The 144179-nt window shown below is 37.8% G+C and overlaps 1 protein-coding gene across 1 annotated transcript; it reads right to left on the minus strand.

The window, feature by feature from the left end:
• Nucleotides 1-2984: 2984 nt before the first annotated feature.
• LOC150077491 (uncharacterized) lies at nt 2985-114371 on the minus strand. The gene is made up of 3 exons (XM_090386668.1): nt 114228-114371; nt 6728-7776; nt 2985-4815 (listed from the first exon to the last, which is right to left on the minus strand). The coding sequence occupies exons 1-3, from the start codon at nt 114280-114282 to the stop codon at nt 3472-3474; spliced, it is 2448 nt and encodes an 815-aa protein (XP_090242794.1). The 5' UTR covers nt 114283-114371; the 3' UTR covers nt 2985-3471.
• Nucleotides 114372-144179: the final 29808 nt, after the last annotated feature.

A 144179-nucleotide genomic window follows, 5' to 3' on the forward strand; every position in this document is an offset into this window, starting at 1 on the left:
TTTAATCATTTCTGATTTTGCAAAAATTTCTCATTTCCTTATATTATAAATGAATAGGCGCATTATAGCCATAGCAGCTTATGCGCCATGAAATTCCCAAAACAACAACAACAACAACACGTAGCATCTTTTCCGAAAGCAGTTTTAAAAATGTTGTACGCTTCCCTAATTTGAAACAAAATCAGGGAAATACGGTTCAAATATGAACAAAAAAATAAACAAATAAACCTTTCTTAACCGTATTCTTATCTCCTCGGATTTGTATATGTTGAAAACAAATATACAAATATTAACAAATATTAATAAATGTCATGGATAAATGCCATGGTCAATAGCCAACCCAGCGTTAAACGAATTAAATCCAATCTAACACTAAGAAATGGTCATGTTATTAATTGGTATATAAGGAATAATATGGTGTGAGATATTTGTAAAAAAAAAGAGTTAAGCGGCAAATGATCGATAATTAGGAATAATACAAATATTTATATAAAAATTAATAGACTCCTGTGCCTTTTAATCGTCATCAAACAAGTCCAAACGAAAGATTTTATCAAAAGGTAATCGAAAATAAATATTTTTATCAACATTTGTCATATTGCGCCTCAAGTGCGCCACCTGCTGGATTTGTTGAACACTAAATGAAATTGAGCTATTCTAAATAATTGAAAACACTGTTTTTTCTCTGCTTCTTTCAAAGTGTTTTAATTCTCATTTTTTTTTTTTTTTTTTTTTTTGTAATTTTGTAATAAAGTTAAAATTGTAATTTCAACCTGTTTAACAAGTCGCACAATGCAGTCCTTTATATTTATTTTGCTACAATTAAGAGAAAAATAAATTTACTTTAATAAAAAAAAATTAGAAAACAATAAATTCAGTTAATGAAAATAAATTTAATTTTAATATATTGAATATTTAATGCTGAATTCATTAAAGGTTTCGTTATTAATTAAAATAAAAATTAAAAATAAATTTAAATAAAAGTAAATAATAATAAAATAAAAATTAAAAATAAATTTAAATAAAAGTAAATAATAATAAAAAAATTAAATTATAATAGAATGAAAATAAAATTCATGGCCTGATATTAAATTTAATTCAACACGAATGAATTAAAAATATTTAAAATTTTAAATCGCAAATAATAAAACAAAAATAGCACAACCCACACGGCAAGCGCAGTGGATAAGAAATAAAAAAATTCTTATTAATTCATATTTCGAACTGTCGTACATCGGCAGAATAATGGCTAAAGTTGGAACTGTCAAGTAGAACAAATACGACGTTGTTGAGTTCATTCACCCTCACTTTTCTATTTATTTCAGGACTAGTTTTACCTACACGTTGTTTGTTTTGGAGCAAGTGATGTTTCACACCTTGCCTGAATTGCCATAGATCGTGTTTATATTGCAGACCTATCAATACGTTCTGTTGTAGTTGTTGCCCATCTTTTTTAAGTCATCAGCATTCATCGAGTGAGACCTGGTTTTTCAGACATTCTTGTTGCCAGCCATTCCTTTAATAAAATCCCTAATACCTAAATGGTGAAAAGCATTTAAATGATAACGTCCATCACAATGTGCAGTATTCATTCATAAATGCACAGAATACTTTGTTTTATGTCCAATTATTTTCATAATTATTCACGTTTCAATTCTTAAATCCGTTTGTAAATTATTATGTTAGTTACGCAGCCTCACAAAAGATGGCAGCACAAGTCAAACGTTTATAGTGCATTATTCTAACTTTTGTAGCGTAATTCGAGCCCTTTTTATAGCATATTAATTTAACCATTTTATAGTGTATTATTTTAACCATTTTATGTCAAATGCTACAATAATTATGGTGCCACGAACCTGAATAGACAATAACTGGTAAATAATTCGAGTATAAATGTACTGGTGTTAACCTGTCTTCGATAACTTTTTCGTAATTTTAGTATATTTTACATTTCATTAAAATTAAAACTATAATAAAAAATAAACATTAAAACGAAATTTAATTATATTTTTAATAAAATAAATTTTTCAATTTAAAATACTGAATATTAAAAGTAAAAGGAGAAGCTCAAAATTCTATTCTATCAATTTATTTACACCGGACATTTATATGTTCTAATATATGTGAAGACGTTTATTGAAAGAGAGAGCATTTGAACTTAACTGAAATTTAAAATTTAATTTAAATAATAAACTCAAAGAGTTCTTTAGGATCAGTTCTGCATATTCAAAAATAACTATGATTGCTTAATTAATAGAAAACAGTAGTTGGGACAGATATATTAAAATATTCAAATCGATATAGGACAAGATTATGGCATTCTTCACGTGCTAAACAGCTGTTCTTTAGCCTGATGTAGCCCTCTTGATTAATAATTTACGTATCCTAGAGACATGCCCTAGAAAAATACGAGTAATGAATACTTTGGCGTTAAACACAGACTACGTCTTACCACCACACTTATAACATCGTGGCTACTAACAAACGGGACACTAACTAACCTCCACATAACCATATGGCCCCGTTTTCGTAGCTAACCCCATGGGACAGTGCTCTTTGAAGTTCGTTGACCCAACGAAAGAAGTGTAATTAGTAATCTCATACTGCATTTACTCAGAATAACTGGATCATGCGAATAGGAATAATGGGAGAAAATGAGCATTATTTCACTTATTTTCCGTTTCCCTTGTTGAAGAAAATACCGAATGGCTGAGTTCCTTTTTTAAACACGCAGCAGTAATTTAGAGCATGCGCACTAACATATCAGAATATATTTGACAGTTATTTTTTATCTCATTATGAATGGCCAAAGTGATGAAAATTAATGAAAAAATAACAATATAATAAAAATGTAAATACCACATAATTAGTGTTAAAATGTCTTTTATTCGTCATAAATAAAAGATTGCATTTCCGAGGCTAAAGTTCACTGTCAATGGGAAAGTGCATCTTTTATTTACATTTTCAAGTTTATCTAAATCTATTTTATCCTACCCCTGGGGACAAAATAAATTAGATACATCTGGGGGAAACATTTTGATCCAGTAAGAAAATGTAGGGTATTTTCTCGAAGAAATAACGAAGTTAAATCAACATTCTCTGAGCACTGCAAATTAAACTTTAACCACAAAACTTAACAATTGAAATAAGATATCATTTGAGTCACACTTCGGTTCTTTAGTGAAGATTTGTATCAAAGAAAGCGTGAATTACAAACAATAAAGAAAAAAAATCTATCTTACAAACAACCACACTTCCTGAGTCATAAAATGGGAGTTCGTCTTTTTATAAACAGAAACCACCCAAGAGCTATGGTTGGAACGATTGCTGCTTGATCATGACTTTGGAGTTACGTACACAGAGTCAACGGTAGTCATGGTAACCAGGCATTGTCGAGAGCAAAAGGACCTTGCATTGAAAACAACGGGATGGATGCGATGTGCTGTTCAGAATGGCTGCCTTGTCGTGACCTCAAGCTGGATAGGGGAATGGATAAGGTCCGGGTGGTGCCGTAGGGGACAATGGTACTTCTTTCGTGCTGGTCACAGTGACGGTAGTCGGATAAAGGCTGGTACTGGTGACTGTGCGATACTTGGTACTGAAGGCGTTGTAGATGAGAGTGTAAATTCTCGTGCTGAGACTCGTTGCTGTGGTGACAGTGGTATAGACGGAGGTCAGCGTGCTGTACTGTGGGGGAGGCGCTAAAGGTCGAGGTAGCTGTGTAGCGATGAGCTGTTGCCACTGCTGCTGTTGTTGCAAGGCTTGTGTGTTGATGTAAGGCTCTATAGCAGTCGATGTTGTAGTCAACGTCTTCACTGTGGTGGATATGGGTTCTGACAGGGTGCGAAATCGGGTGGAGCGTCCGTCGTAGAAGCGTACCACTTTCGTATTGTACACAGTAGCCGTTGTGACGTATGATGACGTTTTGGTAATGGTGGAGTACAGCGTCACCTGGCGATTTAATTGCTGGAGACCCAAGTAAACCGCAGCCAGAGGGTTATTGGACAATGCTGCTCCTAAAGATAATAGAGGATTGGCTATTTCAGGAGGGATGGTTGCCGAGCTGGAAATAGACACATAAGGGGTGCTGTGAACAATCGGTTCTTGGGGAAGTGGTGTCTGGAGCAACTGCTGATGAGGAGACGGGGGCAAGGGAACTACTCCATGGAGAAGGGACGTCTGCAGATGAGTTCCGTGTTCAGGAGATGTGCCAATCTCCGATTCTAACTCAGAATCCAGCACTGTCAGGTCACCAGGAGGCATTGTCTTGTAGGCAGTGATTATTTTCCGAATTATGAAGCTTTCTGTCACCGTGTGCATCGAAGTTGACTGTCCGTCAAACACGGGCACTAGCGACGTACGCAGCGAACGTTCAGTTGTCGAGTATGTGCGAGAAATGACCAGCACGGGCGTTTCGTCTTCTCCTAAAATACTCTCTGTGAAAGGGTTGTTGACTGCAGCACTTTCTGTTGTGTCTAGGATACCGTTAGAAGCAACCTCCGAAGGTTCCAACGTTCTGGGGACAGTTGTCGTGATGGTAAGGGTTCGTACTGACTTCCGTCGTCCGACGTGCAATGTTACCTCGCTAGTAATAGTCGCCAGTTCGTACACGACGCGTGCAGGATCGACAGACATGAAAGGATTTTCTTCCTCGCTGGTTCCTTCCTCGTCTTTCGGCAGTTGGTGATGCTGATGGTGCGCTAAGTGTTCCTGTTCTTCTTCGAGCTCCTCCTCTTCTGTTGTAGGGGTGCTGTCTGTTGAATCGCTGGAATCTTGGCGAAGCGTTAGTTTCACTTTGAAGCGATTCAATCGGACCTGCAAATGAAGAATGAAAATTAGTAATATTGAACCGAAACGTAATATTCTTATTTATTATAAACACCATCCAAAAAATGCTTATATTTGTTTAGTAGAATACAATCGATCTCTAAGAATTACTTCATAGAACATTTTTCCTAACTTATCTGGTGGTCTTACTTTACGCCCCAGTGTGCATAGAGATCAGTAGCCCGTTGCCCAACTTTGAAATCAATGCGTCCTTCATTAGGGAGCTCGATCCATGCTCGTCTTATAAGATATAAGTCTGCAACCATTGTCAATCCATTACAGTAAGAAGGCTCCTCAACATTGCTTGTTGAGGGAATGGACCATATTCTACCACGCTGGTCCAGTGCAGGTTTGCAAATCGACCGTATTTAGCAGTAAGGGGCTTCAGCCCCGGTCTACTCAAAGAGTGTGTGCTATTGCACTGCCGCTCCTGACCACTTGGCTACATTAGAACAAATGAAACTAACGGACACGATAGGAGATAAATGAATTGTAAGAAAAGAGGACAGCAAACGTTTATTGCATTGAATGCACGGTAAGACAGCATAAGAACGTATGGTAGATGATGAAACATTACCGTAAAAATCGAAACAAAAGCACTTTGTATTAAGATAGTCACAGACAGAAGAAATGCAAACAGGTGCAAAGAAAACTGTGACATGAGGTGTTGTCTCTTTCAGTAAAAAGACTGCACTGGCTGTTTGACTGCAGTAATCTGAAGTCAGAATGGATAAACGCGTGATCTATCAGGGCTTATTGTGAAGTCACGTTTAGCAGGTGCTGTGATTCAAGAAACGAAAGACATAACTGGTTGCTCAAAAGGATCCATCTCAAAGGTTTTTATCGAGTGGAAAGCAAACGGTTCTTCTACATCTCAAAGGCATCAATGTGGCATAAAAACAGTACTTCAAGAGCGAAGCCGTTGTATTCAAAGGAGGACTGCACGGAAAAATTAGGGCATCACGTGTGCAGCAAATAACATCTGAATTCAACCAAGCACTAGAACTTCCCTATTTCAACACGTACTATGCGCAAAAAATTGAAGAAATTGGGTATTGGTGATCCCCTGCCTATTGGAAGTCACTTGTTTCAGAGAAAAACAGAAAAATCCACTCGCAGTGGTGCCGAGAACGTTGTGATTGGGCTGTGGAACAATGGAAGAAAGTTATTTGGTCAGACGAATTACAATGCACTGTGTTTTGCTCTGATGGTAGGCAGAGAGAGTGGCGATAACCTCACAAAATGATGGACCCTGCTTGCCCTGTTAAGACAACCCACATCTGGAGGTGGTATCATGGTAAGAGAGCTGTTTTGTTAGCACGGACTGGGTCCGTTGATACCGGTAGAGGATTGAAAGTTATCCAGGGAGTAACTGAATTTTGTGTCAGATCTACTGCACCCTGCATTGTTACACTTTTATCCCGAAGGAATGCATTTTTGCATTGTCATCCATAAAGGCCACTTTACGGATGACAATGCAAAAATGATTCGGAGAACATGACATTGATTTTTAACATCTTCCCTGGCCTCCACATTCACTGAGAATATGTGGGATATGCTGGAGAGAGCTGTTCGGTAATGAAGTCCTCTTCCTTCAATTTTGTTACAGCTGCGCTATATTTTGCTGGAAAAAGAGTTACAATAACACCAAAACGCATAATAAAACACCTTGTAGAATCCATCCATGCCGCGCCGCACACTTGCTGTTATTCGAAACAAGGGCGAACCGAATCGATACTGAATAAAGGTTCGTATCTTTTTTGGCCAGTGTGCGTATTTATTAAATGTTTCTGTTCTCCGATTACCAATTTATTTATTTCTGGGGCTAGATAATCAGAAGTTATCTTGCTACCATAATGTAACTATAAAACATAATTTCGAAAAGAATTTAAACCCTTACCGTCTGAGATGGCCGAGGAGGATGAACAAATCGAATTCGCGAAGATGGCCTTCGATTTCTTTGAGCAGACAGCACGGTATTATCTTCGTCTGATGGCCTCGTAATGGATGGCTCGATCTTGGCCATATTGGTACTGAAATCTGTGGTGGTCCGGACTCTGTCCAGAGATTGAGTCGGGTGGCTTGATCTTTCGAGGTATGACTCTGGAAGCCGAAAAGACGACTGAAGGACTGTGTTAGTGACAAGATTTTCGTCTTTCTTTCGTTCAGTAGGTCGCACCTCCTTAGTTGGCTCCGATGCTGGCGTCGAGGTTGAAGTGGTTTCCGGAATTTTGGTTGTTGTGGATTGCGGCGAACTCGTGTGCTGAGGTTTTGCAACAGTGGTTGACGGTTTTGCAACAGTGGTTGACGGTTGTACTTTGGTTGTCGAGGTACTTGGGTTAGTAGTAGCTTCGAAGAGGATTCGAGAAGTACTCTGAAGTATTTGAGCATACTTCCCATCGATATAAGTACCAATTACCTTTGTTTCGAAAACGGTGGTTCTTCCATCTGCCACCTGAGTACCGCCCAACACCGTGACCAGTCCAGTGGGATATTGAGCCGCTGTAGGGGTTACGTGATGTTCCGGCCTGGACCTGTCGGCATATACGTTGCCAGAAGATGGCAAAACTACATTATCCGATATGTGCCTGAAAGAATTTTTGGCTCTTTGGGCTTCGTGTTCAAGTTCTCCCCCAGTTTTCAATAGATTCACGTTGTCATGACTTGGCGATTGTGTATAGGCAAGATCCTGGATCTCTGATCCTTCACTGGAGTCAAGGGCATTACTGTGAAGGATCGACTTCGTGGACTGGGGCGGTTGGCTTGAGGGTTTTGTGACGGGATCCACCGCTTCCGATGCCGGAGTAAAAACAATCACGGTACCATCGACTGTAGTCCGAAAATTCAGGAAACCCCTCACAGTTACCGTGGGCAGGGTTGTTTGGGCCACGGCGATCTCCGCTCCTACTAAGTGTGCAGGGGTCCGTCCATCCTCGTGGAAAAAGAAATCTAAAATATAAAAAATGTCTATGAAAATTAAAAACTAAATAAAAGTAATAAAGTAATAAAATTAAGATTTATTTTTAATAATCAAATTTTATTTATTGTATATTAATTCAAAAGCAACTTTTAAATATTAATTATTAAATAAAAATGGGAAAATGCTGTTGTAGTAGGATTTTAGGAGCATCAGCAACCAACGCCATATTGCTCCGTGTATATTGTCAGTAAATTGCGTGTGTTCTGTGATCGATTTTCTGTTTTCTGGATGAAAAATCCGAGTTTCCTGGAGAAAAACCATACTACCTTCGCCTGAGAGTGACTAACTCAGCCACGTTGTGAAAAAGGTGATTCATAAAAATTCTTCCTTCACGTCATCGACGAGTCTCGAATTCAGGTCTTTTCCCACCTGGTGTGGGCAGGATGGCGATTCTACCAACTGTGTTACCCACGAGGGCAAAAAGAAAATAAAAAACGGAGTTAAAAATATATGCCTTGTACGAGCACGTCAGCATAATTCAACTTTAATCGTCCTCTTTCACGCTTTCGGAGACTGATCATAGCAAATTGCTTCTCAATATCTTTATGAGAGGTCACCTGAGCCGAAATTATCAGAACTGAGTACCCATGAACAAAGTTAACCTACTTGCATACTTATCCCTTACCTGTATGCCTTAATGACTGCGTGCTAGAATCGAAACGGTTATCATTAGAACTGTGACCCGTATACAACCACTTGCCGATCCATTAGACTTCATGTTTAATTCAGAGGCAGTTAATCAAATTGAAATGCGAATCAGAAAAGGGAAGAAAGAGAGTAAGATTTTATTTAGGAACTTTAAAATTATTTTAAAATTAGCCTTTTGTTCGTTTCTAAAAAAATATAAATAAAAAACAATGCACAAAGGAACGGTACTGCTTGCTGAAACTGATAGGATGGAAGTACAATGGTCCATTGTTAAGTTTGTAAAAAAAATTTACTCACCCAAATCAATTTGAATCTCACGATTCTGTGGCTTTAATTCTTTAAGCTGGACAGAGTTTGTTTTAGGTGTTTGAGGAATACGTGTAGTCTTACTGCTTTGATTTAAATATAATTCGTTACGTTTTACAGCAAACAAACATCTCTTCAGGCATGAATTTGCATGACCCATATCATTATGCTTTTTTGTTTACAGACTTTACAAAATAGTATGTAGCAAAAGTTGAGTCGTATTTCTCTGATCTGAATCTATTATCCATGTAGGTCGACGTGTCCAGCGTATAATTCGGATGGTACTTGATGGAATTGCTCAACGTATCCTCAGGCATCGCACGGAAATGAGTTCATCTGTAGTTTCTTCTCAGCTGCACCATGATTATACTTTAAAAGGTGAATCTAGTTTCACATCCCATTGCTAAACAACATAAAAGAACCAAACTGCTTCCCTCCCTTCCCCCATTTTACATGAGATACATTTAAAAACGTGACGAGTTCGCTAAAGAGTTATTTTCATTTTACTTCAGTTTAGACAAAGAGAGCAGAGAAATATGTACACCACAACAAACATTATTAAGAGCCAGAAGGCCTGTGGAATGCTATTAAAACGTTTGAGGTAGTAAAGATTACATTTCCGAGATTCAAGGTTTTTCATCCCGAAAAATAGGCAAACCGACCATAGAACACGAAATTTACAGACACGATACATCGATGCCTCGTGGATTTAGTTCCCTTGGCGCAAAGTCAGATGACAACAACAGCAAGTTCTGAATACTCCAACTTATTCATATACCGAGTGTGTTCTAAGGAGAGTATGTCTATTTCAGGAAGGAAGATTTCGAAGAAATCTTGTGCTGAGAATATTAGCCAAACGATGATTAAAATCTTAATGATTAAAGTTCTCTACCAGTTGAGCTGGGACTGCATTGGTGGGAAAATGGGGGGCAGTAATGGAAAACACCACTAGAAATTTGTTAGGCGTGTTTCTCCACGACTGGCTCCTTATTTATCATTATGGTAAGCAGGTATTAAACAACAACAAACCAAGTTCCGTTTCACAGCATGTGGCTTGCGCCAACAGGTGAATGACACCGCCTCTTGCTCTCGATATCGTGGTCAGTTCGAAAAGAGCATCATCTATCTTTTAAACAGAATGGGATTAATAAGGTGGGTTTTGATATGAGTGTACTGAAACCACTGAGAACTCATTTTGTGTTTTCTTTCGCAGGGAAATAGAACACCCTTGGTTTATTTGAACACTGCAATAGGGCACGTTTACTTATTTTATTCCTTTTCTCAAATGGAGAGTTCTTATTAAGACTGGTGATTTTTTATAGCTTGCGAGGACCATGCTTGGAAGTCCGTGTTGCTTTAAAGGATCACGTAAATCACTTGGCCTCTTTAGAAATTTCCTAATTCTCCTTGCAGGGACAAGATTACTGGGACCATTAAGATTCAAGGCGTTTTGCAGTACGAGTTCAGTTGGCTGAGAACGACTTGCATTTGTACTAAGGTCGTTTTTCGGTGATGAAAAAAATCTCACGATTGCAGCCTAACAGAAAAAGGTCCTATGGCGTGAGAAGAATTCTTGCTTATTACTTAGTGAGTAGAGCGTGGTACATTTTAAGAGAAGGGGGAGTTATTTTGTAACTTAGGGACAAAGTTTATTTGAATTCGACGCCTATCAGAGAAAGTCAGGATAAAAGATATAATTTCAACATTTAAGAAAGATGTAAACCTGTAATTTAAAAAAATGCGCAGCTTACAGATAATCTTTATTATGTATGCAAGGCGAAGTGAAATTGAGTTATTTAGAATTCGCTCCTAGTCAGTAAATTGTCTCTAAATTGTATGTCGTCTGGGATCACAGTTTTCTGTTTTGGGGAATGAAAAATCCAAGTTTTCCAGATGGGGACCATACATCAGGTATAAAACGGTACCTTGTATTTGGACAAGACAAGATTTAATTGACTTTAAACGTGGCATTGCAGTCATCAATAGACGCGCTGATATAAACATCTTGAAAAGTGCAACCCTGCTTGGGTTTTCACTTACGGTTGTGACTCTGGAGTATCGAGGTTGGTCTTATAACCAAATAGCATCCAGCTAACAGCGATACTATGACTTGTTAGAGCGAGAGACCAACAGAAGATGACAAGATTGTGCAGGCTAACAAAAAGGTTACAGTCACAACAACCCAGATAAACAGTAGTAACCAAAGAGGCATTTTAGAACGCATATCTCGTCGTATCTTTTCTAGGCCAGGTTATTGCAGCCGACGAACGAATCGGGATACATTCTTGAAAGCGAAAAACTAAAGGTACAGTTATAGTGGCGCCATCACTGATTAATGGAGGATTGAAAAAAAACTTTGTCTGGTGTGAATAATACTAGTATCGAGGAGTATCAGTATCCTGCTGATGGGAAGTATCAGTCCAAGGCTCCGTCATGTCAGGTGTCAATATTACAGACTGGTAGCGACAGTCTAATGATGTGAGGAATGTTTTTATGATTCACATTGGGCCCTTTGATACCAGTAGAACACATTTGAATGCCACATAGGCCATCTGTAAATTATTTCCCACCAGGCACATCTCTTCATGGCCGTGGTGTTGTAGTGTTGGAAGAACCCATCTGCGAATGGGTTCTTCCAACAAGATAATGCACCATGTCACCAGGAGGGAATTGATTTTAGTAACATGAGAATGATTTCAACCTACTGCGGTGGCCTCTCCAGTCAACAGACCCCAATCCAATTTATCGCCTGTTGGATGAAGTGGAATGAATCTCTACTCCGAGGTTTTTGGAGTAGAGATTCGCCATCATCCAATCTGCAACAGTTGTGGGAAGCAGATGAGTCAACATGGACAGCGTCCCTGTAGCACGCTTTCGACACCTCATTGAGTTAAAATGACGACGACTCCAAGCTATTCAGAGGAATAAAGGCGACTTGTTTGTTAAATAAAATAAATAAATAAAAAACCTAATAAAATAGTCAGTTAGTGTATGCAATAATTATGCAATTATGACTGTGAGACCTACAAACAGAAACTAAAGGAGGCAGTTAAGGAGAAAAGAAAGTTTGAGCTATAAATTAACCCCCTTTTTTCAAAAATATTTTCGGTATCAACCGTTTTTCTGTTGACTCTTGTTTACTTGTATCGATATCGCATTAGCTCATAAGGATTCCATCATCAGAGAAATCACGTATATAGGACAAGTCTGGGAAAATGCTTATAAATTGTAAGAGGTCATCAGATAACCAGGACAGCGAACAAAGTTTCACTCTCTTTCTATTTGTTGTCCTCTTAATTGAGTTTAGAGACTCCTCCCAAGTATCAAGAAAAGTCTGGAGCGTCTTAAAATTTAAACAAGTACGTCTATCACCACCCTAACCAGTCTGACTACACTGCTTTAATGTAATGCATGCGTACTAAGTGAAATTGCAGGTTAGGTGGATCGAGACAAGGTATTAAATAACACTTCCTACCTGAGGTAAGATGTCGTGGACGTGGTAATTGCAGACTGTGGGTAGAAAAGGGTTGACGATCATTGACTTTTTATTTCATGGAACTACGTAAGTCATTATTACAGTCTCATCCTGTACAATGGAAGCTACATAATTAGTCAGGTGCAGATCGAGAGGGTGAAATTAAACTTGCTGCTTCATCTACTACTCTGATTGCGTCATTAGGCAGAAGGTAGATGCGTATGATGCAATAACTTTCTGTACTTGGTTTACAGTACACAATGGGAAACAAATAGCGATCACAAAGTTATTCGTTATAAGGAAGAATCAAAGTTTTGGCTTGCAGCCAATTTCTTCTCCTGCAGTGAACTTGTTTTCTTATGGAGAAACAAGAAATACTGCGCTACATTACCTGATTTGCTTTGACCCATCTTTCCTCAAGGTCCGACTTTCTCTAGAAAAGAAATTGGATTCATTCTAACTCTTAAAATTGCTTGAATCAAAATAATCGTAATTTAAAAGTTATCAGGAGGTGACCACTGTTTCTCTTTCAATAAACGACGCAGGCTCTGTGTTTACATTTGAATCTCTGGCTGCCTACTAATCTAGGCAACCTTGGCTGAAATAAAAAGCAAAGCAAATTAAATATGTTCTTTCTTTCCTCAACCGGAGCAATTGGACTTGAAACTGATGTAATCTCGTTTCAGGTGAAGCCATGGCATTGTTTTCATTCTAATCACAAATCAGATACATATAATCTCGGTTATTGGCGGTTTTTGAATTGTGTTCTTTCGTAATTTGTGTCACAATTTTTATGGGTATCTGGAGAATAGTTCCAAGTAGGCCTAATCGCTTGTTTTGTGGCTAAAGGGGTTATGCACTATTTCGTATCATTATGTCTGTCCCCAGCCCCACACGCTGTGCGTATGGATATTTGATGTTTCTTCAGTTAGGAACCCTCGTTAAATACGCTTAATTCTGTCCTCAATGTTAGTATTATGACGTTCGAACCATTTTCGAATAATATTAACCCTGGTATGTAGCTAATTTCCTTTTGGTCATAGAGTAAGCGCCTTGTTCTCAAAACGGGATCTACCTCAAATTCCTTCACAGAATGAAAGGTCCTACATGACTCTTTACCAATCTTTGTTGTAACTCAATCACTGTACGAAACTTCTCTAGTAGATAGCAGAACTCATTAATATAATTATGAAATTGAAATCGCTGCACAACTTGTAACTTCCTTTCTGGTTAACCAAAAATAAATTGAATGGACAGGTTTCATAGACTTTAGTTCATTGTCAGCAGGCAAATAACCTTCCCTAGGAACTATCGATCATCATAGATACTTTCGCCAAGCTCTGTAAGATCATCATAATTTCAATTCATGGTTGTCACAACTTCAACGCACAAATGCAAGATGTCTTCTCTTGTTATGCTAACAACACATCACCACAGTTCGAAACCATTCACTGTCCTCTTCGCACCATTTCTGTACTTGCTTGCACGCTGTTATACATACGATTATGGGCGAGAGAGAGAACGTGCGTTCAATCATCCTTACCATTCAGATCAAAGATCACTACTCCGGAAAGTTAGGTGATTAAAATCGCCCCCAAGTTGACAAAAAGCTGAAAGACCGGAAAGCTGACCCATTTTCTGACAGAGAGGAGTGTATAATTATTGAACCAGGGATCAGAAGGTGACTCTTTACAAAGGCGTAAGAAGTCAATGCACAGCATTACTGACTGCATTCTTACTATCAATGACTTGCACGAAATCAAGCTTAATAAAGCTATCTGCAATACAGAAAATTTGCTTTTCGATTCAGATCTCGTTTTCTTGAAATCTTTGCACTTCAGAGGTCAATGAGGAAATGTCCCTCGATCAAGTAATAATGCCAAATCTGTTAGAAGGGAAGGGTTCTTCTAGAAGTAAATTATTTTGTTGAATAAATACGCTTAATAGAGACCAAATTTCGGTGTAAGTAATCATTTGTAAATGCGTATTTATAAATGAAAGTACAGATGCAATTTTAAAACATTAAGTTTTTGTTTATTGAAATTATGAAATAAACATTTTGGTGATGCTTAAAAAGGAATCAAGTTCATGTTATTAAGTGAAATTAAAATATTACATAGTGAGCTACATAATAATTTCACAGACAGGATCTTTATTTTCAGATCGTTTTAGTGAAATTGTTGTTGTGGGGATTAAATCCTTTATTCTACACTCCGCCTTAAAATCTCTTCCTTTATCTAAACTTCGGTTTTCTAATAAATGTACTAAAGCTGTTCAAGGCAAGAGTCTAACACACTGCAATTGGTTTCAATGCAAATCTCCAGCTTCATATTCTGCCTACTCTGAAGTTCACAACAATCGAGAAACAGCTGTTAATTAGTCCAAACCCGATTTTGAACAGGCTAAGAGCAAGAGATTTGCTTCTTTTCCAAATGGTAGTCGAGCATTCTAATCTCAGGCCCAATCTAATGGCCACAACCTTTGTCCATCTATACTCGCACATCTGTTATAACCTAATGGTTCTATTGCATCTTCAACTACATGGTTCTACTGCATCTTCAACTACATGGTTCTATTGCATCTTCAACTACAGATAAAGCCAAATTATTAGCATATTCCTTTTCTTCTAACTCTTATATTGACGATCTTTGTAAACTATCTTCCAGTATAGGATCCTGGAATGACTGATGAATGCCCGCTTTATATGGTATTTCGAAACAAAAACGGTTTCCTTTGCAGGACACAGTGTGATTTCCAGAGTAACCAGTCCATTTGGATTATTTAATTCAACTCAAAACGTACATTCGAGATGCTCATATAAAAGCAGAGCATCTAGTGTTGGTATTCTTTGATATCGAAAAAGCACGTGACACAGTCTTACGATCTGGCATATTGCAAGCCCTCTGTAACTTTTCTCTTAAGGGTAACCTTCCTGTTTTTATTAAGAACTTCTTGTGAAGTCTCATATTTCAAGTTCGTGTAGGATCTACACTCTCTGAAGTGTTTTACAAAGCGGAGGAAGCTCCACAAGGATCCGTTCTAAATGTCACGCTTTTTGTTATCAAGAGAAACTCTATCACACCAACTGTAAATAATGTCCTATGCTTTGATGATTTCATACAACAGGAAGGTCATTAAAAGACAACTGCAAAAAGCCGTTGTTTATTTTGCATTCGACATTGCTAATGGATTTAGAATTTCAACACAGAGGACCGTTTGTCTACCCTTCTGTCGCAAAAGTAATTTTCACCTTGACTTCAGACTTGGGTTGGGCAAAATCTCATCTCAGTGGTAGCAAAAAGTCAAATTCCTTGGAATTTTTCAATAAGAAGCATAGCAATCACATTTCTACAACATAACCTTCACTTGAGGAGAAGGGTTATAAAATAGTTTTGATTCTTCGCGTTATTTCCTTAACTTTGTGGTTGGGACAGGTGAAGGCACTCTACTCGTCTCTTTCGAGCTCTTATACGTTATAAACTTGATTATAGTTCTCAGATGAAGGCATCTGCTAGAGAGAGCGAGATTTTAAGATCTGATCTTTTCATCAGGCCATTCTCATTTCCACTGGATCATTTTGAACATCTCTTATCCAAGGTCATTACGGTGAAGCAAATGAGCCATGTCTGCCTCTTCGACGTAAGTAGTTGTCCTTGCAGTATGCTTTTAAATTGAAATCCTTACCCGACCACGACCATTCCATGTGGACATCCGTTTTTTAACCACGATGAGAAAATATCTATGACACCGTCAAGAGTGCCAACCGACCTGTTAAGTGAAGTAGACATGACAGTGAAAAATGCCTAATCACGTAGACAATTCTTTCCATACTGGAATGCCCCACCAATATCTTATAACTTCTCCCTCGAGATATTCGGGGAAGGCTACCGCAAGGCCGTTTGTCTTCCACCAATTCTTAGCAACACATCAAGCAAAATATTTTGACTTCCTGCCAGTTTATACAGATGGCTCGAAGTCAGATTCATGTATGGGATCAGCTACTAGTCTTCCACAGGAAATGGTATCCATCCAGATTTCACAAGAAGGCAGAATATACATAGCTGAGTTGCGTGCAACAGAATTTGCCTTTGGCCACCTCAAAAATAGCCACTACTCAAGGTATATGATATGTACTGATTCGTCAAGCGTGTTACAGGCTTCGCTAACGATGAAGTATAATCCTCACCCAATAATGTTCCGGATTCAGCAGTGCTACATTCACTTCGCGAATCCAAATCTGAAATTCGCTTCTGCTAGACTTAAAATCACATTAGGATCCGAAGAAATCAATTAGCTGATACCAAATCAGCAATCACCTTGAATAACTGTTGTGTGTCAGTCCCATGTACAGACTGCTGGTAAATAGTTCCTACTAAACTTTATTCCTAATGGTAGGATTCTTGGCATGGACAGGCCAAAACGAACTAAAGCAGATCAAGCGTGCAATCAAGAACTGACAGTGCGGTCTACGCAGATTCCAAAATTGTTTATGTTCAGCTGACACTCTTGCTTGGCAATCATCTGACACTTTTTTGCCGAGGGCGAATGATCCACATGTGTGTGAGAACTACGAAACTATTTTAACAGTCTTCCATACTTTTTATAGAATGTCCCGTTTTTATGAAATCACAGCAATTATGTTTGACAGCCTTTAATAATCTGGCTGAACCGTTGGCACTCAGACAGATTTTAGATGACAGAGAAAATAAGCGTTTTGGCGTTTTTAAATTTTTACAGTTTACTAATTTATATACACATGTTCGAATTATATTCTTTGATATTATACATTTATTCTTTTTGATATGGGAACCTTTTTATAAGTTACCAAACATATGTACTGATGTGTTTATTCTGACTTGGGCGCATTATGCCCTTAGCTCCCAATGCTCCATTAAAACCAAACCAACGGACCATCCCACCGATTTATGACCAATTACACAAAGGTATTGGGATGATATAACTCCCAAATAATTTTCGAGAAAGTAAATTTTAGCCAACAAGATTTGTGATGAACGCTTATGGAATCTGACAAGGTAGGAATGAGGAACAAAACTCATCGAAGCTGAATCGATGAACACTTACAGGAATGATAAACTTTAGAACGTTACGAACAATATTTTGGGACACGGTGCCATTAAATCGCAAACAGTGTCAGGCGTGAAGTCTTATGCGATGTCTTGTGGCTTAGAGTTCCAATATATTTTCCACATTTCAGCAATGTTTGTGTCCCAGTTTCGAAAACTACAGCCACATTATTGCCAACAAAAGAGAAATAATTCTTCAGAAGCGGGTCAACAAAGAGCGCTGACAAAATTTCGGACAGTCATTTATTATGTATACCATTCCAAGCTGCGAGAAACGCATGATGGAAAAATAATTAGTTACAAAATAAATCTTGAAAATACAGACCAAAATTAGCGCAAACGTGCGAGATGAATAGAAATCCAAACTATACTTGGGCCCACAAAAACATAAATTTGTAAGATTATGACAGAACCTTAGTGGTACATACGTCTTACTAAGGACAATACGTGTCTTATTATTGCACAAATATTACACAAATTTCGATCTGAAGAGAGCTTTGGAAATTAGTTGGTGAGCCAGTTTATGTGTTTTGGAACTTGATTTTTTTTTTTTTTTTTTTTGATTTGGTAGTTATTGGCGCATCGGCTTCTGTGGCCATATTGCACCTCCCAAGGTTTTTTTGCAGTACTTTGATCCAAGCCCGAGGCGGGAATCGAACCCGCGACCTGGGGGTTGCCGGCTAGGTACTTTACCCACTCGGCTAGCCCGGTCGGCGTTTTGGAACTGCGCGCGCGGTTTTCGTACAACGTATGTCACATTCACCCACCGGGCTACTTTACAGTTCTGTTCTTAACAGAAATGTGAAAGCAAAAACAAAAGTAGAATTTCCATCATTAACACTTCCTACATACTTTCAACTCTGACGTATATTTGGAATCACTGATGAGTTTCTGAAGAAACTTAAAATACCAAAAGAAAGACGGATTTCCTGTTTTTGTGTACTAACCTACATGAAAAAAAAAAAAGAAAGTAAAGTAGGTTTTGGAACAGCAGAACAATAGAGAAAGAGACAAGGAAGTAAGTTTTGGAAAATGGATTGATGGGAAAGCGATTATTGTGAAACACTTAATCTTCAGATAAGAATATTGAAGGGGAAAACTATACAGACACTTCAAATATTTCTTTTTATTTCTAATGAACTGCCTCTGATAGTTCCAGTGATTAGAATTTTTTTTTGTTGTTGTTTTTGTTTTATGGGCATGCCTTATGTCTAAACTACGTTTGCAAAGCAAAATTAAACTACCGACAGAAAATGCCACCAGAGAAAGGAGTCAAATGGATGTCCAATCTTTTCCACCAATGGAGTTCACGGGCTCAGAATACCATGACTCTGAAACCGAACATGACGCTTCAAATCCAAAAAAACTATAAAGAAGATCATACACCATTTCTCATAATTCATACCTTGACAAATCAACTTATGGATAGATAAACTTTCTCAATTTGTTATTCATAAATAAATTTATTCATTCACATCCTTTTATGAATCTTCACGAATCCTTAAAAAGTAATTTCTTCTGGGGGCCTCAACTTGGTCCCTATCTGCAAAGTTCAATGTTGACCTAGATAATGTTACTTCAGCAAAGAGACAAAGAACTGAAGAAATATCAGTTCCAACACCTCGATTCCTGATGATTCACTCCACAAGCGAGAATCCTTTAGGAAAAGTGTCGCCATATTTTTATCCCGAACGGTTTGGAAGGTTTGGCCGGCTCTCCTAAGTCTGTCAGCCAGCTTCGTTCAGGCGACATTCTTGTACAGACCAGAAGTGACAGTTTTTCCGAACCACATCTATCGGAGGAATGCCCATCACAGTTCCCCCCCCCCACCACTCACCCACAAGACACTTCGCTCATCTTGTGATGTCATCGCCGAATGAGATGTCATGGAACTGTCTGAAGAGGAAATCCGTTCTGAATTAAAACCCCAAGGCGTGACAACTGCGAAACGAATTTACATACGTAGGGATGGAACGCTTGTTCCCACTAGAAACATCATCTTAACGTCCTAGTGAAATCAAAGCTGCTATATCAATTGTCCGATGCGTCCATATGTCCCAAATCCTTTAAGGTGCTTTAAATGCCAGAAATATCGACACTCTCAATAGCCTGTTGTGGTGCCCTTGCATGCCCTCGAATGCTTCAAAGGACCACTAAACTACATCATGTTCAGCTACAAAACTCACCTGCATGCCAGAGGTGGAAAGAAGAGAAAGGAATCCAAAGACTTAGATGAACACATGATCTCGTTAACGCTACGGTTAAACCGGCCATGACCGGGGGCCTCACACGAAGAGGGGCCTCATTTTCAGTGTCAGTATTTTCTAAAGTAGTGATAAAAATGTCTAATAATAATAACCCAAGAGATATAATATAAAAGCATTCTTAAACTTAACTTGGTGAGTGTTTAAATTTTATTCTTATACCTTTTTATTGTACAATAAATAAGTTAAAAAGTTTCGATTAAAATTGTTTTTATGATTACTTGATTTTTCAAGTCAAAAAACATAAAACTTTTGTGACCTCTTAGTTTACATTTTTATAAAGGAATTATTATTCAAAATATAAATATAAAAACCATGTAGTATTTGTATTTATATGTATGTGTGTAATATATATACACACCGATGAGCCAAAATATTATGACCAGCTAGTCGTAATGCAAATCGGAACAACTGCAGGTGAACTACGGCGCGTGCACGGGTCGGGACATGGTATAAAACACACCTGGTACTGAGATCCATTAATCAGTGTTACTCTTGTTCTTCAGATGGGAAAGGCAGCGAGTTTGACAAAGGCCAAATTGTAATGGGCAGACGACTGGGTCAGACTTGCTCGTGTATACCGTCTGTTAATTTCTTGTGTTCTGAGGTCGATTTTCTGTTTGCTGAACAAAAAACCCGAGTTTCCGGTAAAAAAAAACAATGCTACCCTCGCCCTGAGACCGACTAACTCAGCAACTTTGTGCAAAAAGGCCCATAAAAGTTCTTCACTCCATCGAATGGATTCGAATTCGAGTCTTTTCTACCCGGTATAGGGAGGACGGTGATCCTACCAACTGTGCTACCCAGAGGGCATGCGTTGACTGACTGCAGGGCACGAATCCATAAGTGGTATGGATTTGTGCCTTGATCAAGATCAAGCGTGTTAGCTGCGTGCTAGAACAGTCTTGTATTATAGTATGCATATCAGACGCAACAGAGAAAGAGACAAATGTCTGATGATAGACAGCTAAGAGAACTCAAGCTGCGTTCTCGCCTTGATTCCCCCAAGTTGCTTTCACAACCTGATATCATCGTTAGTGTTTGCACAGTGTGAAGAAGTCAAGTGGTCCTTTGGGTTTGAAATTTTTTACGCTTGAAAAAAATGCAGTACTGAAACCTTTTTTTGGTCCAAATAATTTTCTGCTCCTTCCAAACCAAATGTATGGTAAAAAACTGATCTTTCAAGGAGAATATTCCTCCATTATAAGCCAAACAACTTTCAGAAATATTCGATGAGCCTTAGTTGCATATTAAACAGTGTAGGCGAACTTGTTTCAATCAGTAATCCTCAAATGAGCTTCAACCTTACCTTTTTCTACTGGCGAAGTTGTAGCTTAGTTATGACCCGAAGACCGTTTTTTGCTGGTAAGTGCTTTTTCCGAGCGCGCCGCTCACATTCAGAGATACAAACTAGTTGTACACGTTCGACTCCTGCCCCCTCCCCCACCCTCAGAATGAATATGTCTTTAGCGATCAATAGTGGGTAGTTAACTGACCAGGACAAACAAAATCTGGGTCAGTTATTGCTTATCACCGCAGAATGCCCTCCTTCTTTCCACTTCTAAACCGTGAGGTTATCTGGCGGCCAATCACTTTTGCCGGAAATATTCTCCGATGCCTTTAATGTCTTGCCACCTGGTTCTTTTCTACCAAAATCTCACATCAAAGGAAACTCGGATTCAAAATGAAAGTCACGGCAACTGTACGCACCACAGAGAGAAACCGGTCGGAACTGGCATGATGGTGACACACTCTCGTTAGCTGTAAATGGAAGCGAAAGGTCATCCATAACAAACATTGTAATATGACCTTCGACGTAATTGGACGTACACACAACATTAGAAATCATATCTAGTTTGTCTTTACCAATGTCAGGAAGTTATTGCATCCATAAAGAGTTTTCAGTTTTCTACTTTTTTGTGTTCTTTCTTTCTCTGCTGATTTTAAAACACATCAATTAGAATCAATGTATGGTTTCATATTACAATCTTTTACTTCACTAATGATGGAAGATAGAGTTCAAGATGCGACATACATTTTGATGGTTTGCCAATCCAAATTAGAATGAATCAAGGTTAAATGTTAACATTCCGGCTACATATATGGCAAACTCATCTTGATGCTGTACTCCGGATGTTCTGAATTCAATGAATGTCTTTTTGTGTGTGTCTTTTGCATATTTGATAGCAATGGAAACTCAAATAGAATGGTCACCATTTTTTCATTAAAAGAAATTAGTGCTCTTAATAGGCCGAACAGCGGAAAGCAGAAGAAATTGTTGATGTTGAACTTGGATTTTTGTAGATTCTAAATTTCAGGAGACTGTGAAGAAAACTCGATCGAAATAACAGAAGAAGAAGGGATAAATGAGGAAGAGGAAGCTTATTTCTGTGAAGTTGTAGTTGAATTAAATGTTTGGTAATATTTCAGGTGTGTGTTCGAACTGGTTTGGAAAGAGAGAGAGGTGGAATAACGATGCTAATCCAGAAGAATAGTGACAAAGGAGATATCATAGCATGCAGAATAATCTGGGCGTCGGATAAGAAAGAAATGAGCTTTTAAACCTAACACGATACCAGCATTCGAGTGCTATTCATACTGTGAAATGAATTCAGATTTACAGTATTAAAAACTTGTTTACAGCTTTTACAATTATTATTGTAGGCAGAAAATAAATCTATACATTTCGATAACAAGGTTGAAATGATGAAAAGCATCCTATTTTGCATTCCATTAATGCCAAACAGCATGAAGCTGAGAACAGCCATTGTAGGTACGTGTGGCACTCAGGAAGACATCCTCACCAAAGTCCGATCTGAAGTGAGGAAATAGCAATTTTTAAAACAGTTAATATGTCCTGTATATTTGGTATTTGGTATGTTGAGGGTCTAGCAGCTCCTGGGATTTCTCCCATCTCCGCGGTGTTCTCTGTATCGAGTGACAGTACCCTGTCAAGCCAGAGATTTAAAGTGTGTGGATCGTGTATAGTGTAGTCTGTTGTGCCCATTGTTCATCTGGCTTATTGGCCATCGGGCCCCAGGTGGGACCCGACGTTGCCCATACCGCGCCACGTGGAGGCTAGCCAGGTGTTACCAATAAGGAATCAGTACTCTGGCAGGTCCTGACACCTACTTTCCTCAGATTTCAATGGCTAGGACCTATATAAAAAGGCAATATGTCCTGTATAACTGGCAGGGTTGTTGGCGAAAAGGCCTAAGTTGCTGATGCTCCTAACACCCCTGCAAAAAAAAAAACAAAAGAAACAGGAGCCGCCACTCGAAAATTAGTGGTAATGGACATCGTTGAGATCGGAACTGAGACCACGTACATCTATGAAATGACTGAAGAAATTTTTGGTAGGGTTTAAATTTAAATAAATGAGTTAGATAAAACCAATGTTAGATTGTTGTTAGATAAAGTAATAGTTATAGGGCAGGGGTTGGAATGGAACATGTATGAGTTGATAAACGTTTTAGATAAGGCGTACGCACAGCATGATATACTCAGCTGCTTGACACATTGTGACATCGACAGTTCAATCCCCTTTTAGTAACAGCTGGCAGTGTAGAGGCAGCGAGATTATGCACCAGGTGTTGTGGTAGTTGTAAACTTTTAGGGACATCAGCGATTTAGACCATATTACGCCCTATACATAATATGCCTGTAAATTATGTGGGTTCTGTGGTCGATTTGCTTGTTTGCTGAACGAAAAACTTATGTTCTCACTTGGATGGTCGTCTCCGGTATACTAGGCGATTGTAGCGTTTAGAGACTGCTCTCATGGGAGTTACACCCAGAGTTAGTAGAAGTTCTACCAGGAAGGGAAAAACAAAGGATCTGGTATTCGCTGAACGACCATAGGCTTGATGAAACTCGATGCCCTTGGCTCACAGGTGGGAGGGACCTGAATATCGGCTTCATCTGCGTTTTAGATTCACCAGTGGATAAATGTCCAGGAGGTTTGTTTGGGGGTGGGGTGAATAGCAACTATAAAAAAGCGGGGAAAACTACTTTAAAATCGGATAAGATATTATAAATTTCAATACCCTATCAGATATTAAGTTAACTGACCTTCAACTTTGAAATTATTGCTGTTTTGTTTATTTTTCAAAATATTTTTTTAATAGATTTGTAATGTGTTCCCTTCATATTCCTTTTCAACTTTTTGCCCTCGTTGACTACTCCATTTCGCCATTAAAATCAATGAGGTACTATTAATAAATCCATAATAAAATTCTAACTATCTTGGCACGCTTCTGTTGGATGGAGTCAGAATTCACCGTTTCACCAGTCACTCATCATGATGAACTGTATGAATTACGAACTAAAACAAATGGTGTCATCTCACCACATATGTGGCCCGGTTTTTGACCCTAAAACGTAAAGACAGCAGGTGCTGAACTACGATGGATAATTTTTCCTTGTATTTGTTCGTATCTGTGGAACGATTGATTCTTTTGATATAACTTCAAAAATTATGAAATAAAGACGATTAATAGGTGTCCAGATAGAAGCATGAAATAACGGCTTCATGACTCCATGGAAAAACCACGTTCGGTCTGCACTATTTTAGCCCTCGTGATCAGCAAAGTTGGTATAATCATTGTACTCATCACCGGCTGGAAAAGACCTAAATTTGAATTCCGTCAACGAAGCCAGTAATTTTTAATGGCCTTTTTTCCCAACGTGGCTGAGTTAGTTTATGTCAGGCTAGGACAGCATGGTTTTTTTTCCCGGAAACTCGGGTTTTTCGTCCAGCAAATAGCAAATCGACTACAGAACACACTTAATTTACAGACATTATATAAGATGTAATATGCTCTAAGTTGCTGATGCGCCTAAAACCCTACAACAACAACAACTCCACTACTTTCAGGGTACAGCTTTAAAACTGCATTTGCAGACCAGTCTCTAGATAGTCCACCTTACGGAATCTTTTATTTTTACTTACTTTGAAAGGTATTTGCCGCATTTTAGTCTTTTCTATTTTTTTTCCCCTTCAAGAATTAATTGCTTGCAACTCAATCCCCTCGGCCGTACGTAGTGGTACAAACCTTAGTAGAGTTGTCTTGCTCTCATTGTCCATTGTGAAATGGCTCAACAACATATATATATATATATATATATATATATATATATTTTTAAGGTCCTAGCCACTGAAATCTCAGGAAATTAGGTGGCAGGACCTGCCAGAGTAAATCTTAGTCGACTGGTGTTTCCTGGTCTGCCTCCACGGGGCTAAAGTGGGGCAACGTTGGGCCTCAGTAGGGGTCCAGCGGCTAAATGACCAGATGAACAACGGTACACGACACTACACATGTACAATATCCATACACTTTTGAATCTCTGGCATTTCCAGTAAACTGGCACACCCATCACAATGCAAGCAATGCGGAGATGGGGGAAACCCCTGGTGCCGCTTGACACCAAACACACTTTACACATTCTCTTTAAGCTTTACAAGATTCGACTTCCAAACAGGATAGAAGTCAATATGTCAATAATGTAATGCTATAGTACTCGGAAGAAATCTTAATAGTCTGATCTTCTGTGACGTCGAACTCTCCTGGAGAGAGGAAATAACTACTGCTTATAAAAGTCCACTGGCCTACTGTTAGCGCTTCTTTTTCATACTTCATCTTCCTCCATACTCTAGCTTTCCTCCCCTGCTTTTCCACAGTTCAGCCTCTAAATAAATATGATCTTTATTGTAAGGTTCTTCTATTGTTTGTTTGTCGTAGGGTTTTAGATGCAATAGCAATTTAGGCCATATTGCGCAATATGCATTTTGTCTGTAAATTGCGTGTGTTCTGTGGTCGATTTCCTGTTTGCTGTTAGACACAACCCGAGATTCCGGAAGAGAAAAAAAAGCATGCTACCCTCTGATGAGCCCGACTAACCTAGACACGTTGTGAAAAAGGCCCATAAAAATTCCCCACCGTGCTACTAACGACAGCCCTATATCTTCTACGTCACCATCTTAGCTTTTACTTCCGAGGGTTGCCTTCATCTGCTCTCTGTTCCAACGCTTTTCATTCCCCTTATCTCAATACCATTTTCCAGTCCTTTCAACAGTATTTTCGAGGACTTTCCCAGTCAAGACAATGTCTGACAATGAACAGCGATATCAGAGAAGGCGGACCTGTCGGCGTGAATCCTGGTTGTTAATGATAGGAACGAGGATGCAGCCTTCCAAGGTATCGCTCTCGTACAAGACGGATTACACAAAGCACCTTATTGGACTCTGGTTAAATAGCTTCTCTCTTCAGCGACTCCAGGGCTGATGTGTTGGAAACGCCTAAGTAAATTTCTGCCTGCTAACTGTATAATGCATGGAACGAACATATGATAACGTGTTCCTATCATGCTGTATAATGGAGGAGCACTCCATTTCATGAAAAGATGTGGCGTACCTGATAAACCAATGTATATCAAACTGATGCATTCCAATATTGTGAACGCGCCCTGAAAATTTATAAATGCTACCTTGATCTATTTTCTTGATGACACTTGACTCCAGGTTGTGGAATAGAACACCTGGTAACTCCAAGAAGTTGAAAAATTCTGTTCAGTTGTTAAATAGCTTTGGTGTTCTTTGGTCCCTTATCAACAGACATGTAATTCTAAAGCCTAAGAAAAAAGCTTTTCATTTGTATCCTTAATTGCATTATGTTTGGTACCAGCATGGCTCTTTGGAAGGACTCAGCTTTCATGATTCTCTCGTGGCCAAGCGGTCATTGCGTGCGTACAGAACTTTATCTACCGCAACTCAATATGTGGAAAAGCCACGGTAATGTGTTTTTATCATATTAGGGTTACTCTACAGCAATCTCATCCTCCCATGTGTATTATGTCTATAAATTGGGGTGCTCTCTGATCGGTTTGCATGATTTTCTGAAGGAAAAACCAGAGTGTCTGAGAACAAAAATCTTGCTACCTACGCCTGAGATCGATTGACAACGCCACGGAATGAAAAAAGTTCATAAAAATCCCTCAATTCACTCAGGCGCGAGGAATTTACCTGGTGTGGGAGGACAGTAATGATATGCACTCCTTATCCGCGAGGACTTTGATGATGTATTGGAAAATAAAGATCAGAAAAAGGAAAGGATGCTTTCCTTTTTCTAATCTCCATCCTTCCTTTGGGTCCTAGAAACAAAGGGATTCAAGTAAACAATTGAAAAATATTCGCGATTAGGGCCTTCAAACTCTAGACCATAGACTGGTTTGAAATTATGTGTGAAATTACTGATTTCCAAGCACACGAAGAGACAACAGCCACTGACCCGAATACCCTACCTTCCTTCTTAATAATACATTCACTAACTGAGATAATTCTCTCCTTTTACGAGATAACTAGAAAATGATGGCAAATCACCTACAAGTATCAAAATATTACAGTCAGAGGATTTATTCTTCGATCCCAAGCGCTCAAATATTTAGAATTACTGCTGCAGCTTACAACACTTGGGAGAATCCGTTAAAATCCGTTTCCATACTACCTCAGTAATTCCAACAGTGTTATACCCGAGGAGTATGTGTGAATAAAACAGAAGATGAGCTTGTGACGAACCTGGTTGTAGATATTCCCAAAGAATGGTTCCAGTTGATTGCATTGCACTAACAATGAACTTCGGTGTTGGGAGTGTGATGGTATGGGTCTGTTTTATGTTTATGTGGGTGGACCTGTTCCACTAATTTTCATTTGATATGATAAAATAATACTCCGCATTTTTATCACATCAACGCTCCATGTCAAAAAGCACAGTCAGTTGTTGGGTTTTAGGAGCATTGGCAACTAAGGCCATGTTTTTCCATATATATTGTCTGTAAATTGCGTGGATCTAAGGTCATTTTCTGTTTGCTGGGCGAAAATCCCGAGTTTCCGGGAGAAAAACCATGCTACCCTTGCCTGAGACCCATTAAATCGGCCACGTTGTGAAAATGACCCATAAAATTTTCTCACGTCATCGACGTGATTCGAGTTCAAGTATTTTCCACCTGGTGTGGTAAGGACGGCGGTCCTACCAACTGTGCTACTCACGAAGGCGCACGGTCAGTTCAAGTTGTTTGAGGAGAATAATGTGGCAAAGTTGCCAGAATCAAAGCCGAGATCGTAATGTAGTTCACCAATTTGGGATGTTTTGGAACAACTGACATCAAGGACAAGACATCCACATTCACGCAGAGAACTAGCTGCTGCTTTATGAAAGGAATGAAGAAAGATTCCAGTTTACACTATCAAAAAATTTATAGAAATTGATTTCCATGGAGTTAGTGATATCATCAAGGCCCACAAGAGTCATACTCGATATTAAAATTTTCTAACAGCAAGTTTTATTTTTGTAGCTTCCCAACACGGGGGAAAATAATTTCATAAACATCAAATTTATATAATTCTGTGCACGTTTCTTTACTTACAAAATAAAAAAAATAAATAAAATCTGTAGAATTGGTAACAAAGGATAATCCTTTCTGATTAAATGGAATGATTTTGATTAAACACAACACATTCTGTCATTTCAGATGATATTATTTCAACAAGATTACTTTCGTATTCACCGTAACCTCGCTGTGGGGTGCTGAGAGACATGACATTACGACCCACCCACCAATTTCCTGCACGTGCGTTCTGTTTTAAAGCTGCACACATAAATTTTAGTTAGTGATACGCTAGAATCAAGAAAGGTAAGCTGTTGTGCCCAATGCTCTGTGTTCGCTTATATCTTTGCTTAAGATTGCAAAAGTCAAGTGATGGGTAAAACCTTTCAAGCTTTTTCAAGTAAGGCAAGTTAATAATCGTTTAACTAAGGCAAGTTAAATCAGAATTTGTATAAGTTCAGACTTTATATGATGTACATGCAGACGTGAAGTTAAAGAAACCATTGAATAATCCTTTACTGCCCAATCAGTAGGATAAACTACGTCACAGATTTGAGGTCTGTCATTTATCATTTTTCGAAAATTCATATTCTACGCATTGCTACAACTTTCATTTTAAAGTATTTGGAGATTTTTAGGGGTTCAAGAGAGGAGGCCTTCCAACCTCCCCTGGAGGTAGGAAGGCGTCCTCTCTGACCTTACATCCCCAGATTTGGATTTCTGCTTGACCTTGATTTGACTTTAATCTCAAGGCGCAGGGTGTACCTGCCAGATATAATCGCTAATTTGGTTCAATGCTTTATATTTTTTGACAGAAAAATACTATTTATTAGTTGTACTTGCTGATTTAACTTTCCTTACCATTTATTAGTTTTAACTTCGAATATCAATTCTAATAACAAGCACTTTCTGCTAACTTCCATTATGCGGTGATTTTTTACCAGTATAAGGGAAAATAAAAATTATTCTCCTACACTAAACGCAATTTTTAAATCTTATTTCATATAAAACAGTTTCCAGGAGTAATTTTTAGCAGAAGAGGGCCGCAATCGAACTATTTTTGAATGTCGGAATTTGGCTCCATCCATTGGAATAAATATGAATTAATTAAATCCTTGGACGGTGTACTCGTGTTTGAATTAATAGGCAAAACACATTCTCCAGTATCTTACAGCAAAATTTAACGCGGTGTTAACTCTGTGCACGTGAATCCGGTGAAGGCTGAGTACCACGTGTCCGTACCTTTTGCAAGGGGGGGAATTCCCCTTTCACAAACTGGAACATGATAGATTTGCTACAGGCAAAAATTCCTTTCGTGATCTATGACCATTAGCAATGGAAGCAGCTTTAGCACATTTAGATTCAGCGCAAAGTTAGCTCTTCGGCCTGTAGTTGTGGGATTTTCCAGTGTGTCAACTAACCCTCTGTAAAGTATACTAACTGAACATAATTTGCTCTTATAAACTCGTTTAACTTATCGAAGATTTTTGAATAATTCACTAATTTTTTTATATAATCAGCTTTGAATGAATACTGTAAAATCATTGTAAGTAACCTAATCCTGTTCGAAATTTTCATTCTAAGAAAGCTGACTGCTTTCTTCTTTTCGCTATAAAGAATCTTATAGCAACCGATGACACCACTAAGACTCCCGACAACTTTACTTCTTATTTGCGATCAGAATCTTCTCAGATTGTCTTCGTACTTCAAGAGTTCTCTTAAACTTTTGAGATTTAGGCTCTTTGATGTGATACTAAAGATTTCATTATCACTATCATTCCTTTCTTCGTTTGGAGTTTGTATCCTCATCCCAATCAAATCGTTGGTCCTGAGGCAAAATCCATGACACTGCAGCCTTCCGTATCTACTTCAAGATTAGGGTGTTTCGCCATGTCTAAAATTTTCGCTGTGAAATTCCCTTACGTTTCTTGTAAACTTTCGTAGATTGGGCAACTTGCAGTCCTTCATAGTGGATTTTTTGATATCGTTCCAGCTTGCAGATTGTTTCTCAGTTCTATAAGGATCCTATACCTATTGCACGACTTAAGGGGACCTGTTGCTTCCTTGCCGTCATTACAGCTTGAGCTATAATTCTTAAATAGTACCACTTGAAGGTTAAAATGGCCCCTTGATCGGCTGGAACAGGGAGTTGGTGTGTGTGGAAAGGAACGCTACTTTAATTTGACGGTGAGAGTCTGCAATACGAGTAGGATGACCAGGACCATTTTCGAGTATTAAGCCTTAAATTCCATGTGCTTTCCAACTAATATTTTACACTTCTGATATGAAACAGTGAAGAAACTAGTCCTGGAAATGAGTTGGTGACGCCTGCTTTCTTATTCGAGTTTCAGATCACTGGCATTGAAGACTTTGAAATACTCTTGACAGTCCATGGAATTCTCACTACGGTACATTAAAATTGGCTTCATTTTGAAGTCGCCAATTGAAAACGGAAGTTGGGGAAACATAAAACTTACATCTTAGTGTGCCAAATACGTTTAACTCTAAGTTACTGATCAGTGATGATATACTGTCATCGATGTCATTTTGGAGTGTACATATTTGTGGATGTTTAACGACCTTCGATTAGCGAACTCGAGTTTTAATCTCTCATAACCAGAATTTCTCACGCATCATTCACATTCCTATTATAGAAGTATAGTTTACATTTTATTTCTTTAAGAACGTCAAAGATTGGTTGGAAGCTCAACTTTTATAGGAAAATCTCCGTTTCCACCAAAAATACTAATCTCATTGCTCATCCTCTGAGCTGTATGATTATACTGCATAGACAAAGAAATTAGACTTCATGTATTTTAGCTGACTTCTGCCGTGGGTGAAATTTTTATTCCCAGTACTTTCTCTGTTTTCCAAATAGAACTAACTTTGATCCATCCACTGAAACAGAGTATACATGTAAACAGGCATGGCTAGAATTACAATGAGTCGCGTAGATAGATAAAATATATAAACCTTATCGCCTTTCACGAGATTTACACAATCGTGAAACTGGAGCAAGGTCACAATCGACATCTATGTATTCATTTCAATGCAACGAAAGCTGATTCTAGTCTTCATTTGTTCGTGTGTAGGTGGACATTAAATGACACCGAACTATTCTACCCATTTAGGTGTGGTAGAAAATGTTATTTCCATTAGGGGATATAATAATTAACCAAAAAGATATTATAATAGTTTTATTTCATCAGTTATTTATTCGAGAAACTTGATATTATGCTATTTTTGAACTAATTACTTCCTACCAGTACTATTTTTTTTTTGATTCCAAGATTTTTTATTCCACCAAAGAAGGAGTCTGTTCCATTCTCTTAATTATTCGAATAGAAGATCAGAATATTACAATTAAAAGTGGGATTACCGTATTTATATAGCTGTAGAATATTTGAATAAATTATTGAGGGTTTAAAACGGTAGCAGTGATTCAAATATAAACAGAGCGCTGCGTTTCGGAGAGACCAATAACGTGTGTGAAAATCTACTCTGGCATTGTCTGTGAAATTCATTAGATAAGTGTTTTCTTTTTTGGCCGTCCAGCCCTAACGCTGAGTGGCAGCGTGGATCATTTTCTCCATTATCATATTTCTTCCAATGAGGACAAGGCTATAAATGATGTTTACGTTGTTTTTATCAGGTATTCAAGAATAGTGGGACTGAAATGTGCAATTATGGGTTTACTAACTGTAAATTCCTACAAGATACGGCCCACACAACACCTTCACTTGATATCTAAACAAACATATATTGAATGTGGACGCCACTCATCTCTAAGATTATACTCTAAAACAAAAGGATAAAAGAAAGACGAAAATTTGAATGAAACAGTAGGTATTCCTATTTAGATTGAACTCATTGTCATAAAACGACTCACTTTCTTCCAACTCACGTATTAATGATCTTGATAAAACACTCCCACCAGTCCCAACACGCTCCATTCAATGCATCCTGTGGTCTTCCATAAAAAGGATGTCAGAAGGATTTGACGAATAGCGATGCTAAGAAAGCTCCAGGTCCTGATGGTATTTCTCCACTTGTTCTCAAAACCTGCGCTCCTGAATTTACTACCGTTCTTTGCCGCCTTTTTTCACTTTCTTGTTCCAAAGGTGTTTTTCCTTCTGCTTGGAAATTTGCTCATATCCAGCCAGTTCCTAAAAAGGATGACAAATCCCTCCCATCCAATTATCGTCCCATTGCAATTACTTCTACTCTTTCTGAAGTAATGGAGAAATCAATTAACCGCCAACTCCTAAACTATCTAGAAACCTTCTGTCTGATCAACGATCGCCAGTATGCATTCCGTCAGTGTCGATCCACTGGTGATATTCTGGCTCTGTTACCTATTTATAGACGAATTCAATGGAAAAATATGGTGAAACACAAGCATTTGTTCTTAACATCTCAAAGACTTTCAATCGTGTTTGGCATAAAGGTCTTCTAAACAAACTTCCATCTTATGCAAATTGTTTTTTGTAATTGGTTATCCAGTTTTCTCTCTGATCGCTCACTGAGGGTGATGGTAGATGACTCTCTGTTTTCTAACTTCTCCACTAATCCCGTGTCCCCCAAGGTTCAGTTCTTTCCCCCCACTCTTTTCCTCTTGTGTAATAATGACCTTCTTCCATTGATTAGAAATCCTATCCATAGTTTTGCCGATGACAGAACATTGCATCCTACTTTTCAGTTTAAGAAACCTCGCCCTGCTCAATCAGCTTCAACTTCTCGAATATCCGCTATCAATTCCTTAAATGCCGATCTCCAGGTAATTCTCCAGTAGAGCAAAGACAACTTAGTTGATTTCAATCCTTCTAAAACTCAGTCTTGTCTTATATCTCGCAAAAAGGATTCTTCCGCTCCTATGCTTATCTTTGGTGATACTCCAATTTCTAAGTAAGATGATTATCTCTTTTAGGGATTACCCTGACCTTGAATCTCTCTTGGCACAAACACACTACGAATATTGCTTCTTCTGCAGATAAAAAACTTGGTTTTCTCTTTCGCTCTCTGCGTTACTTTTCTTCCAAACAGCTGTTAACTCTGTACAAATTGCAAATCCGACCTGTCATGGAATATTGTTCCCACATCTGGGGTGGTGCCCCCAAAACCTATCTCAGGCTTCTTGATTCTGTTCAGAAGAGGGCAGTTAGGTTAATTAATGATTCATCTCTAACAGAGTCTCTCCACTCACTGTTTCATAGACGTACTGTTTCTGCTGCATGCCTCTTCTACAGATACTTCCATGGGCACTGTTCTTCTGAATTGGCTTCTATAATTCCCGCTCTCTCTTTCAAAACAGTCCGAACACGTGCCGCCACCAGCCAACATCCATTTACTGTCCAACTTCAAACCCACAGAACCAACTTTTCATCTTCCTCATTTATTCATTCAACTGCCATTTTCGGGAACAACCTTCCTTCATACGTATTTCCTGAAAATTACAGTCTACAGAAGTTCAAGTCTAATGTCAAGAAATATCTTTTCTACTTGGTGTATGGAGCCCAGTGATTTTATCCACCGTTCTACCCACGAGGGTCATTACAACGCATATTGTCAACCTTCCACAAAGTAGGCTGCAAGCAACCTTTATTTCTTGCTTTCAGAATATTCCTGACATTAACGCTCATAACAGTGAGTAATTTTAATAACGTGACATATGTATTGTGTGTTTAGAATGGGATGTCTCATTTATCTGGCCGTAATTTGTAGCTACATTGTGCCCAGTTCAGCTACCCGTTGGCAATATACAGGACCTTTTCATCCCAGTTATTTGTTTGAAATGAAGTGTTTCTCATTTCCGCATTGTCTGACATCATTCATTAACGACTTCCATTACGCATTTTCCCTGTGAGTTGGCTCTGGAAATTTACCTGCAGCACCTTAAGCTGCAAGAGAAATAAAATAACTAATGCGATTGTCTAGAATTAAAATCCCGACGTATCATTTCCACAAATTAAACCGAGGAAATTTAGGAAGACTGAGTGGCTAATCCAGTACTGTTCAAAATCGTTTTTCCTTCATATTTTTAAAATAGCTCACTCTAATTACAACTGTCCTAGTATATTTTTATTTTTTGTTGATGTACCGGGTGTTTCTAAATTACATAAAATTATAGGGGTAGTTTTACGTACCAAATAATTAAGAAAGTTCATTCACACGTGCTCGGAAATGCTTCCTTTCCGAGTTCTTAGAATCCGTAGGAACATATGGTTTCAGCATGATGGTACTCCAATCATCCATTTCAAGGAGTGATGCGTAACCATCTCACAGCGATGCACCAGGAAAAATAAACTAAGTATGGTAGCCCTGTGATACGGCTGCGCTATTCCCTGATTCGAATCCATTTGATTTCTTTTTATGGAGATATTTTAAGACTGGTGTACAAAAACCTGTAAGACAAGAGGAAGTCAGGACTCGCCTTGGATTTCTAAACATTTGCACCAGTCGATATCAGGTCGATACAGGTTCTGTCGACCTAACCTGACCAAGTTCGAATCGCCACTGCTTCGAACATTTTCTGTGATTATTGAATATGCTTTAAGAGCATTAAAGAGCTAATTATATTGGCTCTTCCTTGTACTAAAAAACACGCCGATTAAAAGAGTTTTCGTCCATCACTTTTAGAATATATAAAAAACGTTTGTAATTCGCAAAGAAACATATCAGGACAGATGTTTTTTACTTGTTTTGGTATGTAAAACCACCCCTGCAACTTTATCTAAGTAATTTATAAACTTTCTACAAATTACATTCTTTTACCTGTACATATTCGAAAAATTAGGTAATTTATTGTAGCATTAAAATGATATCTGTATAGTTATAAACGGGATGAAAAACCGCAGCTGTTTCCAGTTTTCTTATATCCTGAAATACAGTTATATTTCAGGATGCAAGAACAAAAAGTATAGCTAATAATAGTAATAATTCTATTCAACCAATATATGGCTGGCTGGAAATGGAGTAGTTTTCTTTGACTTTAGTATCAGCTTTTGCCAGATTCACCACTTATCCATTGTGACCTATTTCTTATCTCCAAATCCGAGAACTTCTTTTAGGATTATTTCTCCATCATCTCATCTTGTGGAATCTCAATGATCACCGAACCCCTCATGTACTCCACTAGACTGTTCAATTTCCTGCTGAATTTCAGCAATACGCTTCATTCGAATATGATATTTTTTCGTGCCTTGATCGACATTGTCGGTATCGAATGACAGTGTATGAATTTTTCATCTGTAAACTCTAGTTTTTCATCCCGAAAATCAAGAAAGATAGCGATAGAATATAAGCAATTGATAGACACAATATGCTAACTCTTCATGGCCTTAGTTACCCCGGTTCAGTTCTAAATAAATGAAGAATTGGGGAGCAGTCCACCTAATAGATTGTTTTTCCTTTCCCAGTTTGTCTGCATGTTAATCATTCATGCCTTGTTCCATTCTTGATACCATTCATATGAGTAACTCTGTGTACTTGCTATCTAACTGATCTTGAGTGTCTTGTGATTTGTTTGACTTCATCATTATCACATGACATATATCTGTCACTTCCTCTCCTCAAATAATTTCATTGCCTCAGTGACTTAAGTCTGACCAGGACGCAGAGTTGTAGCGGATGTTGATTTAACAAATTATGGGATATCAATTTATTTATTTAACATAAAGTTTTAGGATAAAAACAGATTTAAAAAAAGTTCCCATTTCAAACGTTAAATATATTGTAACATGTAGAAATGCTTTAAAAGTCGGTCCACCTCCTATTTAACAGTCCAATGTAAAAAGACACACCACTTAACTATATTCAAAACCAGTTTGTCCATTAAGAACCGGATATTCTGGGTGTAATGTATAAAAGGAGGTTGAGGTTATCGCAAATAAAAACAAAAAATAAATTTTCCATATCGTCACAGAGAAATAAATATATTTTAATACTAATTGGCATTTGCATTTACACCTGTTCGAATAGATAGTTTGAGAAATAACATATGGCAGGTGTGCTAATGGTTTCTGACACTTTAAATGGTCGAAAGCCAACCAAAACATGTCATAGGGGGGGTATAGACACGCTGTTTATCGATATACGTTTTTTAAAGTAGATAAGCATCATTTGGAACAGCAAGATGTCCACATATGGTTTTCAGATGACTTACAAAGGCAAAACGAAACTGATTGCATTTTTCTTTGGTGAAGGTTTCTTTGGTAGATATAACAAAATAAAGAACTGTAGTATCTTGTTATTTTCGACACCTTTCATATTCTCCAATGAAATATTCGAAAATAGGGGTGATCGCCTTACTGAATAGGCAGAGTGGCACTATGCCATTCTGCCTATTGCTAGATTCTGGGAACGAAAAACATTAAACTGTCGAAATTATTGGCAGAAATTCCTGTGAGATTGAACTACGCTTGCATTAACTTTTTACAAGAGCCATGATAAACCACAGATCCAAAAAAAAAAAAATAATAATAACGTTAAGAGTTTTTGTTTTTATTTAATCACAAAATGAGTCTGCCTATATGTGACATACGTTATACACTGGTGTGCAAAATTTAAGGACTAGTCAGATTTTCACCTGTAGCTTCTCATAGGAGTGGCCTAGATATGAAAAAAAACATACCAAAGGAACCTCGTGAGGTACAGAAATGATGAAGGAAACAGCACCGACACAACAACGGAAACAAAACGGTAGAGAGGCCATTTATTCAAAAATGGCAACATAGTACTGGCTGCCATGATACAGATGCATCACTGCCAAAGATGGAACAAAGGGAAGAGGTGGTCCTCAGTAGGAGACATGGCCACCCCTTATGTCGATGCAGGCTTTGCACCGCCTGTCCATACTTAGAACAATGTTGTTGATAAGTTCTTGGGGTAACATCGTCCATTCCTCAGTCAGCACCATCTTCAGCTGGTGTACATTTTCTGGTGGGCATCTCCCCAGAGCGTTCCATATGTGTTCGATGGAATTTAGATCGGGAGGAACGGGTAGGCCAATCCATACGAAAAATATCCTCACTTTCCAAAAGCATATCAACAGCTGCAGTGCGATGGGGTGTGGCGTTATCATCCATAAACACGAACTCTGGGCCAATGGTACCTCGGAACAGACGCACATGGGGAAGGATTACCTCGGTACAGTAGCGTGCACCGGTTCCAGTACCGCCTTCCAGTATCTGGAGTTGTGTACGTCCATCGAAGATAACGCCTCCCCAGAAGAGAACACCTCGACCGCCATATCGATCCCTTTCAGTGATGTTTGCGGGGTGATACCGTGTGCCAACCTCTCGCCAGATTAGCTGACGTCCAGAATCGCTGCTGAGACTGAATCTACTCTCATCTGTAAAGGTACCTTAAGTAAAGATTTTGTGGTTGTAATCTTTAGAAATAGTGTTGGTCCTTATGTTTTGCACACCAGTGCATGATATTAGCTTCTTATTGCCTGGATAGGTCATATGTCGCGGAGCTATTGTCTGTTTGAGGCCATCGGTAAAAAGATTTACCTAGTTAAGTATTCATTATTATAGTTTATTACAGATATTTCCCCTGATGATTAGTCTGATATTTTCTGTCTTCATTGTTATGGCAAATGGACTTCTCGGATATTTTGAAAAAGTTGACATCGTGAATCCTGTTTTTAAACTCAAGTTTCACACTTCCACATCCTGAGTAGATGTTTTTGTTATAACCACTATATTTCAAACAATTCTGGGAGAAATTAGCTTCTTTTTGATTTGGAAGAAACTTTGTATTGATATCAGCGTGGTTCCTTTAGAGTGATTATCTTATTTGCTTAGACAGACGATTGAAGTTCCAATGTTTGCATCAAAGTGGTCTGTTGTGAGCCTGATCAGAAATGAAAGGGTGAGGGACAATATACGTATGCTCACCTCACATAATAATACATGAATTCCTGTCTCAACCAATTCCATTATATTCGTCACATAATGAATGAACACGCTTTAATACTGGTAATTTTTCTATGACGTTTTAAAAGTATGGAGAATAAAGCCTATAATTATTTGTCTTCACAAAAGATGGGAGTGTGTTCTTAATTTAAAATCGCCGTCATCGTGTGTGTGACTTCATCTCTTATGAAAATATTACGGTTGTATTAGAGTATCTTTTATGATACTCTAAATGACATTTCAAATATCCTTCGTACATACACGGAGCGTTAACATAAAGTAAAGGAAAGAAAAATAAGAAAAAATACAATCTCAAAATATGTCCAGCTTGCCAATTTACATAAGCTACTACGACACTATCATATCACTTCTAGGACCCTTCCAAATTTCTACTCATGGCTTCTCTGGATCACGTGTATCCATTCAATTCCATATACGTATTTAATAATCTAACACACCAAATGACATATATCAAGGTGGCTTCTTGGTGAATAAGATTGGCACTCAAACCACATGATTTTATTTAGACAAAAACGAGTACTATGGACAGTGAATTTCCATGGTAAAGAATCTATTCATTTATCCCAGTACTTTTCATTTTGAACCGAGCAAAATCCTTTGACCCTTTTTTTTTTTATTGCAGATAATGTACCGGGTTAACTGTTTCTTTGTTAGTAATGGAAGCCAGATTTTAAATTACTACTAAACTTTGACCATAAATTACCTCTTCTCTGTTCCGCTTTGTTTTCCAATTCATATACGTAAGATTAAGCCTTAGACGTGTACCGTACAGTTAGAACGCCTTCGTACGTTTTCTAATATTCACAACCCACCTCTCCGACATCCACATTCACCACCCAAATAACTGAATGCCAAACTGGTGATTGTCATTCTGATGAAGGTGTCAGATGATTGCAGTATTTCATCCCCCATCTTCTACGAATATAAGTGGGGAATCACCTACTGTAGCGCATATGTACAGCCCTTCTAACTGATGCTAAGTGCGTTTTGGTATTTTTGCCTGACCTCATTCTTGGTATGGGCGTTTGAAAAAGAATCTTAAGAAGCAGCAAATATTTACGATGTTGCTTACTTGGGTATATGGCACGGCTTTACTCTAACGTGAGCGCGGAAATAATTGCTGGAAAAAGAATAAAGTCGGCCAAGGTTGAAGGCCATCGGTTGATCGTTACCTTCAGTTCTCTGGTGGTGGTGGTGGTGTTGTTGTTGATGATGGTGAAAGGGGCGGATTTGTTTTCTAGTCGATATTAATAATCTTCTAGTAAGGTTCGACATCCGAGACTATTGTGGTTATTCCTTGGAATCTCATGCGTTACCGTACTATGAAAAATATTAATCGAAATGTAAAACGAAACTGTTCATATCCCATGAAAAAGTTTCGTGAACTCAATAATTTTCATCCCACAAAACAGGCAAAACCAACCATGTAATATACGATACGCAATTTAACAAACACGACATATTGATTGACATTTCTTTTCTTTTACCACTTTATTGTGTCCTCCATGAGAGTACATGGAGAACCTTTTTTTTAAATTTTATTTCATATAATACTGTTAATACGCTTACAAATCCAACACTGTATTTCCTCTAAATCTTATTCGTAGTACTAAAATTTCACCAAGTCTTCAAGTTGTTAAAGACTTCGAAATCACAACTCTTAACCTGTCATACGAGAGACAGATAGAGGAAATGTTTTTTGCTTTTTAATTCTGTCCAGCTGGCAGCACTCAAGAGTAACTTTCGTTTATGTCCGATAAAGAACGATCTCATAATCAGAATTCATTAATCGAAGTTTGTAGCGTGCAGAAGGTTTCATTACCTGCCAGTTCACAGACAACTTTATTCTGCTTGCCTTCACCTGTCTTCCTTCTCGTCTATCTTCGCAATTAGGTTAATTATTCCTGTCACCCGCTGTGATCCATTTACGGAATTTGCGTTCACACCAAGAGAAATTACATTCGCAAGTTTGACTATAACCGTATCTTTGCTTTTTATTTTCAACATTTCAACCTAAAGTTACTTAATCTGGTAAGGTGGGGCTGGTAGATCTGCTGACTTGTACAATGCAGTTGCTTTTTATAGCTATTCCTGACATATAGATGGTGGGTAAGATTAATTTTTCCCAAGGGTGCTCTCATCGTTTTGGCAATAAAGTGTACATTACTAACTCCGTAATGAAAAAGGGATCCTAATGGTAATTTTAATTTCTAAATGAGTACATGTCATATGGATGAAACAATCTTCATCATTTTATCACTATTATAAATATCGCTTAGGACTAGAAATCGCTTTTCATAGACCTACAATTACACTTTGCAATTTACCATTCTACTTCCTTTCTACTCCCAGGTTATCGACCCAGACACTTAGCGTGTCGGGGTCGGTAACCTAGGAGTAGAAAGGTCCCCTTCCAGGGCTAAAAGGAGCAACGATGGATTTCGATACATATCCAACACTAAAGTCAACAGACTCTGAACATACTGAAATTCGCAAAATAGAACAGGACCTTTCTTTCCCCTTTTGAGAAGAAAGAGATAGAGAGGTCCTGTGAACATGGATTTGAACAGTCTTTCTGATAATGCATTCCTTGTCAATACAGCCTGTAAGCAAGCTTTCTCCTTTCGTCATCCAAAGATATCTCGAAAATGCGACAGGTTCATCACAAATGGAGCCCTTGTGGGTAGCACAGTTGGTAGAATCGCCGTCCTCCCCACAACGGGTGGGAAAGACTGAATTAGAATCCCGCCGATGACGGGAGGAATTTCTACAGGTATTTTTCACGTGCTGAGTTATTCAGGCGAGGGTAGCATGGTTTTTTTCTTCCAGAAACCTGGGCTTTTCGTCCAGCAAAACAGAAAATCGATCTCAGAACACACGCAGTTTACAGACGATATACACGGAGCAACATGGTCTTAGTCGCCTATGCTCCTGAAGTCCAACAACAACAACAACCACACATTGTAACACGACTCTAGTCAGAAGATTTGTTAATAGAAACAACGCAAGACATTCTGTGCTGTTATTGAAATTGTCCTCTATGAGCAGAATCTCAATTGAAGCCACACCACGCAACACACTGAACTTCTTACAGGGAGTGAGAAGGATTTATTGAACGTCATCGAAGGAGAAGCAGTCATGGAATTTTAGGAATAAAAAGTAATAGAACCAGGACTAATAATGATCCGGAAAGCAGGCTCTCTGCACTGCCGAGTCCGTGCATGCATTTCAAATCCCTTAAGGTGTTTCAAGTGTCAAAAATTAAGTGACCCTCAAACAGAATGCAGATGCAAAGCTACATGTCGTAATTGTTGGTCAAAAAAGTGTTCACAAACAGAATGTCCAAATTGCAAGAGGATCATCCAGCATATTGTAAATCATGTAACCTGTGGAAAATGAAAAAAAAAAAAAAAACGAAAGTATAAGATTGAAAATAAAGTCACATATCAAGAAACAAGAAAGCAAGTCAAGGTAACTATGTTAAAACACAACTGTGCTTCTGGCACCCAAAACTGCCAAGCTGTTGCGACTCAAACGGACGCATCAGTCTCGCCTAACACGTCCATTGCAGAATGGGCACATTCTGTGCTGTCAATAATACAACAACCTACTTTCAAACCTGGTTTCGCTGATGAAATAAATAATATCCCATTCGCATTCTGCCTAAAATTACAGCAAGTGATAAAATACCAAATAAATCGCAAAGACAGCATGCCACTGAATTGCAAGAATCAAATTCAACCAGCATGAATACTGAAGATATAACGCACAAGACGAAACAGTACTTGATTTTCAATCAGAAAATGATATGGAGACCGAATGTTCACCTTTTCGAACCATGATGTAGAAGAGAGTACTGAGTAGGACAGGCCTTTTTTTCCTAAAAAAAAAAAAAAAATATGATCGTAAAACGCAAACTACTCACAAGAAACAGACAGACTCACCTCACCTCTTGAAAATTGAATAATGCAACACATTGTACAATGGAATTGCAAAGGTTTACGCAGCAATACTGATGACATCTACGATTTAATCTCCCGATATAATCCTGTAGCCTTTTGCTTAAAAGGGACTAATCTACTCCACAAATAAGTTCATCAATTAAAAATTTTACATCTTACAGAAAAGGTAGAAATTCCTCAATTTCTGCACTTGGAGGCGCTGTGATTTTATTTAACTGTAAAATACCTTCTAGAAACATTTCGCTTCAAACCCACTTAGAAGCTGTTTCAGTACATGTAGCAGTGGGATAAATGCTTAGCTCTACTATCGTTGTACCTTCCGCCTAACCATGTCCACACGTTGAAAGAACTAGAGGATCTTATAAAGGGAACACCACCACCACCCTTTTGTCTCCTTGGTGACTTAATGAATATCATCCACAATGGGGATCTACCTACATGGACAACAAAAGACAATTGACAAAGAAGCTACTAGACCAGCTAAAACTAACATTACTAAACAATGGTCATGATATTGCTGAAACAGATCCACAGGATCTATGTCAGAAATTAATGTATATATCTGTGTCCCCCTCTATTGCCTCCCTGTATAGATTGGACAGTTTTAAAACGATCTGCACAATAGTGACCATTTTTCAATTATATGCAGAATTAAAACACTACAAACCCGTGCCCTCATCATCGGGTAAAATAGAAATTCTCCAAAGCAGATTAGGGAAAGTAGTCAGTCTATATTTCCTTTGATAGGCAATTTATAAGACTACAGCCCATTGATGACGTCAATGAGTACATTATCGAGCAAATACCAGCAGCAGTTTCTGAAGCAATACCACAGTCTTCTGCACTCAAACACAAAAATCTTAAACACTGCTGAAACGAAGCTTGTAACAAAGCCAAAAAGGTAAAAATAAAAACTTAGAACTTGTTCCGTAAGCTTCCAACCACCAACAACATAATTCTATATAAATGGTTTAAAGCGAAAACAGAAAAATTAGAAATAAAGCCAAAAAAGACTCATGGACAGAGTTCATCTTCACTCTCACAAAGGATACTAGCAATCAACTTATCTGGAAAACATTCTACAACTAAATGGTAAATATCTACCGATTTCTGCTATAAATCTTAACCAAGGATGGAGAGGAAATATTGTTAACTATTTCGTGAGTCACCTTAAAAAAATAACTAATGTCCTAATAGACCTTCTTTCAAAAAGCTGCAACTTCATCTTATGAGACTGCTTTTCTACAAATCAAAGCCTTGGCAGAAAGATAAACTTTCAAACTACGAATATATTTTTCCTACAATCAATCATTAAATCTATTTGAACCCCATACAGTATCAAATAGATCACCCAACAGCGCAGCTTTTCTTAAAAATACAGTGGATGGAATCTTTCATGTAAGGCTGAAACAGTTAAACGATACATCTTTGAATTTGCTTTTAACTTTCTATGACTGGATTTTTCTTGAAGGTAAATATCCCTTTTGGTACCACTCCGTTATTTTAGCCTTTCTCAAACCAGGCAAAGATCAATCTCTCCCACAAAATTCCCGACCATTCTCCTTCACCTGAGTAAAATTCTAGAAAGAATCACAATAACTAGATAAATTATCTTAATATTCACGTGGTATGAGTTATCATTACGAAAAGTATAATTCTCTGGGTTCTTAAAATTAAAACAATGGTGAACGACAATAAATTTGGTTTCTGACAAAACAACCGCTTTGGATCTCATGGTCAAAGCCGAGACTAACATCGATAATGCTTACTCAAAAATGAACATCTTTTAATGGTAAATCTCGATATGGAAAAGGTTTTGGACACTACCTGGAGGTATGGCATACTGCGAGAAATTTATTCACTGGGACTGCAAGGCAAAGATACTTAGAGGAATTCATTCAAATTTTTTGTCAACAGAGTGCCTTTGAAGTCCATTGGCTAACTGTACTTTCTCAGTTTTATATTCAGGAAGAAGGTGTACAGGGATCAATACTTGGTGCCAATCTTTTTTTTTTTTCACTTAGGCTAAACGCCATAACACAGAACATCCTCAATACTGTATAAGTAGATGTGTATGCCGATCATCTTTCTATATCTTGGCCATTCACAAAGTATTCATACCATTGAAAGACAGCAACAACTTTCCATCAATGAGTTAGAGACATGGACACTACAGAAGAATACCGTTTATCAAAATAAAAAAGACAGTTGCAATGCACTTCTGAAAAAACGCAAGCTGCATCCGAAACCGGAACTACGATTAAAGAACCAATTGATCCCTCTCACCAGTAACCTTCGTTTCATAGGTTTAATATTAGACACCAAATTCAACTTTGTTTCACATACAACATACTTCAAAACTGTCTATTTGAAGAAACTTAACATACTCAGATCCATTTCTGATGTACCATTTAACACAGTGCCCTTCGCACTGCTCTAGGGACATTTAGACCATCCCCCGTCCACAGTTGGCGCACAATAGCCTTAGATGCTGATGTGCCATAAAACTCCTAATAACTAACCAACCTGTCCACAGTCTCTATGTAGAGGAGTACATGAACCCCAACTTCACCTCAGAAGGAAAATGCTGCTCTCAATTATGCAACTAAAATTCAAAGCCTTCCAGCCCATCTTGTTGAACTGTTAGTTTTCAATCCTGAATCGGCAGTGTTCTATAACAGCAAACCGACTGAAAATAGACTCATGGGTATAAAACTAAAAGATGTATACCTGAAACCTTCATTTTGGCAATCTATTTCAAGAGACCAATACGCGAGTCACTCTGGTAAGTCTCCCTTTCTGTGATGCATATTTTCAGCAATGGAGAAAGAAATCCCTATCAGATGAAAGTATTAAACAAATGCATAAAGGCCATGTTCTCAACAGACTCTGCAGTTGGTGCCTCAGCTGTTTTTTTTTTCTTTTTTTATAAGCTCCTTATCACTACCAGTGGAATATACCAGTTATATGCAAAATTATACCCAATTAAATTACCCTTAGAGAATATTAACAGTTTCAACAACGCTAGCAGTATAATATACAGTACATCGATTTCATGAGTGCAGTGTCTGGATTGGACAATAAATTTTTAATCTCTCATACCATTATAAAATAATTCCCCTCCTGACTAAATCATCTACGGAATAATTATCATTCAATGAGGTTTTGTTGCATCCCAGGGCATTCTGGTAATGAAACAGCAGATCAAGTAGCCAAACAATCAAACAGTACCACACCAGCAAATTACCATGTGCCATATATGGGTTTTTTGAGGCATATAAAAAAAAAATCTGTACATTTCAGTGGTCAGAAATCTTGAAGTCACAAATGAACAACAAATTTCTCCAAATGAAACAGGAACCAGCATTATGGAATTCTAGCTTCAGACAAAAGAGACAGAGAAAAGTTCTACCAGCAAGATCACGCATAGGACATACAAACCCAACTCATATGTTTCTTCTCATGGGAGACAACCCACCTCTATGATTGCAAGGACCGTTGTCGCTTACCAACGTTACTGAAAATAGTGTAAATCTAGCACAAGCTGTCCTTGTGCCCTTGAGCATCCATACCACCATCACTACCAATACCTAATGCGTGTAAGACAATACTAACGCGTAACTTGTATTTTGAGTTTCCGAAATATGAGTTGACTCTCAACTTATATTGGTGTTTTCAAAACGGCAGCTGCCACTGCAGATTACATTTCACTTAAACAGCTGTCACTCGTTTCAAATTACCTTCTGAAAGAGCTGAACGAGCAAATTTACCATAGAATGCGTGTAGAATACTCGTGCCAACAATATCCTTGAAAATGTGTTGAAGTGGCGATAAGTACTCAGAAATGGTCACTTTTGGCAATTTATGAATGTAACGTGCTGGTGAATTTACTGAGAATGATCGTGTATCAATTTGAATGAAATCTGTGATGAATATTAGTGAGGCCAGCTGTATCTAAATGTTGTTAAAGCTTAGCATAAATATTCCAGACTTGGAGAGTAAGAGAGCTCACTTATTACAGCATAAAAACAACCAGACGAGCAACCTATCAGAACGAAGGTCACGCAAGTTGACATTTCTGGGACAGTTCTGATACGGGCAATGAATCGCAATACGAAAAAGGTTTATAGAAATCCACGCAAGGACTAAAATAGAAGAGAACGACTCCCAAAATACTTACAGCACAGATCTTGAAGCAAACATAAAACACCCACAGTAAAACCAGTTTCTATATCATCAGAGGGCGTGTTCCCTTGATATCTTGCTGGGAAATAGCTGAAAGAAAGATATCTGGAGGAGATTAATACTCGTTACAGCTCTTCAGAAACATGGGTAATGAGAAGAGCACTAGAACTCGCAGTCATTTTTTTTAATGATGTACCTCGCCCATAGGGACAAGTCTGTCAAGCACTCAATTAGTGAAGGCTACTATGACTTCCGTAAATCTTTCTTCGTTAATCAGTCCAGTAAAATGCGGTCGCGCACATCTCTTTTAAGATAACTTGGAAGCAGATTGCAAAAGAGGTCATCGCCTCCCTAAATAATCCTAGGACTCATACGAAGAGAAGCTTCTGCGAAACAAGTTATTGGAACACTAAGGCAACCATGTAACTAGAAGTAAGCCTGTTTCGCATGTCTTACTTTCAATTTACCAATAAGAGTGTTAATTATTTTGTGTACAAGCAGTGGACAGATTAATGGAAACATCTTATATGAAAATAGTTGTTTTTGTGATGAATGTATGAGGTTAAATTGTTGGTGCGCGTTTAGCAGGGCATCAGTGACTGAAACTGTTGATTTGTTTAATGTAAGGAAAGTGATGTCTGCATAGCCCGTATGGAAAAACAGAATCTCATAGGAATAACTATGGCAGAAGGTCGAAGCAGACCGAAAGAGACCACCAGACACTGAAATGTCCCGAAAACAGTACTGGGCTGGCTTCAAAATAACTGCAGAACTTAATGAGAGTCTCAGAAATCCAGTTTTTAGCAATATAGGTCGGTGAGAACTTCATAAAGCTGAAATTTATGGCAGAGCCGCTATAGCCAAACAACTAGTTACTGATGGTAATGCTAGCAATAGGATGCAATGATGATAGAGCGCAAGAACTTGACACTTGATGATTAGAAACATCATATTTTCCACCATTCACACTTTACGTTTGATGAATTCCAAAGGAAGCGCGTCCTCCAGACTGTCTTGTGCCAACTGTTAAACATGGAGGAGAATGAACAATGGTCGCCCTGAACGGATGAATTACTGCCAACAATTACCTGGATATTCTGAATGACCAGGTAGGTTCATCTCATAGTGCAAACATTGTTTCCCACAAACGATGCCATATTTCAAAATGATAATGCTCCAATACGCACAGCCAGATGTGTCCAATCTTGGTTTGAGCAGAATGAAACTGATGCTAAGCATCTCCTATGCCCTGCACAATCAGCAAAATTAAATATTATTGGGCAACTGTGGGCATATTCGGAGAAGACAGTGAGAAGCAGATTTCCTCCACTTTTATCACTGAAAGAGCTTGAAACGTTCTTCATGAAGAATGGCCCAATATTCCTCTTAAGACAGCTCAAGATTTGCATCTATTCCATGTAGAATGCAAGTTAAAATCAAAGGCTGCTCAACACCATATTAGTGAATACCTGAAACCCTTATCACTGGTGTTTCCATTAGTTTGTCCACCCCTGTATGTGTGTATGGAGTGTAATGAAATATCCGACCAAAACTAATTACGATGGAAGCATAGAAGAGTTGGGCTATTTTGCATAGCGGCATGAAAGGTGGACTTCAAGTCGTTGTGCAATATCAGAAGTTCGCTCTTGTTTATAAACTTCATTTAAAAACTTCTCCTGATTATGAACTTTTGTTCTCTTATATGCCGAACAGCAGCGTTCTCTTTTTGCTTTTTGGCTCAATAATAGAGTCCGGTTTTCGATGACCTTGTCCTTCTTTTTTCAATTCGTCTTTGTAATTCTTCCCCTTGTTCAACCATCAATCATTCAAGCTTCATTTTTAACAAACCCAAAAATCAGAGTGGATTACATTTATCATGTTTACAATTTCGAACTTCACCTACAGCATTGCAGCTCACTAATAAAAAATTTAATTACAACATTTTATTGAAGTATTGTTAATAGAGACTGTCTTCAATCGGATGAAGGTGTAATCCTAACAAAAGTTGTTATAGAAGTGCCTGATAAATAAATGGCAGATCATTTTTGGCGACGCCATTTTTTTAGAAATAGTACAATGCCGAGGCAACTTGTAACAAAATCAAAGTTGTTTCTGCACGTGGAAGCCCAATATGGACCAAAGTGGAATCTGAGAACTGAATTTTATCAAACCTTCAGTACCAAATGTAATCGAGAAAATATGTCACATGTATCTGTGTGAGCCGATTTTTCAACTTAGTCTCCATCTGGAAGTCGTTATTTCTAACAGGAAGTAATTATCACATGTGGCTCTGCACCTTCCAAATGTGCCTTTGTAATGGAGTGTGGTGGCATCTGTGAATGATCCTGTACTTACTGCAGGCCCGAGGTTATCTGGTCACACGAGAAAACCGGTAACAGGAAAGTTTCAAGGTATTATAACGGTGGACTTGCCATTAGAGCAGCCGCTGGCATGTGACCTTCAACAGGTGTTCTTTCTCTCTATTTGCGTTGCCTTTTCTCTATCACCATCCATCCATCCATTAAGTGAATCGCATACCAACAAACCCCAGAGGCTGAAAAAAAAATGGAAGAAAACATCCAACACTTTTCGAATATTAAATCTCCTGAACTTAATTACAAGCTTGACAAATTAATCCACTTCCGCTATCCTGAAATCATTAATTAGCTTAGATTCAGTTCACCAAATTAACTGACTGGAATACTTTCAGAATTTATATGAAGCATCCAGATTTCCTTTCAAATACAACACCACTTGCGCCCACCTTAAATCCAGTTAATGAATATGTGAAAAAAAACATGTTGGTTCATGTATCAATGCAATATAATTAAGAAGCTTTTTAAGTTGTCTGTTCTGAAGCCCTGCGGTCACGTAGAAGGACGTGCATGATCGTCGAAGGGCTTTTAACAACCTTGACATATAAAATCTTGTTTTATTTTAAGCTTTAAGCTTCGAGCAATGTTCTGATTGCTAATAAGTTCTAGGATTATTAATTAAATGGACAAAAGGAAAAAACACTAACTGAAAAAAAAATATTCTCTAATAAAAAAGCTAGAACCAAATCATAACATTAGAACTCTATTCAAGACTAACCTTCTCATATTAAAGGGTTCATTTATTAATTGGGTTCTGAAATACTGACCAAAACCCGTGGGATAAAAATCAGAGATGGAAGATAAGATCGCATTCATATTTACGTTTTATTTTAATCCCACGTGGTTGGATAAATATTATTGAATTTAGTAACACTGAATTCCTCTGTTGCTTCAAATATGACCTCAAGGATCTAACCTAAAATACCAGATTTTGTCTTGATCTCACTACATGGTTTGTCTCTTACTGCCCACCTGTGTTTGGTCCATACGAATTTGTAAAATAAAAAATAAAAAGTCTGTTTTCTTAAATTTTTAGGTTATTTCTTTCATTTGAATAGTTGCTAAATGTACATTTTTATATACCTTTCTTTCAAACTGGTGTTTACCATCTTGTTATTAGCATTTAATGTGATCAATGATAATTGTAGTTTTATCAACTGGGAAGATTTAATTTCAGAGAAAGGTCGATCCACCGTTTGCATGCAAATTTTAAGAAATGAGTAGAGTGGTATGTCAAATATTTATCCATGAATCAATCAAAAATGGGGAGTGGATGCACGAAGGTATGAATGAAATCTAGAGGCATTTTTATGTATATGACAAACAGACGCTTATACAGTATACCATTGCGTTAATTCACACTAGGGTGTTACACTATGCACTTAAACAGTAGCTTCCCGTTTCGCCAACTCCTGATTTACCAACTTTCAAATCCCTTTTCGTTTCAGTGCCAATTAGCCAACGAGAAATAGCCTCCAGAGAAATATCCTCCAGTCCCTCTTTGCCTTCCCATTCTTTGTATATTCTGAGGCAGTTTGTCGACTTATAAAAGAGGCAGTCCTGTACGGTTCTCAGGACAGTGCAATACCATCCGGAGACCCAAGTGTATAGTTGGTTTTAGGACCCCTTTCTTTTGTTATATCATTTAAGAAACGCTTTTGGTCGTCCCTCCCCTGTCGGGGACTGGGTGCGTCTCATCTGCAACTCTAATTCACTCAGCGATCGCTGAATTATGACTTCCTCATCCGTAAGGGACTTTGCCGCTTAGCATAGCTCGCAGTATAAAAAGCCGAATAGCTTCATATGCTACAGCAGTGGTAATTTGCCTCTGGTGGCGCAAGAAAAAGTGATAAAATAGTAGTTATGGGACATAGTAACGGTAACACAGAGTTTCAAAGGGTGCTTCTATATCGGAAAGGGCACATCTTTCCGGTTGCTCATGGTCCACTGTGTTTAAGGTGTACAAAGAATGGTGTTGAACTGGTCAAACAACCTCCCGCGGACAGAACTGTAAAGGATTATGCAAGGTGAATGTTCGTGGTAAGCAGAGGGTGCAACGCGTTGTACGGGCTCAACGGCAGGTTACTGTGCGTCGTTTGACATCGCAATGCAATATCCGAAACGATGATGCGCCTCACACTCAGATGTATGGAGTTACCCAGCAGACAACCCAAGAGACATCCTCTCCTCACCGCTGATCATCATCCGCAGCAAATACTGTAGTGTCAAAAACATGCTGTTTGGACACTGGAGGACTGGAAAGTAGTGTACTTGTCGGATGAGTCTAAATATCTGGTACAACACGCCGATGGACGCCATCGTGTGTGACGTAAAAAACACGAGTCCGTGGACCCATCATGCAAAGTGGATGTTTTTCTGGTAAAAACTAGGACCCCTGGTGCGTATGGACCAACATTTTACCGGTGAAGTCTACCGGTAGGTCTTAGGAGACCATGTGCAACCTGCCATGTTGAATTTTTTCCCGAACAGAAATGGGAGATCTTCCAAGACGATAATACGCCATGCCATTGGACCCGCACTGTGCACGAGTGGTATGAGGAACGTTGTAAAAATACCACCCACCTTGATTGACCTCCAAATTCGCCTGACTCAGTCCAGTTGAACACCTGCTGGATGTTTTGGAACGGGAATTGAAGCGTATGGACATGCAACCATGATCTATTCAGACACCGTTGAAAGCCTTGCAGGCAACATAGACATCGCTACAGATGTCTTCAAACATCTGGTGGAGTCAATGTCTAGGCGAATAACGGCTGTTATCCGTGGGAGCGTTGGCCCACCACAGTATCAGGTAAGTGATCATAATTCAGTGATCACTCAGTGTACATTGAAATCACACATTGATTTCTGTGTAATTGGGAATGTACGTAAACTTCGCTGTTCACAAATGACTTCCTTTATCTTACTCAGTATCCAACCAATCTGACGAGCTCAGTTTTCGAAATAAAACCCACTCTAAATTAAAATTCACGACTACTTAAATCAAGTGTTTTGATAATCAAATGAATGAGGTATTCTTAATATCTTTAGAAATATGATTAATATTTAAAATAAATTTTAATAATTAATCAGATATTTGAACTAATATTAAAGTTACAAATAATATTAATTATTAATTGTGAAATTTAGGGAATCCAAGCTAAGGATTTTTATAGTTAAAATTACATAAAGATTATACAGAGTATAGATTAAGATAAATACATACCGAAGCATATACATAAAAAATTAAATCCTTACCTGCTGTCAGACTCCTGCTTGCCGATGCTACCAGACCTGTTGTGCATACTAGCAAGAGGGCTGCCAACAGTTATATTATACCATTAAATCTATTGACCAGTAGTAGGGTGCCAAGTTTTACTGTCCTGGATCCAGTGGTTCTTATTAGCGGTGAGCTACTTTCATGTTTGGATCATCATCCAGCTGGTACTAAGGGGTCTGGTGGGGATTGTGTGTGGAAATATTGAGGGTTGAATTCGATTCCTTGTTTCCTGTTAATTGATGAGGCTCCTGACATTTTTATGAAGAATGCTTCTTTAAATTTTCTTCTGTTGTACTGGTATTGTTGAAGTCCCATGCATCACCACATTGGATGCATGTAGGGCTGTGTTGGATTTTAGGATTCTTCCGTATTGCACATCTTTTACAACAACATAGAAGGGGTTCCATCTTTGAATTGAAATAAGGACGAAGGATTTTGTTTCCGGGCGATTTGGAAAATACAGAAACACAATTTTTTAATCAAAAGAAATATAAAATAATACAAAAAACAAACTCCTCCGGGTGTTGTGGGTCACATTTAGTTTATAATCATATTTGAATTTTATCTGAGGATCTGGTCGCGACAAAAATGTGGAGATACATGAATATAGACAGTCACTTCAGATATCTAAAAATAGAGACAGCTTAAAGGACACGCTTGCAACAACAACAACAAAAAAATGGTGTGTGTGTCAGCAACATGCGGAATGACATTTCCAAGGTGTTCATCTGCCAATGGGCGATGTCAGCAAGTATCGGTAAGGCACCGACGGGTTTTGCAAGAGGGTACCTTATATGTCACAGTTGTCAGTTGCACTTAGCGCGTGTCACTTGGCGAAACGTACCTCCTATGTACGTCACGCGATCTGATTATTGTCACCCTGCCAAGCATGTAGCCAACACAAAAATAAGAGTGACCTACTGTTAGGAATGTTTTCCAATAAAACAAATGAGACCTTCGCTCTACTTGTAAGATACGGTCCGAAATTTACAGCCCTCATGGGGTAGCACAGTTGGTAGAATCGCTGTCCTCCCCACACCCGGTGGAAAAGACCTAGGTTCCAGTCCTGTCAATGACGCGAGGAATTTTTATGGGCATTTTTCACCACGTGGCCGAGTTAGTCGGTCTTAAGCGAGAGTAGCATGGTTTTTCTCCCAGAAACTCGGATTTTTCATCCAGCTGATTTTTAAACTGTAGTGCAAACGAGTTGACAAATATTTATTTCTCGACTGACTTCATATTCTTTTTTTATATTTTTAAATAAAATTCGCAAAAACTGATATTAGATATTTAGCCGCGTTAGCATATAATGTAACTGGTCACTATGTCCGTCCGCGTGTGGTAACTCGACTCCTAGTGGATGGCTTTTTATAAACTTTTATATTTGGCTTTGTTAGTAAGTTTGTAGAAACTTAACACATTGCGTACATTGATTAACTTGTTTATTATTACAGAGTTATGGACTACTTATTATTTATTTTTCTAGAACCAACAGAAAACATAGAAGTGTTAAGAATTCTCTCGCGCAAGATCGCGTTACTTTATAAGTAGATGGCAGACTGATAAGAAGAGTTATTCTGTGTTAACTTCAGAATAATCGAAGTGAAACTTTACTTCTATTTTTGTAGAGGACGCCACAGTTCACGTTACAATTTGGAGCGTCATATTACGTCATCTGATATCCTTAACGAGGCAAAAAATATTATTTCTAGACACCGCCATTTTTCGGTAGTCGCTCTGCGTTGCAACAGTCTGTGAATCACCGTTAGGAGCAGAAGAGAAACTTTTATGAGCTTTACAATGTTCTCCCCACTTCCTTCCTGGGGGAACTCGGGTTTTTGCCCCAGCAAAACAGGAAACCCCACCAGAAATGCCCGCAATTTATAGACATAATACACACGGATAGATGAGGTAATTCTCGTATGACCCTAATATGACAGGTTTTTTTCTCTTCTTTTTTTAACAGAAGATACCAAACTTTCCAGTTGATAAACAGACGGATTTTGATATTTGTGATAGACTGACGTCCCTCTTGGCCTTACTTCATCCTCCCTTGATATTTGTGTCAAGGGAGGATGAAGTAAGGCTGTGAGGTGGAGATTTATCGTGTCTATAAATTTTATTTTGTGGTCGCTTTGTCATGTTTTATACTCTGAAAAAACAATTTTTAAAGTCAAAAATTGTACCAGCTTCTGTCGAGACTGCTTAACTAGGCCAAGTGTTTAAACACGCGACAAGTCCCCTCCCTTCGACGAAATTCAAAATCCATGAAGACTAGATGTGAAAAAGGCATAAAAATCAAACTCCATCTACAAATTATGAAGATCAGCTACCATGGAGAATTTTTTATCCACGATTATTATTAATTGTAGGAGTCCAGAGTATCGCTATAATATAATTAAGGGTAATATGTCTGCGACACATATGTTCGCAGACCGGTTTCCAAGTCTGCGGGATGAAAGAAGCCCAGAAGAGATCCTGGGAAAACCACCACCTCCAGAGACCTTATCGTAGCTCTAAGGGAAACGTGAGAAGGCCATCCATTAAAAGTTGTTGAGTGACGGGGTTTAAAAACCAGACCTTTCTAACCGAGTGATGAGTGGAGAACCTAATATACTGTCACGGAGATCGAATTCCATGCATTAAAAAGAAAATTAGAGGTGTTTCTCTCGTTAAACTTAATAAGGCGAGTTACAAAAACAAGTAATTAAGTTCGTTTCTTCCTTAGGTTTTTTCCTTAGAAAATACAAGCGCTGTTATTGATGTGACTACTCCCCAACATGCACTTGCGGAGAGATAGAAGACTGGAACCATCATATGTTTGACTGTGCCATCTACGAAGACCTAAGATGTATTCTGATTACAAAAGTGAGATATCTTCCAAGAGGACAAGAATTTCGCCTCTTTAAACGGAAGAATATTATAAACGAAAACTTGATGACAGACTGCAAGCGCAACCTCAACAACCTGAACTGCATGGACGGGGCTTGTCCCAGGAATGACCCACAACCCTAGAAGTTGACGTCTCTTTAGACGAACTAGAACTTAAATAGAAGACCTAGGACTTGACCTCATTGCAGCTCTGCTGCCAACGCCACAGGAGATCCTATACCTATGCTCTCTTGCACGGTACTTTCTTTCCACTTCCCCGGGGAGGAGAGGAGATGGTTTCACTGCCTCCTCGCCCTCCTTTTCCTCCTGGTGGGACATGGGCCTGCCCTACTGATCACAGGGTCACCTCCTCTATCGATCCCTTACTTCCTGTTTCCTTCCCCCAGCCTTCAGTCTCTCCCCTATTCTTTTCACTTTCACAGCATAACCCCACACAGTCTAAATTTAAAACGCTCAAATTCCATTGTACAAGTATTCCTCTCGGCCTCTAATCTTTTCAGATCTCAATCCTACCGCGTTTTGTTTTTTTGTTTTTTTTTAGGCCCTAGCCATTGAAATCTCAGGTGACAGAACCTGCCAGAGTACTTACTTAAAATACTGGTGTACGTGGTCTGCCTCCACGTGGGCAACGGTGGGCTCCAATAGGGGTACAACGGCTAAATGCCCAGATGAACAACGGTACACGACACTACACTTAACAATATCCATACACTTTTAAATCTCTGGCCTTTACAGTGTACTGTAACACACGAAATGTATACTACGTGGAGATGGGGGAAACCCCTGGTGCCGTCAGACCCTAAACACACTTTGTACTTCCCCAACATCGGCCTTTTGGCTAAGATCAAAGTATAATATATATCCCCAACATCGGAAAACTTTGTTTTTCTGCTATAATAGAAAGCCTGGAAAGCACGTTGGTATCCTGAGACAGGTCATTTTGGATGGAAAAGAAAATTTTCAAAAAGTTGGTACATCTCAGTTTAAAAGAGGAGTGTTCTTTATCTGAGATAAATGTCTTAAATGTGGGGAAAGTGTCATTCATAGCTGTTTGACGTCTATTGCTTTGGATTTAATTTTTAATGAAATTAAAATTTTCAGATTCAGTTCTGTTGGCAGTGGAGAATAACTGATTCCCTAACAAGATAAATTAATAATAATGTTATTCCCTACAAAACCATTTGGTCAAGTGCCCAAAACCCAACAGATTATACCATTATTGAGAAGGCACGTGGCCCTAAACCCAGCAGTTTAGTAGCGGCATATGATTTAAGAAAGAAAGCTTATACAGAATCAGACAAAAAAAAAAAAAAACACGCAACACTACTCGTTTTAGCTGATCCATTCGCTCCAATAGTTTCTTCCTTAAATTTGTTTAAGCTATCATTTTCCACAACAACAGAGGGAAGTTTGTTCCAGCAATCAAAGACCCGCGGGCTGAAGACAAACTTCAGCGCAGCTATACAGCAACTATCCTTCCTCAATTTGAATTTGTGCCCTCTCATGTGCACAGTCTGAGCAAAAGGAAGAATCCCATCAGCATTTAGCTTGCTCAATCCATTCACAGCCTTAAACACCTCAATCAAATCACCTCGCAGGTGCTTAGTCTCCATACGCTGCAATTTGCAGAACTGATTCCTTTCTTGGTAAGAGCACCCGTTTCGTCCCCTCAGCAATCTCGTTGCCCTTCTCTGTACTTGTTCCAGAAGCTCTACATTCTTCCTAAAATGAGGCCTCCAGACCGGTATTCAGTACTCAAGATGTGTCCTGACCATGCCTTCTACAATGGGATAATCACCTCGTTTTCCCTACTAGCAAAATTCCTGTCTATCATTGACAAAACCCAATGAGCAGCCTGTCTGCACTGCTCAGAAAACTTCATATCTGATTGAACAATTACCCTCGAGTCTTTCATTTTCTACCACCTTAAGTGTAGTTCCACACAGTTGGTAGGTTACTTTGGAGTTACTACGCATATGCAGTACTTTCTGTTTGTCAATGTTCAGTTGCCACTTCTCAAACCATTTGCCTAACTTTTCTAGATCCTGTTGCAGTAGCATACTGTCATTACTATCATTAACCACCCTTCCAACCTTTTGTATCATCTGCAAACTTCGACATTAAGCCTGATATACGTTCATCAATAGCATTCATAAATAAAAAAAACAGCAATGTTTACAACTGCGAACCCTGGGAACTCCACTAATAACATTAGTCCACGAAGAGCAGTGTGTCCACTGATCACCACTCTCTGTCTTCTCCTACTCAACCATCCCTTTATCCATAGCAGCAATTTACCCTTAATACCATACTGCTCCAATTTGTACAGTAGTGTTTTATGTGCAACAGTATTAAAAGATTTCCTAAAATCCAAGTACATGACATCAAAATTATTTTTTGCAACCAGTTCCTTTGTGACCACGTCGTAGCTGTTGTTGTTGTTATAGAGGTTTCATGACACGAGGGCAACTATGCCAAGATGTGTCTGTCAGAGTCGCTTTATTCATTTTACTGAATTATGGATATAATATCAAAGTGTGTGAATTATTCTAAGACGTTTAATTTACATAAAGAGTTCACTTTGGTCTTGTCACTTGTCACCAAGTATATGGATGAGAGTCAGAGAAGTTTGCTAATGATCGGAAGGAGATGGTACTGATGGCTGAATAGGTTGGGAAATCAATCAAATGCGCCTTACTGTGGGTTGTATGCGGCAGACAGAACCCACATCGTAGTATCCAATCAAATTAGTCAGACAAGACTTCCCCTTAACAAACACGTGCTGTGTCTGAACTATAACTGCAGTGTTTTCTAGATGATTCTGTAGTGCTTCTTTAACCAGCGACTTCGATTATTTTATCTGGAAGAAAAGTTAAGCTAATTGGTCTGTAATTATTCGTGTCACCCTTAGATCCCCCTTTATGAATTGGGGATACATTTGCACTTCTCCAGTCAGGGTGAATCCAAGGATCATCTCATAATTATGACTAAAGGTTTGTTTATAGAGAAGGCGTGTGATGTTGGATTACACATCAAATCCTAACTACACTCTAACAAATTCCAATATACTCGTACATTTTTAATTACATTTTTAGCGTACTAAAACACATCATATTAGAGAAAGAGAAAGAAAAGAAAAATAAGGCTGCTCTGGTTTAATGGTCTCATTACGGACGTATCTGACAATGATGTAGTTTTTTATTACATCAGAAAAATAGAACATTTTTATATAACCTGTTTTTTATTTCATTTTTTATTCTTTTCTTTATTATTCTTTCTGGACGTGCGCCTTTTTTTTGGAAAATTAGTATTTTCCTCTATTGGCGAATTATAACGGTAATATTTGTCCTCAAAGATTCAGTTCCAGTGTCCCTCATATCTTAATATGTTTCTGTTATTATAACGAGCTTAACTTGGCGTTAACTGTCCAAAGTGCAACGCAGAGGGTAGGGAGGTTAAAAAAACCGGAAATTTCACGCGCTCCAACCACACCCAGGTAATCACTAACCACCTCCCTTATGACCGCGTTAAAGGCATAACCTGGGTCATTCTACTCCTATTTTGCAAAATTTTTATTGTCAATGTTTACGATGTTTACATTTATATACGACATGATGTGTACGCGCAGTAAGAAAAGGAAAAGATAATTGTGTATTTCTGTGTCAACAAAAAACTTGAATGCTGTTGTTTTACATATCGATAAACGTTGAATAATCGTGCAATTCTTCCAGGTTCAATCGTCTTTAAATAGGTGGTCAGTCTCATTTTGGGGTACTGGACACAGTTCGATTCATTGAAGATTTTCGGACAAGTAGATCTGTTGTCGTTGGAAGTCACGAAATAAGCGTTTTCCTCCCAGAAAGTAACCCAACATGCAGTCGATTAAATAACTATAGTGATTATCGTAACGCAAATGCATATTCGGTTTCATTTTATGAGATTCCAGTGATTTGATTACAAATGTGTAATTCTACACCTTTAAGGCTACAAAATGGAGACAATGGAATGTGGTTGGGTTATTTATAGATCACCAGTTTGCGATATTATGGCATGATTCTACTTTATTGTTGTAACTTAATAATTCTAGCCAACTTAAAAGGGGCATTTAAACTGAATTAAAAGCTAGATAATTCGAAAAATATTTCTACTTAACCCAGCAGTTCAACGCTTGTAAACAGATAGAATGTGAATCAGAAAATTAAGATTTTGATTAAGGAACTAATTTTATGGAGATAAAACGTTGGATAGTTCATCAAATTGTTCTGTTGGAACATTTATTAAATATATCTTCCAGACCAGAAAACACATCAATGGTGAATGTATATCCAAATACAATTTGGTGACCTTCCAACATCTCAGAGGAAGGAAGTCAAGAAGTCCCCTAATGAATTTCTGTGTTATGAAGATTAATTCGCTATTACAAATTTCAGAAATAGGAATTCCTGAAGAATTACTAAGATGCTGTATGTTGAAATTTAGGCTCATTGAAGTTGGCATTTATTTCAGGGACTCATTACTCCCATTTGAACTTCATCTCCTTCTGAAAATCCCATACGAAATCCCATGCCAGTACCAAAGTACTTAAGGTGACAACTGAGTCCCTGTTATCAATGGCACCCCTCCATACGTTAAAGGCCGCAGCGAGTCATTGTCCTTGGGGTATCTGACTTCAACCCCCACTCATTGTGGTCCATTCTAGGTCGACGACCTTGTTAGGAAACTCTGTTCTTACCGGTTGCGAACATCGCTATCTTACACACGAATCGGCTTGTCCGATAAAATGTACTCTCTATCCTTGCTGCGAAAGTGGAACAAACATTTTGCCCGTTTCAAGGCTTGTTTGGGTTGTGACCCCATTCCCGATATAAACATTTTTCCCACGATTAAGTTTCACTAAGTGATTCCTACGTTGTGTACAAGCAGCAGAGATGATTTCATATTAACTCCTCGCCATTAGGTTAGAAAAACTAAACCAGTTTCTCTACACGGGGTGTCAAACACGGATCAGTCGGGGACCGCGTTCCATATTTAAAATTCCCTCGAGCCACTCGTAAATTTTCAGTGGCAGTTTGTTATTCGTTAAGTTTTCACCATTAAAACTCGATTATATTAATTCCATTCGCTATCTCAAACTGCTAATCCTGTAGCCAGGATTCTCAGCTTGGAGGAGCAAGTGGGAATGATGTATGGAAAATACGCACGCGAATTACGATTTCGCTCCTTTAAAAGCATTTTTAATCCTTGCCAAAATTCAAGGAAGCAAAATTCGAAATGGTCTGATTTTGGGTGCAATAATAAGGAGGAATCACCACTCTACTGGTGGTGATTACTCCAGTACGTTAGTTTCCAATTGCTCTTCCATTCATGGACATATAAAAAAGTTTTTATAAAGAAAATATTCAAGTGCCAAATCTTTGCACGTATAGTTTTATTTTATTCCGTATTAACTTACCTGGTGTTTAAAAATAACAAATATCGTACCAGCTTAGCTGGTAGTTGCAAGTTAGCGATTACATTTCCTCTTTAGGTCACAATGAGAGACTGCTTATACGCAATTGTCTGTTATATCTGTACGTGTGTGTCTGTAGGCCGATTTATATGTTTTGTAGGATGAAATATCCAAGGGACCTCACGAGGACAAGCCCTACAACTCTACCTGAGACTGATTGACTAATAGGCAGAACACAGACCTTCCTAAACGAGTGATAAGTGACGAAACCACTGTACCGTTATAGAGGACAATCCCCTACTGAGCATTCTGTCCGCTAGCACGATTTCACTTGTTGATATCCAGTGCTATCCGCTGAAGGAAGTTTACCTATTTTACAGTTGGCCTTCTACATCCAACACATAAGACGTGCGCGGCTAAGACTGTGTATATCGTAAGAATCAAATACAAAAAAAAATTTAAGAAACAACTTTTTTCATTTTACATTCAAACTCTCTCTCTCTCTGTCTCTCTCTCTCTCTCTCTCTCTCTCTCTCTCTCTCTCTCTCTGGCCATCTTTCCTTTTCCCCTCTCTATTTTGTGCATAAAAAAAAGGGAAAAGAACACATATACACACCGATCTCCTTTCGAAGTAGTCAAACCTGAATCCCTTCCTTGAAACCTTTGAAGGTCTACGGCTTTGCTTCACTTCTTATTCCAATCATTCTAAAAAAACCGAAATACCAAACACTGAGGGTTAAGAAAAAAATAAACACAGAAAAAACAGGACGCCTATAACAACGAACCAAAAAAAATAAAATAACAATAGAAATATGATGGAGTTGGTGCGTTTTTGAACGCTGATTTCTGTGTAGTCTGTTTCTTCTTAGCACCCTCACTTTGCAAGGTATTTCCTATTTATTGTTCATGTTTAGATTTTGGTCTATCCATTCATATTAGTGGAACTGATGATTGGAAAGTTCTGGAGATTAAAAAAAAAAAATTTTCGATAAAAAGACATCGTTCCAGTTCGTAAACTAGAAGAACGAAGGCTTTCTTTCCAAAACCTTCATTCATTTCAAGATCATACAAAATAAACATAAAGTATTACTGCTATTTGTTGTTGCCATGGTGTGTGGAGAACCAGCCAACCAATCATATCAACAACAGATATTTTTAAAGAAGGAAAAAAAATCGAGTATCCAAATGCCCCTTCAGCCATTAATAAAGACAAGTCACAATAACAAACAACCTGTTCCTACAAAAACGTCATCGTTATGAGAGAAAAATACTTATGGAAAGAGTCCACATGAACTGTGAATCTGATTAGAATGCCTAGACCCAACCAAGACTCATAACTCAAAGTAAATTAAGCGATCTTTCTTGTGCGTGATTTAAATCTATCAAAGGCATACGAAGAGCTTTTGGAATTCCGTCTAAAGGAATGGGATTTAGTAAAAAATGATACAATTATATCTGTATTTCGTAAACTACAAAAAATGATCTTTCTTCTATGTTTTGCTATATCCATCGCTTCATTAGAATATCTAATGATGTTGGGCTATTCCACAATAGAACATTCGGTCAATTTGTCCATATGACAGAATCCTATGAGAACACAGAACTTCTCTGTGTTCTCATAGGATTCAAAAAATAATTTGAATTTGATACAAGAAGGAAAATAAATATTAAGAAATACGGCCACCACAAATAATTCTGAAGTCTCGAAGTTGTCTACTTTCGTCTTTCATCACTTCCACATTGTTCTGAAGCATTCTGAGAAAGGCCCGGGTTCGAACTACATTATATTACATTACTCTAATTTTGTAGAATTTTGACCTTCCTTACCACATACGGTACTGTTCCAAAATCTCATCCCATCCATTTGTTACATCGCAAATTAAACACCCCCTCACTTCTAAATCGAATATGAAAAGAATTATATAAAAAGGTTTTTTATTTTATTTTATTTATTAACACACAACTGTATATACATTCTCAAGTTATCTTAATCAATTTACATACAATATTAATCAATTTATATACAATATTTATATACAGATTTATATACATGCTCTTATATATACTGTAGTCTTTCTGTACATTGATTGTGTGTGTCCTGATATGAAGGGTGGCTCCTAGACACAAGCCCATCTCCACCTTTTACTCCTGAGAAAGCTCAGAACGTCTGCAAGACAGGCCTGAAAAAAAGAGCATTATGTCAGGCCATTTTGCCACCAGGGATTAACTAACACCTGGATCCACCATTCTCTATGTGTGCTGTAATGCACAAATCCTGCACCTACCGGAAGTAGTGCTATACTGGGTTTTCGAACTGATATGAATGATTTTCTACAGCATAATTTTCAGACTGTTGAATTCTAAAGAATGCGTTTAATTTCAGAAGGCGCCATTTTTAAACTATATGGTAGATCGCAATAGTAATAATAACTTGGGACCTCCCTTCCCATATACAGTAAACTATAGAGTATAAATGGGTTTGAATCTAACTGTTCACAGAAATGTTATTAGGGAGGGTGTGCGCATATGCGGTGACTTGTTGGTCCCATAAGTCTGCTTTCCTTTGTGAAAGTAGGCTAAATATGCAGATTTGCGAGTGTTTTCTTTTGTCAGCTATGCAGCATTTATTAATCAAAGTGTTGTTGATTTAATCTGTCTGGCTTAATAGGGTTTTTAGTCCGTGTAAAAATTTTTATTTCTAACACGTCTGAACTGACTAGAGTAAAATTCACACTTCAAAATGATTTGTTTGTTGTTTTTGATATTAAAAGACAAATGGGACTTTCGTTTCAATTATATTCATCTAATTGCTTGTTCCCACAACAGTCTCTTTTAAGATTTCAAAACATGTTCATTTTTTATTTCGGATATTGCCAACAAGTGAATATTTTATTTTGAAATCGATCCAGAAAGCTGAGATAAGCAAATGAGATCGCTCGAATTCTAAAAATGCGGCTTATTTTAGGAAATTCCATGTTTTCTTTCAATACGTTTCAATACTCGTTTTATAAAAAGACGGACAGTCACAGTTCACGGAGCAGCAATTAATCTTTGCGCTCTTTTCCCTTTCTTTTCTTCGTCGAGCGTAGTACGGTTGGTGAAACTGCCGTCCTCCTCACAGCGGGTGAAAAAGACTTGAGATCAAATCCCGTCGTGACATGAATTTTTATGGACCTTTTTTTCGCAATGAGTTAGTTGGTCTTGGGCGAGGTTAATATGGTTTTTTATCTCGGAAAATGGGTTTTCGTCCAGCAAACAGGCAAATCGACCACGGAACAACGCAATTTACAGACAACATATGCGGTGGAATATGGCCTAAGTCAGGGGTCGATATATGTAAATTTGCGATATGTGTAACAATCTCTGTAAGATTGTGCAAATCGAAAAGGCTACATGGTGCTGAAAGGAAAGCGAGGTAAAGCCATGTAATCCGAGTAGTGACCAAATAAGTTCACCGGCAATGAGGAACGAACATGATCTCCTGAACCATCAAGGATGTACGATATTGTCGGTGCCCGTTTAGTAGGTGCTGCACCAGAATGAGAGAGACAGACAGACAGAACAGCTACAGTTGTCAGAAGTTGGAAGGCTTGTGTTATTCGATTCTTTAACAATTGGAAAATGTTTTGAAAATAATCGTGAACAGAAGCAACTATGAGAAAGCTGGAGGAAAATCATGTGATCCGATGGTTCCGATTTACACTTTCAGCACCAATGGCTGGTTGGTTGTTATAGGGTTTAGGTGCATCAGCAATAAATTATTGATATAAAATATGTTCCAGAAGAAAAAACCATGCTTCCTTGCCTGAGACTGACTAATTCATCCATGTTATGAAAAAGACCGTAAAAATTTCTGGCATTATTGACGGGATTCGAACTCAGGAGAATGGCGATTATACCGACTGTGCTACCCATACTGGCCAACATTGTTGTATTTGGCTATAAGGAATTCAAGCGAAAGCATTAGCCTTATCGTGTAATACAAAACACACATGCTCCACAAAGAGGCTAATACTCTCTCCCTTGGGCCACCAAACAAGAGCTTTATTTTTAAAAAGCTGTGGACTGAACATAATCGTATTGTTCATTGTCTTTTAAACTTTCACAAGAATAGCGCAAAAAGGGTAACTTTGTGTGTGTGTGTGTGTGTGTTTACCATTATCTGTCCTTTTTTATACCCAGGGGACTGTTCCTCTCTGTCTCCCTCGTCACTATACTCCTCTTCGCATTTCTTCATGTCGTCGATCGATTCCATACGTAACGTAAACCACAATGATAAAATACATGAAGAAAAAACCTGAATCAATAAATTGCATTTAAACATCTTACAACTTTCCGGTCTAAAAGCATTGGTTGTAAACAGGATAAGATGAACCTTATCAACCCATTACAACCCATTCTATACGAATTCCATAGATAGCTGTGAGAAGCAATTAAATTTTTGAATTGGCGCACCGCCATTACGAACCTCTAAAGTTGCAGGACTGCTGTTTGCTTTTATAGACAGCTTTCAACGGAATTCATTAAAACATAGAAGAAAATTGGAACCAATTTTCGACCTTCTTACTAATTCATTCCTAATTCAACTCCATTAGCCAAATCTGGACTTCAGGATTTATAGCTGAATTGTATAAAATTCTTCTATAAAACATTTCCTTATCTATGCATTGAACTGAACACCTGGTCGCTGAGGTCATTGCTTGGCTAATACGCTGCTGGCGGTATTACAGAATAGCCAGCTTTCGACTGATAATGCACTCACTATCTGAATTACGACCAGCGTATATCACGTGCCTATCAACTAATTCATTCCTTTCTCACCGGGGGTAAAGATAAAACGATATACTTTATTTATTCCATGGGACAAGCTCTGTTTTTTGTTACCAATATTATTTACCAGCGGTCACCGTTGGAGTTATAAGCACAGATTGCATTCTAGAATTGAGTTATCAAAGAGTTGCACTTTGCTAAGATATTCGTTTCATCCAGAAACCAGTCGTATTATTACATTTATTATTTTTATAATCCAATGGCAGTCTTTGAAAAACTAGCATACGTTTATCATAGTGTTTCTAGGAATTCTGACAAATAAATATACTGATGTATAAAATTATGGAGTCATGAAATAGAAGATAACGTGATACCTTTAAGAAGAAAGCTGCATAAACTTCGCAAAATAAAAATGCAAATATCTTGCAATTCCCTATTTATTCAAAGACCTTAAAGGTGCTATGGACAAGAGAGGCCAGGAACCACCAAAGGCTTCGACAACTTACAAAGGGCCTTTTCCAAGCTCGTGAATGCGATTCATCTATTTCTCATTCCTCTTTCCGGCAATCTTCTGTGCCCATTTTTCTCCTCCTCTCCGTCAACGAGTGGTTCACTGACATCTGGGCTTTCATCAGGTAGGCATTGTTCGCGTGACAAGTCAGCAGCGTCCTCTCAAAGCCGTAAACGCATCGTTCTGCACGTGACAAAAACTTGAGACCCCCATTAGAAAGGACAGTACCAAAATAGCCCTTTTTAGTAACGTAGCCAACATTTTCCTCGTGGCGAAAAGGTTACGTGACCGATCACAGACAAATCAGGGCATTTATATTTATTCCGTCACACGTCTCTTCTTCTAACAAGTGTCACGGACTGATCTTATTATACGACAGTCGATCAATTTTAGATTCTTGCATGATTTGAGCCCGTTGAGACAGCTATTATTTTCCTTATGTATTGATGCAGCACTTTCAAAGAGCGTTTGAAATGTAGACGCTTATTGGTTGAAATAGGACAATAGCATTTAGAACTTTAGTTTTGCAAAGGAGAGGAGTAAGTTAGTATTACATTTAGAATAAGGAATGGCGCCATCTTCCGTTTGTTTCTAACAGAAACGATAATGAAGTAGTGATTCTTCTTTTTTCCGGTCCAATGTTTTTATTGTAGTCTCACTACTTCGAGAATGAAAAGCTCAAAGGTTAAGAACAGTAACCGAGCATCCCTTATTTACAACGCGAAGGACGAGTTCATATCTGTGAATGGTGTAGTCATGATTGCTTAGGAGTATTGACCCCCTATGGGGTGGTTAAATGCCGAACTGGTGACACGCTTTTTAAATTACACGGCAAGACGCTAAGTATGCAGAAGAGCTTGAATTGTGTGTTTTGAAACAAAAGAGCGTGATGAACTGATTTGTGTACCGATGCAAATAACCCACTTATATACTAGCGTATTAACCCGTAATGCTCACATTTAAATCTTTATTTCTGTATCAAAACAGGACATTTCCACGATGTTCGGGTCAACTGTTTCGGACAGAATTCTCCACGGTCCAATATAAAAATAGCGAATTGCGTATAATATGCCTGAACCAGTACACTTTTAGAATGACCCGGTTATTCTCTTTGGTTACAATTCTTAATATTGCTCATCAAAGGAGAAATGTGAAAATAATAAACAAAAATAAAAACAGGAAGTTCCGAGATAAAGTAATGGGGCCAATCAGCTTCATTGAATAAGGTTAAAAACATAACTGTTGTTTCAGATCCGAGTAATCATTCGGTTGAATGAATCAAACACCAGAACGCTTTCACTGTCCAGTTTTAGCCAATATTATTAAAATTAGTGCAATTTAATTAGCTAGTACCTAACGAAGCTTGTTTCAACCACGCCCCTCCATTGCTTCGACAAATACCAACTCACTTACTCACGTCTAGTTAATAAATATACGGGAACACCATTAATTACCTTTTTTCTCTATCTGATCTGCAGTTACCTTTTATTTTCACTTCCTCATATGGTGAACGATTAAAGCAAAAATTCCTGCCATTTTGTGAGAGTTATTTTTATCCAATCCGTGGGTGGACTTGAAATAAATTTTCGCATACTTCCTTAAAAAGCTACAAAGAATCCAAAATGTATTTTAGATTATTTTTAGTAGAGGGATATAATTTATTTATTTTTGCTTTTAAAGCCAGAGTTTTAATTTATCGCTGGAGGGCGCTCTCGGAGCTGTCAATATGGACAACAATGGCTATTTCTATAATAAATACTTTTCATCACATTAATCTTTTCAGGAATCTGATAAAGCAACTCCCTTGCAGCGATTTCAATCAGTTAGTATTTAAGAATTTTATTATTTTTGTACTTTTTTTATTCTCTCAAAATCATTTCGAGTTTCAGCTATCCTACAATTTACAATATTTAAAATTTAAGCGATTCAAATGAATAAATCATTCTTTGTTCATTTATACTTATAATGTGTCTAAGACTGCCATTGCTGCCACTTAGCGACTGTCTTCTAAGAAAAGAAATAAAATAAAGTTCTAGTGGTGTGTTTATATATATTTATGCGTATTTATTTATCTACATATTGATTTTTATATCCTAGATCTCATCCCGGTGCAGCTATTATATTACTGGCTGACAAAAGGAAATGAAAATGTTTCTTTAACTTCCTGGTCATGCAATAGTACTTCAAACAAGTTTTTTATGATGTAATGAAATCACCGCATTAATACGGTATTAATGCGCCGATCTTACATCACAGAATGCCACCTGAGAGGGGGGGTGTAGATAGTGATCACGAAGATACATCCGGGGGGTGAGGTAGAAAGCAGTGTACAAAATTATTCTTTATAGTGTATAGAAAGATATTTAAACAGTACTTTCAGGAATCTGAACCTACTGGACACCCCCCAACCCACTTCTCCGCCTGTATTTGCTCTCTTGACCTTACTCCATTGTTTGCGGTTTTTACAGCTGGAAGGTATAATTGCAAGGTAACAACATAGTAACTATGGGTCGTTAAGAACTGAACACGCGCTCAACTTGTTTTTATGAGCTTTAAGGCTGTGCATAATGAAGCAGTACTGTTGTCAGAAGTACACACACTCTCTCTCTCTCTCTTTCATTCGTTAATGAACCTTCAACACTTTTTTTATTTATTGAGATTAGACCTTCGTGTTACGTTTTCGGTAAATCAAATGTTGAACATGCTAACGGATGGAGAATGCTGTCTGTTTTTATCTTTCGAATAAAAATGATAAATTCACAATATTGGAGATTTGTCGGAGGTCTGAAATGTTAGGAAGATGAAGCATTTTACTAACATTTGTTAAAATTTTAACAAATGCAGAAGTGACTTTATTTTTTATTTATGAAACCCCCAAACACGAGAGGTATTAGAACCTACCGTACTTAGCACCATGCTTCGATTGGAGGTTGAGAAGAGGAAAGAAGATATTTGTTGACTTGAACTTCTGCAGACTGCAATTTTCAAGAAATAAGTACGAAGGAAGGCTATTCCAGAAAACAGCAGTTGAATGAATAAACGAGGAAGATGAAAAGTTGGTTGTATAAGGTTGAAGTTGGACAGTAAATGGATGTTGGCTGGTGGCGGCACATTTTCGCACTGTTTTGAAAGAGAGAGCAGGAATTATAGAAGCCAATTCAGAAGAACAGTGCCCATGGAAGTATCTGTAGAAAAGGCATGCAGCAGAAACCGCACGTCTATGAGACAGCGAGTGGAGAGACTGTTAGAGATGAGTCATAAATTAACCTAACTGCCATCTTCTGAATGGAATCTAGAAGCCTGACAAAGGTTTTGGTGGGCACCGCCCCAAATGTGAGAACAATATTCCAAGGTAGGGCAGATTTGCGATTTGTACAGAGTGAGCAGCTGACTGGAAGAAAAGTAACACCGAGAGCGAAAAGAAAAGAAAAGTTTTTTAGATGCAGAGGAAGCAATATTTGTAATATGTTTGTGCCAAGAGAGATTGGAAGTCAGGGTAATTCCCAAAAGAGATATATCATTTTGCCTAGATATCGAAGTGTCACCAAAGATAAGCATAGGAGCAGAAGAATCCTTTTTGCGAGATATAAGACAAGACTGAGTTTTGGAAGGACTCAAATCAACTAAGTTGTTTTTGCCCCACTGGAGAATTACCTTCAGATCGGCATTTAAGGAATTGGTACCAGATTTTCGAGAAGTTGACGCTGATTGAGCAGGATAAGATTTCCCAAAAAGGAAAGTGGAATGCAATGTGCTATCATCGGCAAAACTATGGATAGGATTTCCAGTCGATGGAAGAAGGTGATTAATATACAAGAGGAAAAGAGTAGGGGAAAGAACTGAACCTTGGGGGACACCGGCATTGGTATAGATAAGTTAGAAGACAGAAAGCCATCTACCATCATCCTCAGTGAGCAATCAGAGAGAAAACTGAATAACCAATTACAAAAAACAGTTGGCAAACCATAAGATGGAAGCTTGTTTAGAAGATCTTAATACCAAACATGATCGAAAGCCTTTGAGACGTCAAGAGCAACTGCTTGTGTTTCACCGAACTCATCCATTAAATTTGTCGATAAATAGGTAAAATAAGCCAGAATATCACCAGTGGATCGACACTGACGGAATCCATACTGGCGATCGTTAATCAGACAGAAGGTTTCTAGGTAGTTTAAGAGTTGGCGGTTAATTGATTTCTCCATTACTTTAGAAAGACTAGAAGTAATTGCAATGGGACGATAATTGGATGGGAGGGATTTGTCACCCTTTTTAGGAACTGGCTGGATATGAGCAAATTTCCAAGCAGAAGGAAAAACACCTTTGGAATAAGAAAGTGAAAAAAGGCGGCAAAGAAAAGGAGTAAGTTCAGGAGCACAGGTTTTGAGAACAAGTGGAGAAATACCATCAGGACTTGGAGCTTTCTTAGCATCAAGATTCATCAAAATCCTTCTGACATCCTTTTGACGGAAGATCACAGGAGGCATTGAATAGAGCGTGTTGGGAATGGTGGGAATTGTTTTACCAAGATCATTAATTCATGAATTGGAAGAAAAATGGGATGCTAGCAGGTCAGCTTTATCCTTGGCTGAAGTGACAACAGAACCACTTGGTTTTGACAGAGGTGGGAGCAGAGATGGGCAAAAGTTGCAGTCAATAGCTTCGGCAAGAGACAAGAATGCTCGGCTACCATTAGGACAAGAAGAAAGTTTTCTACTCTTAGCCTGTTCAAAATCTAGTTTGGACTGATTAATAACTGCTTTACAGTTGTTGCGTGCTGTGGTGTAAGCAGAAAATGAAACTAAAGAATTTGGAAACAAGCCAGTTACGATATGCAGCATTCTTCTCTTGAACGGCCTTAGCACATTTATTGGAAAACCAAGGTTTAGATAAAAGACGAGATTTTTGAAATGGAGTGTGGAATAAAGGATTCCATTCCTACAAGAATTATTTCTTGTAGGAATGGAATTGACATCAGACATCAGAAGTTTTGAAACAGTAATCCGACCAAGAGAAAGAAGTAAAGAAATCTCGCAGGTCATCCCATTTTGCATTCTTATAATGCCAAACAATACGAGATTGGATATAGCCATGAGATAAAGACTCCATTGGAAAAGAGACAATCACAAAGTTGTGATCTGATGTGCCTAAAAGACCAATCACTTCGACTGTGTACTTAATAAGGACTGTTTGTGAAAAAAACAGATCAAGCATGTTGGCTGTATGGTTAGAATTGTCCGGTATTCTGATAGGTAAATGAACAATCTGTGCAAGGTCATTAGTAATTGCAAAAGCCTCAGCATCTCGACCAGCTGGGTCGGTGTGACTAGAAAACGGAAGCCAGCTGGAGTTTTGAACATTAAAGTTACCAAGGGAAATTACCTCACTGTTAGGAAAGTTGGACTGGAGAAAGGCAAGTTGCAAAGAGAGGAAGTCAAAGAGCTTCAAGTGATTAGTGGAGTTGGGAGAACGGTAGAGACAGCAGATGAATTTGAAAGAATGAAGTAGAGAGATTTTAAGCCAGAGAAGTTCGAAAAGGGGAGATTCCAAATTACCAAGTCTCTGACAGGGAATATCGGAATGGACATATGCACGAGTACTACCTTTGAGGCGAAAGGAAACATATAACGAATAAATTGAACAACTGACATGAGCAGCAGTTGAATCTACTGATAACTGAGATTCTGTCAAAAAAAAGTACATGGGGTTTGGCAGACTGCAAGTGGAAATGGACATCGTTGAGATCAGAATTGAGCCCACGTAAATTTGTGAAATGAACTAGGAAGTGTTTGGGAGATTTAGATCTTTTTGCAGCTATTAGTTTGACAATACATGCTATATTCAATAGTAAAAAAAAGTGGGAGTGGGGGACATGCTGTATGAAGTAATGAAATTTTTGGATATGGCGTACACATGGTAAGAATATACCCAGATCCTTGACATAACGTGACCTCGACAATGTCCCCCTCCCCGCATACACACTACTCGGACTACCTCCAGTCACTATCTGCAGAGTAGAGGTAGCAAGATTATACACTCGCTGATCCGGAAGACTCCTAAACAGTTACCAATAGGTTCGGTCCGATGTACTATCTAGCGGCCGAACTGCAAACACCGTTTTAGAGCTGTACCCTCGAAATGTAAAGAAGATTGGATCTGGCCATGATGTCCATCATAACCTCAAAAGCCATCAGTCATACTGCATGATGGAAGAGATGGGGAAGGGTTGACCGGAACTTAGCTCTGGAGACTAAACATGGGTTCCACCACTTCAATCCTCCAATAAGCAAAGTGGTGGTATTTCACCGGTTGATGAGAGTAATCTACCATCAAGTTAATTCATTTGTCTTCATTGCAAAGGAGGCTTAATTCCACCATAATGGCTTGCATCATTAAGGAAAAAGACATTCGCTTCGGGCATGAATTAATGATAATTTTTACGGATATTTGAAAAAACAGTAAATCAAAAAAAATTTAATTTCTTTGATAGTCTATCAAGATTGAAATTAGGAACAAACACTAAGTGTATTGACTGTCCATAGGGAGTTAAGTAGCCTTTTTTTTTTTTGTTTTTTTTTTTTAACATCATGGCTGAGTTAGTCGATTTCGACCAAGGTCATGTGGTTTTTCCTCCCGGAAACTCTGGCTTGTTTAACTTCACAGAATTGCGAAATGCCACCGAAAGAAACTAGCCACAACTTTTTTTACGATCATCATCTTGCACGACAATGCACAACCATAATTGCTCAACTGACAGCTGCTAGATGAAACGGACTGAATGGAATCCTTTACAGTATCTTCCAATACAACCTTGATCTATAGCAGTTTGAGATTTCCGTCCGTTTCCTTACCTTAAAAGACATCTTGCTTGAAAACAATTCCTTAACAGTAATGAATGTTTAATTACTTTTAATTAACAGTATTTAGCAATTAGTAGCGGTGGACAATGGTATTACCAGGTGTCGTGGTACCATCCTGCACAACAGCTTAGAAAATCTCGTGAAAGGTTTGAATAAAACTTAAATATGCAGATATGCGGAAAAATAGATCACGTATCTATAACTACTGTACATATAAATCACGCACTAAATTTTAATTAAAATAAAACATTGTGAACATTACTCTCCAATTTATCATCATATATGATGCCACAATACTCCTATATAGCCATAAACAGAATTCAGTCATAAAAGAACATTTTTATTTAATCTGAAAAGCGAAAATGTTAGGAATTTAAACGAAACAAAATCATGACTTAAATCCACAACCCATTACAGTATCTTCTTTATCAAATTCTACAATGCTTGGGAGTATCTGGGCAGCATTCCATTTCCCCCAGAGATTACTGAGTGGCATAAATAAATCAAATAACTTTAAATGCGCACTTTACTGAAGCATAAAATTTACGCCAGTAACATTTTCTTAGCAGATACTCAAGTAAGATAATATATGATGGCAAAAAGTTGCAAATTATGCCACTAGGGGACGCACGCTTGCCACAGGCTTCGAATAGCTTTTTTTGAAGTGATTGAAGAAGTCAGTGATGCATTTATGTGCCCTAAAAAAATGAGTCCCTCGACACACGAGGATGTATAACGAACTCTTCACATTAACACGCCCGTTTGCTTTGGTGCGAGTTAATTGCCATCGATGGAATGTTGCAGTTCTGGAAACGTGAAAGAGTCCAGTTTTTATGAGACTTAGCCATGGATGAAAATGGTAGCTCTTAAAATATATCATTAAAATTGGATCCGCTTAATCTGGAATTGCGGGTAAAAATAAATCGGAGCCACTTACCGATGTCGTTAGTTTCTTTAAAATGGGGGAATATTTCTTAGGAGGAAAACAAGGCGAAACATTCAGATGGTCTTATATTACGTATAATGTTTGGTAATTTTCAAGCTGCGAACATTGAGGATCTCGAATTATCTGCGCCAAATGTGTCCATCCACTTCCTGATGCAGACAGCGCGTGTGCGATAAAAATAATGCCTCGGAAAATTGCAGATAATAAAAGCTGCCCGGACTGTTAATGCCTTTAAAAATGCAATTTCAAATATAAGGCGTTCTTTTCTTCTTGTAAGTGTTATTTGTTTCTCTTCTCTTTTTATGTAATCTCATTTTGTTTTTATCTTCGTAATTTATCATGTTTTTCCTTATTTATATTCATTTGGTGGCGTTTGCAATATTTACAAGGATGAATAACCGGAATGTCTCTTGAAACCTATTCTGAATTTTAAATACAATTTCTATGCGATATTATTCAACGCGATGAATACTATGTTATTTAAGTTGATTATAATCGAAAATTTTGCTAAAAAGACGCAATTTTAAATACTCTTTTAAAGAACTTTAAATTTAGAATGAAAATGTAATCAAATAATTATTGTGGAAAAAATAAATATAAAAATGTTAAACTACCATAATATATCTTGTATTTAATTTTATTACTAAATTGCTATTTGAAAAGGCTCCTTTTTATGACGTTTTAATAAGGGTATCATTACTTTAGCCTATAATTCGTTGGCTACTTTTCAAACCACCCAAAAACAAGGTTATTTGCTACGATTAAGGTGCTCCATTAGACCACCTTAAAAACATCTTTGCTTAGTAAGGAACGGTGTTACTTTATTTGCCCGCTACGTCCACGAGTGCACTATACCGTTTCTCAAGAAGTGTCACAAGGACGCCCAGGTGAACCACTGCTGTAGCTGAGAGTGAGAATCTCATTAAGAAATGTCTTCCTCCAAATGGTAGAACTGTGTGTTGACCATACCCGTAGACACTATTCAAATCAGTGCTGCTCCGTGGGAAGTGGAACAAGGTTGGATTTCGTAATCATAATTCTTTTATAGCTGCATCTTTAAGGACAACTCAGATTATGTGTTATTCCTTGTAACTCTGACCATTAAAATATATTATTAATAGAGCGAGAAACCAAAAACAAGGAAAATGAATTTCTGTTAACTCTTAGGGGAGTTATAATGATAACTCTACTTCCTCTTTTCAAGTTACTTCTAATCTCAGAACTTAGCCAATCATGGCCTAAATTGTTCCTCCGGAGTTAAAAAATCAATCCATCAGTCAATTAAACTTCTTAATCGATTAATCCATGATGCGCTGTAAATTGGCATTGATGAAATATATTTTAATTTCCGAAATGTGTTCGTGTTTATACTTTGGCCCCACCACCATAGGTCGGAAACGTTTACAATAAATCATGAATACACTCGTTAACCGTAATTAGCAGTCATGCCAGGTTAAACCACGGTCCATTCAAAGAGCGTGTGCTACTGCAATTTCGCTCCTAATCGCTGGGTACATCAGGCCTTCTTATATCCATTGAATGTGGTGTATTGCATCCAACTCTATCATAACGCGGAACAAAAAATGTTTCACGTTATCGAAAAAATGACCAGTTAGTTTCAATTTTAAATAAACTTTAAAAAGTTTATTGTATAAGAAAGAAAACCATCAAAGTAATTATCACCTAAAATTGAATTGAAAATCTAGTCACCATTGCAGAACTGGGGAGAAAATTTATACTCCATTTTTGAGGATGTAAAGAAGGAACTACCCTCAACTTTCTCATAATACTGAACCCTCCGGGATGTGAAGGTTTTAACGAGATGCCCGCGGTCACTGCATCAGCAGAAGTATTGACTGCAGCTAAAGTGATAACTGGCGTAATTATAGCCACTTACTCTATGACGTAAGTTTATATTCCAAGGTCGATAGATTGAGAAGATAAAAAATAATAAATTTTCTGTTTATACTCCGGGACGACCAGTCAGAGGAGTTAACAAGATAGACAGAATACAAGAAACAGCACCGTATTCAGCAATCACGGGCTTGAACCCCGGTCACTCAAGGCACGTGTACTTATGCACCCGCGCGCCTGACCACGCCAGATGGCTACGGCATCTAGTACCATAGGAAAAGAGATAAAACAGAACAAGCTTCTGACAGATCATGCAGCATTGCCATCTAAGATTGTTAATTTATTTAACAATGGAATCATTGTTAAATAAATCTTCGTATTTATCTTCGTATTAAGTTTTATGTTTTTGTTATAAGCAAAACGAATGGCTTATTAACTCTCTCTCTGTATCGAAACTCTGAAGGCGTTCATATATGGGCCCTACATCACCCAAACAATCAATTTGCTATATAAAGAAGCCAAATTCTGCTTGAGACTAAGTAATCAGTTCACCCATATTTTACCATACTTCAGAGGAATAAAACAAGACTGCCCACTCTCTGGATAACTTTACGTACTAGCCATAGAATCATTCCTTAAAAAAATAAATAAAACTGCCACAATCCCAACGAACGCTGCTACTAGAGAGTCACTTAAAAATAACCCTTTCAGCTTACGTATATGACGGTACAATTGATATACTTAACGAGAATGAATTGGAAGTCATCCAAAAGGCTCATGATCTCTATACTGAAGCATCAGGTGCAGAACTAAATCACTGTAGGACCAGTGGCCCGTGGGATGGCAATTGGAAAGCGAGAACCGACTCCCCATTCAATCCACATGGTCCACCGAGGGACACAAATGTCTGTAGTATATCTCGGCAACGCCCCAAACATCTCCCCCAAAGAAAACAAAAACTGGTCACAATTGCTGAGTTGCTTCAATAGAATACTAGAAAAATGGAAAAGAGCATGCGCTACGTCATCACTGAGACGGAGAGGGCTAGTTGTTAACCAGAAGGCAGCAAGTGTTCTCTGCTACACTCTCAAAGTTCTAACTCCAAGCATCCATCCGAAGCTTCCTCTGAAACCCAACTGGATTTCCTTCTCTAAACTCTGCAAGCCGCTCACTCGCGAGGAACAGGGGTTGGTCTTCCTTGAAGACAAAATCACAGCGTTCGAACTATTTTTCTTTCTAAAGATACTGAAAATTAAACAAACATACTCTGTCACTACTAGCAACAGCCACTAGACGGCTAACTCCATTCTAATAATGGATATAGCCCTAGCACCACTCAAACTATCCTCCTTCTATAAAGACGCACTGCACCACTGTAAGGAGCTCAATCTTCATCTCACTTGGGAAGACGACTACTGGTACCTGATTCACAGACAACACAGATCACGTGCAATTTCTTATTCATTGTTGCGAAGGCCAGCATTTACAACTTCTACTGAAACACTCAAGAAGCAAGGACCACGTGCCACTCCTGTTGACACATTGTAGATTCCATTACCTTCAATGTGTGTCTTTAAGAAAAGACTGATCAAATGTCAAGAAACTGTATTAATTTCCCGAAGTGTAAATGTTCTCTCAAAAGTTGCTTTATTTTATCTTAATTGTACATAGAATGTAAATAGATTATTATACACAGAAAATTTATTTACTGTTCGTCTTTAATAAATAAAAAAAAAATCTCTCCCTTTCTCTCTCTCCCCTCCATTGAATATTGAGAGCAATATATTTTTTTCTGAATGAAAGTAATATTTATAGTTTAGTAAACCAAGAAAATAGATATCTTCTCATAGATTATAAACCTGTCCAATATTCGCTTTGTGCCGCACTCCAAGGGCAAAATGAATAGGTATGTATTCAGGTTCATTTATTTTTCTCTCAATTTAAATTTATGCTACCGTGTGTGTGTGTGTGCGTGTGCGCGCGCGCGCGCGCCATCTCTGAAAGAATAATGCCATCAGCCTTTAGTTTACTCAGCTCTTTTAAGACCTTTACTTAGATCACTAGGCAGAAGCCTAGTTTACAGAACCGCGCTCTCTCTCTCTCTCTCTCTCTCTCTCTCTCTCTCTCTCTCTCTCTCTCTCTCTCTCTCTCCCACCCTTGGAAAGAAGATCCTTCCCCCCAACTAATCTCGTTACCCCTCTCTGCACCCATTCCATCGTAAAATGAAGCTTCCAGACTTGTATGCGATACTCAGGATGCAGCCTGGCCATTACTTTATATAAAAAGATATGTAATGGTCTTCTCTTTCCCTGCTGGTAATTCCTCTATAGTCTATACCACTGACAGAATCCCACCAGCTGTTCAAGCAGTGGTTTCAGTGCTCGGAGAATTTTATGTACTCTTTCATACTCATATTTTCATACCTTGAGTATAGTAAAATTGAGCACCATGCATTTATCACTGCTAAACCTTGGTTAATGTTTTTAGTCTATTCGCCTACTTTATCTAGATTGCCTTGAAGTAACAACCCTGCCAACCTTTGTATTATTTAGCAAACTTTAGACGCCTAACATGAAACACCTGCATCAATATCATTAATAAATATTAAAACCAGATTGGGGATTCAACACCGAGCACTGTGGACCCCACTAATCACGTCCATGAAAGGCAGTTACCATTTTAACTACTCTATACTTTCTACCACTTAAACATCCCTTTATCAATAATAGTAACTTTTCCCCAGTGCCACGATGCTCCAATTTATACAACAGTCATATACACTGTGCTGCCACTTTATTAAGTACACCCCTGCTGTGCACACAAATGGTTTGTCCGCAACATTACAAGTCACATGACCATAGTTGTGGATATAAATGCAGCAAAACAACCTTTCTAGCGTCAGTTAAGCGTACAAACCGTAGCAAGAATGGGGAAAAGGAGTGATCTAACGGACTTCGAACGTGGCATGGTAGTAGGCGCAAGACGTTCTGGACAAAGCATCTCTGAAAGGGCAGTTCTGAACTTTTCACGCACCACAGTTTCAAGGGTGTATCGATAATGGTGCAACGAACAGAAAATATCTTCTCAACGGCACTCCCGTGGAAGAAAATCGCTTGTTGATGAGAGAGGTCAGAGGAGGATGGCCAGAATTGGCAAGCAAACAGACGAGCCACAATGTCGCACATCACGTCAGAATACAATCTTGGTGAGCAGAACAAAATATCACAGCGAGCCACTAGTCGCACTTTGACATGAATGGGCGAAAACAGCCGATGACCACATCGCGTACCTTTTGTTATCAATGAAGAACAAGAGAGCACGCCTCCTGAGGGCACAGCAACACCAGCACTGGACTATCGAAGATTGGAAAACAGTTGCTTGGTCTGACGAGTCGAAGTTCTTGGTGCATCATGTTGATGGAAGGCTCAGAATTTGGCGGAAACAACATGAATCCATGGACCGGTCATGTCTGCTACTGTGCACGGTGGTGGGGTCAGTGTTATGGTGTGGGGAATATTTTCTTGGCACACGCTGGGTCCATTTATACCCATAGGATTCACGTCTGAATGCCACATCGTTGCTGACCAAGTGCGTCCGTTCAAGTTGATCAAGATTATCCTGCTGGAAGTAATTCCAGCAGGATAATGCGCCGGTGCACAAAACCCGAATCACTATGGAATGGTCCCAGGAATATGACAATGACTTTTCTTTGCTGCAGTGGCCCGCTCAGTCTCTGGATCTCAATCCTATTGAACATCTTTCGGATGAGCTGAAAACGGCTGTTCCCTGCAGGCCTACACATCCGTCGAATCTCAAGGAACTGCGTGACACTCATGTCTGCATGATACCCCACTCCTGCACAACGTTTTCAGCATCTTGTTCAATCCATGCCTAGACCAATTCATGAATTCGTGGTTTTTAAGGCTAAAGGAGGCTCAGCAAGCTACTAGGTAGGTGTACCTAATAAAGTGGCAGCACAGTGTATATACAGGAGGTGATTCAGGAGGAATAGTAAATATTTTGGGAGGTTATAGTTATTCGATTATTCTAAGTAAAAAGGTTCGTATAAACATGTGTACAATTCTCAATGGATACGGAGATACGGCCCATGACTTTCAGAGGAATAACAATTAACACTCTTGCAGATATAAAATGTGAAAAGACCCGAGTCTGGACAGAATTGATGAAACAATGAAAAACACGCTGGAACATATCAACCAAAGGCAGAACGACTTTCAACTTCATCCCAGAAGTCTCTTTCACTGCAAACCATAGAACCTTAATCTTAATTACTCGATTAACATTAATCGAGTAATTACAGACCAGTTAGTTTAACTTCTGTTCCGGGTAAAATAATGGAGTCGCTGGTTAAAGATGCATTGCAGATACATTGCATCTGGTTAAAGATACATTGCATCTAGACAAGACTGCAGCAATAATTCAGACACAACATGGGTTTGTTAAGGGAAAGTCTTGTCTGACAAATTTGATAGGATATTATGATGTGGTTACAAAGGAACTGGATTCGAAAAATAATTTTGATATCATATATTTCGATTTCAGGAAAGCTTTTGACACTGTTGCGCATGGATTTTTGTTTTGGTTTTTTTTTAGGAGCATTAGCAGCTTAGGCCATATTGCTCCGGGATATGCGGTGGCCATTTCCTGACCTTTCCGCATCATCCGTATTTGGTGGTGACGGGCTCGAACCCCGGTCTAATCAAGAAGCGTGTGCTACGCACTGCTGCTCCTTCCCACCTGGCTACGGAGGCGCCATTGTTGCGCATGGAAGACTATTGTACAAATTGGAGCAGAATGGTATTAAGGGTAAGTTGCTACAATGGATAAAAGGATGGTTAAGTGCTAGAAGATAGAGGGTGTTAATCAATGGGTGCTGCTCTTCTTGGACTAATGTTATTAGTGGAGTCCCACAGGGTTCGGTGTTAGGTCCACTGTTGTTTTGTATATTTATCAATGATATTCATGAAGGTATATCAGGCTTAATGTCGAAGTTTGCAGATGATACAAAGGTTGGCAGGGTTGTTAATGACAGTAATGGCAGTGTGCTACTGCAACAGGATCTAGATAATTCGGGCATACGGGCTAAGAAGTGGCAACTGAAGTTTAACTTTGACAAATGCAAAGTACTACACATGGGTAGAAGTAACCCCAGAGAAACGTACCAACTGTGTGGTACTACACTTAAGGTGGTAGAAAATGAAAAAGACCTGGGAGTAATTGTGCAGGCAGATATGAAGTTTTCTGAGCAATGCAGACAGGCTGCCAGGGCAGGTCATGGGGTTTTGTCAATGATATATAGGAATTTTGCTAGCAGGGAAAAGGAGGTGATTATCCCTCTGTATAAGGCAATGGTCAGGCCACGCCTCGAGTACTGCGTACAGGTTTGGAAGCCTCATAATTCAATAGATGTGCGGAAATTTGCCTTTAGCCAGCGGGTGGTTAATTGCTGGAACAAACTTCCATCTGTCGTTGTGGAAGTTGATAGGTTGAATAAATTTAAGGAGGAACTGGACAGGCATTTGGAGGGAATGGTGTGATTTTTTTTTTTTTTTTTTTTGGCTGATGCTGCATAAGCTCATACATTTACTTTCTTTCATCACATGCTACTACTACTACTACAACCTTCTCCTGGTTCACTCCTAACATCTATGCATCATTTCTCCTCACTGGCCATGGATCAATGAACTCAAAACTGTATCAGTTTAGATTAGCTAACACTGATTCCTGCATATCCCAACAAACGGAAGATTGAATCCAATCCTACATCACTGCCTGCTCTAAATGGACATTAGAAACATCCTGAAGGCACAAATTCCCAGCCTTTCTCCAGGGAACGAGTCACTATTAGTAGAATCCATCACCAATTTCACAGCCATCCAGCAGTTCTCAACTGAGCTATTTTCTAGAAGAAATCAACTTTTGGCAAACCAACCAGTCACCAATTCAAATCAAGTGCCTAGAATAACAAAGCCTCTTTCTACCACTGTTTACTATGAAGAACCTAAATTATGAAACTTTAAGAATCTTTTGCTTTCAATTCCCAGGCGATCTCAAGTCTCTAAAACACGAAGATTGTCACTCTCTCTTTCATTTTCCCATCTCACTTTTCATTTTTTTTATTACTAATTTAAATTTTTTCCCAAAATATATATACATGTATATGTATATATTTTTGTTTGTTTTATTTTAATTATTATTTTTTTTATTTATTATTATTTTTTTAATTTTTTTTTATTTATTTGCTGGTACCCTCATCTTGGGCAGCTGCGGGTACGGGATTTTGTTGGCACCCACTGGTATAGCACTACCTCCAGTGGGTGCGGGACTTCGCCCTTCCTAGGGCAGACAAAGATTTCAATGATCAACCTCCATGGAACTAGGGACATAGATAGTTGTGGCCCACCTCCTCGTGGTGTAGATGGGCACCGGGTAGGCTATTCAGGAGATCCTGGCCTTCCCGGTGGCAAAGTGGCCAGAAACAACTAAACAACATAACTACACAAACACAACACTACACTACACACGTTTCTGACCATTCTACAGAGTCTTGTATCTTGAGCACAATGGTGGAGCTGAACTAATGTTCCGGAGCCGTTGTACAGAAGATATTATACATGTCTACATGCACCATGTGGCCATTGTTAATACTAATACTAATATATCTGGACCTCTTCTTTCAAAACAAAGACACGAAAACACCAGTCACTTTCTCTTGCTGAATTCCGGAAAACTTTTTTTTTTTTTTTGTTCTTTTCATCTTTGGAAGAAGAAGTCGCTGAGAGCCAAATCTGACATAAGACTGATGATCAAGCTTCATGATCACCATTATTGTCAAAAAGTAGGCAAACATTTGGAGCGAGTGGGTGGGTGAAATGAGGGTTTTTTTTTTTTTTTTGGATGATGCTGTATAAGCCCGCTTTCTTGCATCATATGCCTTTACTAATGCTGAAAAGTTTTACAGAAGGTGCACTGACATGATGATGAATCATCGAATTTTTCCAGATCCTCTTTTTATTTCTCAGAGAAAATCTTCAGCTTCCGCTAAAATAGCTTCCAGAAGAAATGGGGAAGCCACAGCGAGATTTCTTAAGAGTTCTCCTCTAAGGTTACTTTCAGAAGAAAGGAACAGTCCCGTGAGAAATAATTCTCATTAGTAACTGGAAAATGTCCGCAAAGTACAAGGTGGTAGCATTGGTGGACATCGTGGTAAACTTCAAATGCCAAGTTCTGTTGTCTTAGTCTTTGTTCTTTCTCTTATGCAATAAGAGAAAGTAACAGATCTTATCATAATCTTGAGGCGAAAGGAGATCTGTTAATGTTTTGCAAGAGGCCGGTGTCAGATCGTATGATGAGTAACGAATCGTATTGTTCAGTCGTATTTTGCAATTTTTGTACTGCAGCAAACCTGAAATGTTAGACCGTTGTTATGATTTTCTATGACAACACGAACTAAACATAATTCAGCTAATGTTCAATTTTGCATAGATGCACGGATTATTTCAGTTCTACATTTCCGGATATTAAAGAACAAACGTTATAATCAAAATTTCTCTTTTAGTTTTCCGACTCAGAGAAAAGGAAGTACTCCCGATTGTGTATGCTTAGAGCAATAATCATTTGCCATATGTACCAAAAAAAAACAGAGAATTGTTAGCACGTGAACTTACTCTCCATTGTATATTTTGTCGTGTCAAATAACGTGGTGCAGCTGACTGGACTTAACGATGTTCGTCCACTTCTCGTCGTGTGATTTCCTAGTACGATAGCATCAGAAAACTGAATCCAGTAACAACACTCTCGCGATGATACAATTTGTAAGAAATACAGAACAGCAGACAATTACAAGAAAGCGGGAATTTTCTACGTGACAGGTAAGACAAGTGAATTTAGTCGGTATTTAACATCCAGAACTTGTCAACGATGCCGATTGAACTCACTGTTGAGTAATACGCTAACTGGGCGATGTTATCATCATTGAGTAATGACCACGCTAACTTAATCACATGAGAAGTATTACCAGTCCGAATATGATTATCCTCATCGAGCCAAAACATCCCTTCTTCATTTCCCTTATCTGTTAGTAGAAATTTTCTCGATTCGAGAACCCGATATGTATTAAATCTTCCAGAATTTTGTATTTTATTTTTCGATGGTAAGTTTCATTTCCTGAGGATCTACTTCGAGATTAGTATTCCACGAAGTTACTAGTCATTCATTTATATACAAATATCTCATTAACAAGGTTCTCGGACGTTCCATTAAGCTCTTGAATTTTAATAGGAAGTAATATTAGTGTAATTACATGCTTCTTCAGAAGTATCGATAATGAGGCATCAATTCATACGAAAAGAGATTAATGGAATATTGGGAAAATGCCATACTGGCTCTGCTAATTAAGAATGCCTACTCGTCATTGTATTAGACTGAATTTTGTATTCTAGAAACCGTAGATGAAGTAATAACAAAACAGTAGATAGTCAATAACTTTGTTTATTTTTCGATAAAAATAAATATTAATTTATCTTCACAGTGTCATTTGGGATTGCAGTGAGAGGGCGCTTCTGGAAAGCGATTGGTAATTTGACTGTAAGTATTACGCTTGTCTTCCTCCATTTTATTACGTATACAATTTCTGCTGCTTATAATTAAATTTCATTGCAAAGCTTGGACTCATTAATACAAAATAATTTGGTGTTTTTATTGTTTTAAGTATTTTTATCTAATATTTTAATTGTGATTATTATTCTTCGCACTTCCTCTCCAGTATTATTCTTGCCATCTGTCCTTTATTTAATTACGAATCTTTCAGAAATAACCGGGGAATAAAGTGCTTAAGAGAAAACGTGGCTTCATCTGGTTTTGCCGGACTTATTAGAAGATGAATAAAGAAACTCGACTGAAAGCCGTTGTCAGCTAAAGTGAAAAGCTGCATACGTAACAATGTAATGAAAATACAGAATTTATTTATAATATTAAAGTTTAATCTAACTGAATAAATTTAAGTTAAAAGAGCACGCGCATGCGCAAACGATGCAAAGCATGATTTAACTCAGATATTGTTATTACGCAGCTGTAATAACAATATCTGTATCATGGCACAGGGTGTATCAAAGCACATTTCTATAATATGCGTGACAGTGAATAATTAAGAAATATAACATTATTAATCAACATTACAATATTGTTCCAATTACAAAGTGACCTCATAATATTATGGTCAATTAGCTGATCTAGATTAACAGGTTATGATTGAAAGAAAAAATGATTTTTTTACATATATAAATATTACCATTAACATACTATGCTGTCCTTGCTTTTCTGGCATGGAATGGAACGAATAGTACATTCCATGCCAGAAAAGTTCGCTATTTAAGAACACTTAAATCTTGTGTCAGGTTAAACCCCAGGGGCTCACATCTGGTGAGTATGGGCTTGGCACACCCAGGGTCCTGAGCTGGATATCACCATTCTTCTGTTTCTTGGTGATTCCCTTCTACTTCACTCTCTCTGGGTAACTCGTAAATTTTTTTTTGGCTGGTGCAGCATAAGCCTCAGGCTTCCTTGCACTATATGGCTAGTAGTAATAATAATAATAATAACGTATCAGTCATGTGACCTGTTGAGAACGCCTGATACTTTTTTTTCCACTTTTACTTATTTTTATTATTATTATGTAATTTTACATAACTACGTCATTATCTTATAAAAATTTACTTCTAATTCACGCACAGAGCATAAACTGAAAATATATTTAATTTCTTTAACTAAAACAGTAACTAAATTTCTTTACGTATAAAAGCTGTACACAGTGTACATCAAATTTTGAATATCACTCGTATTTCTGATACTTAAAAAAATTGTAAAAGATGTGTTCTGCGGTTAAATTTCATTTAAAGTAGCATGTATGACTTATTAACAAAGGCTGGACAGAACTAAACTTGGACTTCACCTGAGATAATATTACGTTGTTTGGTTGTTAGAAGAAGCTTTAATTAAAGACAATGGGCTTTCACTCCAATTTTAATGAACATCAGTAAAAAAAATAGTTCTAAATTAAACCATCAGGAGGCTAGGCGATATATTTACTCCAATAAACAAAGGAATGGCTCTAGGATCGGAAAATTCCAGTGTTTGTTCATCGTGATCTGCTCTCGTGGACAGCACAGCTGGTATAACTACTATGACGAGCTTTTTCCACCAGGTGTGAGCCGTCCTCCCCACACTGAGTAGAAAAGACCTCAGTTCGAATCCCATTAATGACGCGAGGAAATTGAGCCTTTTTACAACGTGGCTAAGTTAGTCGGTCTCAGGCGAGAGTAGCATGTTTTTTTTTTCCAAAAACTCGTTTTTTTCCTCCAGTAAACAGCAAAACGACCACAGAACACCGCAATTTACAGACATAATATGGCCTAAGTTGTTGATGCACCAAAAACCCTACAACAACAACGTCGTGGTGTTATTCTACGTCGTCAAGATAAAATGCCTGAAGTTTAAACCTAACTTAAGCAACTAAGTCCAGCTAAGTTCGTTGAAAAAGTTGATAAAATTTGATAGGGTGCGTTTAATTAACCTTTATTACAAGAATGAAGGTAGTGCTATCGTTGCTCTCAGAGCGTATCAAAGAAATAAAAATGCCTCAAGGCATCATTTTCGTCTGACTGGAATTCCCTGAATCGTGAAATGTAAAGCCTTGAAGATAGGCCTCCGCCTGTTTCTTTACAAAATCAAACACCATCTTTTGGCGCACAATAGCCTTAGATGCTAATGTCCGATAAAACTCCTAATAACCAACCAACCAACCAACCAACACCTTCATCGAATGGAACCGCACCACTATCAAAACCCGATGACGGATCTGTGATAGTTACAATTCGAATTTGGGCTCGAGAAACTATCGTGTGCATTGAGAATCATTCCTTCCATTAAAGGTTATATTATATGGTGTGGGTTTACGGAACATGCTGCTATTCGTCCCATTTTTTATATGATCAATAATCGAAGTATTTTGAGATACAAAATTAACTGCATGATGTCTTAGCCTATTGCGGAGACCAAAATTATTCCTAAGATTAATGAGTGTGATTTACATGCAAGCATAATTTTTATGCAGGATGGTGCATATGCCCGTATTGACAACAATTTTCGACAAGAAACTTTCAGGGATATTTTTAAATTTCAGCCACCATTTTGAGGATATCTTAAACACCGTGTTTACAATTTTCTTTCGAATCTTCAGATTTGAGAAAAGCAATCCTTCCTGTGGCAATGAATATTCTGTAGGAAGTTTTGAAGGTTGCTGTAGAGAGCCAAATACCCATTCTTGATTGTTAGTATTGGGTTTAACGACACAAGGGCTACTGAGGCCAAATTGTGTCGGTTCTTAGTTTATTTGCATGCAGCATATCATTAGAGATGTTAAATTATATGCTCCTGTACTGGTAAATATGTTAAAAATGCATTAAAATTCTTCTATATTTGCTTCATTTCCTAAGAAGTGTGATAAATCATGTGAGATGTTTAACGTGGAGAGTGACTGAAAAGTGTTTAACCAGATGATTGAATGTAAGGGACAATCAAAACCAGGAAATGACAAACCGCAAGTTGTCTGTGAAAGGATGAGAACTGAGGTGGGATTTCTTCCAATATTAGGAAGAGTTCATTATACTGATCTCTTTAATTTCATTGTACTGATTATCAGTCTTGCCAATACCACTTCCTCTCATCTTTATCGTCGGATGCCAGAGAGCCACAGCTTTGGATCTTCTTTTATCTGGTAAAGTTTGCTGTTAGTATTCATCTTCCAGATTTGTGACCAGTTGTCGTAGCATGCTTTGTGAATAATAGGCTTATAGTCAGTGCAAGGAATCTGAAGAACTTGTGAGAGAACGGGTTGAGGATGTTTAGTGGCATGGTCAGCCCTTTAATTTCCCAGAATAGCCAGGGATCCAGCAAAAATTGATTGACTGATTGGACACGCTGCAGGAGAATAGCTGGGAACAATGTAGGACGAGAAAATAAGAAATTTATCTTCTTACCTTCTAATAGTAGTGAGACTGTAACCGTAAGTGAAGGAAAACCTGCTGCAGCACCTACCATACTATCAGTTTTCGATCCGTCAAGTGTAGATTTTTCATGCATGGGAGTTCAGAGTAGCATGACCTGAGGCAACTACCTGATATTGCAGGGAGGTGTGACATTCTTTCCCAACTGAAGAAAATATATATCATGGGAGGCAGAAACATACGTCCAAGGTGGAACACGTCTTGAAAAATACACTTAAATGGACATTCCAACTCTGAACAAGCTCATTAATCCGGAGTGAGGTAGGTCTATTTTCATTTAGAAAGATACCCCAACTGGGGTGCGATGGAAGACTCCGAATCTTAGCAGCGTAGTGGAGAAGTATTGTTTTCTACGAAGATGTAATGGGGGATCATGTGCTTCAAATAAATACTTTGGATTGGAAAAGTCCTGAAAGCTCCTACAGCAGTCCTCAGAGCACTCTGCTGGATGATATTTAGACGTTGCAAGGTAGTACTCCTGGACAACCATAATCTAGGCGTGAACGGATTAAAGTTCTGTAAAGATGCAGTAAAATATACCGATCAGCTCCCCATGACATGGATGAGGCTCATCAAAGTATGTCCAAATGCTTTAGTCAAATATTTATTAAATGAGTGATGTGAGCTGAGCTTTTTTTTTTTTTTTTTTTTTTTTATGTAAACTCCAAACACGAGAGGTATTAGTACCTATAGTACTTAGTATCGTGCTTGGGTTGGAGGTTGAGAAGACGAAAGAAGATATTTGTTGACATTGGACTTGAACTTCTGTAGACTGTAATTTTCAGGAAAAACGTATGAAGGAAGGTCGCTCCAGAAAACGGCAGTTGAATGAATAAATGAGGAAGATGAAAAGTTGGTTCTGTGGGTTTGAAGTTGGACAGTAAAAGGATGTTGGCTGGTGACGGCACGTGTTCGGATTGTTTTGAAAGAGAGAGCGGGAATTATAGAAGCCAATTCAGAAGAACAGCGCCCATGGAAATATGTGTAGAAGAGGCATGCAGCAGAAACAGTACGTCTATGAGAGAGCGAGTGGAGAGACTCTGTTAGAGAGGAGTCATTAATTAACCTAACTGCCTCCTTCTGAATGGAATCTAGAAGCCTGAGAGAGGTTTTGGGGGAACCGCCCCAGTTGTGGGAACAATATTCCATGGTAGGGCGGATTGGCAATTTGTACAGGGTGAATAACTGTTTGGAAGAAAAGTAACGCCGAGAGCGAAAGAGAAAACCATGTTTTTTAGAGGCAGAGGAAGCAATATTTGTAATGTGTTTGTGCCAAGAGAGATTAGAAGTCAGGATAATCCCCAAAAGAGATATATCATTTTGCCTAGTAATCGGAGTGTCACCAAAGATAAGCATAGGAGCAGAAGAATCCTTTTTGCGAGATATAAGACAAGACTGAGTTTTAGTAGGATTGAAATCAACTAAGTTGTCCTTGCCCCACTGGAGAATTACCTGGAGATCGGCATTTAAGGAATTGGTAGCAGATTTTCGAGAAGTTGAAGCTGATTGAGCAAGACAAGTTTTCTCAAAATGGAAAGTGCAATGCAATGTGCTATCATCGGCAAAACTATGGATAGGATTTCCCGTCAATGGAAGAAGGTCATTAATATACAAGAGGAAAAGAGTGGGGGAAAGAACTGAACCTTGTGGGACATCCGCATTAGTGGAGAAGTTAGAAGACAGAAAGCCATCTACCATCATCCTCAGTGAGCAATCAGAGAGAAAACTGGATAACCAATTACAAAAAACAGCTAGCAAACCATAAGATGGAAGCTTGTTTAGAAGACCTTTATGCCAAACACAATCGAAAGCCTTTGAGATGTCAACAGCAACTGCTTGTGTTTCACCGAACATTTCCATTGAATTAGTCCATAAATGGGTAACATAAGCCAGAATATCACCAGTGGATCGACACTGACGGAATCCATACTGGCGATTGTTAAGCAGACGGAAGGTTTCTAGGTAGCTTAAGAGTTGGCGGTTGATTTGTCCATTACTTTAGAAAGAGTAGAAGTAATTGCAATGGGACGATAATTGGAAGGGAGGGATTTGTCACCCTTTTTAGGAACTGGCTGGATATGAGCAAATTTCCAAGCAGAAGGAAAGACACGTTTGGAATAAGAAAGTGAAAAAAGGCGGCAAGGAACAGGAGTAAGTTCAGGAGCACAGGTTTTGAGAACAAGTGGAGAAATATCATCGGGACCTGGAGCTTTCTTAGCATCAAGATTCGTCAAAATCCTTCTGACATCCTTTTGACGGAAGACCACAGGAGGCATTGAATGGAACGTGTTGGGAATGGTGGGAAGGGTTTTACCAAGATCATTAATACATGAGTGGGAAGAAAAATGCGATGCTAGCAGGTCAGCTTTATCCTTGGCTGAAGTAACAACAGAACCATCTGATTTGGACAGAGGTGGGAGCAGAGATGTGCAAAAGTTGCGGCCAAGAGCTTGGAAATTTAACTTGCTGTCTAATATCAGTCAAATAAATCTAACGGTAGTAACAACTAAGATTGAAGTATTGTTTATTTGCAATTCAAGATCAGGAGGAGAGCCCAATACTTACAAAAAGCGATTGGCAATGAATTTCATTTCTGATAGTCGATTAATTGTTCCATGAAGTACAGGATTCTATTTTGGTTATTGCAAGTTCGAGCTGCGGTTCGATGGTGTTGATACTTTTAAATTGCTTATTAAAAAATAACCCCATCTTATTAGAAATTAATGGTGGACACTTTGAGATTTGTTTCTATAAAGTTTGGTGAAAACTTTACCTGCGCCACTGAAGGAGTATTCCATTTCAGGAAAAGGATGAATGTATCTAATAAAGTGGCTGCGCAGTGTATGTTTTTCATAGTAATATCAAAAACACATAGTACTGTATTAGGGAATTGTTATTAGTTATTTTAAAAATTTCTTCGTAGTTTTGAGTTTCTAGCTACTTCTTGTTTTTTTCTCGAATGTGCTTTCTTTTGATCTCCTGATCTGTAGAAGTGCTGATATCACCATTACGATTGATCACCGCTCAATTGAGTACTGTTTTCGTGCAGATTCAAGTGGAGACGGCTATCGTGTATAACAATCATTTCAAGAAAATGTTCTTTGTTTAATGTAAAGTATATTCGTATTTGGAGATAAACCAGAGCTCAAAGATTGATTAATTGGTCGTCTTAAGAAGTTAGAAGCACAAGAATATAATAGGGCGGGGATCGCAATTAAAGCTTAGAAATAAAAGGAAATTGAGCAAGGTCAGTGGGCACCTCGATAAAATATTATTTGTTCTCTCAATATATAGATGACCTTTTAGATCAAAATGAATGCCTGAATCTTTCACCATCATTATCGCCTTCTTCAATCTCTCTCTTTCTTCTCCCTTTTTTGTAAATACATCTTAGTGAATACTCCATGCCGATACCTGGCACCTTTCCAAACAGCCTTGCAGAAAACAGAGAGAGACAAAACACGAGATAGTAGAAGAAAAACTTGATCCAAATTGAGATCTGAGTACAAATACAGGTCATAGCATTTCTAACTCCAAAAAGTGCCCTTTGACGATGTCTCTCACTGCTGCACAAACAAGCACACTAATTAATTACAAACAAGGGTCAAATTATCATATTTTTTTATATTTAAACAGCTGCAAAGAGAACTCTTAGCGAACTCCTTTTCTAACAGATTATCACAGATTCATAGGACTTATTCCGTTTTGATTAACTTGAAGGTTTAATGATGCTACTTAGAATCGTCGATCTAGTAGCACCTTCTGGTAAATGGCATGCACATGGGCATACTAGATTTCTTCCTCCATTACTTCATTAATTAGAATCGCTGCCTACAGTTCGTCCTTGTTTTTACACTATAAAAAATTAATGAAAATAGGTCAAGCCTTGAAAAACGGAATATTTTGTTAGTCTAGAATCATTACATATAAAAACTCTTTTTTTTTTTTTCATTAGGTAGTCATAATATAAATCTGTAACTGTAGTTCATGTGGCTGTAGTAGTTATCCTCTGTCCATGATATTTTTTATTGAATTTGTGTTAAGGAAAATAAGCGCACGTAAAAATTCCTCTAGAGTATGATGGCGACATAAACATTTTCCACGAGGTGCCTCTTCTGTTTTTTATCATGTTTCAATAATTAAAAAGTAATTCTTGAAACATGATAAAAAAAAAAAAAAAAAACATTGAAGACAAACAGTTGTTTCTGAAAAAAATCAAAAGGTAAGACTGGAGTGGGACTGTCAACGCCATGATTTAGTTTTTGAATTAATGGTAGGGTGAAAATGTAGCGTGAACCACATGAAGCCATGCATCCAAACTTTGTGTTAACAGTCGCACATGGTACCATGGTTTGGGGAGTTGTTCTTTTGGTGCGGACTGGGTCCATTGATACTGTTAGAAGGTTGTGTTATCTCTAATGAATATCTTTCTGTCATATATGACCAACTTCACCCTGCAGATCTTCATTTAATCATGAAAATTGAACTCATGGATTGCGATGGAATTTCTCTCTCTCAAGACAACAACGTAACTATCTGCCGCACTGAAATCGTATCTGAATGGTTCGAGGAACATGCCAAGATTTCCAACATCCACCCTGGCCACTAGTTCTCGAGATCTGAATCCAGTTGAGAAAGTCTGTAATATATTATAAAGAACAGTTCGGCTTTGCAATTCACTACCGCAATACAGAAATTGACAAATATCCCGATGGAGAAAGATCAAATCTGAAAGTAAATGCCTTCAGACTCTTACTGGAATCCATGCAATGATGTGTACAGTCTGTAATTCGGGCACAAGTTGACCGCTTACTAGATATTTAATAAAGGTATTGAATATAGATATTGAATAAATTAACGATGTCTTTCAATAAGATTACAGGGAAACACGACGTAAAATTTTGAAGGTGTGTGCAAGGTTTTCCATAAATTCTAAGATCTCCAAAAGGTAACACGTGTGCTTTGTATACTGTAATAAAGTTGATATTTTCAATTTCCAGCGGCAGGAAATGCGATGTAATCAGGCATTTGCGAACAAATAAGCATAAAGACAGCGTGCACTGCGTAAAATAGATGTAGAATTTCATGGCGACGATAGTATTAGAGGTGCTGAACGTTAATTCGCATCGTTTATCATAGAACACAGTCTTCCTATGAGAACATATTCATTTCAGTATTACAGAAAGTAACATCTGAACGTATTATAAGTTGTGGCGCATTTGGGAGTCCTAAGTGTAACTCCTACACTTTGAGAAACCAAGAGAGGAGATTTTGAGGGCACCCTTAGAAGTTGTTAAAGAAGGTTGAGAGTTTCTAAGGGAGTGTCAAGATCAAATATCAGTAGCTCCGATAACCGTTCTCCGGGAGTTGACTACGACGGTTTGCAGATGGTCCCCTCGTAGTAGAAAAAAATGCTAAGACTGCCTTAGGATCGGATTACTGTGTGCAGTTGAAAAACACTATGCAGCGGTATACGAAAACTAAGAAATCCCTGTCCCCCCAACCACCCCTGACCATAGAATTCTATTTATATAAATGAAAGTATATTTCGCGTATTACTCTGGAACGAAAAGTCGGATCGAGGCAAAATTTTCAATTATGTTCTTCTGTTGGTCCATGGGAAAATTTAAGGTCCAGTCACAACGACATCGCTCATTTATATTACACGTGTCTAATTATGATACTGAATTCATACTCTTAGATGATATAACTTAAGACTGTTATTATTGTTCTTTGAATCTGTAGCTAAGATATGAGAATTAGTGGAGGAACACATGGATAAACAGAAGTAGATGAGCAGACATATAAGGACTACTTGAAGAAAACATTATAAACGAAAATAAGAAGCCACCCTTGCATTAATGGCACCATTACATACCACTGATAAAATGCTTTCAGTTCTATTCCAAATGAACGTTTAGTATTTCAGGCAACCATATTTTACGACATCGTTCTATCATAATAACGGACACGAAAAATATAAAAGAAAAATTAATTCGGAAATTGCTGAATAAATTGCTTAAAGGCAATTTAAGGTCCTTCATTAATTCAGGCCTTGTCACAGTTAATGGGTTATAGGGATCTATATCCACAGTCTTTGTTGAGGAGAGGCTACATTTCATAATAATGAATTTCAACAGTAATTCATAATGTTGTAATAACGTTATTACCATAACACCATTACCTTAATGACCGTGATATTTGCAAAGGAAATAAAACCGAAAATTAAAATGTTTCCTTGTAACTTTGAAGATTGCCATCTTCAAACTATTTCTGAATTGCCATAAATGCTGTGATATTGTCGTTTTTCAGATGAGTTGAAATAAATAATGAAATTATTGTACTCTACAAGCAGTCGATACTTAAAATTATTTGCAGTTAATGATAAATTGCCATGTTACCAGACTATACCATATTACCAAAAGTATTGGGATACTGACCAATAATTCGCACTGGTATAAATTCATCTGAAGAAGGTAGATGTGTAATTTTCAACCGGTGTGCCACTGGGAAGGAGGTTTAACGAATTTGAGCATAGACAGGATGCTGTGATGAAGGACAACGTACATCGACCATCGAAACCGCGTATTTTGGCATTAATAGGTCGCAGAACAGTTAGTCGTGTTATTCTGAAAAAAATCGCACCACCCAAGAGTTCCAGGAACGATAAATGAAGTCCAGCGACTGCTGCAATGGTGACATGTATGGTGGAACTGGCTCCTACAGGAGTAGAAATTGGATTTTCTGAAACATTGACTATCGATATGCGCTGTGTTTCATCAGACAGAATAATTTGGTTGCGGTGGAGAATTATTGACCAATAGTTCTTATAGATGTCATCTTGCAAAAGAGTGATATTGTGACATTCTCGATGACACTATTATTTATATTGCTTTCAACATGAAGCGGTGGCTGTGGCCGTGGACTAAAAAGAAGTTTAAAAATCATGCATTCTGTTGTATTACATGCCCAAATCTGTGGATAGTACTACGAATAAGTTATAATTAACCGAGTTTATTCTTTAACTATAAGAGAATCGCTGGATGGGGGAATAGATATTGAATAAAAGAACCATAAAGTTATATTCTGAAGTATCCTTGAAAGATAAACCTGAAAAATAAAAATGACTTCTGTTTCTTACAAGTTTCATGATGCATATTCGTCGCCCTCGTGGCTAGCACAGTTGATAGAAGAGCCGTCCTCCCACGCTGGGTGGAAAAAGACTTGAGTTTGAGTCCCGTCGATGACGTGAGGAATACTTAAGGATCTTTTTCATGGCTGAGTTAGTTGGTCTCAGGCGAGGTAGCGTGGTTTTTTTATTTCCGGAAACTTGGGTTTTTCATCCAGCAAACATAAAATCGACCACAGAACATAGTATCAACAACAGATACAAACTGTGTTTTCCTTTATAAATTCTGTTTTATTTTTCACATATGCGTAAAAATGTTTGTTATTTAAGGTTGTACAATATCTACAAAATATCTACAAAATAAATAACATTAGTAAAATATTTGTAGAATAATATATGCCTATCATAATTACGTATATTTAATTAATAAGCATAACGTTTTTCGTCCTTTTATATTCCTATTTGACCAGAAAAATTTACGAACTTTTCCCACATTTCATTAACTAAATGAACTTCAAGTAATAATTTTAATAGAACATCCCATATTAACCAAATATTTTACCCACGAACCAAATTACTGCATCTTTAGCAATAGAAACTATATCCACTGTGTCTGCACTGAGTGAAAAAGGCCCGAGTTTCAATCCTGCGAACAATTTTTATGAGAATTGTTGGCTGCGTGGCCAAGTTAGTCGGTCTCAGACGCGGATAGTTTTTGATCCTGGAAAGAGGAGATTTTTGTTCAGCAAAGAAAAAAGCAACCGAAGAATACACGAAGACACAATTTACTGACACCTCATAATCTTAATTGCTTTGCCGCTTAACACACACAAACACCTAACCTAACGTTACTGTACAGAACATTTAACTGTATATTGGCGAATTTTTTTTTTTTTTTTTTTTTTATGAGAACCCCAAACACGAGAGGTATTATAACCTATAGTACTTAGTACCGTGCTTGGGTTGGAGGTTGAGAAGACGAAAGAAGATATTTGTTGACATTGGACTTGAACTTCTGTAGATTGTAATTTTCAGGAAATACGTATGAAGGAAGGTTGTTCCAGAAAACGGCAGTTGAATGAATAAATGAGGAAGATGAAAAGTTGGTTCTGTGGGTTTGAAGTTGGACAGTAAATGGATGTTGGCTGGTGGCGGCACGTGTTCGGACTGTTTTGAAAGAGAGAGCGGGAATTATAGAAGCCAATTCAGAAGCACAGTGCCCGTGGAAGTATCTGTAGAAGAGGCATGCAGCCGAAACAGTGCGTCTATGAGAAAGCGAGTGGAGAGACTCTGTTAGAGATGAATCATTAATTAACCTAACTGCCCTCTTCTGAATGGAATCAAGAAGCCTGAGAGAGGTTTTGGGGGCACCACCCCAGATGTGGGAACAATATTCCATGGCAGGGCGGATTTGCGATTTATACAGAGTGAGCAGCTGTTTGGGAGAAAAGTAACGCCGAGAGCGAAAGAGAAAACCAAGTTTTTTAGATGCAGAGGAAGCAATATTTGTAATGTGCTTGTGCCAAGAGAGAGAGAGAGATTAGAAGTCAGGGTAATCCCCAAAAGAGATATATCATTTTGCCTAGAAATCGGAGTGTCACTAAAGATAAGCATAGGAGCAGAAGAATCCTTTTTGCGAGATATAAGACAAGATTGAGTTTTAGAAGGGTTGAAATCAACTAAGTTGTCTTTGCCCCACTGGAGAATTACCTGAAGATCGGCATTTAATAATAGGATTAATAATAGGATTATATTGAAAGCCCCGAAATGTAGGTCTTAAAATAACTTAACCTTACACCTGTGTAGTTCAATGCAATACATGGAATTATTATTCATCATTATAATCTGAACGAAACTGAATTACTAATTATTATTACTTTATTCGTTTAGTAACCACGCATTGCGCGCACACATCAAATCTCATTTTCTCTTCAGTTTCAAATTCACTTTCCTGCTCAATCACTCACGACCCATAAAACAAAAACACGCCCAGAAAGTAAATAGTAGTAGAATAGGCTTTAAGTTATCATATGTATTTATAAAAATTCATAATTAATATAGATGGTAGATGACTCTTATCATCTTGCTCAATACCATCACTTTGCTGAAAGCTCAAAGCTCATAGACTTGCTAATCTAAAATCTCCTCTTTTTGATCACTGGCTAAAAAAAATCTCTTTACTCCAGCTGGCAAAGGGACCCTTAGTTATCTGTTGCTTCTATCGTTCTTTCAACCCGACTAATCACTCTGAATTATTTGATTTTCTTTCTTAGTAACTCGACTTTCCACAATTTAACCTTTCTAACAGTGATCTAACTGCGATGTAACTTTCCTTTGTATTTTCAACCCGAGATTACTTCAATTTTCTAGTTACACGGACGCAGGCTCGCGATATGCTGAGGCTTTTGAGATTACTATTGATCTCACACAGTTTGTTCATTTACCTGCCAACCAAACAATCCTAACCATACACCCAACACACTTCATCTTTTTCTCACCAACAAGGCTTTAAACCACTACGGTTCTTCATTAATGCTCTTTCACAAATCACTTTAAAGCACGTAAGGTCCTTCACAAATTCTATTACCTCAGATGAAATCAACACAATTATTCTTGCAGGGATTAAATCCTTGGTTCCACATTTAACCTGAAGTCTCGTCCTTTATCAAAAACTTTGTTTTCCAATAAATGTTCTAAGGCAATTTTCTATAAGGATGAAGCCTATAGCAACTGGCTTGTGTCCAAATCTCCAGTTTTCGTACCCTGCCTACACTAAAGCTCGCAACAGTTGCTAAACAATTATTAAATAATCAAACTTAATTCTGAACAGGCTAAGAACAGAAAACTTTCTTCTTGTACGAATAGTAGTCGAGCCTTCTGGTCTCTGGCCAAAGCTTTTGCCGAAATTTCTATCCACCTGTACTTCGACCTGTCTTATAACTGATGGTTCTGTTCACCCTTAGCTAGAAATAAAGCCGACTTACTAGCATCTTACTTTACTTCCCAACTGTCTTGCATGATGGTCTACTGTATGGAAATCACCTCCTGCCATACCAAACATACTTCTAAATGGCTTCAGTTGGTTTCCGACAGAAGGATGTTAGAATAATTCTGAACAACCTTGATGCCTGGTAGCATTTCTCTACTTGTTCGCAAAACCCGCTCCTGAGTTTTCTCTTCTTTTCGTCTTTTTCACTTTCTTGTTCCTCTAGTGTTTTTTTCCTTCTGCCCGGAAATTTGCTTACATCCAGCCAGAAGATTGTATGTAAGCTAAAAAGGATGACAGTTCCTAAAAAGGGTGACAAATCCTTCCCACTCAATTATCGTCCCATTGCATTATCTCTACTCTTTCCAAAGTAATACAGATAGAATTCCATCACCAGCCGACTCTTAAACTATTTTGAAATCATCCTTGGGGTCAATGATCGCCAAGATGGATTTCGTCAGTATAAATGGTAATATATTGTCATATGTTAATGACATTTGGACAAATTCGAAGGAAAAGTTCCGTGATGCTCAATCAGTTGCTCCTGACATTTGTAATATTTCCGATTGTGTTTCTATAAAAGCCTTCAAAAGAAGCTCCCATCCTGTAAATTGCCATGTGTCCTCCCCGTTGGATAAATAGTTTCTCTTTTACCCCTCACTGCGGATGATGGTAGGCGGGTCCATTTCTTCTAACTTCTAAAGTAATGCTGGAGTTCCCCAAGATTTTTTTTTCTCCATCTTTTCCTTTTGTATATTAACGACCTCCTTCCACTGACTGAAAATCCTATCCATAGTTTTGCTGATAATAATAGCACATTATAGTCTATCTTCCAATTTGAGAACCCTTGCTCTCAATAAACAGCTTTAATTTCTCGAATATCCACCATAAATTTCTTGAATGCTGATCCGCAGGTAATTATCCAAATCGTAGTTAATTTCAATTCTCTAAAGCTCAGTCCTGTTTTATTTCTGGCAAAAAAAAAGAAAATTATTAGTGTTTTACCATAGGCAATACAAACAGCTTTGTCACTATTTTAGACCCATGCCATTGAGAGTAGTTGGACCTCAACGTGTAATATCAGGATAACATCAGGCAAAATTTAAAAACCAGAACTTTACAGAAAATCATATTCCATGTTCTATTAGCAAAAGAAGAAAACCTTTCATACTAATAGAACAAATCTTGATCTGACTAAAACAGTTTGTTCAGAACTGTCATCAAACTGGCATAGCAAGACTCGTCACTCCAGAACAAGTTACCATTGCTCTGGGTACTAGCCGACCGGGCTAGCCGGATGGGTAAAGTGCCTGCCTGGGCAACCCAAAGGTCGCGGGTTCGAATCCCGCCTCGGGCTTGGATCAAAGTACTGCAAAAACCTTGGGAGGTGCACTATGGCCACAGAAGCCGATGCGCCAACAACTACAAAAAAAAAAAAAAAAAAAAAAAAACTCTGGGTACTAAAACAGCATTCTTTGCACAACGCAAGGTGAGATCGCTGATTTGTGGTTGGTGATATTCAATCTTTGTCAATCTCGGCTTGTGGTGCGGGTCAACCATGAAAACCTCGGTTTTCATGGTTGACCGCGTAGTGTGTTCGTACAGATCGCAATCCCCTATTGACACCCCAAATTCCATGATGAGAATGCCTTCTTAAATGCCCATCTAAATTACTTATTTATTCTGGAAGGTCCAATGGACTGTGAAAACAAGATTGTGGGCACGCGAGCATCGAAACTGAGCCTTGTGGGATTGGAAGAAGGTCGTCTGGTCCGAGGAATGACGTTTCCGTTGCACCAGGTGGACGGCCGGGTACGTATACGGTTTACCTAAGGAAGTAATGTGAAGCCGATAGCGGCGGTGTCATGCTTTGGGCGATGTTCTGCTGGGATACCTTGGGTCCAGTCTTCCATGTGCCGGGCACTCTGACGTCTACCCTCTACCTAAACATCACATCGTTCTGCAAGAGGAAGAGATCTACAAAGCCTTTACACTTTTTGCACAAAAACTGTTCTCAACGAGTCCTACCCTTCCTTTGAGTGGAGCTATCCCAAAAGTTCATAAATCCACGAATAGGACAATCAATCAATCACGAGACAACAGCCATTCCTCAATTGCCCAGAGTAACAGAAACACAACTAAAACCTGACTAAATTCAGAGAAACACCTCTCTAAGGAACAACAAAAATAATGCCCAAAATATACTCCGAATATTTCGCACAGGATCAGGAACTGACCCAGGAAAAACTACACGCCTCACTGAATCACTGGAATGGATCCCCAACCTGTGAGGCAACCAGAATCTGGTTGGGCCACCTTAGTAACAACGAATCTTATACAACCTACATGAGGCGCCTCCGTAGCCAGGTGGGAAGGAGCAGCAGCAGTGCGTAGCACACGCTTCTTGATTAGACCGGGGTTCGAGCCCGTCACCACTAAATACGGAGGATACGGAAAGGTCAGGAAATGACCACCGCATATCCCGGAACAATATGGCCTTAGTTGCTAATGCTCCTAAAAACCAAATAACAACAACAACGTACATGGTCCAAAAGAGGGATGAGACTAGTATACTACTTTGAAAAGAAATCCATTGATAAAGATCAGGCAGTTGGTCTCCCTCTTGACTTCCTAAGCGAATGACAACAGCAAAGGATTCCCAAACTAAGATGCAGCCAGGTGTGTTAAGGTTGACCTTCTAAGCGACAACAAACTGGTATGATATGACTGGACCAAAACATGGAAGAGACTTTCTTACAGAAGGATGTTAGAAGAATTCTGAACCACCTTGATGCCTGATAGCACTTCTCCACTTGTTCGCAAAACCCGTGCTCCTGAGCTTTCTCTTCTTTTCATTTTTTTCACTTTCTTGTTCCTCTAGTGTTTTTTCCTTCTTCCTGGAAATTTGCTTACATCCAGCCAGAAGATTGTATGTAAGCTAAAAAGGATGACAGTTCCTAAAAAGGGTGACAAATCCTTCCCACTCAATTATCGTCCCATTGCATTACCTCTAGTCTTTCCAAAGTAATACAGATAGAATTCCATCACCAGCCGACTCTTAAACTATTTTGAAATCATCCTTGGGGTCAATGATCGCCAAGATGGATTTCGTCAGTATAAATGGTAATATATTGTCATATGTTAATGATATTTGGACAAATTCGAAGGAAAAGTTCCGTGATGCTCAAACACAACAGACAAAGAAAACACACCAATAAAGACTGGAGGTAGGACATATCAGTGTCCTCCACTGTGACTCAACTCGGTCAGAGACACTACAGAAGACCAGAAGAACCTCATCTTGTCTTGCTGGGCACCTGGACTTAAGGATATCCAAAGTGGTCATATGACTCATCATACACTGTTTCTCTCTTGATCGGTGCTTTTTTTCCCTTCCAGTGGGGAGAGAGGGCTTTGTCCCCCCACTCCTGCCCTTTTCCATATCTCTTCAGTCTGGTGAAGCACGGACCTGCTCCACTGCGAACGCGGGGCCATCCTCTCTTTCGGTCCCTTACTTCCTTTTCTTTCCTCCAGTCTTCAGACTCTTCCCCTCCTTTACTGTTGATTGTTACAGCGTTTTCAGCCCTATGCGTCCAAATTTAACTACATCAAAATTTCTTGCCCGACCCATTTTCGGCATATAAAAAATATTATTTCAGCGTATAACCCCTCGCAAGCTTCTTCTAAATTATCCTAACAAAGGAGACTAACCGCGAGCATTTTTTTTTTTTTTTTTTTTGAGGTCCTAGCCATTGAAATCCCAGGAAAGTAGGTGCAGAACCCGTCAGAGTATTATATACAGGTAACACCCGGCCAGCCTCCCCGTGGCACGGTCTGGTAACGCCAGGTCCCATTAGGGTCCCGGCGGCTAACAGGCGGGATGAACAGGGGACACAACATGCTAGATACCACATGACCCATATACTTTTAAATCCCTGGCTTGTCCGATACAGTGCACATACGCGGAGATGGGAGAAATCCCAGGAGCCATTAGACCAAAATATACCTATACCTAAACATCATTTCTGGCCAAGTACTGTACATCCTTTCGTGGCAACGGTCCTCCTCTGGCGGTGCCGTCTTTCAGCAGGGTAATGCGCCATGCCACACAGCCCGGATTGTTCGAGACTGGTTCGAGACATGATGAAGACTTCCAGGTTTCTCCCTGGCCTCCAAATTCCCCAGACATCAATCCCATCGAGCATCTGTGGCTTGTGTTGAACAGTAACTCCGATCTGCGGCGTGTCTCAACCAAGGACTTTACGGGAGTTAAAGGATATGCTGATTACGTGTTGGTACCAAATACCACAAGACACATTTAGAAATCTTGTGGCGTCCATGCCTCGCTGGGTACGAGCTGTTTTGGCTGGACGTGGAGGACCAACATCATATTAGGTAGATGATCATAATTTTTTGGCTCATCGGTGTATAAACGTAGAAATAAACATTGATAATTGAAGTTTTCTTTTTTTAGTCAAAATACAAATTGTGTCTGATAAATGTTGAATATCAACAAAAAAATATACCAAAAACCCAGAATTTGATTGATTATGATTACTCGAAGAACACTTCTCTTTTAAAGTTGTATGTTTTATTTGACTGATGGCTTTATCTTATAATTGACAATTTCTTGATGGACTTATCTTCTAAATTGACGATTTCTTGATGGATTTATCTGTAAATTTTGAGCACGTTAAATAAAAAATTGAACAGAAATATTAAATCTCTTATCGAACCCTTAAACAAGACACGGATATTAAGACAAATATTGAACCCCCCTTTCTTCAGGAGTCAGGTTTCAAATCAATTTGTTCATTACGTGTTCGACATCCTACTCTCTTAGAAGTATAAAAAAGAAAAGGTGCTTAAATACATATGATTTAATGAATATTTGCATTAAGAAATTAAGATATACAGTACTCCTCATAATTCCCAATTGCCATAAAAAATGCAAACATTTTTTATGCAATTTTGATAAAATAAAACCGATTTGATAAAATACAATAAAGCCGATTGGAAGCAGCATGTTGTCACTCATGGATCTTGCACCATACGTGCAAACATGATACATGAATAACATTTTAACAGAGTCTGGTTGTTATTGGATTTAAACCCATGAAATATGAATACGATGATAGCAAATGGCACTGACCTATTTGGATTCTTATTTCCATTTCAGGAGACCGGAGAAACCATATTTGAATTTATTACAGCCAACAAAAAGAGTAAAGCTTTAATATATGAGAGTATTTCTGCTCATTAGGGTCTGTCCCCTAGAGCTAACATTATTCTGAACAGGTTATTGATTTATTTATTGATAATGAGACAAAACAGCTTTTTTAAAACTCAATGTAATAAATATCTCTGTTAAATGACATTGCCATCTGGAGACAAATTTGTAAACATATTGTGATTATCATATAATGGTTTGTGTGGATATTTCGTTTCATCATTTTTATGTGCATATCAATAATAATGGAGCATTCCTATTACATACTAATACACTTAACATTTTTCTTTCTGATTGCTGCAGTCCTTGGCTAGTTAAGACTGCTTTTATGTTGTTAAAACCACTTCCAGGTGGGCCTGTTAGGCGTTGTTATATTCTCCACAACTAGTTTATCAAAATGCCTGCAGCAAAACTGCGTACTTCAGGCTCATATCTAATAATGGATTCGCATAAAGTGTCATTTATGATCACTTTTATGCACAAGGTCTTTTATGTGGCGCATTTTATTGCAGTGATGTTGGTGGATTCTTTATCAACGGGAAGTATTTGAAAATCCTGTTATTGCTTAGTGTCTATACGGGCACCAAGATATAAAGGAATAGTTGATTAATATTTTATACGAATTCCTTTTTATTGGAATTACTTAAATTATGATCTAATAAAATATGACTTTAGTTTCCACAACATTTTGGGTCCACTCGCTGAAGCAAACGTGTAGAGCTTTGAACTTTCTCAATTTTATTCTATTTTTGAGATGTGGAAAGGATATAACTCAGGTTTCATACTTTTCATGGATTTTGTGTGGATTTGGAATAATTGTAGTTTCGTTGAGGTAATCAGACGTCCCATTTTTGAGTGAAGTGTCCCGTTGTCCCGGCAAATATGAAAATAGTCCAATTTATTCCAATGCCATTTCATTTAGAAGTTAAATAAAAGATGATTGTTATTTTGCATATTATAAGAGGTACTTTCAGTTTTATTAGATATTGATAAAGTTGATACAAGAGGAAATAATCGTTGACAGTTTTGGGACTAAACTACGTAGAACTTTATGTCTGTAATCTTTGGATTTTATATGGATAAACGTCTCAAGTTAAAGAATTTAAAGAACATAATCGTAATAAAATAATGTTTACTGATTCACCACGTGTTTCACTCTAGTTTATATCGAATAATAGCAAGTCAAAGAAAAGTCATCTGTGATAGATATATCTCGTTGTTTGTTTCTTAAAATCTGGTCACCATAATTTAGCTAAATGTATTTTAGATCAAGTAGAATTTTATATTTATAGATTTTCCATATGCAGATTTGTAAAATAGTATATATATACTTCCACTTCACCAAGATGAGGTGGAAATTAATTGCAACATCGAAAGAAAATTTGTCTCTGATTAAAGACAACTTTCCGACATGCATTCTACAACTTTATTCAGCAATTTGCCTTGAATACTTTAAACTATTCTTTGCATCCAATTTTTGACAGCCTCGTAGTAATTAATTGAATTAGTTAGGCATGATCTTCTCTTAACAAAGCCATGAGATGATTCATTTATAGTTCCACTGTTTCCTAGACAATCCAATATTTTTTAACTATAAACTCCATAATTTTTCCTGTCAAAGAAGACAAATTTGAAAGTCTATAATTACTCTCATCATCCTTTGGGCCAAGGCGATTGGACAGTAATTCCTTTACTGTTTAAAATCGTGCAGCTTCCAGTTAACATTAAGTAGGCTCCTGTTAGCCTCAAATTGAAAAACTTCATGTGTGACTGTAAATGCAAAATATTTATATTTACACAAGTGTTATAATTATAAATTAATAAATTGTGAACAATGATTGTCATTGGAAGCCCTTGCGTGTAGCACAGTGGATATAATTGCTCTCCTCCGCACACACACCGGATGCAAAATTCTCTGGTTTGAATCCCGTGAAAAGCTGAAGGAACTTTTATGGGCTTTTTTTCTACAACTTGCTGAGTTAATCGTTGTCAGGAGAGGGTTTGGATGATTTTATTCCGGAAAATCGGGTTATACATTAGTCAACAAATAATTGACCACAGAATGCATGCAATTTACTGACATCTATTGCCTCATAACCTTAGTTGCTTGGACTCTTAACACCCACACATTTCCAGTGGTTATTTTATTTGAAGATTCTTAAGAAGTACCTCATAATTTGACATTATATGAGACTCATTTTCAATTGAATGTAATTTGTCTGTCATTCAGGCATCGCGTTCAGTTTGTTCGCGTAAAAATAATAAAATCCCCCTGGAGCATTAAGGTGGGCTTCTGCAAAATATATAATACGGATATTCATCATGACGTGTTCGTCTCCTGCCTGAGATCCATACTTCGTTTTGTAGTAAATGTGGTCCACCGCCAGAATTCTTGGTACTGAAGTGGATCTAAGAACAGATGGTTTACTTGTCATATTCGACTTCAAACTGCACTGTGCCAGAATCGAACTACAGGATAGAAATCATCACCTGCTGTGCTGTGTTTTGCTGCACCACATAGGAAGAGTAAGTTGGAGGTGTCCCACATTGTAATCGCCGTCCTCTCCACACCGAAATTTGGGTGGGTCTTTTTCACAAAGTAGATGAATTAGTCGATCTCAGGGGAAGATAGCATGGATTTTTGCTTCCAGCAAACTGGCTTTTCTTCCAGAAAACAGCAAATCGATCCAGGAACACAGAATTTACAGACATATCATATATACGACGCAATTATGACCTAAGTTGCTGATGCGCTTAAAACCTACAAACAACAAATTTGTCATACGCGATCTCAGAAAGTCTGCATATCCATATTCAGAACAAAATATTTGGCCTGTTCGAGGACACTTTCCTAAGTTTAAGTATTCTCAAGAAATTTTAAGCAGACTTTGGCCAGACAATACAAAAACTTAGCTACTGCGGTGGAAGCTTACATGACATTAGTTTCTTATCCATGTGCAGTGTTTCCACCATGGCAATGATGGTTAATGACAGTTTGGACCTATTATGATGTACTGTGTTCGAGTACTGAAGAACACTAACAGCGTGGACTTGGTCTCAATTGTCTACCTATTTTAGAATCTTTTACCGCTGATCATTGTATGAACCTTGCCATTGCCTTGGTTGAAACAGGATATTTTTGTTATGCGAGTTACTAAGTTTTTGAAACTTATATACAGATTTTCCAATTATTTTAAATTTGTTTTTTCTGTTTTATATTCACGACAGTGTCTCTCATGAAACAAACAACGGGATAGTTTTTGAATGATATCTATATATTACTTTAGGTGTACTGCTTTATAAAGGCTGAATACCATTTTACATAATTCCTAAATGAACTATCATTCTAAAACATACAGTTACACATCGAAAAATATGAGTGCGGCCCACGCGTCTGAGACGCCTGCCTCAAAGTCCTGCAAGGAACAACTGAATGAAGCAGTTATTGAAGCAGCACTGTTTTAAATTAATCGATTTTAAACTGATGTGAATATTTAAACAAAAATACGGCAGGTTGTCCAATTATGATAACCAGTATTGGGAAGCTTCGTGGCAACGACCTTGTTCCGTCCTTAAACAAATGCTGAAGCAGCGAGCCACGAAAGTGGCGCCCTGATCACATGCTTTATCGCATCTCCTATACGCCCTCTTGCGAAGGGCATTTCGGAAGGTGGTGAGCCCACAACTTCCTTTCAGCGCTGCTTAACCTCGTTTACACAATGGGGCTACGTTACACTCGAGTCGTGTTACCACTTCGATCTGATTTTGTTCACGAGGGGAGCAGGCATGAGGGGGGGGATCACTCCCGCACGCACTGAATGATACTTCTTAGCTACATCGCTTCGGGCGGCCTTACTCCTTTAGAAGAGTGTACAAATGTGGCACATCAAACCAACATAATTAACCTTTTCACCATCTAAAAGTGCTACTTTCTCATGATGACCTTCTTTGGTCTGCCATAAGATCTCGATAGGAATATCTGCTGATATTTATTTAAATTTATTTTCATTACTCGGAAACTTGAGGTTAGATTTATTATATGCAACAGCGAGTACAAGGCAATAAAAGATGCTACAGCTCCAGATAAATGGATAGTGTTTCCTAATATAATTCATAAATCTTTCTTGGTGTCGAGATTTAAGAACGTTTTAACATTTCATATAAATCTTAAATATCGACTTTAAGAACGACCTAAGATTTATATTAAATCTGATTCTTTGTGGGTTGGGACTGGAGTTTCTAGTGAAAATTCTCGCCGCTCTGTTCTTGGCCTAGTCATATCAATAGTGAGTGAAAATCTTTGGGAAAATTTTCTCAAAGGCCCTAACATATCCCGTCCAACTCCACTGATTTATCTCTGTTCGATCCAACCACTAAAATTGTGTTTATTTGGTAGGGCCAAATCGAATCCGCATCATAATTTTTAAACAGAATCCTACAGTTATTATATCTAATGCTTGAAATATATTAAATTTCTTTGTATCCCCCACCAGCAAGTTACATTCAGTACTTGGATGTTGTTAATCTTGTATTGCAGATTTTTTGCATCATTTAGATTTGGGTTTTTTTTGCATCATTTAGATTTGGTTTTTTTTTTTTTTTTTTTGCATCATTTTCAGGACTACTTAAATTGAGAGGATCAGACCTATGGTGAATTAAAGTTCATTCCAGTAAAAAGGTTAGACCTATCAGGAGATATATCAATATAAAATTGAAATATACCAATTGCCAGAAAGAGGTAACAATCTCTTCTCCACAATCGTTTTTACTCTTCACGATAGTATATTTCAGGAGTGCTGGAAATTTGGCTTATCAAGTGTCTGATGATGGTGAATGAGCGTTATTCATTGGCAAACAAAATACTGGAAAGCTTAAACAAAAAAAAAGGATATTTTTACGAAGCATGGGGTTTGTAAACATAATCAACAAAAAATTCATTTCTCCATTTCTTAAAATAACATGTCTAAACTTTCCTTAAATTTATTCAACCTACCCATTGGCATGGTTAATTCCAGCAGTTGATTACTCTTTGGCTGAATGCAAATTTCTTCACATATGTTCTCCAACAGTCCTTTTTTTTTTTTCTTCAATTTAAACATATACCGCCTTGTGTTTCATCTGAGAAAGAGTACAGGTGCCATCTGAGTTTAGTTTTCTTAATCCTTTTAAAGCCTTATACACTTCAATCAGGCCACCGCGCACCAACCTACCAAAGAGTGTAATTTTCAGAACACCAAGCTTCGTAAAATTATCATTTTTTGCTCCCAACTAATCTCGTTTCTCTCCTCTGCACCCTTTCCAACAGATATACGTCCTTCCTAAAATGAAGCCTCCGGACCTGCATGCCTTACTCAAGAGGTGGCCTGATCATGTCTTGTACAACAGGATGATCACCTCCTTTTCTCTGCTGGAAAAGTTCCTGTACATCATCGACAGAACTCCATGAGTTGTTCTAGCAGCTTGTTTTTTTTTTTCTGTTCAGAGAATTTCATGTTGGACCGAACAGTTACCCCTAAATAAATATTTTTTCTAAATCTAAGTATAAGATGTCAAAATTATTCTTTGTATCCGGTTTCTTTGTAACAAACTCATAACAGCTAATAACACTGATGAGGCATGACCTCCCTTTAACAAATCCACGCTGTGGTTGCAACTCCACTCCAATAAGATCGCGCATTATTCTTTTAATACTGATTTCTTTATTTTCCCCTGGAACAGAGGTTAAACTTCTAGATCTGTAGTTACCCACTTTATCCTTTAACCATCCTTGTGATTAGAAGATACATTTGTACATCTCCAACCTACAGGTACTTTGGAATCAAAGGATGCTCTCATTTATGGCTAAAGGTTTAAATACCTCTTTTGCAGCTTATTTTAATATAAGATTCCATCAGCACCAAGTGACTTGTTCATTCTGAGCTGCAGCAATTTCTTTTCCGCATTGCTTCCTGTTATTTTAAAATCATTTAACTGTCTATCAGTATTAGATAGACTTCTGCCAAACCCATCCCTAAAAACGTCTTCATGCATGATTATAGATGCAGATGTTTATTCACCATATCAACAATCAGTACAGATCATCAATAGTTAGGTCATTCATATCCAGTAAACCAATGTGTTAAGCTCTTTCCTTCTAGTATTGGTCTGTATAGGGATATTTCATTTTTGTTTTCCCAGTAATTATGTCACACCAAACTGACTCAACATTACACTGGCCACCTACGCCATATCGGTTCACTGCCTTAGATTCTGCCCACTTCTTAATCAAGAGTATAATCCTATAATTAATTTCGTTTATTCACAAGATGTAAATGAACGAATAGCGAAATATTAATAATTACAAAAAGTCATGTCACGACTTACACGATTCCAGTAATATTAATGACTTGTGTTCTTTGAGATCAAGAAAATATAAAATGAGCTATAGGCTATTCAATCACAAAAATTAAGTAGAACAATGGAAGGGAAGAGTCTTGGAAACTTCTCTGAAAGAAACATGGGGAGGACTATTTCCATTAATAACTATTAGCTTTCTTACAGAATTATATCTGGAAATTAGTCTCAATCAAGACCCTTTGAGTAGTTATTGGATAGGGGTAAGAGTGTACTAAATGTCATGCTCAGTGGCTATCAGAAGGCTGCGGAATCAATAGTCATTAGATATCGATAAAAGGAAACAGAGTCTGAAGAGAAGGAACGAATGAAAGATCCGGAGAGATTCAATTGAACTGAGGCAGACTGGAACTGAGGTAATGAAGGCGGCCGAGGGACTTAGGACGTTATCAAGTCAGACAGGGCCACAGTTTTTGTAGAGGTGGGGGTAGGCCAACCCACCCTATTTAAATTAAAAGAGAGAACACTAAAATCTATGAAATTCATACCAATAAGGTATATGCAATCGGACCTTGAAAAGCTAGTCATTTTCCGATGTAAACCCTGTCTTAATTCGAAATTTTCTAGCCCCTCCGATTTAAACAACTGCATTAGTTGTCTTTGCATTAACTGGGTTAGCCAATAATTCGGTTTATGAGCATTTTTAAAGTTCCCTGACCCTTCACTGTAAATAAATAGTTTTCCAAAATCACACATTTTAAAAATTTCAAAACTTTAACCTTAAAATACGATTATCATTAAAATTTTAAAATACCGTGCTTTAGTTAAGCTACAAGTGTTTTAATCGTCAAAGTAACTGAGGATATGAGGTGTCAGCACATTATGTGTGTATCCTGTGATCGATTTGCCTGCTGGATGAAAAACCTGAGTTTCCAGGAGAAGAACCATGCAGCCCTCACCTGGGACCGATTAACTCAGCCACATTGTGAAAAAGGTCCATAAAAATTCCTTCCCCCCCCCCACTGACAGGATTCGAACCCAGGCCTTTTCCGCAACCGATTCAGGAGGACGGTGGTTATGTCCATTGTACTACCGGCGAGAGCACTGAAAACTGGCAACAGCCTTCCACACTAACCCGAGTGGTGTTACGTAACATCCTTCGATGTTTCGTAAAATAACTGATCCTAGTGCTCAAGTGTACACCAGGCTTTAGATGAGAGAAGAGAAGATCAATCAGTAGTTATGAGATCGGAAAATAATTTACTGAAAATAGGTTTCCTGAAATCGTAAGCTACGAAACTCCATTGGTAAGGAAATCATTGATCTACTGACCAAAATTTAATATTCTTAGATCCATTCTTGAAATTTTAAATAACAACAGTCAACATATACTGAGGGTGTAGCAGGAAAGCGAGCTTTTTCTCCCACAATTCATGAACTCTTTCTTTCAAAAGAACGTTGTTATGACGTTTTAAAAAATTTCTAATTGCGTGTGTTTTATGTTATGTACTGCACGTCCGTCACGTTCTGAGCATTCCACAACCCTTCACACACTCCTAGTAGTTCAAAAGGCGTCCAAGGACATTGAGATTGAAGGGGGTGTGATAACTGGCTCTCCTCATCAACCTGCGGATCCCGTTTGGTGAGTATTTTTATCGCCCGCTCTGCATTTCTTGCCGTTAAACTATTTTTCGTAAATTGAGAGGAATTTTAATTTACGCAAAAAATCTTTTGCAACTCCAAATAAATTAAAGTTTCCAGATAATGCAATAGTCAAGAAATCGGTAACATCAAGACAATGCACCGGCGCACACAGCGTTTGTGACTCAGTTATTGTAGTAGGGGTTTTTAGGAGCATCAACGACTAAGGCCATATTGCTCGGTGTATATTGTCTGTAAATTGCATGTGTTCTGAGGTCAATTTTCTCTTTGCTAGACGAAAAACCTGACTTTTCCGGAGAATTTTCAAGCCATTACACCATCCACCCTTTTTACTGGATTTGGCTCCATCGACTTGAAAGGACAGAAATTCGACAGTGATGGATGCAGTCAACAATTGATTTGAGTCAAAATCTTCTAAATTTCATTCAGCAGTCCTTCTATGAGAAGCTAAGAACTTTTCAACCTTCCCTCGTATATGGACAGCATAATGCACTTTATCTCAAGAGACTTTTAATATCGCTGCCCACGTAAATTACAAAAGTTTTTGCTCCTCCATAACGAATTCTAAATACCGATTTTAACAATTAAGTTTTAGGATTAAATGTAATTTTTACTTTGTAGTTATCGTAAAAAATGTATATTTTTCATGGTGTTTGGTACACTGTACAAAATACCACGAAACATTTGGGACATTGGAGTGATAATTACTCTATATTGGGCATGAAAATAGGGAATATATACCATTCCAGAAATCTCCACCTCCCCAGAAAAAGAAATCCCCATCTCTTTCGGAATTTCTTTTTAGTTTATTTAATTTTTCATTCATTCTTCATCACTCTATCAACTTCGTGGAGAAAGATATGAGTTAAAGCCCTTAACCGGTACGAAAACAAAAAAGTGATCTGCTTATTCAGATCACTGCGTTTTTCGTTGTGATCTGATCAAGTAGAAGCGTTTAAAATGAAACTTTGTTTTGCCCGAATTTCTATTTTATCTGTTTTAAGTCAGTTACCCAAGCACAGAATGTCAGTACATAAACGCATGTGCACACATACATAAACAAAAAAGCCGGAAGCAATTTTAAAAATTAAATTTGCCCTGAAAAATCGAAACATGTCGATGACAGATTTGACTGTAATACCCAGTAAACGCTTTCTATACCTAATAAGAACTGAAGCGTGACATCGCAATATTACCATCCTATTCAACACTGAAACTGCTTTTAGACTGAGATTTTCTATTTGATTGCTCAACCGAACATATCCAAGCTCTTGTAAATACACTACGTTCGAAAATCTGATCAAATTAAATAACAATCCGAGTTCACAATAAGACTCAATCACAATAGTTGAGGCAGAACCCCGAACAGTGCGGAAGACCAATTATAGAACTCATCACAGTCCCTCACTTTCCTTAAAAAACTGAGTAGGATAAGAATTTAATGTTGCAATAAATTTTTAAAAAATAAAATACTCTGCAATTACCTTCCAAACCGTGCAACACTTCAATCTAGTATTTGTAAACTCCCCAAGGTAAACACGTCCCCAAAACAGGTTGTTCTTTCCTGCAGGGTGTTCACTTCAAGTAGCCGATGATATCATTTAGAACGATACCGGAAATGTGTGAGAGGATATGCTAATCAGCGGTTTGAGGGTTTTGTAAGTAATGGATTGAAAACCAAAAGTAGTATTCGTAGACATCTCCTACTAACACGAAGTGGTATTGGCACATTTTCGTAATCAAGACTCGTTTGTAGCTTCAGACCGACCACTGTCACTTAGTGATTACTGATTTCTTTAAGGCAGTTTTATATCTAACGATGAAATTGAGGAAAAGATTTCTAAGATAATAATACCAGGCCAAGAATGGCATCAAAATGAAACAGTTACAAGCTGTGGCAGCACTAAACAAGAACTTTGAACACATGATGGTCTCTCTCTCTCTCTCTCTCTCTCTCTCTCTCTCTCTCTCTCTCTCTCTCTCACTCACCCTCGTGGGTAACACAGGTGGTAGAATCGCTGTCCTCCCCACACCAGGTGGAAAAGACTTCAGTTCAAGTCTCTTCGTCGATGTAAGGAATTTTTATGGGTCTTTTTCCAACATGGCTGACTTAGTCGGTGTCAGGCGAGGGTGGCAGGATTTTCTCTCCCGAAAACTCTGGTTATTCGTCCAAAAAACAGAAAATCGAAAATTTTCATCCAGCAAGCAGAACAAACGCAATTTTCAGACAATATATACACGGAGTAAATTGGCCTTAATTTTAGGAGTTAATTTTCCATTACTGCTCTGTTTGATGTGTGTCATCCACTCCTAGAGAAAACAAACTGCCGGAAAATGAATGCAGAACTATTTCTTGTGAATCCTGGGGCAATGAGAATTATGATTGCTTTCTCATTTATAAGTTAGGCAACTACTACTTAATCTCTGCTCTGGTAATTTCTGGTTATTTCCTGAATTTATTGATCTTTTGTGATTAAGAAAAGTGGTACGAGGTAATGATGGATTTCGAAATTTCTCTAGAAGGGGGTTGGGATAATTAAAATTCACTTTAGACAGAGATGCAGGAAACAGATACGATTTCAATGTTGTCATAATCAGCTGTTCGTGAAGTATGCGTTACATGCTACTCACAATAAGACCTTCTTTACTAACGCCTTCTTAGTAAAGTATTGGGTTTCCCTTGGGACTAAAGACTTAATTTTGATTTTTAAATACTGCGGTCAAACGGAGAAAAGCCTTCTCAAGATTGCTCAACAGCAATCAGTCTGTTTTCACACCTAAATCGTGATATATGAAATATTAATGGAAAATCAAAAAAGTTGATAATTCTGAACATTATGAGTGATTTTATAAATACAAAGCCATGAAGTTAGCTGAATTCATGACTTCAGACACCTGTAGTCTATGGTCTAAGATACTGCAAATGTGATTATCTTATTTCATAAAGAATTCTGCTTTCTGCGAATTGAAAAAAAAATATATATATATAATTTTTAATGTTTAGTATATTGTACGAGTATAAAACTCCTTTTCTCGCCATAGTAATAGTAATAGTATTCACCATCAGTGCAAGGAAGCCACAGGCTTTTGCTGCAATGGCAAAAAAAAAAATACAAAAAAAAAAGTAGATAAGAAAACGCAAATTATATGCATCCCTTGTCTCACAGGTATCCAGTTGACCTTTTAATTTATTCAAACTGTCAGCCTCCAACTGTTACTCGCTGACTAAAAGAAAACTTCCTACAGTCTAATGTAATCCTCAAGCCCTGTAATTTTAATTTATGACCCCACTTCCGGAATTCTTTAGAAGAGTGAGAATTTAACCTTAATTTTTTTACTAATCCCTCTCAGAGCCTTGTAAACCTCAATCAAGTCACCTCTGAGGGGCCTGGTTGCCAAGCTCTGTAGCCCACTTAATCTGAGTCTTTCCTGAAACGGTCCTCCTTCTGCCGATCTCACCATTTGAGTTGCTCCCCTTTGAACCTTTTCAAGAAGCTCGATGTCTTGTTTCAGATGAGGTCTTCATACTTGAACTCAGTATTCGAAATGTGGTCTTACAATTGTCTTGTTCATTTTCATAAAAATGCATTGGGTGTATAATATTTAACTCACCCGCTTGTCTTACGATTTATTTTAACAATTTAAAAGTTACAATTTATTTTAAGAGGCCAGGAAATTGAGTTAAAGGTTATAAGCCCATTTTAACTACGTTCACCTATAAATGTGAACATAGTTAAAATCTAAATTGTATTTGTATGCCAAATCCACTTCGTGAATATTAGTATAAGAAGTAGAGGAACGAGAAGAGAAATCACCTACCTAAGTAGTCTATCGAGAGGATGAGCACCAGGGCAACAATCTTCCAAGCTCCCATTTCTTCTGTTGTTATCCGACCTTGTCTCTTCCCTTCTTCAAACACACACCACAAACCCCTCACATTTCCGAGTACCAAGCCACAGTTCGATTACTCCATCCACAAGTACCTCTTAAGAAAACACATGGAGGTGTCACAGAACGCGCGAGATCAAAAATGCTCCCTTGAAGGCGCACGCACGCACGCACACATACAACGATCAGACACTTTCAATTCTGGTCCGTTATTCCTAGCTGGCTCCTCGTGCAAATGGGGCAGTCAAAGGAAAACCACCTGAGTAACAGGAACTGAACGGACGCAGATGAAGAGGGAGAAAAATCGAGGGGGAATCGGGGGAAAACAACTGAGAGAGAGACCCGCTTACAACTGACGTCGACCTACCACAATCCTAAAGAAATACCTGCCCGACCTGTTACGGTGGCCTCGAGCACTCAGTACACCTACCACCGTCTTGGACTAGTGCTCCGCTCGTGCGACGAATCGAGGTCATCACACGGCCAAAGGAGAGGTAAAAGGGTTAGGGAACGTCTCGTGAACAAATGTTTCCGTGTCGTTGATTCTATGCAAAAAATAACCTTCTGATGAGCTTCGGAGGCGCTAAAAGTATGGACTTGGGACGGGGGAAGGAATATAGAGGGTGGTACGAGGGACAGCGGGATTAGTGGGATGAGTAGTGTGTTTTGATCCGTAAATCATTGTCTGGAAAATGCGAGTGTTGATGGGAGTGTTTCTGTTCTGCTCGTGCTGTCTTTGCTCGGAAGGGCAACGGTAAAAGTAAAAAAAAAATAACAAATAAAGAAAAAAAGCCCTCCATTTCGTCAGAGCCGTTGGGTCAAGGTGTTCAGGAAGATTTAGTCAGCAGGGCAGTGTCGAAACAGTTGATGCTCCGGATGGTAAGTGCGCTGTTGAGTAACCCTTGTGTCATCTACTTTGGGTGCCGTATTGAATGCAACTTAATTATCGTTGAAGGTCACTATATAAAGCAAAGACATGGATGTAGATGAAAGCCAAAAATAGAAAAAGTGTGTAAAAGATTCTGGATTGGAATAACAAACCCTCCTAAATATCCTCTGATGTTCATTAAGGACTGGTCAGCTACATAGCTTGGAAATCCGTTTGCTGAGTTGAAGACATGTATTTGATCCTCTGTTCTGAGTTATCCTCAGTTCAGATTTAGTTAATGCTGTCTCCATCAAGTATTCGTCTGGGTGCACCCATTTCTATTGTCATCAGAAAGGAACAAATCCACTAGAGAACACGAATGAGTGCAAAGTTCAACAAAGTAGATTTTGTTGTGGGAAAGAAATACGGAAAGCTATCATCGATGAATTCCTAGCCTTTAAATCTAAATATATCACTGCGTTTCACCTGAACTCGGGAAGCTACAGACATTTTTCCAGATAAATCAAGAAACAGTCGAAATATTAGCAGGTTCATATCGGTTTATAAAAATCAGATCCTAGCTAGTAAGTCTAATAGCAACTCTGGATGTGCTACTGATATTTGATTGAGCTGAAATACAAACATCTGAGTGAAGAAACATCAGTGGTGTATGCTGAATACTAAAATAGGAAAGTATTCCTTAAAGAAATATCAGATTGCATGTGTGGACGAGTGTTCATTGGTTTATTTTTCTTTTCAACTAAGAGACAATGTAGGCAGATCATGTTTTTAACCATTTCATGTTTTTCACTGAACTGAAATTGTCTCTTAGCATCCCTTCACATCCTGAGCTTAATATTTCGGAATTGAACATCTGGTAAGGGAGTTCGAGATTTGAGTTGGTCATCATGTATGTGGTATTAGTGTAACTAACTTGGGTACTTAACAATCCCCTTAATCTCGCCTCGGGCAGACAATTTCAAGAAACTGAGTTAGGACCTCCAGACAAACAAGTATAATCTTAATATTATTTCTACCTGTTGGACGCAGTTCCTTGAAAACTTTCTTTTGTTAAGAAAATGGCAGTAGATTTCTGCCAACATTTTGTTCCATCTCACGAAATGGACTGACTAATGAAAACCAAGAAAACTGTTAAAAGATAATGAAGTATATTTACAAACTACCAGGTAAGATTTAAAATACTGCCTTGAATATGATTTTTTTAAAAAAAGATTACTAAACTTATAAGTAGAATGCATTATATTAATTTATAACATTTAACTATTCTACGTTATAACATTATAATTTCTATATTATAACATGTAACATTTTATGTTAAAACATTCTCTTAAAACTTCTCATAAAACATTAATGTCATAACATTAACTTATTACATGCAATGTTATAAGTTAATGGAAGTCTGTCTACCTTTTCTATGATAATTTCAATCCAAGGGGATTGCTTTTTCTGTCAAAATATTCAAGGAACAATCAGAAGGAAAAACACTTCTGTCTGGAATTGATCATGTAATCCGAAAAGTAATGAAAATACAGATGAAACAGGTAATAGTTAGACTGTTAGAGTAATACTTACAATTCTTTGATTTACAACGTCAGTCAGTCAGTGCAAAAGAGTTTATTGCTCCTTGCTCATATTTGGTGACACTCAGGGATTACCCGTACTTCTACTTTCTCTTGGAATAAGCGTGTCACAAATATTACTTCCTCTGCAGGATTATCTTCTAAACAACTGCTCACTTGTACAAAACCCAAACGAAGTCTACTATCGAACATTGCTCCCATAACTGGAGCGGTGTCCCCAATGTCTCTGCAAGCTTCTGGACTCCATTCAAAAGAGGAAAAATTCCATTCAAACTAATGACCCGTCTTACAGCCGCTCTCCACTCTCTGTCTCATAGATGGTCACTTTCTGCTGCATGGTTTTTCTATATATAGTTCCACGGACACTGCTCATCTAAATTGGCATTTGTAATGCCACCACTCTCTTCCAAACTGGTCCTAACATGTGCTGCAAATAGTTAGCATCCATTCACTTTCCAACTCCAAACTCACAGAACCAACTTTTCTCTTCCTTATTTATCCCCTTACCTTCTATTTTCTGAAACAACCTCCTCCCACTTATCTATTTCTCGAAAATTGTAATCTACAGAAATTCCATTCTAATGTGAACAAGTATCTGTTGTTTTCTCAGCCTTTAACTCAACTCTCTGTCTTATTCCTCACAGATAAGAATGCCTTTCTTTCCTTGCCACAAACATATCACAACAGTTGTTTCCTGTGCAGCTGAAGTAACACGTTTTGTTTACCTGTTGGTGATACTTTTCTTCTAAAACTATTAACTCTGTATAAATCCGGATCCACCCTACCCGAGAATGATGTCTCTTCATCTAGGAATGTATATCTAAAGCTTTCATACTTCCATCGCATGCCTGTGGTGCATCATAGGGGTGGCTACGTAATGAATCGCATGCCTTCCAATTGTTTTGTTGTGTACCTTACAAGGGCATGTGGGACAACAGGTTTAGCGGGTACTGTAAATAGCGGTCGCGTGGGCTAATATCAGGGTATATCCTCTTGATCCTCAGAGGTTGGAACTGTGAAAACTTTCTGTGCTACTTTCATTAAGGATAAACATTCGAGTTACGCTCGAATGATATCATCTGAATCTTCAGAAATCATGCACACGTGTGCTTCCAGGATTCTAATACTGTATAGTGACTATGTGCTAAGAGGGACCAAAAAGTCCTTTTTTTTTCAAAATTCCAATATTTGCATTTTGTTTCGAATTAAAAGCATTTTCTTAAACTCTGATCACATCACATATTTCTTTGATAGGAACAAACTTTATTTTGGAAAATCATTTTGCTGTAGTATGACCCGCTGTCAAATAAAGGAAGAAAAAAATTTAGAAATAAATTTACAGGTCTGAGATCATTAACTAGCATTTCAAGCATCGGTCTCGCGCTCTGAATTTTCTAAAGAATGTTTTCCATCTCACTTAAAATCGTCTTTAAAAGAATTCAGTGTTTATTGCTCAGAGCAAGCTGGCACTGCCTTAATTAGCTCTTCAGTGAATGACAAGATGTTTCCTTACATCTACCTGACCCGCTTGTGTGTTTGTTAATAATCAGGGCATTACACAACAGCTGGCTGTCATCCGGTGTGGGATAAACACGCATCTCTCAGTCCTCCCTGGTCACAACCTAATAAACCATCTCTCTGGTGGCTGTCGATCACTGCCTATTTATGATAATAGTAAACCACTTTTAATGCATCTCCACCCCTTGCTTTATACGTAAGTGGGTACACAAAAAAGAGTTCCCTGCAGTCAGTCAACCTCATCTTGGACCAAATAACAATACTAAGAGTGTGATGCGATGTTCAAAGACTGAAAAGAATAACATTCTCTTCGAGTGCTTGAATAGATATTCAAATAACCCTGCTGGGCGGATATGGGATCTAGGACAACCGAGGTTCGCTCTAATCGAAGACAGATGCAATTTCTGATGCACTTTGCTGCTGATGTACAACGATGAGTCAATAAATATGATAAGTTTCATTGTAGTATATTCTAGAAATACGAAAAAATAATACTTCTCTAACTTATGGTAACTTTATCTAAAATAGATACCATTTACTGATACAGTCTCTTAAACATCATTGCTGCAAAGCATCTTTTCATAATAATAGTTGGCGTAGTCAACTATTAGGGATGGTCAAAGAGTTGTAAGAACATAAAACGTATTAATAAATTGTAGAATTGGTTATTTTGATAGTTTAATGTCTTATAAATTAACACGAAAAAAAAGGTATGTCTTATGTAGTTTCTAAAATTTAAGTTATATGTTGGTAGATGGAGAAGAATGAATATCCAGCAATCGAGAATCGTTCAGTAAACAAATTTTTGATCAAAGAGGGCAGAAATGCCAAATAAATCCACAAGAGAATTACTAGAATGTTAGGGCAAGTATCACCCAGTTAAGCCACTGTTGCAAGATGGCCGTCAGAGTTCAAAACAAGATGAGAGTCAGTTGAGAATGATTCAACGTCTGCCCAGCCATAGGTTGGTTTCTTGTTGAAGAGTTTTAAGCCCATTAGCAACTTGGACCATATTGCACCATATATAATACGTCTGTAAATTGCGTATGTTCTGAGGTCAATTTTCCTGTTTACTGAACAAAAAACCAAGTTTCCTGGAGGAAAAACCATTACCTGAGACCACTAACGCAGCCACGTTGTCAAAAAGGCCTATAAAATTTCCTCGCGTCATCGACGAGATTCGAACTCAAGTCTTTTCCACCCAGTGCGGGGAGTACGGTGATTCTACCAACAGTGCTACCCAGAAGGACTCTTCATTAGCTATCTAAAGCAATTATTTGTAAAATGAAATTTTGATATCGCTGGAGAAAAATTGTTAGAAATCGGAAGAATTCAATTGTTTTAACTTGTAAAAGTACTGAAAATCTCCTATGGAAGCATTTAAATAATAATACATGACCATTTTAGAATGTCCAGAGTTTGTGCAAGATGCATTCCCAGAAATATTTTCGTTCATGGCAAGCATCAGAGGGTGGAGTCATCGAAAGAGAATTTAAAATTGCAGTGTAATTCTAGCTAATCCAGGTAGATTTTTATCCCGTGTGGTGACTGGTGATGAAACACTTGCATTTTTATGATCCTGAATACAAATTAGAAGGAATGAAGTGGAAGCACAAGGGATCTCGAACCTAGAAAATGTTTATAACCCAGCCATCAGATGAAAAGTGTTGGTCTCAATTTTCTGGGACAAAAAGGATTGTTATTAATTGGTTACCTTACACCTGAAATCACAGTAACTGGGGAACATTTTTCTAGACTTATGCTAAATTTAAAAGCTACAATTCTGGAGGGGGGGAAAAAGCAAGGAAAGTGGTGTCATCGAGTTTTGCTTCTCCATGCACAAAATCCGGATTGCAAAGGCTAAACTTCATGAACGTGAATTTGAACAATAAAACCACTCCTGGAATGAATTCTGCTCAGATCTAGCTCCAAGTGACTGTTATTTGTTCAGAAATCTCAAGTCTCATATTCGTGGAACTAAATGCAGCTGTGGAAGCCTGGTTTTATGCCCAACCCGAAAGATTATTTTTCAAGGAATAAACCATTTACAGATTAAATAAAATATTAAACTTCGGAGTGAATGCATTGAAAAATAATAATAATAAAAAAACATGGAATTTTGTATCTGTCTTTTATACTCTATTCTCAGAACGTTTTGACTACCTATCGTATTATTCAGCTTCTGGTTAGTTTATTTTGTTTTGCTCTTTTTTCCCATCTGATCGCTACCCTATTCCATCTTTCTTTCAGCCAAAGAAAGATGGAATTCATTTCCATAGCAACGTGGACTACGACTCTATACACAAGCAGTATTGACCAAGCATGTCTTCCAGTGAGAAATCCTTTAAATAAATAAATAAGATTAAATATTACAAGGTAAACATTCGCAGTGTCCAGAGAAGCCATAAAAGGGAGACACGCCTAACCTTGTATTCCTGTCTCGGTTGTGTCACCAAGGACCTCAGCCATTTCTTTGTGACTGTGCATGAGAGACATCCTTGGCCTGATGCCCCAATCCAGTGCACCGGGTCACAAGACCTTTGTGTCCTTTGTGCATTTGGGTACTATTTCTAAATGACTTTGCAAAATATCCACCCGTGTCACATTGAATGTCGCCAATGAAAACAAAATCGCGCAATTTGATACTGTGATTATTTACTTCGATCAAATATAGTCAAATCGCATCGCTAAAAAATAGTAATAAAAATTAATATTTTATAGTTTATAATATTATCTATCAGTTTTGTATTTTTATGAAATTTTATGTTTGATATTTTATTTAAAATTTACTTTTATTGTTAATATTTAATTTAATTATAATCCATGATGTGCATGATAGACTGGTTCCTTTTGTCGCTATGTTTATTTTTTATTGTAAATTGAAACACAATTTTATTCATTTATACATACACTGGCCAAAAAAAATTACAAACCTTTATTCAGTATTTAGTAGGACGATCCTTTTCCCGAATTACAACCTGTACATATCGTGACATGAATGGTCAAATCTGGAGATTTGACCATTCTCCCATCAGCATATTCGTTAGTTGTTGTTTTGTGGTTGGTAGAGAACTGCTAAGCTGAACTGTTCTTTCCAAAATATCTCAGATATTCTCAACTGGATTCAGATCTGCAGAATTAGGCGGTCAGAGTAGATGTTGGAAATGTTCCTCGAACCATACAGATACAATTTTTGCACGATGGATAATTGAGCTTGTCTTGAAATAATCCATCGGAATCCGGATGAAAATGAAACATTGCAGAGTGAAGTTGGTCCGATTCGACAGAAAGATATTATTTTGAGGTAACACAACCTTCTAAGGTATTCAAGTACAAGTGGACCAACAGAATATGTTCCATACCATGGTACCACCTTCAGCCGCTTGAGTGGTGGATCCGAGACAGTCTGCGTTGCCTCATGAGGTTCACTGTTTTTTTTTTTTTTTTCATAGTCTAGTCTTGCCATTTAGACACCTCTCCAGGGAATCTATCGATGTTTTACAAAAAGAAGTGGCTATGGGCAAATTCCAGATTCTTCAACTTCCACCACAGTCGATTAGAAATGTGTTCTAATCGACTGTGTTCAAGTGGACCAACAGAATATGTTCCATACCATGGTACCACCTTCAGCCGCTTGAGTGGTGGATCCGAGAAAGTCTGCGTTGCCTCATGAGGTTCATTTTTTTTTTTTCCATAGTCTAGTCTTGCTATTTGGGCACTTCTCCAGGGAATCTATCGATATTTTACAAAAAGAAGTGGCTATGGGCAAATTCCAGATTCTTCAACTTCCACCACAGTCGATTAGAAATGTTTTCTTTCTTTGCCTAATTTGAATTTTTGAGAAACTCCAGAAAAACGTACAGTATTTATTTGACACCAAGGAATTTGTGATAATACCATGTGACAATTATATTTGCATACCATACGTTTCTTGATGCCAACTGCAAAAGGTATCTAATATTTTGGGCGCTGAGTGTATGTCGCAAAAGTTTCTCTTCCCTTTACTGTCAACTGCTAGTTTTTCTGTAAGTCTAAATATAAATTATGATTTGAACAGAGCGTTGAATTAAAAAAATTAACTAGGAAATTGTATTATAATAAAAGATATATTTTTTTAAATTTTTCTTTCGGTTTTAATATTAGTGTCAGGTAGTGCGTGTAAAATTTTATTCCTTTCGATCTATTTAAAAGTACGTTTTCACAATGATTGCTTTATTAATTTAATTCAATCTCTAAAATGTACCCCATTAATTTTCCTAGATTGTGACCTTAGCTAAGATGGCTCTGTTTATAACGATAAGTAGGGCTGCCATCTAGTGACAGATAAATGTACTACAGATTATATAACGCCATAATTTTCGAACTTCCAGTGGAAACACAACAGATTTCCTACCAGAAAAATTATCTGCCTTGAAAATTTCAGGCTGACTCTATATCTTAATTATATTAAATTCTCGCGTCATTGACTGGATTCGAAAGATGGGGATTATGTGGATAGAATTGTTTGGAGAAAGCTGCAACTTTTAACTGACATAGTCGCATTAAAAGGTCTAAACTATGACTAACGACTCGTGGCCTGGACAGCTGAAGACTTCCAGCACTCCAGAGCAAATTGCTAAGGCCCAGGAGAATCAAACTCCATCAACAAAGTAGCAGAATGTCTACATTCTGTTACAAAGCATCTGATAGCTTAAGAGCCACACGAAACGATTCAGACTTGTGGCCGCTTTTCAAGAGTATACTGACATAACTTGAGCTATGTCAGCGTACCTTGGATGTACATTTTTCTGCCATCTACCGGTACTTTTCGGAAACTTAAGTGGTTGTACGGTGGCTCTTACATTCCTACAATTAATTGCTCTCTGTACATTGCTGTACACTGATATGCGACGAAAATTAAATAAATAACAATATTAAATAACATTAACATATTTTGAGAGTGATATTGAAGTGAAAAACAGGTTGGATCTCTAGGTTTACAGTCAGAAGCAATCCACAAACCAGCAGATCGGGTTCCATCCGCAAGAACATTTTCATAATATAGGAAAAATAAATAATAATGTGAATTTGGGAGTTGCTGCATATGAGAAAAAAACGTACAGATGCGTCTGCATCTGTACGTTTATATTTCAACTAGTTGAAATATAAACGTACTAGACTGCAGTCTATATATAAACTAGACTGCAGTATCAAGTTGACGCCAGCAATTGAATTCTTTAGTGAAATAGTAGCTCTTGTTTATCATGCTCTTTTGCACAATTTGCATATTTTTTCTCTGGTTAAAATCGATAATTATTGTACTTTTCCTGGATATACTCCAGTATTCTCCGTGGAAGTATATTTTGCCACTGTATTTTACGAACATGGAGCTGGCCGTCTTCGAATCCCATCAGTGACTTGAGGAATTTCAAACCGATTCTTTAATGGCGACTGAAGTGGATCTAGGATTAGGATTCTGCCGTAAGTCAAATAGCCTTCGTTCATACAGACTCCAACCGTCTGATCAGCAAGGCGACTTACGATCCTCATGTATAGGATGAGGAGGAGGAGGATGGTCCAGCAGAAGGTGGAAAAAAAGCTGATGAAAGTACTTCAAAGTAAAGTTCATTTGTAACTAATATAATAGTAACGTTAAAGGATTGTATCAATGAACAATCCCTTCTTCACTTATCTGAGTACGCGCGGATTACCCGCAATGCGGGTCGAGTCTTCAATTAATTTTGCAGTTAGCAGGTTTCAGTGTTTGAACGTCACATAGATTATGAAGTCTGCATTCAGTGCTGCAGAATTAGAAACTGAATAAGCACTAAAAATGAAACTATCAGTACGAAACATCACTTAAACTTTCCTAAAAATTGTAGTTTAAAAGAAAACTGTTTTAGGTTGGCATTCATCTCGGGAAATTCAAAGTTACTCAATAATTTAAGCTTATCATCATATATACAAATGCATTTTCATTTTGCACTGTTTGTTAAAAATGGTGACTAATACAATGTTTTCTAGTGATTCCATCTGGTGGTGAAATTTAGAAGTAAAATTAATTATGTATCTTAAAGGCTTTACAAATCCCAGCGTTCTTGGAAACTGCATTGGCCTCAGTCTTAATGAAAGACATTTCCATAAATTATAAATAATTTAATCAAGTTCACCTGCGCTACTTTCTCTCATACAGATTATTAATTCCTCAAGTTTGAATTTTCTAAATTTACTTATTTTGTACTCACCAGATTTTCAAATCGGAATATTTAGATTAATAATTATTGAAGATTGCTAATTAAAGTTAATAATTGATAATGACTATCTTTTTGTTCTAAAATTAAAGCAGAATTCAATGTAGTAGTAACACCGTGTAGGTCTATACGAGTGCAGATAATTAAATAAAACAGTGGCTTCTTTATTCTCAATAAGTACGCAAACATTCCAATATCAGTCAAGAGATGGCGCTCACACCCATCCCACCTAAGTGTTTGTAGTGATTATGTATTTATGCATAGAGTATTAATGGGCTAGTTTAAAAAAATAAAAAAATAATTAAAGCTCGAGAAATGTTCCCCTACATGCCCCGATTTTTTTTTATTACATCCTAGCCTATTCCGATATTGGCTTAATATAATTTTAGCATGTAAGGCATTTTATTTATTAGGCAGAAATTGGAGGGGGAAAAAATAAATAAGGCGTATTTTCTGCAGATCATTAGACATAAATTATTACTACTTTGAAAATTCACTAACTAAATATTTGCCTCTTAAATGCCAATGAGCTTAATAGTAAATCTAAGGTACGTTTTTTTTCTGTAACTTGAAGAAATAAAACACACTTAAGAAAAAAAAAAGGCTACTCCTGACCCGGTAGCCATGTTAGCAAGGGCGCTAGGTTGTAGTGAGTGGAGTGTTTGGGTTCGAGCCCAAATTTTCTCACTCAGTGTCTTGAGTTAGTTGGTCTCAGGCCGTGGTCATGAGGTTTACTCCGGGTTCCCCTCACAAACCCGATACACACATTTTCTCTTACGTGGTTTTTTCCCCCCTTATGAGAGATGTTGAAGAGATGGGGTACTTATAGCGGGTGGTCCCTATTCGCTGCACACTGTGTGGGATAAGTAAAAAAAAGTAAAGTGCAGCCATTATCAACCCACTGCAGGATGGAAGCCTCCTCAACAATTCATGCTGAGGGAAATGGACCATAATCTGCCACGCTGGTCCAGTGCGGGTTGGCAGATCGACCGTATTCAGCAGTCAGGGGCTTGAACCCCGGTCTACTCAAAGAGCGTGTGCTACTGCACTCCCGCTCCTGACCACTTGGCTACGGAGGCCCGTTATAGTGTTTTTTTTTTTTATTTCAGCACTTTTGATATAAGATAGTTCGTAGTCTTAGCTATTTCGTGTAAGATCTAGGATCCAGTTGTGTTCTGTTACTTCTGATGAACAGGAGGTTTAGAAGCACGCCTTCATTTAGTGAGATTTTAGATATTTGACAGTGAGTTCTCGGTTCTAAGGATCGGCGTTATTGTACTTAGCGACTTCGGCTAATTACTTTGATTGTATTATTTTTTAGTTGATTTGAGATGGTGTTTGTGCATTCATTTTTAGTTCTACTCTATGAAATGACCGCGTCCAAAATCATTTCAAAATAATGTCCTTCAGATAACGCACATTCGCTGGTAATTATTTTATTAAGTGTTTTATTTACCACTTGGAAGTAATTTCTGTTTATGATGGTCCTGCTTTAGATATCTTCGTGTCTCAAGTCAAAACCAAAGTGATAACATACTGACTGACAATCGGGTAGGTCAGGAAACTCGCCGCATATCATTTTAAATTAGTAAATTTCCTGCTTGTACTTACATTTATGTTCTGACCACATAATATCGAAAAATGTTTTCAAAAGTTTGTAGTGTTTTCAACCAGAATATCCAGAGGACTACGAAATTTGTGACTCCGATATATTTCGTTTCACCTGCTTCATTTGGAGTTGAGGCCTAACTGAAACTTTACCAGATAATTACTAAGTATGTTTGTGGTTTAGCTGCCACCTTCGTTTATTCTGACATGGCTGTGAACAGGACTGAGTGTTATGTTCAGGTATGCGTAATTTTCTGCTAATTAAATCTAGTTTTTGTAATGATATAGAAATGTAATATTTGTAATGAATGTGTATTTCTTATACTCTGTGCGTGTTTATTGCTTCAATAAGAGGAAGTTGGCTAAAAATTACAACCCATGTCGTATTACAAAAATGAGTACTGCAGGTGAGTATATTTACTGCTTGTTTTCATCTCCTTAGCAATTCCCAAACAATATATTTTCTCGGTGATATTTAATCTTCCATTACCCTCCTTTTAGGCTTAAGCTGGTTACTCAATCAAAGATTATCAGTTCATGGCTGTACACCATAATGAATACGTGTTAACTACCTCGTTCAGTTTGATCAATTCCTTTTATTTTTAATTTGATTGAAAGAATCATCGGGGTGAAACATCACTCTAACTTCGTAATTAGTGTGGCTCTATTTAAAGGGTGTTTTCCCGAAGGTATATTATAAAGCTTCGAGCTTCCTGCGTCGTGTTCTTGGGATATTCTACCTTCCTTCCCTTTTTAAATTTATCGGTTCCTCGCACTCACTGGTTCCAGTTCTTCTCCTTCGTTATTATAACTAAGTTATTCATATTGCCAAATTAGTTGGTGCTTTTGCGGAAGATCATAAAGCATTTATCGAAGAGTACTTTGTATTCTAAATCCCTCAGATTATTTTTAATTGAATGCGTGCTGGATTTCATTCGTGTTGATGTGAACCAGTTTCTTCTTATTTTTAAATTCTTGGAACTCCAAAACAACAGTTGTCAGTCATGATCAGTAGAAATCTAATGAGAAACGTTTATCACACAATAAGATTGTTCAACCATCCATCGACTTATGACTTCGAAGGTACACTGAAGTTCTCGTAGGGTGAAAAGATTCGTTTAACTACCTCTTGCTAGTTTTGAGAGTGGCCTGAATTGAAAAACAGAATTCATGCCTTTGGTGAAAGTTGATGAGTTCGAAGGTACTTTAAGAAAAATTCATTTGGAAGGGTCTGAATTTTCAGAAGCATAAAATGCAGAAAAAAAAAAAAAATCCTTGTAGTTACGTCTGTGTTATTTTCTGAAAAAATATGGGTTGAAGGTGCTTGCTTTCCCTACAATTCTGGCATCGGTTATTTAATTCCGGTTTAACAAAAACTGAAATCAAAAACAAGTAAGAGATTACAAAATGCTTTTCGTTTTGAATTCTGTACTGGAATAATATAGTATTTAGCCACTGATCTGGAAGTACCGAAGAGCAAAATTCAAGGTGATTTCAATTTAATTTCTATTAAATCACGAACAGGGAAAAGTTCCGACTATCCTTCCTATACTTGTAATACGAGCTTTACGTCCTCTGATCTCCTTCCCCCTTTCTCCATTCATGGCGATATTATATGAAGTGCAAAGTAACGGCAGTACAGACCGTTAATATCTGGATAATCGCTAACAGACGCTATAAACAAACTTCCCTCCTGAAATCCAACGCCGGGTTACGCGATTATTATAAATAAACAAGCCCACTCATTTGACTGTGCGTGTTTATTGCTTCAATAAGAGGAAGTTGGCTAAAAATTACAACCCATGTCGTATTATATCGCTTGTTATTATTACTAATACGATTTAAGTTGTCCCTCAGTTAAGGGAGACCTATTTAACCCGTCACCTCTGAATGATGGTACGTGTTACGCTTATCTTCTTCGGCGCCTCCATAGCCAGGTGGGAAGGAGCAGCAGTGCGTAGCACACGCTTCTTGATTAGACTGGGGTTCGAGCCCGTGACCACCAAATACGGAGGATGCGGAAAGGTCAGGGAATGACCACCGCATATCCCGGAGCAATATGGCCTTAGTTGCTAATGCTCCTAAAAACCAAATAACAAACAAACAAGCTTATCTTCACCCTACCATCTGCAGCAGATACTTCTCAAAAAGTGACGCAACCCCCCCCCCTCTGGACTGCGTATGTTCCGTTGTCTTGTCAGAAGTCACCATAGATGGAAACTGCATTGACCACGTGTGATTATCAAAGAGAATACTCTTAAACATAATTGTCACTCATCCGTACCCTCGAAGAATTTGTCTGGTTCTTCCTTGTATTTATTCAACCCATCCACAACAACAGATGGAAGCCTGTTCAAACAATCAACCACCCGCTGGCTGAAGGCAAACTTCCTCACATCAATCCTGCAGCCCTCAATCAGATCTCCCCGCAGGTGCCTAGTTTCCAGATGCTGCAATTTGCAGAACTGAAGTCTTTGTTCCCTTCACCAGTCCCTTCTCTGCACCCGTTCCAGCAGCTCTACATCCTTCCTAAAGTGAGGCCTCCAGGCATGATAATATTCAAGTCAAAGCACGCAATTAACAGATTTTTGATATAAAACAAAGCATTGTGCTCGTATAAACGCCAGCTGAAGATTGACATCGTAACTCAGTTATATTCACCAATATAAAAATAATCGAAATTTGAATGGGCAGTATTTACCAGCCGAATTAAATTTATATGCATCTAATTCGACAAATAGGAAGAAAGAATGAAATATAATATTCTAGAAAAAATATAAATAGGGTTGCCAAGTGACCTCCTCAGAAAAACCGGTTTTATTTATCATCTACTTCCGGTTTTGCCCATTCTTGTCAATTACTTCAGAGCAGATAGACTTGCTTGACCTTTTCCATGAAAACCCCGGACACCTGAGAGGAAAGTTCTTATTGTAAGAGGTGGATTATAGTAAGAAATGATAATCTAAAATATGATGGAAATAATTGAGAGGTATAAAAAAAGTTCGTACAGTTTCAATTCAGAAACTGCTGTGTTCATTTGGCCTTACAAATTAATCTCATTAAAACAAACAATACAGGTGGTGAACATAATAATTTAAACATGACTACGCTTTGTGGAACCAACATTCCCTCGAAATCATCCCACATAAATTCTATAGAATATTTATAGGGATTTCCAGCACCATCATCTAGCCAGCGAGAATTGAAGATTAGATCTTTTTTGTAGATGAGCATCACCATTTCTGCAAGACAGTTTAAGTCTTGTGGATATAAAGTAATAGACAAAGATCATTTATCCAGATCTGTTACACAATTCTCACTTCTTGAAAATCGTCTAACAGGCACGCGCGTGCGCGCTTAGAAGCAGAGCAGTAAACTCTTAAATACCCCTCTCTGAATTTAATTAATGTTTCTACATCCTCCCTTCGCCTACAATTCAAGTGGTCACGGGAAATACCCTCAGTAGGGAGACATGGGCCTCTCCCCGGATACGAAAAGATAACCTTTACATTCAGGAAACTGAACATTACTGTCGTGATTGTGTGAACTTCGGATTTTCATCTCTGCTGCAACAAATTTAACTGAATCTACTTAAAACTGTAAGAAAATGGGAAATAAATTCTTGCAAGAATGTTTATCTGATCTGTTTTGTGTGATCAGGGCTGCGTCAAGACTTTTAAGCGCTTGAAAAAAAAAATGCTCTCTTATCGTAAATATAAATTTTCATATTAAAAACTGTCTGTTTAATATCATTAACCTCCAAACCACACGTTACCATGATACGTTCTTTGTAGATACAAAATTAGTTCTTAACGTATACTTAAGAATGGCTTTAATAACGTAAAGGTTGGAAAATTAACAAGTTAGTTGAGGTACTTTGCGTTACATTTCAGACGAGTTAATAAATAGTAATAATTCAAGATAAAAAAAATGGACTTTAGTGCATCTGCCATATTGCCCATTCATTCTTCCAACCAGAGCATGGCTACAAACATAATATCCAGTGCTTTAGCTATATTACAAGGTATATGGATTGCCTATGTTGATATGTATGAAAAGAATAAATAGTAATTTGATTTCTATTGGTCTGATTTAATGAAATTGAAGTAATAAGGCAGTTAATCATTTCAACGTTCCTCATATAAACACGGTTCATGGTCAATATGGGCATGGGGACTGTTTGTTGCCAAAATGTGGCAACAAACAGCCTTCTCTTTCTTCATATATCCAGGGGCTCACATGTGGTTAGTATGGGCTTGGCACACCCAGGGTCCTGAGCTGGATATCATCATTCTTCTCTTTTTTCGTGAGTGATTCCCTTCTACTTCTGGCTTTTGTTCTCTCTCTCTCACATACAGGATAAGTCAGGCTGGTGGAGCAAAAGCCTCAGGCTTCCTTGCCCCATATGGCTAATAATAGCAGTTCATAGGCAGTTGTAGTTGTTCAACCCCCAAGTTTCGTAAATGCGCCTTGCTTCGGTAAACTTCATAGTAGTAATTGCTACACATGGTGGATCTTTCTGGTCGCTGCACTGTCGTTTTCGGAACACCAGATTGATATGAAACTGCACTGACATTGGCTGTTCCTTTAGTAGTGATAAAACGGCCAATTCATTCTTCAATACAGACAACTGTGATGGATATCGGTCTTCCACTTTGTAGACTAGCTGTCGCTTCCCGTTTTCACAAGCCTCTTAAATATTCGGGATATTCCAGACGATGATATGGTTGGATTTCCCGTCACCCGTTTCTCCAAACGAAACTTCCATAATTGCTACCGATTCGGAATTCGTTTGGGTAATTTCATCGCAATAACTTGATCGAACAAAGATTAACGGAAAATGAATCACCAGTATCCCGTTTAAAATAACCTCTACCTCCCCCTCCTAAATGTCACAGTTATCCCTTAATTAATTTTTTGTATTCATTATTAATTTCAGCAGGTATAATGATGCTTTTTTTATACAAACATTGAAGTACTTGAATCAACATGATGTTTATATTTATAAATTTTTTCGTGTTTCGAAATGATGCCCGCTGTAGATTCTCTTGGAAATAAAACTATGTTTTAATTATTTAAGTACACCAAAAAACACCTTAACTACACTTAGAACTTAGGCCTTGACGTCTTATTGCGCAGCGAAGTCCATAATTTTGCAACACAAGGACAACTCTCAGTTACCCTTAGCAGAGTGAGTTAATTACGTTATACAGGTACGTTTTGAAAGATTCCACCTGTCACAGTACAGGCAACCTACCTCAGGAACGTGTGGAGACTTTCATATTACAAAAGGGTGGAGGAAGAAGTTCACAAACTGGCGAGTAGGAAGTTAACGCTGTACAAGTATGACAGATCTCTGCACTGGGTTATGGTGTAAATCAGCGGTACCCAAACTCTAGTAAAACCCTAAATTCCTCTTTTTCATTTACAGCTTTATGCAAATCCGAACCCTAATTTTTTTTCTGTTTAGAAAAATAAAAATGCACGCATTGATTTCCATTACTGTTATTCTTTTATCAAATGTAGATGCATAAATATAACTGTATACAGAGGGCGTTTCCATATTTATTTCTCAATGGCGAAGTCATGCAGCTCCAATACTGTTGGCGTACATACATTACATTAAACAGGAGTAAAATACATTTTTCATCAACTCATCGAAAACGCTTGTAATTTTTTTTTAAAAAGTGTTTTTATTATATTGTAAACTTTCTTATTAAAAATATATTCGTAATAAATCCTGGCATAGCTCTTAGGCGGTGCAGATGTCTTAATCATTGCCTTTTTCGATGTTAAGATTTATGTCCACACTCACTTAGATGAAGTCCTTCTCTAGGTTAGGCTCCACAATTGCAATTTCTTCTTATGGAGAAGGGATGGACCAGTCAGAAATATGCATAACTTCAAGGTCTTTGAAGCGTATTTTTAAGTTTTCAAGGTCATTTGTATAGCAGAGGTAAGTCGCCTGCTAAAATATTATCCTTGCTTTCTATTTCTACATGGGAAAAGTTCAAAAAACATTAGAGTGGACTTCCCCCCCCCCCCAAAAAAAACGCACTTCAGCAAATCGGTCTTCGCTTATATGTTAGGAAATTTCTTGATGAGTTCAGTGGCAACAATGCTTGAGGATCTCTCTGCGGTTATTTCATGAAATCCTTAGGATTTCTAAATAGTCTCTTTTTTTATTTTTCTCTCATTTAATGCAATTAAATAGTTAAAAGTGAGTTCTATCTGGTAAGTTGAACTAATGTGTATTCCATTTTTACATTTATTAGGCTATGAACAACACTGTCGTACATTTACCATTTTTAGTATAAATGTGTATAGGAGCTGTGGCAATAAAGTTCCCAGAGTTGTGCAATAAAAAAAAAAAAGTGAATGAACTCAAAAACGTCTTTATTTTTATTCAAAATAATCACTACCTGATTTAATGCGCTTATACCGTTCTAAAAATAGTCAGCGAAGACGTGCAAAGACTTTTTCCTCTGAGAGAAATTTTCGCCTTGGGAAAGAGGAGGAAGTCCGCTTGTGAAGATCGGTAGAGTCGGGTGGATGGTTGATCTGTACAATGCCATGTTTCGTCAGAAATATATTCACAAGTGGGGAATGGGTGGGGCATTTTCGTACAACAAGAACCAGCTGCCTTTTTTTCGAAATTGGGCCTCACCGGGGAAATACCCTTCAATAGTCATTGAAGCATTTGTACACAGAAAGCAGCATTGACTTTCTTCCCTTCAGGTACAAATTCCTAGTCAATCACACCCTGTTGGTCGAAAAATATGATCACCATCGTCTTAATCATGGATCTCTGTAAAGAACACGTTTTCGGCTTTTGTGATTATTGAAGTCCACCACATTCGTCTCCAGTGTCTTGAAAAGTCTGTATGAAATCTTTACATGATTACTCTTCGTTGCTTCAGCCCATCCTTGAGACTGTACAGTACAAATTTTGCAAAGACCTTCCTTTTCCTTAAACCTTCATGATGACTTTGACGAATCGTCTCCTTTTTCATATCCAAATCATCAGCCAATATTCTGAGTTTCAAACGCCAATTTCTTGCCACAATTTCCCGAACTTTTGCAATTTTGTATTCATTTCGAGAGGTTGACTGACGCCCATTTCTCGAGTAATCGCGAACGTCCTCACGTCCATCTTAGAACCGCTTATACCATTCAAACACACTGGTACGACTTAACGCTTCATAACCATCAACAGTTTCTAACATTTTTATACGTTTCTGCTGCAGATTTTCCCAGTTTAAAGCAAAATTTGATATTCGGTCGTTGCTCCATTTCAAAATAGTGACAAGGAGCATTAGCGCTACTAAAAAAATTGGTTGTTACTTATGACTTGTCATCCTATTGGATAACCTCTGTTACCACCATCTGCACTGTTTATTTTCAAGTTTATCGAACATGACTGCAACAGCACTAATCCGAGAACTTTATTGCCACATCTTGCATACTCGCAATGCGCACGAATTTGCGTACGAATGTCATTGAAAAGGATTTGCACCACCAATTTCTGTTGCTGTAGTATAATTGAAGATCCTAATGCCTGCAGATCACAATTGTGATAATTTCAGTACCCATTTTATCTGTATTATTACGATTTAATATTACTGTAGCAACAGAAATGCTACTAAGTACTTGTTTTATATAAAATACAGTACTCCAATTTTTGTTGTAATATTATTAACAATACAAAATAGTTTAAGCCCTTCCTTCATAGATAATAGAAAATAAGCAATTTAACCGATTTCAAACTTCAATAACTGTGTAAAATAATTACTGTAATTCAAGCACTTTAACATACAGATAATCAGACACTAAAGTCCGTGGTTTTATGTGATTTCCTCACCACCCTATTTGCAAACCACTGTTCAGTTATCTTTATGATTGATGCTTAACTACATGATCCTCTTTTTTGTCCCCTTCCTAAAAACAGACAGCGCGTTTGTACATTAATAAGGTGTCACTGGTAATCCACTCAACAATTTTAAGAATAGTGTTATCTAATTTTACTAGGTAAACCAGGCTGAAGAAGAAATCTCAGATTTCTTCTTCAGCCTGGTTTACCTTACTGTAGCTATTTTATTTACCTAGCTATTTTATTGCCTTTTAATGGAACCACGTTTTATTTTCAATCATCATGCGTATTCTTGGACCTATTTTTATATCCCCTATTAAATAAGCAGTCCTAGCATTCAGTTTCATACTTCTCCTTTACTCCAATTTTCTCACAATTCCAATATGGAGCTCTCGACACCTGTTTCATCTCAAATTACTAACAGCTATTATATTATAGTTGGAAAAGTAGTCCTTCCATTGAAATTTTAATATTCAACTCGTATTCAGTATAATTTAATTTCCAAAGTACCTTGCTGATATAAGACTTTAAAATTAATAAACGGTACACTTGTCAACAATTTATTGAACACTTATGGCCGACATAAATGTCTTGTGCTAGTATTTGTAACAAGAGACGTAAACGAATGAATGAAATAAATAAACGTGGGAAGTTATTTATTAAAAGTAGGAAGTTATCAATATTCTATTTTGTAAATTAATGGGATGAAATTCAACAGCGGACTGCTTGTCAAGTAACTAGTTCTGGCAGCTGAAATAAGTAATATGAGATCAGTTATTTGATATTGGAGCAAACAGGGCGTGGATGCCAAAAGTTCGGGTTATTTTAATAGGAAAATAAAGTGTTTATTGTGTTTATTTTCCTATATTGAATACATTTAATATACTGATGCTCCCTTAATTGCTTTAACGCATACCTTGAAAGAATTCAGACAAAAAATTTAGTAATGGCGATGTGTGTGTGCACGTGCTAATACATACACTATCCTTACAAAAATTTTTGACGGAATTCTTTCAAGCATGTTGTTAGAATGCGTCAAGTGACAGCAGAAAGCTAATGGAGACTTATTAGCGCGAAGATAACTGGAATGGAAGGATTTTTAATGAAGCCCATAATTTTGCTGGCGTGAGAGGTAATAGACTTGGTATGTTCTACAACCTTTGGCATTTAGTGCAACATGGAGAAAAGCCAATTAGAATCTTTGCTGCTGACCGGGGCTTGCCAGGTGGGTAAAGTGCCTGCCTGGCAACCCAAAGGTCGCGGGTTCGAATTCCGCCTCGGGCTTGAGAGTAAAATGCAAAAACTTTGGGAGGTGCATTATGGCCGCAGAAGCCGATGCGCCAACAACTAACAAAAAAAAAATAATAAATAATGAATAATAATAATCTTTGCTGATATTAATTGATTTAGCAACTAAGGTTATGAAGCGTCAGTGTATTCTGACTACAAAAGCTGGGAACCTTACTCCCTTCGCCTGAGATCGTTCACCTATAGCTTGATTAAAGAGGCCTTTAAGAATCCTTGCAGTCTACAACGGAATTCGAAACGTAACCTCTCCAAACGAGTCAAGTGGCAAAACCACTACAGCGTCCAAAAGCTGAGATCTATAAAGAAGAGCATTACTGCCCATGGAAATAACAGGGCCTGTAGTCATCTGAGAAGCTTCCAAGGGGGCTCAGTGATCTTATCCCAATATCGTTAAGTGGTCAGAGTGCTTCTCTCAAGAATGTGGAGATCGATTATGTTTCCTGATGATGTCTCCTTAGATCATCGGACTGTCACAACGATATTGATTCCTTTTCTTGATGTTACAAGAAAGGAAATGTCTTCCACGTTCTCTCGTAATGAGAACACGACGAAACTTTATCTCAAGACTGAATCTCGACTCATCTGTAAAGAGAACATTGTCCTGTTTGGTCTTGGCGCCAATCATCATTATCATCATCAGCCATTTTCAATCCACTGCAGGATGAAGGCCTCTCCAGCAACTTTCCAGTTCCTACTGTTTTGAGCACTGGCCATCCATGGCGCCATTAACACTGTCTCTGGCGCCATCCACTGGCCATCCTTGGCGCCAGAGACAGTGTTAATCTGCACAAGTCGGGTGGACTCCTAGAGAAACAAATTAAAGACTATCTTGTGTTGAGTTTCCTCTTTCTTTAAAGACTTTTCTATAGAGTTTTCCTTGAAGTTCTTCTAGCCGTCAAGACCACGAGAGAGAACTGGTTGTTATTTCCCCGCGGTGTTTCGCTCTTAGGGTCCGAGAACGATCATCCTAAAGGCTATAATTGTAGTCGTACCTTGCTAACGAGATTTCGCTCCTGTCTCGCGATGTTGGTCATTCATTACCTTCAAGTTAGCATTTTTCACGTTCGTGGGTATGGTCGCCTCAGGTGGTGACAACTGCCCTGCAATCATCCTGCCAATAGTCATCTACAGCTCCGAATCTTCCAGACTTCAAAGCTCTATTCTACAAAAAGGAAAAAAAAAAAAAAAAAGCTGATTAGATGTGCTCTAAATTAGAAATGAGTGAAGCTGTTGTACTTTTACAGTACACCTTGTACACGTACTTTCGTAACTTGATTTCCATGTTCTGCAACCTTAATATCGTATAAATTATAACAGGATTTTAAATTTCATTTAAAAATTTAAGCAAATAAGTTTATGTACAAATTAGTGCAAAATCATCATATTAGTACACAGCTAATCCCAAATTAGTAAATTATTTGCAAGAACGGCATCGTTTAAGTCATATCTCATATTGTGATACCTTCACGACGAGTTGCCATGATATTGCACTACTTCGAATAAGTAACACTTCACCCGAAGGAGAAGACTATTGTTACTTATTCTTAGCGGATACCACCACCCAGACGGGTGGTGGAATCCACTGAGATAAGCAGGGTTATTTGGCCTTCTTCGGTGGGTGGGTAGGTACCCAAGTGATGTAATGATGGCAAAACAGTTGTCAAGTTTGGCCATCATTACATCACTTGGGTACTTACCCACCCACCCACCAAAGAAGGGCCAAATAGCCCTGAAACGGTGCTGTCTGGGTGGTGGTATCCACTTCGGGTGAAGTGTTACTTATTCACAATATGAGATATGACTTAAACGATGCCGCTCTTGCAAATAATTTGCTAATTTAGGATTATCTGTGTATTAACATGATGCTTTTGCACTAATTTGTACCTAGTCTAACTTATTCGCAGCTTGAGGCATAAGCCCTAATGCATTATAGCAAACAAGTTTATTAAAAAGAAGCATGATTGTAGCTGAAGTTTTGCATAGAAGTACTGTATATATTTTTATAGTTGTACATACAAATAAATTTGACGCGTGTATAAAAAAAAAATGTTCTCTTTATTATGTTTGGCTTTTAAGCAATCATCTTAACAGTATTCACACAGAGAAAATAACTTGCGTGTCTGTCTATGGCCTGAGTAATGTTATTGATCATTCTTGGAAAACTTTCCCTTGTTGCCTGCTGGAAATGTTTTGGTCTTGCGCAGAAGTATCCAGCCTTTATGTTGGCGCCACGTGGTGGTAGAAATTATGAATAACAATCTTCAACCATTAAAGAAATATGTTAAAGACTTACTGGAGTCCAGCACGTTACATGGTACCATGATTTATATCGGACGACAATCATGCAGGAAGTAGAATCCCCGTGTTGTTATCAGTGTTATTGAAGGTGCATGCACACATTCTGATCGCAGACTTCATAGTTGTGCATCGTAGTGTACCAGTTCATTAAGTTTCGTAATTATATCATCAATGCTCATTTATGCTTGACCAGGTCTGCAATGGACTTGCGGTCTTTTTTATACTTTTACAAATTTGTAAATATTTGCCTGCTTCGGACAACCACTTATTTAGACAAAATTCATCATGCAGAGTTCACAGTTCTTCATTTATGTGCATCTCTAACAAGTAACACGGACTTCTGCGCAATTCAAACAAGTTCCCCCTCAGTAGGTTGTTTCTGCATCTCATTGAACCACGCTTATACATTATTTAGTACAATGTTATTAAATATATCTTTCCAGGCTGAATTGAGTCCGTGTCATGTTTCATTCGACGCCTTTTGCTGTCAATTCTTGCAAGAAAATCCTCCCGAGCTTAAAAGATCTGAGATAACAAGATGCCAGACCTGCAGTTGTACACCAGAAAAGTTTGGCAACTGAAGTACTAAATTCTTTCTTTCTGTTTTTTTCCTACGTCTTGTTAATGCGACACACTTATTTTCTACTTAGTGGTGTGCAGTAATTATATACGAGTTAAAATAATTACTGTGGCGAACGTTTATAAGCATTGAGCTCATGAATGCGCTTTTCATGCTGTTGATATAACGCAAATTATAAGTTCTGGCTTTTTATTAGGGCATAATCTCCAGGACGTGTAATTTTGAGAACTGAAATTTGAAACTTCTATTTTGTTTGTTCCTGTCTTAAACTGTGTTTACTACTCTCAATAAAGAACAAATACAGTACTGAAAGAATCAGAATTAAAAACAATTGCTTTAAAAAACAATAATACGTATAAAATTTGGAAAACAGTTTGTAACGAGATTATTTTTGTCGACCATCTGGTGCTGACTTACCGAACTGCAGTTTAAGTTATAGTTACGAATTAAATAAGCAAATAAATACTACCGCATATTTATTTCTGGATTTTTATTAGGATATAATCTCCAGGAAGTCTCATTAGAGTAAGTCAACAGAAGCGTTTGGAACGTGGCCAAATCTCTCTCTGGCTGTGTGTAATTTGGAGGTGAATAACCACAACTTTATGCTTTTTCTTTATTTTTCCTCAAATGCATTCTCTTCTTCATATCCGACATAATGTCCAAAACGTCAGGATGGTTTTTAAATGGCATTTTGCTCAGCAGGTGCTCGCTGTAATATGACTGCTTCGTGACTTCGCATTTGTTGTGTGATTTATTGTATTACTAATCCATATTCCCTTGGATATCTGATATCGTGATCGACATTCACCGATTTAAGTAGTTTGGTTTTATCATAAATGCATACAGAATGAAGTAAAGCACTTCAAGAATGGAATCATTCTCCGGAACATTATATGAATACCATTACTGCAAAATCCATGGTTATTTTTCAGGATTTTTTTATTGCTGTTACAAGTCTGTGCATTGTGCTGAAATCCAATTCTTGTACCCTGAAAAAAAATTACTATAAACCAAAAAAATGGAAAATAGGCTAATCCATTTACCAAGATTTGTCTCTTGAAGAACAGGTAAGTCTGTTAATTAACCAATTCGGCATAGAATTTCTTCAAGAACTTAAGAAAAAATTTATTAAACTACTTTTATTTCACAGAAATGGCCAATATCGACTAAATGGGCAAGTGGAATTGAACAGTGGGTTTGGATTTCTTTCAAGTCCAAACTGGCCCTGTTTATTTTACTTTAAAACACGACCTTTTAAAACATGTTTCGAATCGGTAAAATATGTTTTTGTTTTAACATTTTAAGAACAGAAATAAATCTATACATGAATTTCATATTTAAATGTTTGTTATTTAAAGTGGGCGCGCTGTTGATTATGTGCAATACTCCATATTTTTGGTTAATATGGAAAGAAATAGTTTAACTGACGCATTTTATTATACTGCATTTTAATATTTCTGCTTATTCCACTGGCAAATGCCGGATTTTTAGAAATTCCTGTTTTTTTTTTTAAGTTACATTATAGGGATAATTCATATTATGCATGTCTTCTTCCCAGTCAAAGGAATTCGTGACATCATTAGTCTAGTATCCTGAAGAGAATCTCAGAAAGCAGGAGACATCACACACACACACACACACAAAATTAAAAGAACAACTTTCATCTTGTACACATCCGTCAACCAGCTAATCTGCTCCAGATAGTTCTGTGAAACTCTTTCTTGTCCATAGCCATATCCAGATCATATTTGTTCATTAGTGTCATAATTCTTTTGAAGAAGGAGTTCTTAGAAATCTCTGTCGTAGAGTTACCGATATGGAAAGTAGATCTCTGTCTAGTAGCCGCCGCTGGAACGTGACGATAAATATGGCATAGAAGATCAGGCAGGTAGGTTGAACCAGTGAAGGTGTGATAAAACTGCTTTAGATCCCCAACAGTTCGCCAAGTTTCCAAAGGTTGAAGCTTGAAGAGCAGAGATTCGGGTAGATAATTCGGTGGTAAAACATGGGATTACGTCTGGAAAGATAGTGGATGAATTTTATTTGCAGGGATTCAATTTTCTGCATCAAATATTTGTAGTGAAAAAAATTTTCCTGCGAAATTTTCTTGAAAGTGACCAGTTGAATGTATCGTTCTGATGAACGTTTTCTGACTACCTGGTGATCATCGACATTTCAACGTCCTTCGTCTTGATTGCGTTCACGATCCACTCTTGACAGCCATCTTCTTTCAGATCTCCATAATAGATTCATTTGTCGACCTCCTTAGCGACCTTTATAAATTATGCCAGTCTTTTTTCAGTGTTGTGGGTATTAAATCGCTCCGCGCACTAGCTATAGTCCACCTTGATGTTTAATTCAAAAACCATATAATTTAATATTAAATACTACTAAACGGTGTTTGGATCCATCAACACCATTTCCTTGATTGCAAGCAACTTTTTTATGAATTCTTTACTCTAATAGCATCTTAAATATCGCGAGGTTCCCTGGTTCATAGATTGGATTATAGAAGTACAGTTTGGAGATAAAAAAAAAAAAAAAAAAAAACTACAAGCGCATTACCCAATACCTATTTTACAATCATCATCTAATTCCTTAGACTTGCAATGCGACATGCCTCAGGAGCAACGAGAAGCGGGGAAGGGAGGGGGGGTCGCGTTCTCTGAGTTCGCGTACTTAGCGATCTACTGTGTGTAATAGGTAAAACACACTGTCACTTCTACTATGCCGTTCTTCGATTGGCGAAACCAGTGCTTCCTGATTGGTCACTCGCGTGTTCGAATTTCACATCCAGTATGGGCGTTGTTATATCCATTTTTTTTTTTTTTTTTTTAAATGGAAACTTCATTTCTAATTAGGCGTCTCTTGTTATTATTATCGATTTATTTCTCTGTTGGGGGAGACCCCTGGGACAGCCATTGGCTAGAAGGGTTACATTCTAATGTGTAAAGCGGACCCCATGAGAAAAAGGTTACAAAGTCCATAAGTCGTTCACCCTGAAAGGTTGAATACAAAATTTTGACATGTGTAATTATGATCTTATATTAGAATATTTCAAATTGACATCTTAGATTAACATTTAGAATAATGAGAAGATATAGCTAAAAGGGATCAAAATTAAATGCAGTTTTGAGCCGGGTGGCTGTGCATTCAAGTTGCACGGGACAATAGGAGTCAGCAAAGACCTGCAACCTGTAGGCGTTGTCGTTACAGAGCTTTTCCGGTTCAGTTCTTAGTTGATTGAAGAGTTCTATCGTGATTGCTGAAAAAAAGCGACTTAGGCTGTCTAGATTTTTTAAGTTGCTTTGAAAAGGATATCTTGTTTCAGCATTCTTGGGGGCTTCTCGATGAGAGTGAAATAATCCATCAATTTTAGGGTCGCCTAATTAGAAATGAAAGGATGTAACCTGTAGTGAGTTCTAGGACTGCCTGTACGTAATGTGCATAATGCCTGTTTGGCTTTGAAGGTACAGTAATAATGATCGGGGATTACAAATTAAAAATTTTTGGCTGCGTACACTTGAATTTGAGAGATTTGACTAATGTCTGGGGATGCAAATCTGACGCCCCATTAGCTCCTGTTTATAGAGAAGAATTTTCTCTTGTGTTTGAAATAGTTTAATACCGGTATAAAATGGTAAAATTGAATCTTAACCCATAGGTCTCTTCATCCTGAAACACCTTTTTATGCCATTTCTCCTAGCTTATACGTGACTGTAGGATTCCTGCTTCCCAAATGTATTTTTTTTAAATGCATTTAAATTGACATTTAGAAGCATTAAACTTTACGCAACTGATCCAAGTCTTTTTGAAGCATCATTCTGCTCAAATTGTTAACCAATGTTTCTACGTCCAAATTATCGACAAACTTTGTCAACTTCCTTAGCATATCATTTATGAAAACCAGAAAAAGGAGTGAGCCTAACACTGATCCCTAAGGGACCCAATAGTCCACTCTGAAGACTGACCATTTATGACAAACCTCTGTCTCCTATCTTTTTAGCCAGCCCGGGACATACCTTATGATCTTACCAGTAACTCTAGCTTCTTTTAATTTACACTATATATGGTAACCTTTTTATGACTGACAATATCAAACGCTTTACTAAAGTCTAGATATATAATGTCAAAATTTTTACCTGCATCCAACTGCTTAATGGCTACAGATGGTAATTTACCAGACCACTCAGGCATGACGTCCCTCACAAGTTCGACTACTTGGGAGGGAAGTTCTAATGTTAGAAACTTAGAACCAATGAACTTCTGTATGGCGCCATGTGTTGAATAAACTTCTGATTAAAAAAAAAGTGTATATATACAGATATGCAGTATATGACTAATATATATTAGCCATATACTGTATATAACAGTATAGGAACATTGCACCTAAGAAACAGGTGTAGTATTTCAACAAGTACCTTGCGTCTTAGTATTTATATTTCAGCCTATGCACGGTACTAAGTACTGCAAGCTGTAATACCTTTCGTGTTTGGGGGTTTCATTAAAAAAAAAAAAAAAAAAAATGTTCCAGTGTCTGAGGATTTGAATCTGAACTTGTCCAAACGAGTGACAAGTGACACAATTACTGTTCTACCACGGATAATTTATATTTTACAATTTACGCACCAACAGTCAGTATTTTCGGTGTGGATTTTACTTATAAAATTTCATTGCACTTTTTACTTATTGGATTTTACTTATTAAAATTTCAATTTCGCATTTTAAGCGAGAAAAGCTAATTTTCTAGAAATTGTAAACCGAGAGTTTCACAAACACTAAGCTCAAACCTTGTAAGTAACTCGGACTAAATGTTTTTAGGTCAGGATTCGTATTACGCTGTGCGTTATTCTATTAAGGATTTTTTCCTTAACGGGATAATTCTGTGATTCTACTCTTAGTTTACGGATAGTGCCCTCGATTTGATGATATGACATTGAGATGATGTTCCATCACCGGAATTTCATAAACTCAAGGCCTTCCGAGTGAAATATCAATGTCATTGTATGTATGCAGAACTAGAGGGTAACGTTGTGGATAAACATATAAACAAGAATGTTTTTTGATAATATAATCACTAAGCATCTTTACGTTTACGTGTTTCTATGTGCTCAGTCATCAGTGAAGTGGAATTGTGTGCCTGTTTTAAAACAGGATGTTGCTCTTTGCCAAATATTAACAAATAAAAGGCTGAGAACGACTTGAGATCCTACATCAAATCAAAATTTTAAGATCCGAGGTGAAAACAATGAAAATTAGAACACCAAAAAAAGTAAGCAGAGTCGCCAATAGAGAAAGGTGCAGCCACCATATGCAATTTTCCCCTTTCTCTGAGTATAGTTTGCACACAGCTGACGACACCCGTGGATTTGCATGAGAGAATCGGTATATCCGCTTGCGTTTAATAGTAAAGATGTACAGGATTGCTATGTATTTGGGTTATCACAAGATGGGAAAATATTGAACGCCCAACTGTGCATGTCTGTTATCTCCTCCCTCTCCGGAAATGATAAAATAGAACCTGCCGTGGGCAACATCTATAAAATAATTAGCACATACGTGGAAAATCACACTTGCTATGGTAGTGATCAAGTAGTTCCCAACCCTGAATGGGTTAGCTATTCTATGGGGGATTGAGAAGAAAATTTCAGATAGGAAGTTGGGTAAGTGGCTGTGCTATTTTTGTTCATTTAGAATAAGAAAACGAATTTCATATGTCAAAAGAGAATGTTGTTAGTCTACTTTCCATAAAACTTCTAGTTTTTTATTTTTCCATGGATGATTTACTTAACACCAAAAGTATCGATTGGGTCTGTCGCAACTAAATCTGATTAATAATACCCCGAGAGTTATTTCTACGAAACTCTCTTCGTATTGAACTTCGTGCAATTTTCAGATGCAGTTATAGATTTGTCATACGTGGCGCTTCTGACACCCTGGCAGTCAGGGTGACCCCGAACAGTTTTCAAACCTTTCAAAATATATTTATAAATAATAAT

This window comes from Mastigoproctus giganteus, chromosome 12 (assembly GCF_048544385.1).
Source record: "Mastigoproctus giganteus isolate SK-2022 chromosome 12, ASM4854438v1, whole genome shotgun sequence".
Classification (NCBI taxonomy): Eukaryota; Metazoa; Arthropoda; class Arachnida; order Uropygi; family Thelyphonidae; genus Mastigoproctus; species Mastigoproctus giganteus.

What these genes read in the sequence shown, in the direction of transcription:
- LOC150077491 (XM_090386668.1), bottom strand. Translation starts at nt 114,282, where the DNA reads ATGGGAGCTTGGAAGATTGTTGCCCTGGTGCTCATCCTCTCGATAGAC. An exon ending in CCTCTCGATAGACTACTTAG is followed by an intron (nt 7,777 to 114,227) that starts GTAGGTGATTTC and finishes TTTATATTTTAG; the next exon opens with ATTTCTTTTTCCACGAGGAT. An exon ending in CTCCTCGGCCATCTCAGACG is followed by an intron (nt 4,816 to 6,727) that starts GTAAGGGTTTAA and finishes CTTCATTTGCAG; the next exon opens with GTCCGATTGAATCGCTTCAA.